Below are 113,861 nucleotides of genomic sequence, written 5' to 3'. Positions count from 1 at the left end.
AGTGAAAGAGACTTTAAACTCCCTGAGTCTGGACTTATCTCTGGTGTGAAAACGTTTTGTGTGGATTTTATAGTGGTGTCCGAGAGCTTGCACGCAGACTTTGTCCCTGGTTCATGTGCAGACAGCAAAACAGAAACAGCATCTGAGTCCTCAGTTTGACTGTCTGTGAGAGCTGGAGCTGACAGACTTTGGTTATCTGCACAAAGGAGCGACAGATCCATCAGGGCTCCTTCCTTTCCTCCTTGAGGAGATAGTCTGAAAGCCGACTCTAGCTGTCAAACAGCTGCTTTGGGACAAATCTTGAGATTAAGTTTCGTGCACAAGGATGGATTCTTTGTTTCTCTTTGTCCTGACATCATTCCACCTTTGAATGAAGATTTGGAGATTGAGTTCCTAAAAATTTAAAAAATTAATTTGCAATCAGTTTTTTGCAATCAGCCTGCATAATAAACTCTCATACTTGAAGCTCAAATGTGAATTTTCTTCTTTGATCTAATTGAAGTAAGCCCCACTATCTCCCTCTAGCTGTTATTTTTGTGACATGTTTATCTAAGCTGCAGCAGATGGCCAATTCAGCAGCACGTTGCATCTATTTTAAGGATTTTCAAGAGACCCGTCACACACCTTATCACAGGAAACCTTCCTTTTGTTTTAACTTTGTTGCTGATTAAAGAGTGTGTGGCAACTAAATTTATACTGTCATGCACAGCTGAGAGATAATAAAACATGCACTACTTATCATTTTATTAGCTTCATACCCAGTTCTTGCATATACATAAACAAAAGTGCATTTAAAATCTTTACTCCTACACATTTTTTTTTAATGTTAATGCCTTAAACTAACAGATAGTTACTCTTAGAGAATGACTCTTAATAGATCAGAGTATTCCAGAGTATTTTTTTTTTTGCCATTTATTTTGGCCATTTCATTGTTTTGCAAATTCAAAATAAGCATAAATGATATTATTAAAAAAAATTCAATATATTCAATTTCTATTAAATCTAGACATAAAATGATTGTGATATGTTTTTATTTACAGTTTACAAAGCATCCAAGCTTTTCTAAAAATGGGGTCACATAAGCAGAGCATTTATATGAAGTGTTGAAGGGGAGGTTTAAAACACGCACTATGACATATAAGATGGAAACGAGTGGCAGAGACACTGGAAAAATACCAGCACATCTTCACCCATGACCGGCATTTGTCACATTCCTGCTTCATAAAGGACACCTAGCTGAGCGCTCCTGCCTCTGATGTTTTTGTGAAACACTCATCCAAATAATTCAAAGTACCTGACGTACACAAGCTAACTAAACAAAGCCTAAATGCTTTGTAAGCAAGATTTTCTAAGTACTTACCCCTAAATTTCCCTTTTCCTTCTTTTATTCAGTTTCTTGTGCAGTTATCACAGAAATGAATCTCAGTTTTGAGTTTTAGATATCTAGATAAATCTGCCATAATCCAGATTTTACATTTATAAATTTTAACCTTGTTAAGATTAGTCTTGTTTTCTGTGATTTGACAGAAAGGGCACGATATATGCTGACATTAAAAAACAATAAAGTTGTCAACACCAGAGAGCAATAAAGCATAATTTACTTTCATCTTGACTATCGGTGCCAAAATGGATCAATTTACAGTCATAGGCTGAAGCAGATTTGAGCACAGTTTTAAAAAATAATGATGCAAACTGTCTGAAAATGTAAACCGTCTCAAGATCACAGATAAAAAGCTAAAAGACAACTAAATAAATGTGTTAAAATTTGTTATGCAGAGCTCAGGAATGAGGGAATGAATTTTGATGCTTGACCAAGTGAGTCATGTGAATCACGCAGCACAGCAGTTTGCCTCAACCTATCAGCAACACAGACAGCATTTGCCATTCCCAAACAAAGCCACAAACAAATGGCTCACAGATGGATCATAACAGATAAAAATATAATCATTACTTGAGGCATTAAAACAGTTGCCTGGTCTACGAGGGGGTTTCCAGTCATGCAAACAGTACGTACCCTTTTCATAGCCGTGTGGTTGAAGATATAGACCTATGATGTAGGACTTCAGTATGAGCTCAGGCAGAGCCGGCGGTCTCGGGGTGTGAATCTAATTTTAGATGTTGTCCCCCTCAAGTACAAAGTCAGTTACCTGATATTGCGGTCATGTGCCGATCTTGAGCATTTAAAACTTGATATCTATATTTACAGGCTTCCTTTGGGGATGACCTACTTTATAGAACATTTTTATAAATTCATTGTAAAATCAAAGATATTTCTGATAGAAGAAGCTGAAACATTAGTAAAGTGCACAGAAAAGTAATAATTAGACTTTAAATTACAATTTAAGCTTCAACTATTAACTTTCAGGTGACACATTAGCCAATCTGCACATAATCTCATTAAGTAATAAAAAATGGAAAACTTAAAAAAAAAATTAAAAAGTGTGAGAGTTACAATATATGCTAAAATTTCTGTCTGATCTTATGATGTCAGATTTGAGGGTCATATTTCTGGTAACATTAGCATCTCTTGGACCACTAAATAAATAAATAAATAAAACAAATAAAAGTAACATAACTTTGCAGTATTGTCAGCATGCAGAGACCAGATGTCATGTTGAAACAGTCCCAATTAGCCCACAGTGGTGGTTCAATGGTTATATGAAGTTTTGACTCTTGTTTGGGTAGTTTCTCATCTCATAGGTAAGAAATGGAAGCAAATCCCACATGGGGTTATTAAGAGGCCATTTCCCAACAGTATGAATTGTTCACAGATTCTGATTTAATTAGTAAGTCCACAGCTGCTGTTTGACGACAGAAAACCTACAACTTTCTACACTGAAAGTGTCCAAATCAGTCCTGAAAAGTACATGTGCTTAACAAGGATGTGTAACAATTAAAATAGGAATAATTGGGTTAGAAGGCATACCATTAAAACTACTCAGAGAGTTTATTTACAAAACTGTGACTCACCATAACTAAAACCTGAGCCAAGAATAGTTTACTGATTAAATACTAACTGACCAAACTAAAGACATAATAATAATAATAAAGTTTTTATTAGCAGACTCAAGTCCATATGAATCACAAATAAAATACATATAAAACACACAACTAGTAAATAAATAAGTACATAAAAAAACACAGATCACCTAAACTACATACAGACATTTCATCCAGTGCATCCTTAAACTGGATGAGTAACGGGCACAACTCTGGAGGGGATCTGAGAGAGCCACCACAAGTGCATTTGTGGAGACATCCAGGCGCTGCAAGAACTTATACATATAATTCATACAATGTCATATGTGTTCTACTTAGATATGATGTGAACAGTAATACTTTCTGTTCATATCATATGCACTTGGATATGATTGTTAATATGTCTAATTTATACATCAGGATAATGAGAACTAGGTATGTGTGTACAGGAACAACACACAGAAAGCAAATGATATAATTACTGATAATGTGTGTTGAATGAAATGAAAGCATAATGCTCTCTAATTGACACAGAAAGCCATTTTGTTTGGCTTGAGACTCATTCATCTTATTCTTTAAGGCTTTATGTGGTAGTGAATAATTTTACAAAAGAGTTATAAAAGGAGAGGGCATCTAAACACAAGCAGAAGATGGTCGCCACACATGTAGGATAGGTGACTCACTGGCTAGCCAGTGTTTGCTCTGATGCAGCAGCATCAACAACAAAATAAAACTCTTGCCTCCTTTTTCACATTGAGTACAGCAGTAGTAGCCTATAAAACTTGTCACCCAACTCATCGCAAGAACAAAAATAAGCTATTTTTTTTATGTTTTTGCATTTTAGTAAACCAACATCACTCCAAATTTTGCAGGAGTTGTTTAAATATTCTCAAAGATGCCTACCATTCAGCCTCCTTCACATAATCTAAAGTTTTCTTGTGTCTGTTTTATATCCATTTTTAAAATTTATCTCCTCTTTATTTTATAGTTGCAGAGAGTGCTTCACTTTATGGTGAGCCACTTTAATTATTTAAGGGACTTTTATCAAGACGAAAACCTTTCTTCTTTCTCAGTCAGTTTTTTGCTCCCATCTTTACATAAAGGACAGTTTTACGACTGAATAACAAATGGCTATTATATCATTGTTCCAAGACAGGTGAGAGGAGCCCATTATTTTACTGCTTTAAAATCAGCACATCGTAAATACTAGTCTAACAACAGGGAGCATCCAATAAAACAGCATTTTCTGTTTTTTTGTGTGTGCTCTATTTGTACCATTATGTAACACTTGTGACCACACCTGTTGTTGTTTTGCCTTGTAAATCTACCAGACATCAGAGAGAATATTATTAGACTACTTCTCTGTGTCTGAAAGCTTGTATTGACTCGCATTGGTTTTTTTTTTTGTCCTTTCTTAATTTTACCTTAGAAAGAAAAAATTAAAGGGTTTCCTATGTTTGTGAGTATTAGATTAATAGAAACCATTGTGTTAACCAGCAAGACAGAGTTGACTTCATAATGAGTCACCTGCTGAGTATCGCTGAGTCACCAAACAGCACTTGGACAGGACTTCTGGTGTAACTGCGTTTTTATATGTGTGTTGGATATATGTATGTTAGTTATTCTCTGAATTAACACATGTAAGAAACAGCTGATAAATTGAGAAGGCTTTTGAGTAACAAGAAAATAGGAATCCCCAGTTCATATATTCTGTAGCTAATAAACAACATCATAGAGCTATTGTAAAAAATAACAAGCAGCATTACTATCCACAGTTTAAGTTTCATAACCCGACTTTCTTGAACTATAAATAAAGTACATTTTTCTCAAATAAGCATCTCCAATCACGTTGCTGTGGAACATTAGTAAAACTCTGGTCTCAGACATCCTGAGCAAGTTGATGTGCAGTTTTAGTGGCCTCATGGAGTCATGTAGTCATGGAGAGAAAAGTATCATCTTACCAAAGCAAGATATATTTGTACACCATGTTGTTACACAGACTGTCTCAGCCTGGCGTCTGCACTCTCTTCCAAAACTTCCAGCACAGTGCCAGATGGAAAACAGCCGTGCCTGTGTAATAAGCAAGAGGGTCACATACAATTTGACTTTATGGCTGCATGATAAAAACAGTTAGATAATGCTGGGTTATTATTTGACATTAATCTAAATCCAGTGAACACACAGTTTAAGTTATGAAATGAAACATGACTTGTACACACAGCAAAGACTGAACTTGCTGTGTTAAAGATGTTGGTCATTTTTTGTCTTTATTATGTCAAACATGATGTGCAACAATTTTTAACTCTGACACAGTAATTTACAATAAAATATCTTTGAATTATGCTGATTTTATCAGACAAAAATAACCATAAAAGGAGTGTGTTTTTGAGACTGTGACAAAGACAAGCAGCAAGTAGAGCACGACATTTTGAGGCGGTTCACCAGACATTAGTTAGCTAAATGCTGCTCACAGCCAAGCATAGCTGACGTGGTGGGGTGGAGACGTAGCATTGCGTCATAAGTTTAGACGCTTTATTAAGATCCCATCACTTAAGTCACGCCAAGTGACTCTTGTGTGATTATGACACATTCAGGAAATTGCTGTAAAAGCATGGTTCAAATCATTTTTATTGTCTGACATCAGAACTGTTAATAGAAGAAGATTGGTAGGTGAGATATGATATGACTCAGACGTAAGAAAGCCATTCTCATTAGTGAGGCAGTATGCCGCCTATCATGGCCAGGACACTCTTTGAAAAGAGATTTTACATCTCAAGAATTTCATTGGCTGGTTAATTAAAGGTTTGAATAAATAAATAACTACTAGAAATATCTCAAATGCTGTAACTGCCTATTCACATATTTATCAATTCTAGGGTAGAACTAAATAATGTGGAAAATGTAAATTGTAACACACAGATGAGAGAAATTGTAACCTGCCTCTCTCTGCTAATTGCTGGGTTAAGCTCTAACCCTGAATTGGAAAAAGCAATATAGAGAATGAATGAATAAACACATGGGATAAATTTATGTGTAGGGGTATGAATCTCTTCATTAAAAGACAAATCAATATTCATAAAGACATAAGGGCCATTACAGATCAGGGACAATTCATTTAAAACAAAATGATGAATTATTTTTGATGCAGCAGTGAGATTTGATTCAATTCAGCTTAATGCAACATGAAAATCAAACCAAGAATCTTTTTTATTTAACCCCTGAGAAAAATAGTGAAGTTAAATAGCATGATACATTTATTTCTTCATTATTATTTATATATATATATTATTTTTTTTGTAAATGAGGACAAGTAATTTCTATATAAATGGCAAAATGTCAATTCAGTAATTAGAAATAATTGTTTAAAGGACAGTGAATCACAGTATTATCTGCATCTTTTTTAAAATGTTGTTCTTGCTTGTGTTAGCTACACATACAACCCACAAATTCACTCAGACATATCACCATACAGGGATCTGTCATGCTGCCACTGTACCTAATACCCTACTTTTGTCCATTGTTTCTATATTTATATAAAATCCAAATGATTTCAAGATGCTGGATTTGATGAAGCATTACAGACTACATTAGAATTTACCTAACAAGCAACATATAGTTGCATAAAGATTGCTTTCACCACTAATCTGGTGGGTGAGCTGGCTAATACACTGTTTAAATGCATGCAGATTCGGCTTATTTGGAACGCACCAGTATCAGCACTGTGTGCCCACGCTTACATTTTACTTGGACGTCTTTCTTAGACTGTGTCATATCTTTAGTCAAACCTCAGTTTAATTGTTTATGACACAATACTTTCCACCAAGGGGTCTGTGGAACAATGTAATTTTATCTTTGATGTTAAAATAGGATTCTAATAGTTACTGAATAATCTTGGTACTCTTTTTGTGGCAGTTGTAGCTCAGGAGGAAGTACAGTCGCCTGCCAAACTGAACAATTGTGCTTCACCTGACTACATGCCGAAGTATCTTTGATGAAGACACTGAAGCCACAAGTTGCCTCTAGTTGTTAGGGAATGTGTGTGTTAGAGCAAACTTAGTATATAACCATAGAAGTGCTGTATGAGTGTATGTGAATTGGTCATGTGTCACGTTCAGGGGTTGTGTATGAGTTAGCTAAACTTTATAAGATACTGATCCCCTGTGCTGTCTCAACTTAGCTTGTGGATTGCAGCATAAATGGAGACTGACAGACTATATGAAAATAAGATTTAAATTGTGAAACAAAAAAAAAAAAAAGAAAAACTGTCATTATAATGTCATGAAAAAAGGAAAGAAGAGCACAATGGTGAAAAATGGTGAAGTCCTGCATGTTTCAGCTGTCACACTTCTTCATTTCCACCTGTAGAGCTCTGATTACTTTACCCAGAGAAAGTGAAGCTTAGCAGTTATATTGGTGCTGTCTGATATAAGATTAAAAAAATCAGTACAAGTGAACAGATTTTTTTAGAACTGAAAGATGCTTTTTTTTTTTTTTTTTTTCTTCATTTATCAATTTTTGGTAAACTCTCAAACAATATTGTTAAAAATAGTAGCCTTAGCAAGTTATGGCAAAGCAGGAAACCAAAAGTAAACATTTTATTATCCAGAAAAAACATATTTGAATGAGAGAGAATGAATCACAAACAACATAAAGAATTAGTAATATTTAAAGCTTGATAGGTGCTGCCTTTTCTTTAGATGGGGCTCCATTTCAGCAGAAGGTAGGGCCTCTCAACTAACACAGTGAGGATGTAGCTCACCACCACTGTCAACACCAGGTGACCAAAGAACAGGTACATCTAAAGAACGGATGCAAAGTGGTCGAAAGATTAGAAGAAGTGTGTAAAACAGCTAAGCATATTGGTTTATACATACATAAATGGATCGATAACATGTTTACTTACAAAATTGATATCTGTGTAGTGAATTGGAGTCTCTTGCAAGCCATTGTACAGGATGATGAAGACAGGATGTACCAGATAGCAGGCAAAACTGATGTTGGAAAGAGGAACCCAGAAATTCAGAGATAAGAATTTCTTGATAAAACCTGACAAAACAGACATACAGAAGAAAAGGTCAAGTAAATTTCTTTTAAATGCACAATAATTCTGTATTCATGTGCCGTTATAAAAATCATTAACAGAGTATTGCCCCCAGAAGGAAGAAGCTTGTAGTTTGTTGAATATTTAATAGATGGTTTACGTTGTCAGTGGACTCACATCACTACCATAATAAAGAGTAAAGGCAGAGGAATCAAGTACTTAAATATAAAAATATAATTTTGTTGTAAAAAAAGATGGGATTTAGTTGATCGTTACCCTACCTCCATACCCCTCCTCACAGGCCAGAATGATCCAACTCACACTCAATGCCCAGAGTGGTCTGTGAAGCCCCTGATACAGAGCATGTGAAAGAGATGGGTAGGCTGGGGTCTCCCTGAGGATGTAGGCCAATCCAACCAACATTGCCATTAGTGACAGACAGCAGAACCAACCAAGTGCTGCCTGCTTCTGGACCAACAGCAAGATGGGATAACCACATGTAAGTGTGATGAAACTTCTTGCTATACCATAAAACCAAGGAGCAAATATCATGTAGTAGTGCTTGAAAGTTTATTAACCATATAGAATTTTCATAATTTATGCAACAAAATTACCAAAAGACATCATTAGATACTCATACAAGACCTAAAAGTAGAAGGCACAAAGCATGATCCTATCTGTGAAACATGTAAAAGGTGGCAGTATCAAGGTTTGTTTAATTAATCATGTAATCTCACCTTCTGTTTCAAAAGCTGTTTTTTCTTTGTTGTCAGGTATATTCCAATCAAAACCCCTATTAGAAATGGTCCATATCTCGTATAGGGTTTCACATAGTAATACAAATAGTTTTCTGATGTCCTGCACAAATAAACATATTAAGGAAAACCACTGGATGTTAATATAGAAGAGCTGGTTAAATTCCACATTCATTTCATGCATTTGACTTTTTTTTGCCAGTCTTGAACCACCTTTTTTTAAGTATATATATATTTGGAAAATGGAACATTGATGCAACAATTCACGGAAACGTGCAAACATCAGTAGAAATTCAATACACAAGGTTAAAACTTAAAGCTTAAAAGAAGAATGAACATAGACTTTTAAAGACCATTTCCAGATAACAGACATGTTTAGGCCTGATCTAGGCTTCGTTTGGCACTTGTGGCTCAGTTACAGCACTTATAACTGGCTTATGGGCCACATGTGGTCTAGATGTCAGTTTTTGGCTTGGATGTGGATCAACATAAGTGTTGTGTGGGCCAAATATGAGGAGCTGGCTTGAACACAATTTTCCTTTTGGGCTATGTCCAGTGGTCATGTGAGTGAGTGTTGGCAGCCACACCCACATGGTCAAAATTCTAAGTCAAGGCCAAATCTGGGCCAAGCAAAACTGCAGATATGGGCCATATATTTAATGCTATGTGGGTTAGACATTTTGGCTTCTTGGAAGCTAAAAACAGATAAGTGGTGTCTCAAGAATTTGGCACAAGAGTTTTGGTACTGAACATCATGACAGAAACTTACATGGTAGATGGTTGGAAGACTGGTAGTTGCAGGACAGCAGTTATAACAGCACTGGCCACAATGGTCATCAGCAGGAGGCCTCCAGCCACAACCACAAACACCCCCCTGTTGCTGATAAAGAAAAGACAGAATGGATAAAATTACACTGCTGGAGTTGAAATACTGTTTGGAATAATATTAAAGAGTGTGGACACACAGTCTGTAAAGATAGACCAGTACAGGAGTGGTGGTATAACACTGGAAGTCTAAAGACAGGTACCATGTCCAAGGAATACACTGAGGAGAGATTGGAAATGAAATGTTATGACAAAAATGGGTAATCTGCAGTAAATTTAAGCACATGCAATTTGTCTGAAGAACTGGCTAAACTTACTATTTCATGGACTGGGAGGAGATTGCTAATCAGGAGTAAGTTAGCCCACCAGTATGCTTTACAGTCCATCATTGTGTCTATAAACGGGAACCAGTAAGGTCCCCATCGGACCAAAGAGATTAGGCCAATTGTTAAACACATAATGAACAGATGCAGTGGCTGAATCCTAAAGTAAAGAAAGATGAATGAAGGTAATTTGTCCATCAATTTCAGATTTAAATCACAATTTAACACAAACAAATATTTTGAATTATTTTGGTCAACCAACCAAGATCACCTTTTAATCCTCTTGAATAAATAGTTTGCGACCAAACTGGTGCTCAGTTTGTTTTCAGCCTGGTCAATGGAGCTCAGTAGGGACTTGGCACTGAGCAAACCCCTAGAAACCCCAACCCAAATTTACAATTTAGAACTTGCAACATACACTATTGTAAATCTATCATTGTTGTAGTCTCACCCAAGCAACAAGAAGGTGTCTACAGCCAGGAAAACAGGCCCACTGATGGTAAGCACATACACTGGGTTGCTTTCAACTGTTTTCTTCCAGGTTTCATAGTTATCTAGAACATAAATAAAGCAGTATAAGTGGAAGTATTTGTGGATAATTTGTTTTTCTGACAGTCTGTGTCCTTTCATACCCAAATTGTTAATTACTGGGAACTGTGCAGAGTGGCCACATATGATCCACAACAGGCTGAGAACACGGATGCCATTCAATGAGGAGAAGCTTCCACCAAGATTGGAGGAGGAGCTGCTGAAGATGGCCCGACTGGTAGTCTGCAGAGAGAAGGCTTGAAGGCACCCGTACATACAACTTCGAGAAACACACAGTTCCACTGGGCTGGTGTTGTCTGCAAAAAACGATGCTTAGTAAGGCTTAGTCTGAATATAAACACAGTCTAGTGCATAATGAACATTGCACATACTGTTTTCCTCTGATGTGCTGCAGTTCATTTCACTTCCGAGTGAGCCATTGGTCTTCATGGTTCCGTAAAGGTTGAGGTCGCTGTTTAAGTGGGTAAACTCTGCTGTAGGGCTGATCTCTCTACTTTGTTCTGACTTTATTATTGCAGTAAAAAGAGTAGCCGCCAGAGGAACTGCTATCATAACACAGCACACAAACCTGCACAAGAAAAGAAAATCTATTTAAGTGAATGATGGGTTTTTAAAGCACAAACAAAGTGAAATAGTCATGTAGAGAAAAAGATTTGTGTTCAGTGTAAAAGGTCTAGCTGATGAGTACACATGTATATATGTTTGTGTATATCTATGATCAGATGGTTAAGAGTTAAATCATACACTTACAGACATATGACTTCAGATGCATCAGGGTTAATAGTGTCAGATAAACAGTGAGTCATGATCAACTCCTGAGAAGACTGATTGATTAGGATGGAGGGTAAAGGAGGAATGAGGGACATCTGATTAAACTGAAGTCTGTCTGTTGAAAAGCGAAAACAAGTCACATGAAAAAAAACGCATACAGATAAATATGTACCAAAAAACAAAAGTTTTATGAACACTGACTGGATAGTACTAGTTTCTTTACATCTTCTTCCCCACAGGAGTCAGGAACACAAATTCCTACAAAGTACTGGATTTCTCCCTACAGTAGCAAAAACAACAACAGAAAACAAAAGTTTTTTTTCTTTCACCTAACATGACAGCATATTGTCATTTTTGTATTTACCTGCCTCAGGAACACCTGACAGTACTGTCCAGAGAAGCTGGGACTCGTAGAAGAGCGGCACTGCTGTAGCAAACCAGGCTGGTTGATGTTACCTCCTTTTACATTACTACCCATCTTTCCATAAGCATCATACACTGGCAATGCACAGAGAAACAGACATTTTTGTTTTAAGATACTCAAACATCTAAATGTTACTGCTGGACTACTGGATGAATCAGAAAACTATGTTGTGACATTTGCAAACACCTTGGCTGCTGACTACTTCAGCTTAGTAAAAGCTAACTTGACACACAGGGTGCTTAAATAATTGTTTGAGGTTGTTAAGTAATGTTTTTAGCCACCTACAGGTGTTCTGAGACAGGCTCAGAAGAAGTGTGAACATAAAATGGCATCTAAACAAACTGATGTGTGATATCAACATCACATTCTTTATATTTTTAAGTTCTCAGTTCCAATTCGAAACACCATAGACCAGGGGTCTCGAGGACAGCTGTTTTAGGTTATATATATTCCTGCTGCAACACACCTTAATCAGATTAATGGATTAATGGATTAATGGCATGTTTAGGCAGCACTTGATAATAAACCAAGAGCCATTGAATTATAATTAGGTGTATTGGAGCTGGGAAACATCTAAAACCTGCAGGACTGTGGCCCTTGAGGATTGGAGGTGGACGCCCCTGCCACTGACCATAAAGGTATCTTTGAGGCATCATTTTGGCTCCAATGCACACCAGTAATGTATAAAACTCAAAAATTCATAGACCAATGATAGAATTAATGTGCCTTGCAAAATTTTTAAAAACCTAATCTTAAAACATTTTAAATGTCTAAAATGTATTAACTAAAACATTATCACAATAGAGGTAAATAACAGGTGCAACAATTATCATTAAACCTTTTAACTATGGTTGATTTAATTATCAAGATGATTTAAATATCTCTACAGCTTGTTTTAACAGCCAGTCAGTACAATATCTAGTCTGATACCAACCACATGACATTTTTAACTTTCATTTAGCAGACGTCCGCAGCTCTTAAAATTAGTCGTGCCCCCTCTTTCCAGTGTCCAGCCTTCAATTCCGGTGCCTGTAGTCTCATAGAATGTTTTGCAAAAGGAAATAATACTTACTAAGAACTGCATATTCCTTTGGCTTGTCCTGGTTAATTTCCCAGAGGAAAGTGTTTGTATCCTTCATACATTTTTGTGACACATTGAAGGCCTTTGAATTTTCCAGCGCTACACCACCCCCCACTAACAAAATGAATACAACCCAACCAACAGCCATGTCACCACCAACTGCATCTTTTAAGAAAGGAAGGTGCTTAAATAACAGAAAGGAACACATCATCAGGCAGGGAGGAGCATGAAATTCATCTTCTTCAGCTGGATTGAAAAACTGTGGCTCGCCCCCACCTGCTTTTCTACATCAGGTGTGAAAAAGATATAGTTACTTGGTAAGATCCAAGCTGAAGAGGTCACTGAGCGGAAGTAGCATTATTGAAGTGCAAGCAGGACAATCATGGCTGACCTAAAGGGAAGCATTAACCAGCCATTCACCAGTTTACATTGAATAAGTCTAAAAATGATATCAGAATGATGTTTAAAGTACACTTTTGTTTTTAATTTAAAGATTTAAATAGCCAAATGGATGCAAAGAAAATTACTTTTGCTTAATGAAAAATGTTCTCCAAGCTTGAAAAATGTGGACACACAAAAATTTATACTATTACAGTTAGTTTGTTTTATTGTAACACAAGAGCACCAAAGACTGATTAATGACTTATGAAGCAGAGAAGCCCAATCACCTCAATCATCAGCTCTGGCTTTACAAAGATGAGCATTTAAAACCGGTGTGTTCAGTTTGCAACCAATGAAATGCAGGTTTAATTATATTGTTTAAAAATGACAAAATAGAACTAAATTGATTTTTTTTAATGTTAACACACACAAATGTGTTAAATAAAAGTATAAGGATGTCAGATGTGCCTCTTTAAAATAAACCACCACAACAGACTGGTCACTAGAGGGGGAAGTTGTTTTATAAACCTACATGAAGCGTCATGATTTTACCTAGCAACAGTAAAATCTACACATATACATACATAGTCGGATGATGTCAAATTTAGTGTTATTGTGCATAGAAAACCACCCACTGATCACCTGTTTCCTTCACTTGGAAGGAAAGAGCCTGATTCTCAATCATCATGCTTCAAAGTGTGAACATGTAATTTGTTCAGCCACCTCTTGAAGAGCAGCATGTTAAAAGAAATTAACCCTCTTTGGTCTACAGTTGTACAACTGCAACATTTAGTTGAAACTGTGTGGTAGCATCTATTTTTATTCTGTAAAACGCAACATCTTATTGCACGTCTTGCGCTTTTCTATTTGCATTTTTATGTGAATAAACTATTTTTTATCTTGAATTTGTTTAAGTTTATTTTATTTATTTATATTTTTACTACTACTGCCAGCTGCAATATAAAATACTTGAAAAGCAACAGTTTATAAAATATTAGATCTCAAAGGTCTTCAAAATTAGTGCTCAGTCTGTGTGTGTACATTTCTGTTCGTGCATATGTGAAGAGGCTTAAAAGAGGATGTATTCAACAACAACACATTCTTTTCCTACAATGTGTGTTTTATATTTGAATGCATATTTCTTTAAATTTGCTTTACAAGTATTTTTTTATTATTTTACTGTATCACACGTTCTTATTATATTAAGATCAATCATTTCAGTGAGTAATAGTTAATGAACTGAGCTCATATTTATTTAAAGTGTTTAAGGATTAAGATCTGCCATTTTATATATAATATTACATATTAAACCACTAAAATACATAAATACAAAAGAAAAAAGAAAACAAACATAAAAAAACAACAATAATAGTGTAATATTTAATTGATCAGAGGCTTGATAAAAACTGTATATAAAAAAGATAAAAGTAAAGAACATCTAAAAACAAATGTACACCAGCTAAATTAATCTTTGGGTTTCAGAGGACTAAAGAGATGGATGTCACATCAGTATAAATGTGTTTTTCTTGCTTCATTGATACAGTGAAAATATTCAAAAGCTATTTTATGTTTAATATATTATTCATCATATTTTGCTCTATTTATCAACACCAGCAATTTTCAGAACTCGATATTGTGTAATAAGTACACCAAATCAGGCAATGGCTCCTCTTGTTTGCTCTGTGCCAAGACACATAGTGTAATTGTTTTGTGCGTAGTAAATTAAAGATGAAAGTACAATTAATCACAAGAAGATTTCTAATTTACTTCCACAAGGAAGGGCTGATGTCTCATGTGCAGTCGACATCAGATCGCTCCTGGCTGGTTTCATCATTTATTGACAGAAAGAACAACTTTGTACACAAGCATCAGAAATGCTAAAAATGGCAGCAGCAGCAGCAACAACACAAATTCTATTCAACACGATTCACAGACTGCTTCCCACAAGCAGTTTTACAGCCAGACATTAGCCTTAACAAAGTAGAAAAACAAAGGTCCAAACGTAAGTGGCATTTTCTGAAAATGCTAATAAAACTTTTTTTAAATGATATTGGGAGGGTGTTTAATTGAACTGGCTGTCAAATAATTCAGCTTCACAGATGAATTACTTTACATTCAATTAAATTTACATTCAAAGATGTCTTCTTTTACTTTTTCCCACTGTAATTCCTATCAGTGGACATTCATTATTCATCATGACTCAACATAAATCCGAAAAACTAAAAAACAACATTGACATAAATAATAATAATTATAATAAAAATTCAAAAATTAAACAATAACTTTAACATGATTTTGAAAGACGGGGTCATTACAATTTTGTTTGTTTTGTGCTGTAACGGCAAATTTTCACTTATAAGCTGTGACAATAACTGCTCTTCAGACAAAGGCAAGTGCTTTGTGTCCTATATTTCAAATATTAAGATGAATAAACTTTTCATAAGTAAATTATCATTTCAAAGAGCTGCCATTTAGAGTATATAAAGACAAAAATGAAACATCAATTTAAAAAAAAACAAGATCAAGATCTTCTACAAAATATTTTTCAAAAGCAAATTTGGCCCACATTCATCTTTAAAAGATATTACAATATTTGACATGAGCATCTATTAACTTCTTTATATGCATTTGATATGTAAATTATAACTTGATGACTTGCAGCTTTGATTGTCCCCGAAATCATCAGAAATTTTGTTTCTCTTACTCAAAGTTACTGCATGGATTTTGTTTTGGGGATCAACTGTTTCGAGATGTACCGAAGAAGTGCCAGGGTCTTATTACAGAAAATAAAAATATCACTCACCACGTAAATTTAAAAGCACAAGTTGAAATAGAGGACCTCGGTCAGGGAAACTTGAAGCTCCCTCAGCTTATATTATTTCTAGCAGACATTCGTCGGACGAAAGCAGCACTAATCTTTCAGGACACTGCTGATTATATATACATTACATTTTCTAGTCTAGTTTAAAATAAAGGGCTCTTCTAAAAAAAGTTCTATTCGAGGCCTATAGAAATGTCTCTATCTGTACAAAAACTATCTTGTTCCATTTACTGAAAGACATAAAGTGACTTTGATGTAGGCTACATTACATATTCTTGTGTATATTGTACTGTATAGATATTGTTGTACACTACATCTTCATGTATTTACAGCATAACCACAGATATTAGAGGTACTGTAGGTTTAATGGAATAATGGAATGATTATAAACTCTTTCCCTCACTTTTCGGCTGCACTCAGTCTCTTTGACTTGATGAACGCCATCCCGTGTGTCCTCATGTGTGTATTTAGGTTTCCCTCTGTTTCAAACAGCTTCCCACACACTTTGCATTTGGTATTTGGTGTCCCATTATCGTTTTCATCTGTAAAATCTAACTGGTTCTCTCTTTGACTCTCTTCATCATCTTTGCCCCGTCCATTGTATCGGCCCAGACCCTGCGGCTCCTTAAGCCGGTGGACGATAAAGAGGTGTCGGGCCAGTGAGCGGTGGGAGGTGTAGCACAGGCCGCACTCCTGACACTGGAAGGATGATCCGTCTGATTTGTGCTGGGGAATGTGCTTGTGGAAAGCAGCAATATCTTCAGTGGTGAAGCCACAGACAGCACACTTGTGAACTTTGAGGATATTCACCTTCAACCTCTTCAATGGCTGCGAGTCGGAGCTTCTAGAGTTCAAGCCTGGTGACCCCTCATCTTCCTCTGGCTTCCTTTTAGGACTTTGACTCTGAACATGAGATCAAATTTAACTTGGGTTAGAATTTCAAATTGGTCCTAACTTGCTAAACTTAACAACATAATGAATAAAGAAAATTTTAGTTCACAAAAGACAATAGCTTTGGGTAATGTTGCTAACAGACAGACAAACCAACAACGCCAAATACATGACCTCTGCCTTGGCAGAGGTAATAGAAATGGCACAGCTGCATTTAATGCTTGTAGAAGAAATCTTAAAAGTGCATTAAATGTGCATCTTTATGATATAATTGTAATATCTACTTAGCTAATGAAGGAAATAGTAATAAATAAATATTCAGCAGATTGCATTTTAGGATACTTAATACTGGTCAAATGCATACTGGAGAATTTTCCAAATCAGAACACCAACTCGGTACTTTTCGCCTACTGTAGATTTTGCTGTGGTTTACATAAGACTTGTGTAGTATGTACTACAATTTGGCTGAATCAGTACGAGCTACGAATAAAATATGAAAAGAAAACAAACAAAAAAATACAACTGATGAAAACCAGTGACTAAACACAAAATGCAGCATTGCGAAAAACAACAGTTTGATCTATTTCTTTCTTTTTTATTTCTTTGTTTTTTTTTTAGGTTTCATGAACATTTACAGTGGATAAAATATATTTTTTAGATGTAACAAAATTTTCTTGAGCTTTTGGTTTTGCTCTTTTGGAAATATCGTGTTTTGCTCCTCAAGGGTATTGTAGAGATTAGTAGGTAGAAAAATTAATAAATTTTCAAATGCAGCTACATCACTTCATACTTTAAGTTTTTAAGTTTGTGCCACAGTACCGTTTGCTTGTCAGGTGGAGCCTCCCCAGTATCGGTCTTTCCTCCAGGATTTTTAACTCTGTGCATCAGCTGGATGTGCTGATCCAGCAGCACTCTTTTAGTGAAGGGTTGAGTGAGAGCTGGACAGTGTCTGTTTAAGAACAATAACATACAGTCACAATTATCGCAGTTATTTAGTTTTCTATTATTTTCACAGATAAAATATGCATGCATTTTTTTTCTCTCATTAAAGAGAGTTTTTGCTTTCTGTTGCACAAGAATGTATTTAAGTTTAAGAACTGTATACTTTCTGCAAATATCAGGACACATACTTTTATTCTTGTTACACATTTCGGGAGGTTACAACTTTGGTCACATCTGTTTTGATTGACACATTTTTTCATTCATAGTGTGAAACTTTCTATGCTGGCAGTGAGGAAGTGATGCATGATTTTGTGTGTGGACTACGCCATTAATCGTGCAAACTTACGGGCAGGTGTAAACCTTCCTTAGTCCTTTGTGTTTGAGACGGTTGTGCCGACAAAGACTGTGAGAGGAGCTAAAAGACTTGTCACACTGTCGACATGGATGTTTCTTCAGTATCTGTAGTTAAAAAGAGAGAATGTCTAAGTAAAGAAAAAAATACATTGGCACAAGTAGCAAACTTTTCCATTTAAGTGGTTTCAAACATTAACCTTGCCATGTTCTCGCTTCATGTGCGACACAAAGAGCTCCCTTGAGCTGAAGGGGCTGTTGCAATCTCCACATGTGTATCCCGAGCTGGAAGGGCTCTTAAGGTCAACTGAACAGTTACTGTTGGTTTTCTTCAACGGGACGAGCAAAGGCTTCTTTTCTCCCTTGTCTTGTCCATTGATGTGTCCTCCATCTTTGTTGTTGTCATTAAGGGGGCTATTGCAGTTGGTGCTGTTGGAATTGGATTTTGTGCTGAGTGGAAGATTGATACCCAAGTTTGGTGGTCCCTCAATGGTCCTCAGGGTGCCATGGATGCCCTGAAAGGAGCAGCATGAGCTATAAATCATAACTAAAATCTGATGTGTGGTGAAAGAAAAACCAATCTGGTTTTAAGCTAATAAGAAATTAAAAAGACATTTATTGTAGAACTACAGAAGGGTATATAAAATGCCTACCTTGATGTGCTCCAGCATGAGCTGTTTCTGTGCATAATGCATGGAGCAGTCAGGGCATTTGAACACTGAAACTTTATGATTTAAAACATGCTGATCAAAGTGTGTATAGAGCAGGGACTGCAGAGTGAAGACGGTATCACACATGGAGCACTTATAGATCACCCTGAAAGATAAAGGGCAGCACAATTAAAAAACAAGCCTGCTTGTCATTGCATGGTGTAAAACACTCAACGCATCTGAGCTGTTATGGTGCAAATTATAACATTTGTTTCTTTTTCGAACTGCTAAATTCAAATATACTTAAATCTTTTAATCCTGTTAATGTTAGAAAGTCACAGAATTCACAACAAATGCTAAAATCTTTGACTTCACTGCATTTTGATACTTAGATTTTGAAGCATAATTGGGGTCAAACCTGATATTTGTGCAAAAACAGCTGCTATTGAGCAACATGCGTCATCAGCACCACTAATGGTGGATGGTGTGAAAGGTAGTAAAAGGTTGCCACGTGGAAAAAGACAAACCCAAGCTAAGCTACCGCATCTAAAATCCAGAAATCCTGCTACAGGTGACGCATTAAGCATGATTTTCCACATAAAAAGAAATTAGACATGGGTATGTGGTTACACTTGTGTGGGCCTGGGTAAAGGTTGTGGTTGTGCGTTGATGTGTAAAAAAAAAAAAAAAAGTAATCTTTGAATTACAGCTGACTTAAAGAATTTTATTTGTGTATAAAATTATAATTGACTTTAAAGTTACAGCAGATACACAGCTGCATATAAAAACTTACTTGGGCTCTCCTGCCTTCACTCCTGGATGCTGAGTGTAAGCGTGTGAGTGTGTTCCAGAGGCAGACTTGAAGGCCATGGGGCAGAGAGAGCATTTATAGAAGATCTCACAGTGAGTACTCTGGATGTGCGACTTGAGAGTCACAACATCTGCAAAGATCACACTGCAATGGATGCAGCTGGTGGGAGAGGAAATGGAAAGAGGGAAAAAAAGACTTTATAAAAGTCTGATCTAAATCATTGAATTAAATAAAAATCAATTTGACTTGCTCCTATAAATGTTTTTTTTTTTTTTTTCATATACTGGATTAGTGCTTGGAGCCATTCAGCACAGGTGTTGTGGACTCCATAGAGCACGGCTACTCAATTCGGTCCTGGTCTTAGTCAGTCTGTGATGCACTGCACATTCACCCATTAATTTAAGGCAGGTGTGACGGAGCATGCAGGACTGCAGCCCTTGTGGGACTGAACTGAGTAGCGCTGTCATAGAGGGACTCATCCCAAGTATATAGGGATATATTTAAATAGAAGTACAGCTAGTCTGGCTATGTTTTACAGAAATAAACATCCCAACCATTTTTAATGATCATACAATTCACAATAATCAACTCACCACATATTTGTAATAACTGTGCAAGGGTTATGAATATTGCTTTCTGTCTGAGTCTGAGAAACATAACTTGATGTAAAACAATCAGCATCTCTTAAGAAATAGAAAAGAAAATAACTAAAGTTAATGTACCATAATTCTATATGAAGTATTTATATTTACCGCAGGAACTGCCTCTGATAATAGAACAGAGAAAATATTAGATGGAAGAGCTTTAATTGCTCAATTTATGACAAAGACATTAAAGCAGATGTAAAAGGTAATCGATGTAAAATGAACAAGGTTAACATGATACTATTTTATGTTTTCGCTGAAAGGAAATAAATGGTTATAGTGGGTATTCAAATAAGTAAATATACAATATTAACACTGGTACTGGGGTCAATTGCAGATGCATATTATTAATTTATTTCATATTTCGTAGAAATACCAGAGTGATGTTCCTTCTTCTAATTTAACCCTTTGTTATTTTTACTTTTCTTTCTATGAGAAAAGAAAGATTTATGTCATTTTAAAGCATTCATGTATTATTCAGGAATATCTCTTCTGCCTTCTCAAAAAACATTTAAATGGATTTTGGCTGTTTTTCTTCTTTTTTCTCTTAAGTTGTCTAAGCTCTGGGGAAGATTAATCTCTTCATAAGACCTGTTGTTATTGATTATCAGTCCAGATCTTGTGATATGTGGCATATCTGAACCCGTTCTCCCTATTTCCCTTCTTTATTAATGATTATATTGTTTTCTTTTGTCCAATATTTATTTAGTTTCTTTTTGAATCACATTTCTGGTAAAAAAAATAAAATAAATAAAAAATAAAAAATACTCTGCCGGTTAAACATTCATCTTATGCATTTAAAAAGTTGTTTTTTCTCTCTAATTTATCTGTTATATGGAGACACAACACTGGTTTAGCCCTTTGCCTTGTTTCTTTTTGTGGACTGGTTGAATGATTAATAAGTGAGTGATTTGTTTGGGTTAACAAACCAATAAACAAAAACACATTTCTCTCACAATAGTTTTGTGCAGGGATTAAACTGAAAATAAGTGAAAAAGAAACCAAGAAAAACTTGGCATGATATAAATGCTATGTGGCTCAAGACTTAGAAACAATAAAATGAATAAAATAAATAAATAAAATAAACCTTATTATGCTTTAAGACTCAGGCTTGCATGTTTACTGTCAAAAATTGTTGATACACCAGAGTTATAATTTAATCATTTTTCACAGAAAGGATTATAGTGAATAATGCTACATGAAGGGTGGCACGATTGTCAAGCTGGCTCTAAATATAATATAAAGACAAATAATTTAAGTATCACATTGGTTTAAAAAAAAAAAAGACATTTAACTTAGTGTAGACCACGAGAGGAACAATCTCTATGTACAGGTGAAAACGTTTATTTATTTCAGCAATTCAATTCAAAAAGTGAAACTTGTATAATGTAGACATTCTTAGCTAATTAACTCCAAACACCTGCAAAGGCCTTTAAATGGTCTCTCTAGTTTAGTCTAGTTCTGTTGGCTACACAGTCATGCGGAAGACTGCTAACCTGACAGTTGTTCAAAAGACAACCATTGACACTTTGCACAAGGAGGGCAAGACAGGTCATTGCTAGAGAGGCTGGCTGTTCACAGAGATCTGTGTCCAAACACATTAATAGAGAAGCAAAGGGAAAGAAAAGATGGGGTAGAAAAAAGTGTACAAGCAATAGGGATAACCGCACCCTGGAGAGGATTGTGAAAGGAAACACATGCAAAAATGTGAGGGAGATTCACAAAGAGTGGACTGCACAGACAGACGTATGCAAGACATGGGTCTCAGCTGTCACTTTCCTTGTGTCAAGCCACTCTTGAACAAGAGACAGCATCAGAAGCGTCTCGCCTGGACTGAAGACAAAAAGGACTGGACTGCTGCTGAGTGGTCCAAAGTTATGTTCTCTGATGAAAGGAAATGTTGCATGTCCTTTGGAAATCAAGGTCCCAGAGTTTGGAGGAAGAGAGGAGAGGCACAGAATCCATGTTGCTTGAGGTGGAGTGTAAAGTCTCCACAGTCAGTGATGGTTTGGGGTGCCATGTCATCTGCTGGTGTTGGTCCACTGTGTTTCTTAGGTCCACAGTCAACACAGTTGTCTACCAGGAAGTTTTAGAGCACTTCATGCTTCCTGTCGCTGACCAACTTTATGGAGATGCAAATTTAATTTTCCAACAGGACTTGGCCCCTGCACACAGTGCCAAAGCTACCAGTACCTGGTTTAAGGACCACGGTATCCCTGTTCTTAAACTCGCCTGACCTTAACCCCATAGAAAATCTATAGGGTATTGTGAAGAGGAAGATGCGATACACCAGACCCAACAATGCAGAAGGCCACTATCAGAGCAACCTGGGCTCTCATAACACCTGAGCAGTGCCATAGACTGATGGACTCCATGCCACGCCGCACTGCTGCAGTAATTCAGGCAAAAGGAGCCCCAACTAAGTATTGAGTGCTGTACATGCTCATACTTCTCATGTTCATACTTTTCAATTGGCCAACATTTCTAGAAATCCTTTTCTCATTGGTCTAAGTAATAATCTAATTTTCTGGGATATTGAATTTGGGGTTTTCATTAGTTGTCAGTTATAATTATCAAAATTTGAAAGAAATAAACATTTGAAATATGTCTGTGAGGAATGAATGTCTACATTATACAAGTTTCACTTTTTGAATGGAATTACTGAAATAAATCAACTTTTTCATGATATTCTACTTTTATGACGAGTACCTGTATATCAGCATAATAAAAAATGCAAGTTTATATCACTCTGTTTTCATATATATAATTTATTTGATTTTAAAGTAGACTCACCGGTAGCCAACTCTGCGGGTGTAATGCAGGCAGCTCTTGGTGACATGCGACTGGAAGTGAATAGAGCGACAACTGGCTCCACACTCTGGGCAGATGTAAGGGGACTTGTGCTGGTGGATTCGCTGGTGTGACAGAAAGCTGCACTGATTTGGGAGAAGCATTTGGCAAATGGTGCATGTTTTCTACAAGACAAAAAAAGGGGAGAAGAAACCATCAATTAGTCTTTGCTTTTACATTGATACTGGAACAGTGCAGAAATCAATTATCTGAACAAAAACAACATTGGTTCATAAATTTATTATGTCAGATAAAACATACTGTCTTAGCAAGATCAGTGTTATGTCTTACTTTCCTAAAGAAATTTTTTTATCATATTTCACCCAAATTATTAATCAGAAAGCATGATACCATACTTCACTACAGTTCACACATCACATACACACCTGACCACTGGACTCTGGAGCTTGTTGATAGTGCATGGCTAGTGAGCTGTCATCCTGGAACATTTCATTACACTCCAAGCATTTTAAGCTGTGCCGGCATAGCTTTGATGCATCATCCTCCAAGGGCATGGCTGCTACAAGAGGAGCACTGCACGGAGCTGAAATGACAGCTGTTTGGTCTACATTACTAGCAATCTTTCCTTGGATTTGACCTGCAGGCGCCTGTGCTTGAGAGGTAGAGGTGGTGCAGGTGACAGCAGGTGGTCCTGATGAATTTGATGTACCAATCATCTGATCTGCAGGGATGGGTTTTAGAATTAGGTGTGAGCACTGCATGACCACCCCCTTGTCTTTGTGGACTCTGGCATGAGACAAGAGACTGCATTTGTTGTAGAACACCAGACTTTTGGCACAGTGGTTGCAGGTGACCTCGATTCTCACACTGCGGCGTTCGTGGTGCTGGGTTAGGCTTTTCTCAAGAGCAAAGGAATCTCCACACTCCAGGCACTTGTAGCCCCGTGAGGGTAGAGAAATACAGGCTGAGGTTGGTGGGGAGAGGTTTGGAATATACACAGGAACAGGATTCATGCTACTCAGGACTTTATTGAAGGCATCCACCACAGAGCTTTGAGAGCTGGTGAACACTTGAACTCTAGAGACCTTCTTTGAAGCCTGGCCAGTGATAACTGTCTGTTGTTTGACTTGTGCTGATTGTTGCTGAGGCATTTTGGAAGAGGACATGGCCTGTTGCAGGTCACAGGCAGCAGAAGACACTCTCTGAGGCAGGAGATTGAGGTTACTAAGATGGACTGTCTTTGGCACAAGTTTGGCATTTGCCAGACTGGATGCAGGTATCATGACAGTCTGTTGCTGGATGGCATTAGCAGCTTTCAATATGGCACTGCTGGCACTTTGCACCGAAGCTGCAGGGATGACAGTTGCTTTTACTGTGGTATTGTTAGCCAGCTTAAGGTTAATAACATGTGAACCAGCTGTCTTGACTGCTGAGACCGGCAAGAAAGCTGTTGCCACAGGCTTGATAGTCATCTGCTTGGTTATTTCAATAGAAGAGCCTCCACTGGTGGTTACTACTGTTGCTGGTAGTGAGGACCTTGTAGGCAATGAGAACATTGCACCAGCCGTTGCCATGAAACATGGGCTATTCTCTGCTTTTTTCATCCCTTCAGGATCAAACTCCGGGAGGACTCTTGTAACTGTTCGCTTGATCTGTCCAGAAGAGGTTTTTATGGTTTTGATCCTCACCTTTGGAATGACCGGGGTGGTGTCTGTGTTTGAGGCAGGGGAGCCTTTATTGCTGCTCTCACTGGTGACACTACAGGGGCTCTCTGGTTGCTTTATTAACAGCTTCTTTGCAAAATCTAGGGCTGACTCCTGCTCCTGAGGTCTCTCTGGACCCTTGGGATTTTCTTTGGCCTGGACAGATTCTTTCTGTGTTTTAGCAGAATCCAAAGCATCCAAGTCTCCAACAGAAGCCTTTTTGGCACTGAGTGCTGCTATCGCTGCTATACAAGATGAAAGTTTTGTGGAGGACTTGGCTTTTCCATGGGAGGTGCTATACATGTCAACAGGCCCTGGTGACTCTCTAGCATCGCTGCAATCTTGACTTTGAGACTTGTGAATGGCATCCTTGAGGTTTTCTTCAGGTAAAGTTGATAGAGAGGGATTGTTAGTTTTAGAACTTCTGACAGCATTGTTGTTGCTGTTTTGTTCAAGTCTTTCATCTTTGTTTGCTCTTGGCTTAGATGCACCGTCCACAATGGGAGATTTCTGGTCTTCAGTCTTAACAGGGGACTTGAAGCAAGTCTGAGCTCCCTGTTTTTCCACGGAATCATCTACCTCAATTTTATCATCATCATCAAACTCTTCAGCACTAGAGATTGGGCTAAACTGATTAAAGGTAGATGATTGTTTTTTTACTTTATGCCCCTCCTCTCTGGGAGCTTTCCTTCCATTTTTAGTGTAATGAGCACCAGGTTTTACTGTGGACAAGCGGCCATTATGAAGTCCATTGCCAGCAGAATGTTGTTGGGGATGAGAGATGAAATGTCTGTCTTTTTCTGATCCACTCCCACCATGTTCACTTGTGTCCATGTTTCGAATGTTTTTTACAATGACACTAACTCCAACATCGTGTGTATTTGAGGAATTGTGGGGATCTTCTTCAGCGGCAGGCACCCCACCACTAGCTTGTTTTAGTTGACCATCGTGTTCATCTTGGTGTCCAGATTCAATAGCAGCTTTAGGATCCACCATGTCAGGGATGTCAAAGGCTGCCAGTAGGTCATCAAAGTCTGGCGTCTTCATATCTCCCATGTTCCCTCTCCTGTTTTGATTAGGAGATCACTGGAAACACACATAAAATGGAAATCTTTCAGAGTAATCCTGACAGCAGATCATTGAATCAATGGTGCAGGTTCAAATTAGGATATTGTATGTTTGTCAAGCTCTAAAAGAGACAATAATTAACATCGGCCCTCTTAGCATGGTAAATTTAGGCTCCATTGTGGAGTTTGCTAATTTAAATGTACACCATTTTCTAAGATAAATGGCAAATTTAGTCCCAAATGAGACATTTAAACTTGAGACTTTGAAAAGTCATGCCACCCACAGCTGGAGGTAAACTGACCAATCAAGAGGTACCCAGTAAAAACTGCCACTTATCATGTGTCTACTATTGATTATGTTTGTGTGTGTTGGAGTTTGATGCTGGGACTGCAGTGAGATTGAAAGTTCTGTCTTGGAGGGGAAAAAAATACATAGATAAAAAAAAAAAACACACACACACACACACACACACACACACACACACACACAAAAGAGCACCATACACTGTATATTCAGTAAAAATTCCTATATCTACAATTTTAGGCTGCAGACTGGCTGCTCAGCTCACTGGAACAGGTAGATCACACACTGGCTGGATGAAGCTACTCCATTCTTTGGCTGTGTACAAATGCTTAATCCAGTGCTGGGTCTTGGGGAGTTGGTGCTTGGAGCCTATCCCAGCTGCTAATGGATGAGAGTCAGGGTACACTCTGGACATGTCATTCGTCCACTCATGCTCACATTCACACCATTTCCAGGGAGAATTTAGAATAAACAATTAATCTAAAATGCATGCTACCAAGCTGCCAAGAGAGAATCCATACATGTACAAGGAGAGCATGCAAACTCCACACAGAAAGACTCCGGCCAAGGTTCGTACCAGAAACCTTCTTGCTAATAATTACAATCCTCAGCAACATTGCTGGATTTTAACACTTGTGGCAAAGAGTTTGTTATCTAAAAAGAAGTCATGTAGTAAGTTTGTGTTAGATTTGGGTTTAATCATACAACAGTGTATTCAGACTTTTAGTGTTGTTGCTTTTGTTTGTGCTATTTTTACAGATAGTACAACTTACATTACTAAACTGTTATTGATGTCTTCCTGTGCATGCAAGGGTCTCTCTGGGTACTTTGGATTCTTCCCATCGTCCAAAAACATTGCATCTTAAATATTAGAATAACTTATCACTCTAAATTGACCCTATTGTGAGAGCGAGCATGCATGCTTGTTATTTATTTATTTATGTTTTAACTTGTCCTGTCCAGCATTGTAGTAGGTAGAATGATGGTCTGGTTGCTGTGCTGTGCTGAACAAATTTGCTTTGCTAAGGGAAAATTTTTTGTGGGTATAAGGTTCATCTTGAAAACCTTATTTATTTGTTTAATCTTATTTATTTATTTTTAATTATGGAATTTATGTAATCTTACTGGACATGACTGGAGGGGACAGAAAAAAAGAGAGAATAGTGATGAGAAGTAAAAAGGAAAGTAGAAAGAAGAAAGAGGAGAGAAAGACACAGCAGATAGAAGGCAACAACCTTTCAATCCAAACTAACACCAAACAACCAACTGCTACACCTGTACAGAAACACAACAGAGAATTTTCTACAGCTTTTACAGGTAAACTAAGCTGACATTAATCAGGAGTTCCTAAAAAAATAACTAAAATAACAACAACAAGAAATAAATAAATTAATAAAAGAAAAAAAAAAAAAACAATAAACAAACATGCATCACAAACACAACCAAAGTACCAGAAACACACACACGCACACGCACACACACACACACACACACACACGCACACACACACAAAACTCTAAACAAAAGTAGCTCTTAGTGTACAAACCCACTGGAAAACTCGGTGACTGTGTCAGCATATAGAGTATGAGGAATGAGGAGTGATCAGAGATGAGTGTGATCGTGAATACGGTGGACCAGCGACCTGGCCGATCAGCAGCAATACCGGAGAATGAACCCCAGGCACACCACCGCAAAGAACACCCGGACCCACTCAGAGGGCGATAGAGGAAGGCACTAGCCAAAGCCTCCCTCGGTACACCCACCCTCCCGCACAGCCCCCACCTCAATGTTCCAGTCGCACACCTCAGTAATCACACCATGCTGTGAGCAAGGCTACACCAGCAGCCTCGCCCACCATGCACTACATGGCACACCCCCCAAAAGTTGTTTGTGGGTTTTATTTCTTGTGTTTTAATGACTAAGTGTAATTAAAAATGAGAAGAGCATCACCACAGGGTGCAGTCAATGAGGCCACTTAGATGGCAAGCTCCATCTAAAATGGACAAATGTGTTTAATGTTGCCTTTAGTGCTTTTCCAGCGAACTTAGCATCAGAGTGAGCTTTGTTGTGTTAAATCATTCTATTGTCAATCAGCAGCTTTTCAAGAAATATTCTGAATCCAAGAAATATTCTGAAAAGGTGATGACAATATTCACCATCCCCTATAAAATTTTATTTATTAATTTTTACACATAATTTTTGCTTTACCTACTATTTAGTAAGGGCCACTGTTCTGGAGATTTTAGATGGTTCCCTCTTTTAACACACCTGACTCAAACTAATGGGCCATTGTGCAGACAACAACCTGTTGGATCTATTTAATTTTAATCAGATGTGTTGGAGCAGCGAAACATGTAAAACCTGTAGGACAGTGGCCCTTGAGGACTAAAGTTTGAGATCCTTGGTATAGGAAAACAATCAAAGCTGGGCTTAAAAAAACTCTCACAAAGTCTACCATATGTTACAAGTTAAGTTAGAAAGCAAGGTCACCAGGATGCTAAGCCTTACACCTTTACAAATTATCCAAAATATGGCATATACATGAAGTCTATTGAAATATCTTATGTTGAATGTTCTGCTGTATGTCATCAACAATAGGTCTACAAGAAAAACAGGAAATTTGTTCATGACTGTTTCATTATTTCCAATAATATAATGCTCTAAAATCATAACATACATAACACAGCCTCTTTGTTTTAATGCATAAGATAGCATAATCTTACTGTAGAGTTTCCTATGTTGACTTTAGGTGCTGATAACTCAGACTTAGCTCAGTCAAAGAAACACAATGCATAATACAAGCTTGTTTAAAAAAAATAGATCACAGGGCACTGAAAATAATTTCAGATGGTGTTATGTTTTATTTCTTTTGAGGTAAAATGTGTATCCATAAAGCTGCTCTGCTTGTGTGTACAGCTAAACCAGTGCTGCTCTTTGATCCAAATGTATGGCAATCACATCTGCACACACAGACCCACAGCCTACAGCATCCATTTTGGTTCCAAATGCAAAAATTCTTAGTTTCAATGGGTTAGCTATTGAAACTATGATTGTAGCTAACCTACTGATGATAGGTTAGCTACAATCATGAGGTTGGCATTAAAAAAATGGCAGAAGGAATGAGACTTGTTGTGAAGGGAGAGGGCAGAGAACAATTGCAGTGAGGGTTTAAAAAAAATGGCTGCTGAGCTGTGTGAAACTGCGGCAGGGAGAGGGAAAGGCCTGGTGGAAAGAACAACAAGTCTCAGCCACGACAGCAAGACTAATCGGACGTAAGTAGTGAATAAATGTTTAATAAGAAAAATACACAGCATAATATGCCTGTCAACCACAACAGTTTAATGCACATGCACTGGCACCTTCTGAAATAGACACTGTGTAAAAGACAGCTACAATCTAAGTAAAATGTATGAAAATTAATGGTGGAGACATGCAAGTGAATCAGCAACTCCTCACCCTCTTGCCTCCGTCCCTCCAGCCACTAGCAAAACCTTCTTTCCTTCCTTCCATCCTGTAACAGAGTCACAACACTACTAACCCACAAAAGCCATTCACCCCACCCTGCCTGAAAAAAAAGGCTTTCCCAACCAGGCAAAGGCCCAGAATACAGGGTCAGGTTACATCCAAGGATCTGGTAAGCGGTGGTGGTCCTGGTAAGGATCATCTTCAGTCATTTTCTGCACCATTTGCAGCTCAGAGACATAAACAGACACATAAATCATGCTCCTGTGTGTGTGTGTGAGTGTGAATGTGTGAGGCAGGCTCTCAGATACAGATTCACAGACTCCCAGCCAGCTACGTCCCCCTGCCCTTGCTCCTTCCCAAATCTCCCTCCTCCTCTCGCAGTGAGCTATGCTGCGTAGCCCTCCGACATTCAGTCAGCAGTGAGCGGCAATAGTGTGTGTGCCATGATAGCCAGTGTCTGAGCTGTTAAAGGGCTGCCATAGAGCAGCCAGGGCTATCTCTATCCCCGTGGAGCACAGAGATGGCATTGTTCCTGTCAGCCCTCAGTCTGCCTCAAACCGGTTTCAACTGGTTCCGGTCACCCAACATAAAGCCTTGTGCTGCAGAATGGCCTCAGAATCACACAGGAAGAAGCTGTGTGCCCACCTCCCAGGAAGCATTGCAACATTTTTTTACTGAATTGGTGAATATTATTGATATGATTTTGTAAACAGGAAATAGGTTATGTATCACTTTGGACTTGTTCCATAAAAACACAAATAACAAGGCAAAAGAACATACCATGTTTGGTTGGAAACAGATATTATGACACAAACAGCTAAAAAGATAAGTTTTGCCAAGTTAAAAAAAAAAAAAAATTTTTTTAACTATGATACATATGTTTTTAACAGACAAGACAAAATGATGTGCTAATGCAATCCTGATGAAGAAAATTAAGGATGATTTAATACACAGAAAACAGGAGGTTTAGGTGATTTTGATGGTAGTGAAACCCCAGCCAGGCCTGTTTCTTACCCTTTTCCCTCAGTGCTCTCCCTACAAATATCGTAATAGTCGCTTCAAAAACCAAAAAACATCATGTTTCCCCCAGCAGCATTAGACACGTCACAGTGGTGTAAAAACAAGGAATGTGAGCACAACAACAATCTCATATGATTAAACTGAGCCATCCACGCACCATTTTCATCAAACACATGCCACCCTGAAACACATACACCCCCACAGAGACACACATGAACATAAACATGCTCTCACATGCATATATAGAGGTAAATATGGCATACCCTTGTTAGATTTTTTTCCACTCTGAGAGATAATCAATGGGAAAAATTCTTCTTGTAGAGGCCTCAGCACCTGCCTTTAACAGCCCCAACCACTTCAGCCTCCATCCTTCTCCTCCCCCACCTTCCCTTCTCCCCCTCTTTCCTTTCCTCCTTCACTGAGTCAGTCCTAAATTTCAGTCCCAGTCCAGGCCCTGTTTTCACCCGAAGCCCCTGCCCCTGCCACCACCACCACCACCTCCACCACGGCCGTACATGAAGGGACGGATGGAGAAAGGGGGCAGTGTTCAGCAGGCGAATCAGGCCTTTTGTCTCAGTCTGTGTAGTGGGGTGAGGGGACTCTGGCTCGGGAGCAGCAGCAGCTGGTGCAGAGAAAGAGGAAAGAGAGGGAGGGAGACAGGGGGAGGTGGAGGTGGAGGAGATGGAGAGGAAACGGAAGACAAGGAAATGAGCAGAAGTGTATAATATAGGCTTGTATCTGTGCATTCTCTTCATATGTTAGGCCTTTACCTTGAAACAATCTCAATTCAAGATTAGTGTATAAAAGAGATTAATGAACAAGTCCTGCATTCCACCAATAATCAGCAACATTAAACACAGCATTGCTAGCATAGTCAATAAATAGCCAGTGCCAGTGTGAAGGCCCAACTGTATACCAAAGGCAATGAGTCTTCTGCCTGCTTTTTTGTTCTTTGAGATTTAAGGGCAGTAAACAGATGGAAACCAGCTGCAATGTATGACAGGTTTTACATAAAAGGATGCAATTTACTCTCACATGTAACAATTTCACTCTTTCCTATGACATTTTACATCTGCAAACATGAACTGTATTGACCTGTTTTGAGTATTCTTCAAGCCTACATGAAAAATAACAAACCAACACAAAAAAATGCATGTATTAGATCCAAAAATGAGCTTGCAAATTCACATATATCATAACCTACCTGTAGAGCGGACTGTAGAGAGAGGCTGTCAGTAGAAAAAGTCTGACTCTCTTAGGCCTACTCCCAGTCTTTTATTCATCTTGGTAGAGCTATCAAAGGCAGCTAACAGTGCTGCAGCCTAAGCTAATTTTCCTTAATGTAAATGACCACACAAGGTTTATTCACCTTACCACACAAATGGATTTTAAAACCCTGCAAGAGCAGCTAAAATTCAGCATATTTGTATATATAATAAAAGGCCCTTGTGGTGTCTCCTGCCTCTACAAACTATGACGGATTCAGTGCAGGAGGCTGAGGTTGCTCCCCACCCCTGACAGAGTCACATGACGTCATTCTGCCTCCATTCATTTTGTCTATTAGAGGGACTGCTAAAAGCTAGACAGCCAGAATATTACGTTCTTTATTTGCTTTTTTTTTTTTTTACCAAATATCAACCACATATAACAGACATATAACCACCACAGTGCCGTATGTAATCAAATGTTACAAATCGAAAATCAGTAATGTTTTCTTTTTGCCGTTTTCTTCCACTGAAAGCAGCTTTTCCCACCGTTTCCTCTTTCTGAAGCGAAACAAGGACACATTCTACCACAGACTAGGAATGAGGGGAAAAGATTTATCTTCATATCACCCAGGAAGCTCCAGATTCCCAAGTTAACCCCTTCATAGCCAGTGCTGTACAAGAACATCATGCAATTCAGCAAAACATTGTTCAAAACCATAAAAATTAATTCTAAATTTAACTAAATTTGTATTTTGGGAGAGATGTGCATAAAGTGATGCACAAAATACAAACCAAATTTTTAATAGCATTTAATTTTAATAGTCAAGACTACGTTTGTATAGACTATATACAGTATGTGTGTGTGGTATCAATTAAATGATTAAATTAACCTTAAATAAACATGACGTTTTTAGTGCACATGGTTAAAAGGATACAGTACTTATATAGCAACAATGACAATAAGAAGCTATATATTTTTAAATCCCTTTACTGCCTTTGAGGAATTTGATATGGTAGCTAGCAAATGATTTCACAGTCAAAACAGCGATGAAGAGTGAAGATCACATAATAGAAAACCATCTATTTTAATTGATACTTTCCCAATGAAAGACCTCTCTTAAATGTCCCTCTTTTACTTTTCATAAAGCTGGTATTATTAAAGTCATGACACCATCATCAGACCACTTAGTGTATCATGTGAAATTTGAAAAGAATAAATGAAATGACTAAAAAATCGAAAGGTCATTATTATCACAGCTCAAAACTAGAAAGCAATTCCTTTTGGGGTTACATTTGGTCATCAAATAAATCAAATTACTCTACAGAGATGTACCATTTCACATCTATATTTTCCTATAGCTACAACAATTATTGGCAAATAAATATATCTGTGTAGATTTTAGTAAATCAAATAGCCTCATTCTCCATGTTCATGAATGTTTCACATAATGAATTCTAATGTTACACACATGGCATTTAAATTAAGTCACAATACTTGACTTATCATTTTGCAGCCAAATCCTGTCTAAATTCACCCCACAGTGCCATCTGCTGTTTCAACCCCCCAAAAAGTGGAATGCACAGATATGACTACATTTGTAGTTTGATTCAGTGCTTTTTACATTTATACACTGCAGGGTGTGTATGTCCTTCCAGTGAGTAATAGTTCTTTTACTTGAACATTTCTTGAAAAGCTTACTTTATGACTTTAAAACCCATAATTACACATCAAATGTGCTGAAAGCCTTTTGAAGTACTTTGACTGGGTTTAATTGTGCCGCTTGATAATAATAGTGTGTTTCTCTGTGCAGGGGATCAAGGCGAAGCAATCAGACACAAATGGCTGTTTGTTAAGTTATGAGTTAATTGAAAACCTTTGCAGCCTCTCAGTGTGCGGCCATCCCAAATTTATACCTTTGTGATGTTAAGAATTGTGTCCTTCAGTAGTGCATTGATACAAAACCATTTTGTTTTCTCTTAAAAAAAAATAAAAAATCCTGTAGTCTCCAATAAGAATAAACCAACAAATATTTCATATGGCACTGCACCTTACCGTCCTACCTGTTGCTGCCCTTTGAACATACGTGACTCATCCTGCTTTGTTAAGGTCATCCTTGGATGAAGATGTGATATGTTTCGAGCCATTTATACTCTCCAATATCCTGCGGGGATGTGTGTAAGGTTGTGACCTGACAATAGCCAGAGGAAGCCCTCAACCTTTTCAACACAAAATGTTACGTACCTATGTGGATTATTTATTTGTCTGCATTTCTTGCTCCTACAAACTGTATGTCAATACCATCCCTGTCATGAAAGGGATCAGTCAAGTATGAAAATCTGACACAGACTCATGCTCGGGTGCTTCATTGTGAATGAGGACTGCTTAAGTCACATTGTTGATCTTTCCAGAAGCCCAAATACTCTGTAATAAACTATTTTTTATACTATGCATCAAGGGTTATTAGGTACTCCTTTGTTAACTTAAATGTCTCTACTGACATCCAATCTGCTGGTTTTCTGAAACAATATTATCTTCTAAATCTAAACTGTAGCCCCTAACAAAAAAGGAACGTATGTTTTAGAGTTAATTGGAGAGCCAGGAGATGTGGTACAGCAGCAGGTGGTATACGTCTCTTTAATTCTTTGTCAATGTCTGCATCTTAGAAGTCTCACATATTAAAAGTTGGTCTGTGTGTCTGCAGTCTACATCTACTCTCATCAGTTAAATTGTACAAACAGGAATTAGCCTGAGGAATCGCTGTGTTGTTTTAAAACTGACTTGTGGGAGGTAAATAAACATTTCTGTGAGCTTTTCTCACATCCATCCAAGAACCTCAAACCCCAGTGTAATAACCTTTTCTATTTATATACGATTTTACATTATGAAAAAGGACAGTTTACACAATGAACAGTTGGAGTCTTTTATACTTTCTAGCTGGTGAGAATTCTTCTGATTATGTAAGATTTTAACTGGACTTCAGGGACTTTTGGTCTTTGGCGAGCCAATCACCAAAAACAAGTTTTAGAACACAACATTAAAAAAAAGACTTTGAGCTCACATTTCAGATACATAAAGCACAAATATCTCCCATTACAGAATGACACAGCATTTTTAAATATTTGGTTTGTGAAATGTTTGTGTACTCATAAATGTTGTTGTGATGTCTGAAATGTTCCATGATCTCTGTTTTCACCACAGTGTCACGGTAAATCTTCTAGCAGGGTATTACCATTAGCAGGAATGTACTGTGGTATCATCAGCGATGGCTGTTAAATTAAAGAGGTACTCCAGTAATGAAGGTGGAAGACTCATAGAATATAAATTTAAAGAGAAGGGCAAGAACAGAGTCCTAGACATAAAGAAGATGTGGCTGTGACTAATGGAAGTCAGGTTAATGACTTGTACACTGTGAGATTTTAGATTATTTTCACTTCTGCTGTAAATGCCATGTTTTTGCAAACACAACAAACCAAACCATAATTTAAGATATCAAATCCGACACGAATCCTGTTGCTTTGAGTTTGCCATTTTGGCTGTCAGCTGTCTTGGTTACGTGAAATCCAGTCATGATGGGGTGGATCTGCCTGACAAATTACATCTGCAGAAGTAATTTGTTAATCACAAGAACTTCATCATAAAATATATTCTGCTTTATAGTCTATCGTCCTGTAAAGTTATTCATGATATACATTATGAATGTCAAGCTGTTGTGAGGAATTTTTAAAGCTTATTATTATGATTATGAACTTGTTGAAAAATGCTTTCTGTGCAGTGTCAGTTTCACAGATTAAATGGAATCTGACTGATTTCTGGTTTAAACCGCTCATTTATAGACAGAAGCAGAAGCCCTGTCCACCTTTTATAGACTGTTAATGATAAAAGGTTTTTCTTCTATGTTACCTCAATGCTCTAACCCTGTTGGACTGAATATTGTATCATTCCTACAGACAGTTAGACGGATTCTGTGTAAACTAATTCATTTATTCCTCAGTGACCCAGTCTCGTGATAAAAAAGTACAATAGCAAGAAAACATCAAACCTAACAGTCATGCAAGTGGACATGAATACAGACATTGTTTTGTGGCACAGGATGGGTTTAAAATTAATGTATTTCTACAGTAGATTTAAAATGTGAAGCCAGAATGCTTTGTGTGTTTGGCAGAGGGGTAGTTGTTACTGAAAACCAAGATTATTTTATCCTCATGCAAATCCAGAAAATCCTGTCTGCATTTACTGTCTAGCTGACTCGCTGCTAATGTCTACAGACTGTCTAAATAATGGATGCAGCACATGACATAATCTCATTGGTTTGCAAAGTGTCATTATGAACTCTTGAGTTTCAACTGTTGCCAACTTGGTCTGTTTTGAGCCAGATGTGTTTTTAGAAGAAAATGGAAGTGGAGGGCAATTCTTGAAATCTGACCTGAAAAAAGAACATGAGATTATTTTCACTGTTTTCTTTTGGGTGATGGAAGTAATACACTTGTTAACAGTGTTCATGGAATCAAATTAAACTATTTTAATTACACAAGATCAGTGATGGATAATAGTGAAATTAATGACATTATTGGGATGTTGAGATGTGAAAAACACTAACTTCAATCTACTCAGACTGACGTGAGTGGATTTAAAAAACTATTATGATTTTGTGAATGTACAAACAAATTCTGATTCAAATCAAAGAAGAAGACATACAAACAAAGATCTCAATCCGCTTCAAGTGGACCAAATACAGGAAGCGGAATATAAAACAGAGTGCATTGTGGGCTCAGGACATGGCATGGTGACATAAACAGGTGTGGGACAACAGGTGCCTCTGGCTGGGACAATTGACTCGCAGTCAGATGTGGAAGAATTCAGGAAAAGTTTTGATTTTGATTTGAATTCTGATAAACCCAAGTCTGAATGGATGCTCCATATTTAGCTTTTATGTACTAGAAAATGAAGTTGTTCTGCATTAACCAATAGATGAACGCGTTTTCTTTGTTGTGTGTCTTCACATCTCCTGATGTCCTAAAGAATTTTGCACTCCCAACTGGACCGAGTCTAACAGACTATCCTGACTGTAAACACATGATGATCTGCAGGTCACTCATCGGTTTCTTTTTATGAATAACATCTGGAAACCTGCATTGAACTTAAGCACACAAAACTGTTTCTCAGATTAAACTGCTGGTGCTTTAGTTACATTGTGAATAACCACATTCTGACAAAGAGGAAAAGACGGTCTCCTGCTCTTCTGTATGATTTTTTTTTTAATAATAAATTATTCATGATGACAAGATAATGCTGTGGGCAAGCCAATTTCAGGAACAACTTCGAACCTTTTTAGCTCTCCCACCTCTCTGCCAACTGTAGATGTCATTGTAGACTACATACAATCTGGTAGGCTACCGGTTTACTCCACCTGTGTGTAAATGAGAATAGACTCCACCCCATTCAGTTTCAAAAGTATCTCACCTCCGGTCATCAGTAAATATAACCAACAAAATTTAAAGAGGAGCCATCGCCTCCCTTAAATTCGTTGGTTACTTGAGGTTCAAAATGTTTGGCAAAGTAAATATACTTTTACACGACCATTTCTCTTGTTACCTACATGAATGATGTGCAGATTTCTTCATGGTCACGACCCTTCTGCTAGACGGAAACCATCAAGTTCCATGAAATGACGCTGACACCTCCTGCAGTCACCCCCAAATATCTGGGCGAACAACAGCGATAAGTAGCCTAATCAAACACTACAAATCATAATTTGTCATCACTTTCTTATTTTGGCGGCGGTTGCGTGGCACTGACGTACAGCTGTATCAGGAGGGGCATTTAACTTTCATCATTAGTCATTTCTATCAACGGCATCAGGAGGCAACTTCAGCAAGTCCGCAGCTGGACGCAGCGTAAAAATCTACTATTCTGGAGAATTTCTAAAGTTATATCAACTGATTAACTGCTACTTAAGGATTATTATACGCGCTTTAGATCTGATATTTTCTCATACAATGGGCGGAGTATGCTTATGTTATGCATGGACTTGCAGACCGCTTTGGCCAGTTTTTATTATCCTGGCTGCAATACCTTGTTTCTTTCACTGCTCAGAGAGTCCTGCAGCAGTTGTTGGAAAAATGTATCCCCGCGGCAATCACTGGGCAGTAGGTAAGTTAAATGCACATTTTAAAGTAAGAGCATTGTTTTTAATTTAATGGGAATTTCGTTCATTATCTAGTGATGATATTTAGAACAAATTATATAGGGATGGTATTTTGAACAGAATATAGGACATCTGCATTCTTTGTTGTACTTTCCCATTCTGAAAACTAATTTTCTTAACAACAACAACAACAACAACAAAAACAAACAAACAAACAAACAAACAAAAGACAGTGTTTATTTGTCTGACAGCTCAAAAAGACCAGTACATTATGTCTCTGTCACTGTTTGACTGTTCCACAAATAAAATGTGATAAATCTGTTATAGTAAGCTGAATTAAATAAATTCAATAATAAAGAGAAGCGTTTGATTCAAGACTGGATTGCATTTTATCATATTCTGAACATCTAGATACAAAAATGGGATGAAAATGAACAGATTAGCTAGACTACAAACAAAATTACTGTACAGACCTTAATGCATCCCATTGTGTCTAACTTCCCAGGTCATTTAATGGGGAAAAAGAGCATTAAGAGCCAGCCTGAACTGCAGGAGGCACACACTGACAAGGACTACCTCACACCCTCAGAATCAGTCAGGATCTCTGAGCTGGACCGACATCAGACACCTGTGGGGGCTCTGCAGCCTAAGAACCAAAAACACATGAATCCGCGAAGACTGCTTCAGTTCCACCGTAGCTGGAGAGAAGAGGAGAGAGCAGAATATCTCCAAGAGGTCAGTCTGTAGATTTAACCTCCTTTACTCATGAGTGATTCTTTAAGTGGTTAAAAATATAGTGACATTTCTCCATTTGATCACTGTTTTATAGATGTCAGATCTGCTTCTTTTGGCTTTGAAGCTGCAAGACAACGGCTCCTCCTGAATGCAAGACAAAACATGTTTTAAATAAACAGTTATTGACTTTACCTTTTCTGTAATCACATATGAACACTGTGTATATTTGCTGCTGTAAGAATATGCTGGAAATGTGAAAAAGTTTAATTTTGAGTCATTTTAAATTTCTACATGCTCACCTCACAGTGTTTTGACTACTGAGTTATCTGACAAGGTTGAGTTACATAAGCTGAAAATCTGAAATAAATGTAACATTGTTAAAACTGCATTGTAGATGTCAGATTATTCTTGACTTACACACCATGAGTGATCTCCTCTTTTCATCAAATATTTCTTGTTATTGTTTCATAATACATATTATTGTAAAATGAAAAGGATTGCTGGAACCTTTGAAAGTGTAAAATGGAGGGATTTTCTGGTTATGTTGTACAGTGGGATGATATTTGTTGGTTCCACTTGTTCCTTTGATAATCGAGTTATTCCAAATCAACACATTATAAGGAGCATTTTCCAGGATGACAAAGCCACATGGTAACCAACCTTTTGAAGAGATGCTCCATTTTCATCATGCACTCTGTATTGTGCACTAACCCATTTTGACCACTAGATGGTGCACAATATCAATTTTAATTGTATCTGTTGTTTCTGTGAGTCGTTTTAAGTATCTTTCTAGTAAACTGGGGCATAAAATGTAAACATGACCATGATCATAGATAAAAACAGAATGAAATCACTTTTTATTTCGGCTATGGCTTTTCACAATAGAAAGAAGGCACACAAACAAACAAAAACCCAAGGTTTTGTGTGCTTTAGATATTTGGATGACTGATGATCAGTTTTATTTATAGCTCCCAGGGTACAGTAGCAGTCAATAGGAAATGCTAATTGCAACAGTTTGGTTAAACACGTCTTTCTCTTAAAGCCAAAGGAAATTTTTCACTCTACTTCACTTTACTCATTTGTGACGGATGATTGGCTAACAATGGAAGAGCAAGCCACTTTCACCCCCATTACGAGTCTAATCCCAGAAGGGAATGGGATACAGTTTACAGGAGTTAATGAGGAGAAATAAGTGGGATGACCGACTTGTTCTTTACAACATAGAGGAGGTCCAGGAGTTTAAACCACTTATGTGTAAAAACCCACCATGTTTATTAATGTTAATTTGAATTAAATTATTGGTATGAAGGTTTAGACTTTTTAAATGTGTCCTTTCGCATTCATTATGAAAAAAGATATACGTATTGTAAAATGAAAGCTTAAATCAACTATTTAACAATAGTTAATTTCAGGTTTAATTTCTCTTCCTGAATGTTCTATTTCTCCCTGATCTTGACACCATCCACCACTGAGAGTGCTGCACTCACTATTTCCCTTTTTGGTATGTGCTGAGTTTAAAAACTATACTCCAAGATGTCTGACCCAGCAAATATCTCAACATAAATATGATCTTAGTAGATAAATTACAGATAATTGGTGTTGTTCTGAAATATTTTTCCTTTTACACTGCATTCATTCAACACAATCACATTTTATACTGTTTAAATTACATCCAGCATCACAGACAAATCTAATAGTCCCAAAAACCCCAGATTATTTAGGAAAATTAGAAAAGTCATACATTCGTCAAATGATTTTTAGACGTAGAGTTTATTCTTTAGAGAAAATGACATTTTTTACATTTTTTTATGAAAAAGACCAAGAATCTGACCCAAAGTGAATAATTCTCCACCGTATATGAGCAGAATAAACAGATACAGATGGAATACAGATTCCACCCATGGAATGATTTAGTGAAATTGGCAACATAACACTGCATTAAGGATGGGACAGGGCTGACTGAATGCTAAGATTCACAGAAAAAATTTACAGAGATGATAGAAGTGAAGAAAAACACCAAATACAACAAGTAATTTCATAAGAGTCATACTTTACAGGTATTTCACAGCTTTTCAGGAAATCTTGTGTTAATGAGGATGAAGTCTTGAATCCTGGAGGGTAACGGTAGTCATCGCTTTTAAAAATTTCCATTTACAATCCCATCTGCAGGAAGGTGTAGCATGCAAAAAAGTCAGCAGGGGGATTTCTGGGTCCTAATGTCCAAAAACTTTCCACTTAGCATCACCACGTCTTCCCAATAGACTGAATGTGTTCCTTGGCCTTCATCCTCAATGAGGCAATACTGGAGTTCCTCGGGTCAGCGGAGCACTGGTATGCCGGGGCCGGGGGGCACATAGAGCCGATGTGGGGCAGGTGAGGGTTGTGTCCCAGGGTTGAGGAGCTGAATAAAGAGGCCGGCAAAGAAGAGGGCATGGAAGGGGGAGGAGAAGGAGCATAAGTGCCCGGAAGGTTCTGTGCGCTGCTGATGAAGCCTGGAAGGGACTGCAGGGAAGCGGAGGTGGTGATCGGGCTGGAGAGCCAGGGGTCTAGTTGAAAGCCAGAACCCAGGGAGCTGGTGGGAGAGCGGCTGAAGGAGAGCAGAGAGGCAGAGGGGGTGTCCTGCAGCTTGATGGAGCTCACCTCCAGCTTCTCTTGACGACGCCACTTGGCCCTCCGATTTTGGAACCACACCTAAAAAACAAAATCCGAACTTTTTGAGAACTTTTAACTGTAAAAGTGAGATTAAAAAGAGAGTAAACTTCCCTGCTTTGAAATGTAGTTTTTTAATGATCATTTTAAAGGAAGATATTGTATATTAAAAATGTCTGAAGATTTAAAGATTTAATTAAGCTGTCTCACTGCAGGCAATCATGACTGACAGTTCCAAAAAAAAAAAAAAAAGTTATTTTAAGGTTTAATGGTAATAAAAGATTAGATTTCTTTTGCAACAAATTATAATTTCTTTATCATTAAGTTACAGTGCATATTTTTTAATTTATATTTGTTCTTAGTATTTCAAAAGGTTTTGATGTAAAGATGTAACGTAGAAAAATAAGAAACAATAACTACATATATATATATAAATATATATATTATGTTTTATATTTAGGACTGATGTACCGCAAGACTTAAAATGTGAGACAACGAAAGTTGATTTAAAGAAATCATGTTCTATATATTTTTTTATTTTGCCATTTTGTTAGAACAAAAGGCAGAATGTGTATTTACTGAGGACTTTTGTAATTTTTTTTATTTTCAGTATATTGAAAGTCTTTTTTTCCTCTTGATCTCTTGGTTTAATGGCCTTTCTATCAAGGATAAGAACAGCCAGTCAGGATCTGCTCAAAGATATTTGGAGTGAAACAGAAAGATTTCAGTTCATTCTGGGACAACTGTAAAACCGAAGGCCGTCACCATCACCAAACCCATCGCAGAGAGTTTGTGATGATCCTTCAAGTTGCTGCTGCTGCGCTCACTTGAGGAAAACAAAGTACCTCTCCAAGTCAGTTTATCCCTTCAGTTATCAGGCGATTGAATTCTGACAATTGATATTTTAAACTGGACTGCTAGGTGGTGTGGTGGTTAGCACTGCAGCCTCACAGCAAGAAGGTCACAAGAAGGTTGCTGGTTCGAATCTCGGCTGGGGGGAGGTTTGAACCTTGAGGGCGGTGGCCTTTCTGTGTGGAGTTTGCATGTTCTCCCCGTGGATGCGTGAGTTCTTTCCGGGTTCTCCGGCTTTCTCCCACCGTCCAAAGACTTGCATGTTAGGTTAATTGATTACTCTAAATTCTCCCTAGGAGTGTGTGTGTGAGTGTGAATGGTTGTTTGTTCCCTATGTGTTGGCCCTGCAATGGACTGGTGACCTGTCCAGGGTGTACCCTGCCTTTCACCTGTTAATGCTGGGATAGGCTCCAGCTCACCCGCGACCCTTAATGGAACAAGCGGTACAGAGAACGAATGAATGAATTTTATCCTACCATCTTTCTTTTCATTTATTTGTTTATTATTTTATTTTATTTTATTTTATTTTACTTTTCTGATCTTTGTGTCTGTTAAACTAGCTAATGTAGACGACTGTTCTTTTCTTTTGGAACTTAATAGCTTGGAACAACAACAGGCCACCTGAGTGTGGGCCTTGAATTATGACATATAGGTCTACATCTGGTTATCTAGATAGGGTTATAGTAATTATGTAGCTGAAGATATAGAACTCATAATTCAGTATGTGCACCCATACATACATACATACATACATACATACATACATTTGCTGTTTGTACATGTTTTCTCATGTATGATTATACAGTGTTTTTTTTCCATACAGAACTGACTGAAGGAATAATAAATATATATTATATATATATATAATATTTTGAATATTTAAAATAATAAAATAAAATGAAAGGGTAATAAATCAATTAAGATATTTAGAATGCGGAGTGTGTCTTCTTCTAAATAAAGAGAGCTGCAGCTCCTACTTAAAGTGTTCTGTCATGTAGACATTTCTCAGATTGTCGACCTAAAGTTCTGTTGACTGATTTGTTGACATGTTATATGAATATGAGCAAGCCCCAAATTAATTTCTTTTTGGGACCAGTAAAGTTGTCTGAATCTGAACTGATATGGTCTTATTTCTATATAGTAAGTTATATGTCCTTCCACTGGGCCTCAATGCAGATTTGAAAAAGAAATAAAATATTTCAGGGGCACACCTGCACTCGGACCTCCGGCAGGTTAACCTTCAGGGCCAGCTCCTCTCTGCTGTACACATCCGGGTAGTGGGACTTCTCGAAAGCCTGCTCCAGTTCGTGGAGCTGGAAGGTGGTGAAGGTGGTCCGGTTCCGCCGATGTTTCTTCTTCTGGTTTTCGTCATCGGACAGTTTTCCGTCTCTGTCCGGCGAGTCTGGACACAAAGAGGCTTCACCGGTGCTGCTGCCGCAACACACACCTGTCGAGAGAAGACAGCGTCAGGACGCGGAGGAAAAACTGTGAAATGAACCAGTTTGGTCAAGTTTTGGTTCAAAAGTAACTCTGATCCAGTTTTACAAGTTTAAACAGGTCTATTTTTTATTCTTAATGGACTTGTACAGAGTTCGGCGCAGGGCTACTCAACGAAAAATAAAAGAAACTAAATAAAAAGTGTACAAACCTTCAACACAAAACACTTATCTTCTCTGACTTAACTAAAAACAGGATGAAACTGAATGTACTCACTGTCACAACTGTCTGAGTAATGATTCTTCTTCATTTGGCTCACAATCACATTCCCGCTGCGCTCTGGATCTTTGACCAGAACTTTTTCTGACACGCTGTAGGAGGCTGATTTGTGGAAGATGGTGTCCTCTTTAAATCCCAGTATGGCCTCTATGCTGTGGATCGTAGACGAGTTGTTCCCAGGACACTGGACGGAGCGCGTGGAGGAAGACGTGCGCTCATCCATCATCACCACTTGGGAAGTTGATCCAAGAAGCCACATTTGTTGATAAAGCCCTTAGAAAAATCTGTCAGGAAACACGCGCTCCGAGTTCTTCCTAGACTTTTTCCCCTCCCCTGTTCTTGGATTTGGGAAACTTGCGATACACAAGATAATGTCTTGCTCAGTGGTTGTTGAGCATCTTTGAAGCCAGCTTTTAAAGTAGTGCTTGTTGTAAGACCCCCTACTCGCGCGGCACCCCCTGCACCACGTCAGAAAGGGGAGGTACTGTTGGATTTGGTCCTGCAGGATTTAGGGGGTAAACCGGGCGCCCATGCAGTCAGCAGCCTCCACACCCTGCCTAGCTCCTCCCCATCCAAGTACATCAGGCAGTGCTGGCTCTAAACCTACTTACATAAATCTTAAAACCATCTTTCCACTCCTCCAGATGTCATGTTCATGTCAGTCTGTGAAAAAAAGAGGAAGATTAGGCCCACAGATTAAGGTACAACAAAATCATAATTACAAGATTTCTGATGAGGACAAGGATTGCAAGATAACAGCTTAATATTTAATCAAATCGTCAAGATATTGTTGCCAAAAATGAATGAGCTTTATAAGAAGAACTATTTGTTTTATTCGTCAAGAGGAAATACCAAAACACTTCCTAACACATGATGAAGTAACTTGAAAGGTTTGCAGGGCCTATTATATTAATGAAGTCATGTATATGCCCAGCAGAGATTTTTGCTTCTTTCTTTTTTTCAAACTTTGTCTAAGGTGTTGAGTCAAATAGGTTGACAAAGCACAAACAATAACAATTTGAAGCTATAGCCACTTAACAGCAAACAAAGGTTGACAGCAACGTGGTAATCCTGCTTAAGGGGATTACAATATTTTACCCAAAAGAGTTAAAACCCCTTAAACTATTTAGCTTTTCCCCATTTAAGAAGTTGACCTTTGTTTGCTCAGCAGAGGAAGTGGGACTCAGAGAGATAGCAGGAAGCTGAATGAACACATTTTAAAGGTATTTACTTGTTTTTGTTTTTTTTTTTTTTTCATTTTTTTTCATCTTTTCATGGCACACACAAGCAGGCCATTATGCTAAATGCAAGCTGCAGATTCTAACAGCTCGTGTTCATTTTTACAGTTTTTAACTCATCAAAAATAAAATAAATAAATAATGAAAAAAAAATAGAAAAATGTAGGCTACTTGCTTTGGCTCAGGAAAAGACAGCAGATCAGCCAGTCTTTAAACTGTATCCCTATGTAATTAAAAAAAAATCATTAGAGTTATGGGGGCACTATGCTGCTATCAAACAAGAGTTATGGTATACCCTGAACTGATCACCAGTCCATCACAGAGACAAACAACCTCTCACACTTTGGGTCGGTATAGATTAACCAGTTAACCTAACATGCTTGTTAAAGCACTTTGGGAAGGAGATCAGAGCACCTAAAATGAAGCAAAAGTTCCAGCTGAAGGTCAAACTGAACCTTCCTGCTGTGATGTGATGTGCTAACCACCACACTCTTAATTCATTACTTTTAGCTATTCCAGTTATTTACTCATTGGTAAGTATTTAACATATGATGACTCGTGGGCTTTCTGGTGGTGTGATGAGAACCACTGTCATCGTACTGTGAGATTCCTTGTTAAAATATCAGCTGGCACCTTTCTGCATAGAGTCTACATGTCCTCTCTGTGCCAGCTGAAGCACTTTCCAGGTCTTCCTCCTACTAAAACTCAAATAAATATATCAGCTTGTGTAATTGGTGATTCTAAATAGACAATGAGTGAATGTGCATGGTTGTTTGTCTCTGCTGTGCTTTAGTGAAGCAGCAGCCTGTTCAGGGTGTGGGCTACCCCGCATGATGTATATAACTCTCACCTGTGTTCCACTGTTTATGCATTACTTGGCTAACTCTTAGCTAATTCTTAGTTAATTGTCTAAGCTTAAAGCTTGTCTATTTAAAATGTTTCATCCAAGAAGATTCCTCGGTCCTAATTGATTAATGGGGCAGTTTCAACATTTTATCCATGATAATGTCATATTATTTCAACCATTCAATTTATTCTATATAATTTACTATTTTAAATATTGGTTTTAATTACATTTATGAATTACTTTTATCTTAAATGTTTATCTGCCTTTTCAATCATTTATTGTAATACAGTGAATAATTTTAGATATTCTCCAACCTAATAATGTGCCAGTATAATGTTTTGTTTGCAAACTTTATGTCTAAAGTTATTTTAGTTGTTTAGTTTTGGTAAACTTTTGGTCTTTTACTGTCGAATACCAAACCTTTTTACAAAAGCTGTGGCTGAGTTTGTGCTGTTAACTGTTTATCCATTACTTTTAGCTAATTTCACTATTGCATTGTTTTCAGATATTTTGTATTTTCTCTCTTTATTTCTGTCCTTAACCCTAAATTTAAAAAAAAAAAAATCTTTTTCAAATTTCACTGCACAACCTTAATTTCTTCAAGTTCTAATAAATATGAGAAATAAATCCCTGAATAAAAAGAAGAAGAAGAAGAATGAGATATCTAATACTTCATGACTGTTGGAGGAAAAAGACACAGAGGGCACAGACTGACAACCTTGGCTGTGTTGATCCTATTAGATTTAATCTCCAGACTTTACAAATCCGCAGTCGATCAAACTTGGTTTCCTATGAAACTTTGGCTTCTCAGCCTCCTGCCCTCTGATTTAGTTATACTTAAACTTAACCGACTGTTTGTATAATGCCCAATTAAATTAAGACTTATTCCTTTTTTACACTCTGTTATCCATGATTTGTGTAAATAGGATTAATTGCAGCTATCTGAAGCTAAATTTGCAATGCATGTACAGCTACAAGACTGAAAATAGAAAAATAAAGGAATAAAAAAATATAATATAATATCAGACTTGAAATCCCAAACATTTTGTTGCAGAAGATCAGTTTTTGTACATAAAACCCTGAAGTTTCATTAATAGTTTTAACCACTTACAGTTTAATTGGCTTACACGGAGCTTAGTGAGAACATTTGTGTCAAAGCTGCATATGACAGATGCATAAAGAAAATAACCTATAATGAGTTTTTTTTACGCCTCACAAGACAAAAGACACATTATTTGTATTCAATATACATATTTATTTGAACAATACATTTGTTTTCTCAGCATAATGTACCTCCATGTGTTCCAGAAATGCTTCTATACTTTGAATTAGATTTGTGCAAATCTGCAAATGTTTTCAGCCTCACCAGTTTTTATCACCACTGAGATGTATGTCACAACTTAAAAAGATCATCTGCTTTGTAGTAACATCAAAAGAGAGGGACTAAATATAATTAATTTAAACACCACATACAAAAAATATCTAGAATAACAATGAGACCAAAAGGAAAGTTGAAATATTTAGATAGGATTGGTTTTCTATCAACAAATTGTGGTATATTTTTGTTTATTTGACAGAAAAACACACTTTTAGAGACTAAACTGTCTCATTTTGTAACAAACAGAGAAATAAAGTGAATGTTATATCACACAATGTTTGAGGAGAGATGCATTGTCATTCAGTGGGTAAATCTTTGCCCATTCAATGAGCAAACAGTGAAACTTTTACAGTGTATCCTTTAGTGAATGCAGATTACATAATAAACCACTGTGTTGTCATGTGGCATGTTTTGTATGATATAGGGATGGAGCATTTATTGTAAAAGTGAATACTTAGTAGGCCTTTTTTTTCTGTGACTGAATCACAGACTCTTTATACACATCTTGGTATTTAGATTCCCCAAAAGTGGTGAAATTACAATTATTATTTTTTACCATCCTGTCTCTTCTCTCTTCTTTCTCTTCATTACTGAAACACATCCACCCTCCTTGGCTATTCACATGACAGAGCACTTCTCCTCCGCTTTGCTCTTCAGCTCGGTGACCGTGGCCGAGGCCTTCTCCTTCAGCTGGTCCATGTCCATGTTCTGCAAGTTCTGAATCTGGCCCATGATGGAGTCCTTGCCCTCCTCCTCAGTGGCATCCTCATCCACCATCTTGAGCAGTTCCTCAGGCACATCCACGTCGTCCCCGGCCATCTCAATCATGTTCTCATCCTGCTCGCTCTGCAGGGATTAAGATTGGGAATCAGAACACTGTGAGAACGCAGTGCTAGTGTGTAAATGTGATTTCTAAAATATATATGTTTACATCAAAATCCTTACAATCTCGTACTCCTGCTTTATGTTGCAACATTTTTCTCACCATTGTTATTATCATTCTTATTGTTATTGTTATCATTGTATCAAAGACTGGACAGATATGGACATTTGTTATTTGAAGGAGTAAACAACCTACAGGCTGACATGACAGGCAGGATGTTTACAGGATTAACATGCATCCTGCCTGCCTGGTTTCTATAGCTGGCTTCAATCTGACAAACATTGTATAAATTGACTATGGATTATCAGAGAACATATCATTAAGATGACAAAAAAAAAGGATGAATTTGCTGGTTGTATTTGGATTAATTCAATTTTCTTTCTTTAATTCAACACATTTATATAATTAAAATGAAACTGACTGAGTTTGATTATTTTAAATGATTAACAAACTAACTGAAAGAAGGCAGCAAACAAGTAAATGAAATCTGGGATCTGTGTTAATCCACATCTAAGTACCTGAACTCTAGGATATACCTGTTGTCTGTTTTCTATGTTTCTGTGAAGCTGACGTGTTTTCCCTATTTACTGTACGTATACCGCTACACATTATGCTTTATTACTTTAGTGATAGACTCAATAGAAAGCCTTTTCAAAAACCAAATCTAACACTATATCTGGATAGTAGTAAAATAGTTACTGTACTGTAACTACTTTAAAATTCAATCTGTGGGATTATCTCCGACCTGGTTTAGCCTTTCTTCTCAGAGTCTCAACCATAGTCTAAAGATAACTTCTGCAGAGTTGCACGAGACTCTAATTCCATTAGATGAACGGCACCAACCTCCTGCTTCTACTCATATTGTGCACTTGCTCCATTAAAGCAAATATTTCCTTTTCTGACTCACAATGACGGCAGCTATTTATGTTCTCAACCATGTACATCTTGAATTGAAAGAATCTGCATTATAGAGTCTTATTGTGATAAAAAAAAAAAACTTTCAAAACATAGATTTCAGCTCTAACAAAGGCACTTGTATCATTTGTTCCATCCTCTGATATACAATGTCATTGGAAAAAAAAAAGGTTGATATGTGTTACCTTCAGCTCAACATATTTTGTGGTGTCAGCTTAAAAAAAAGGACCAGTAACATGAAATAAATCTATCAATACAAACAGAAAAGTCAACAATACTTTCCTAGTGAAAGTTATTAGAAATTCTTCCAGTAGCCAAGGTCATCGCTGCATTCATTTAAAGAAAACTAGTAGTCTTTATGTTTAAATGCCTTCAATGAAATCTCTACATACCTTTGTGGCTCCTTCCATTACAGTTTATTTTTCTGTCAAAGGTCCTTTGAAATCCTGGAATTGTGCAGCTTATATCCTCTAAAGTAAATTTCTGTTTCTTGAATCCAGTTCACTCCGCCTGGTTCTACGTAATGAGCTGGGAACACCTGCTCACCTGGCATTTGGCTTTCTAAGTATCAAGGAGCAATATGGGACATAGAGGTTGACGTCTGAATGACTTTCTTGCTAATCTTTGGCACCTCCTGTTTTCTAAGCTGCAGCGGTTAGATTAAGGTAGCGTCAGAAAAGCACTTCTAAAAGCTCAGTTGTCAGATTCAGTTTGTAATAAGTATTAATCATATGATTATTCTATACAGTACAAATAATATTTAAATAATGGATGAAAGAACAGGAGTAATGAGTGAATTTTTGATAAGTGTTTTTATAATACACTAAAATGTAGTTTTTCAGAACACGTGAGCAGAAACTACAATATGAAATGTTAAAGTTTTACTATTTATAAATTAATAATATCTAAATATAGGATATAAAGTCAAATCCTGTGATAATAATTACTCATGTCAACCATTGTGTAATTGTTTTGAGTTTAATAATATGTTGAATTACACGCAATTTTAAGTATAAGTTTCAATGCAACTTTAGGGATAAAAGCTCTGAAGTGTTTACCTTTGGCAGTCTGTATTTATCTCTGAGGCACACCCTGAGTGTTGCCCTCTCTGCCTTTTTGTGTAAGAAATCTGCATCTCTCTCCATCCTGGACAGACAGAAGAACAATATAATTAGTACATTGACCTTTACTATTGGTCACAAAAGCATTTCAGGTCTGTTGCAATTAAAATATTGCTGACTTACATCCATTTTTAAGTAGGTTCAAATGTAAGTCTCAAATTTAAGTCTTAAATACCACATAAAATTATTTCAGCACATTGGACATAGTTTCATACCAGTAAAATAATATGTTTTACTTTAATATGCCACTAATCCAACCTGATACATGGATGTAAAAACAGGCCTAAACAGTGTGTTCTGTTCTTGTGAAATCATTCAAAGCTGTAGATGCTACAGCTGCATTTTAGAGGTTCTGATAATAATATTAGCAGCTGCTCTGTAAACTATCTGTTCTAAGATTTTTTGTGACAAATATTGCTCTTACACACTGATATTTTGAGAACTGTGTTTCCAGTGTTCAGCCAAGAAGCCTTTGAATGTTTCATTTCAGCTACACCAGATTCCTGTCTACACATCAGGAGACTGTAGCTCCGAGGGTAGAGAGATTGTCTTGCAAATGAAATATTTCCAGTTCCATTCCCAGCTTTACCATTTTACATGCTTAAGGACACCATGTCGTCCCCCCATTGTGCACCTCACTTATAAACTCTTTGAATAAAAGCATTTGCTAAAATGAATTTAATACATGCAAAGCTTCTGCCATGTATATATATATATATATATATATATATATATACTTCACCATATTTAAGTCTAAATCCACATTTTCAAAAATGATTTGCTGGAATAAATATTATCGTTGTCTTATATTTATAGAGAGACCCGGCATGTATATTCCTGTATTCAAAACTGCCCTAGTACACTTTTCATTCAGCCAATTAAAGATGGGATTATTGTCCCAGATTGAGTCAAGCAGATTTGAAATTAAGACGTCACAACAGAATTGTAGTGAAACAACAACAACGCAGTGCAGGGATGTTTGAAACCACTTTTTATTTTTCACTGTTCTTACAGATGTTTGCAGATGCTTAAGACAGTTTTTCAAAGAGACATATGGAACTATCTGTCATATGCTTTTTATTAACAATTAGATTCATAATTGGATTTCTTTTAACTGGATGTGTGAAAATGTACAGGTAAAAAAAAATTTTTAATTTTATGTCATCTATTAAAACAGTGCCATTAAGTACAAAAACATGTACGGGGAGAGGAGGGGGGGTTGTTTTAATCTGGTTATGTAATAACGACTGTATGAATCTGCTGGTTTCCATAGAATTGATTCTAGTAAAATGCTGTCAAATCTGGGTTTATCACAAGTTAAAAGCAAATATTAATTCAGATGAATTTTGGAAACATGAATCACAACATGAAAAAGCTGAATTTAAAATGCCAACTTTAGTGAAGGAAATAATGTGTTACTGTAGAAACATGAAAGGGTTTATTTCAAGAGGCATATCTTTCAAATAAAAGAAAAGTGGCTTAAAATTAGTCTTGGACATGTCTGTGTTTAAAGTCAGAAAAATTAACCATTCATTTCTATTACAAGAAATGATTTTGATTAATAGAATAATAATTCAAAGCTCTCATGACTTTCCTCCCTAAACTTGCCATTTCAAGCTGTAAATAAAATATTTGTTTTTATTCTTCTATTCAGACTTGAGACTCTTACAAGATAGCATTAATAAATGCTCTTTGTGCTGACAGAGATTACAGATTATGGGAGATTATTGCTCCTGGTTGAACACTATATTTAGCTTTACTGGAATATTCTGTGGAAGAATGTGAAAAAGAAAGTGAGCACGATGGTGATGCCTCTGCTGTGACCTTCAGCAACAAATGCATCTTTTTAAAACCCAATTCATTCATTGTTACTTCATGAACAAAGTAAACACAGAGAAAGCTACAGTTATTTCAGCTTGGGTGTGAATAATAAAATTAATATATATGTTGAGATTGAGAGAGGAAAGTATACAATGAAAGAAGGTGATGAAACAACACATCAAGGTCAGCTAGTACACTCTGCAGCCATACTGTTCTCCATGGGCCAACAGCATCAATTCAATAGGGAGTGGTGTCCATGTTCTTACTTACTTTTCCTCCACCAACTGTTTTTGGTACTCTTCATATTCCTCGCGTGTCATCCCTGCTGCTTTTGCTGGATCTGAGGGGGCGGCCTCCTCTTCTTTGTCACCTCCACCACCAAGACCCATTCCTGAAAGGGGGTTCCCAATCATGCTCTTGATCAAGAAAGCCATCTCGAGCTATGTGAGTGTTAACTCTGCGAGGACGAAGATTTTTTTGTATTTGTGGAAATTATACCACTCCTCTTATGGTTCCCTTCGATTTGGCTTCTAGCTGTCAAATCCAGTGATAGCTCTCTAGCTAACCTGCTGCTTTTCTATAGTCAAGGACACACTGACGACAAGCAACAGACATACACACACAAACACACACACGTTTTGCCTCAGGGCATAATCTGGATTTAATCCTCCCTGCTTCAGTATATTAAGAGGCAGATGGCCTGTTTTCTCTCTATTTTTAAATCACAAAGACCTTAAAGTATATCTTTTCTCAATCATTTTGACATTTTGGAGAATTATTTGGTGAAACTTGCTCAAAAACTTGTGAAAAGAGATTTGGAGATGGGTATCTTCACTTTTTACCACACTTAGCCCGTGATGCTTCCGCCCACTGCTGCTTAATCACATTAGTGAAGTACAGGCCAGCCCATGTGCAGCTAACACTACTGAGAGGAGAGAGAGGAGTGGGATTATAGTCCTGTTAATCCCCATGAGGCCATCCTTCATGCAGTGTTATTGTTTCAGTGGGGGCACAATTTACTAAAGGGTGACACGTGGGGAGGTGACACCTCTCATTTCATTTTATCACAGTCTCATTAAATTTTTAAGGAAGCGCTGCAATATTTTTTAAATACTCAAACATTTTATTAATGCTCATCTGCAACAAATCCTGTCTTCAAACATGTGATTTATGTATTTGTTTCAAACATTCACTGCACTGCAGTACTCTATCTCCACACATTCAGGAGGACCTTAGAGTATTTATTATTATTATTTATTTATTTATTTATTTATAAAAGATGCATTCAAACAGTGACATGTAATATAGTTGCATAATGCTAAGCCCAAAGCGAATGATATTGTGTTTGTATTACATTACTCATGGCTTTCAAGGAGGGGATTTGAGCTTGTCTATTGTTCCATATTTGACTTTCTAAACATTGAAATTTCTCTTTTGCTTTCAATTAATGTTTAGTAGGTTTAGGAGTTAAAATGTCATTGATTGGCTTTGAATATTAAAAACTAGTTGGTTAGTGTTACATCTAGGACACTGTAATAACACACCATATAAAAATCTCCTTGTCATTTTGGAGTCTCCACCTCTGTGCAAAAGACAAAACATAAGCAGTAGGCTAGTGGTTCCCAAACTGGGGGGCGGGTTCCCTTAGGGGGCGCAGCAAGGTTTTTGCACTGCTAGCAAAACATGAACACAATTGAGAAAGTACCAATGGGCAAATTATGATGCAACAACATGAGAGATTTTAACTACCAGAAAAAAAAAAAAAAAATGTGATGAGACATTTCTTGTCCTAATGGTCAAGTAATGTGGGTAATGACGAGAGACCACTGTGTGTTGTACGTCTCAGAATATTATCATCTGATAGTATGAAGCCAAACAAGTTACAACACCACTTGGGGACTGAACAAAAAAGAAAAGCCTGTCAGTTACTTTAGAAATTAACTATCCAACTGTCGTATAAAGCAGAATGTTTAATTAAAGCAGCATCCGTCTTATTGAAAGTTCAACACACCTGAAGTAGATTGCAGAATTTCCTGGTTTAAAACATTTCACACTATAGCAGAGAAATGGATCATTTCTTCTGTCACTGACATGGTTAAACTATAGTTAACGAAATAGCAGCCATTAAATTAAAGACTATTTCATGTCACATTTCTTCATACGTTTCTTTGTAAGCATCGAGATGCATCGAGTAGTGGGATCGGGGGAGTGTGACATTATTGTTGTTGATGAAAAGGGGGCCCTGCAGAAAAAGTTTGGGAACCACTGCAGTAGACACACACACACACACACACACACACACACACACACACACACACACACACACACACACACACACACACACACACACACACACATGCACAAAACAGTAATAACAAAAAATAATAATCCTTTTTCTGAAATGCATGAATTTGTAGCTTGTGCAGAAATGATACACTGTTAACTTTCTCCTTATTAATATGAAGCAATCAAAAGATTTAGAAAGATTTTAGTTTGCTTGATCAACTTTAGTTCCATCAACATACTCCAGACTTGTAACACATTACAAGACAGTTTTAAAGTCTGAACACATCCTGATACAGTTTTAATCCAGTATTTGAAACCACGACCTTTAATCGCTAAGAATATATTTAATTAGGGATCGGTCTGTGGTCCTTACTTTTAGTCTGTATTGGCTATTTGTTTTAAATATCATTATCTTAATAATCAAATTTGGTTAAGACATTACATTTGTTTTTTTTTGCCTGAATAAAATATCCTCCCTTAATATCTTTGGGTACAGCTACATGAACATAAGACTAAAAAATAAGCAACTCTGGGCTCCATGTATAAGACACATTTGGGAAAATGATCCCAGGTATAATGGAGTTTAAAAACCTCAAAGCTAGCTTAAGTTAAAAAGAGCTGGGTCATTACAATGAGACATTAACAAGCAGTACTACAACAACTCAAAACAACGTTGCACAGTTCAGTTGATGTAATTTCCTCTTAAATCAAAGTGGCACTTTTGGCTATCTTAAACAAAACCATGAATTTTCACACAGGATTAATCCTCAGAGTGAAAAGGGTCCCTCTCAAAATTTATAATAAGTTTAAAGTTTTTCTTAACCCTGCACCCAAACCAAGTCATCCTTTTAATTTGTATAGTACTTGGGTTCCTAAAAACAAAGAGTAATCAGACTATTTAATTAATCAGGACCCTTTATAAAAATAATTGGAAAGATTTTCTGATGGTGATGATAAACCCACATCATTCTGTGTAGATGTCATGAACAATAAATAAATAAATAGAGATCACAGAGTAATTTGTGTCAACCATTTATGTAAATTGTTCAGGTAGAGGACATGTCAGATTCGGACATGTTTGACTCAAACAGACATACTGAAGTAGATACTTGATGTTGGAGGCATCATTTTTTTTTTGCATTATTTTATACAAAATTTGCACATTTCAAAACACAGGTCTTTTTTTTTTTAATTTGTTGGATTAACAGAAAGAGATTGTGGCAGATTTCAGCTTCTGAAGACAAACTAAGGATCTGACCAATAAGTAAATACTGTAAGGAATATGTTACATTGTGTTGAAATTAAGGACAGCAAGTCTTAACACTGGCATTCACACACATTACTGATCAAATTAAAAAAAATCTGCTGTTAATTAAAACAAACTTCCTCAGCATTTTTCAAGTACAATAACTTAAATCTGAATTGAACAAAAATTATGAAAACGGACATTCTCTCTTGAACACACATTTGTTTTTATAAATGTCATCAAAAGAACTTCTTTGCAGCTGCTTCTTGTTGACTTCTACAAGTAAAAAGGAGAGAAACATAAAATCAGAAACTGATTTGAAAAGACAAGCTTTATTTAAGCAAATAGAAACTACTGTCTTACTTGTACATGATGTAGCAGAAGAACAGCACTGACTGGATGATGACAAATATTGCAAAATGAGCAGTGGATAAGCAGGAAGGCATTGGAGGCACCTCGGGGCATTTTACAACTTTATCTGCAGGATTCTGAAAGACAAAAAAAAAACATTTGTACACATTTATGTGCACTCTTTTTTTTAATTATTGTATCAGAGCACGGACCATTCGACAACTGGACATGTAAAGCAAAAGATCAAGTTCACTACTTCAACTCCTGAGTCACAACCACCCCGTAATATCTAACCCATATTCCAGCTGAGACTTCAAAATGATCTATACCTGGACATTTCGTTGGACAAGGTGCTCCATGTCCCTTTTCACTATGTGCAGATGTTCCTTGATGTCGTTGAAGTGCTGAATAGTCTCATATGTCCCCATGCCAACCGCATTACCCTGATGCTGGGCAGAGCCGATCTGTTTCAGTGACTCATAGAAGGAGTTTCTGCAAACAAGTAGGACACAATTATTGAGACAGTGTGTTGTAAACATCATTACTCTGAGGGCCTCCTAAAGCAGTGTTATAAATCACTGCTAAGTGAAACCCTGTTGGTTAGCTTAGTGCACAGTAAATATGCTGTGTGGTATCGTTATATTTTCAGTAATAGAAATTGTCCACCATTAATCTTTTAATCCCTACTCACTGGAGGATAGATTTTCTCAAAGTTTAAAAAACAGAAAATTACCGTCTGACAAAAGAGGTCATGTTTGCTAAATTAATCCCTTATAAAAACATGTTCTTACAACAGATTACAAGTACAGCAGGTTAAGAAACGGAGCAGAAACTGTCTGGATGATCCAGTATCTATAAGATACAACCTATGATACTAGGGGCTAAATTAAAATGTCGGTTAACAAATCACAGCTGAAAACAGACAATTTAGACTCCTTTAAATTTAAAATACTTGAAATGTACTTGAAGTTAAGACATTTGATTTCATCCTAAATGGAGAAAAACAGCTAATTAGCTATTTAATAATTAACCATATAAATCTGTCACCGTTTCTAAGGTGGACAATGTGGTTATAATTCTGTCAGTGTTTTTATTGCATTTTTATGCTACGTCTGTGGCACGAGTGAAACAACAAAAACAAAACAAAACTATAATTACTTAAACTGCTACTGTGTGGGGAAAAGAATCATTATGGTCAATAAAATAAAATAAAATAAAATAATAATTTATTTAAAAATAATAAATAAATAAATAAAATTTTATATAAAAAAAAACGACGGTACTTGTTTTTTTTAGCACTAATAATGATCACATTCAGCGGCAGTCATGAAGTAATTAGCTTTTAATCAAACATTCACATTAACAGACCACATGTGTGCTTTTCATTTAAAGAGGTGGATTTTTTAAGCTAAAATCTGGTCTTCAAACTAAAAAATAGAGACAACCTCGGTTTTAATGTAGTTTGGTATTTCTTTAACCTTGTTTCTTATGATTTTCAGCTCACTTGTGCAATGAACATGATGTACACGTTTTGCGTTTGTTGAAGAATAATAACTATTTTACTCTAAGCTGCTCTGCTTTATCATGGCGAACATCCGTCTATATCTGGTTAAGTTGGCATAAATCAGAGTTGCCTAAACTTCTGGAAACAGAGATTTCTGTACAAAGAGTGTGTTGGAGGGTCATAGAAGTTGCGCTTAATAAAAGGGAGAAGAACCTGCACATAACGAAGTAAATAAATCCAATTTATCAAAAATATCTTAATGAACCTGTTGTTAGTATCAACCATTATAACCCTCTAGAAACTGAGTGTTACCAAGAATCAGATTAAGACTCATAAGTGTGTCCGGTCCATTTTATCATCTGACCCAAAGATTTGTGTCACAGGGCCATAAATGTGCTGCTTATGAAATCTCTAAAAATAAATTCCCTAAAAAGAAATTAAAGTATTCTTAACAGCTCTAGCCTTCACTCAACCAGTGATTGAACTCAAATCTGTACTTTCACTTCCAATTTCAAACATACATGAAACTTAAATACATTGTAAAGCATCAAAAGAAAATAAAGACTATCTAAGCCCGGATCACATTTCTCAACAAAATGAAATTTCTTAAAGTTGATTACTTACAGGGAGGAAGCAATAAGTTTCCCTTATCATCTTAAACACATCTAAGGCGATTAGGAATGAAAAAGCGAATTGACAAATGAACAGAATTCCAGCAATGTAAGCAGGAAGGCCCTGGGGAGGATTGTGACGAGAAATCAATTGGAGGGAAACCATGTTTTGCTTGTGTATGACAGATGTATTTAAAGACTTCTAATCTGATAAGGACAAAATGGTGCTAAGATGTGGCCTTTTCTTGCTTAGCCACATGGCCAAGGTCTGAGACAGGGATGACATATAAACAAAATCTAATTTGTTTCATCATAAGAGAAAAAAAAATCTCCCTTGAGAAAGTAAGTGAGCATTTATTAAACCCTATATCTAATCTCCATCTCCTACCAGTGACCCATTTATGAGCAGAAAGCTCTTTGTATGTTTGGAGAATCTGAGATGAAGTCCTATCATAAACTCTGTTTAAAAGACGGGTCAGGATAAACAGAAGACTTAATCTACCAAGAAATACAGATCAGTCGATCACATTAGCACATTAGGAGGCAGCGACAGCCTTTTGCTGGTGTCTGAACTGATTTACTGTGCCAATCAGCTTACTCTTGTGTCCCATCTTATCTTAAAATTGCCTCTCTGCTAATGTGCTTTGTTAAAACTGAATCCTTACAGACACTCTGTGTCCATCTTTGCACGTTCACTGTATAACATCACTCAAAATTTAGTCTTCAGCTAGACTTCACGAGTAAATTACATGTGAGTCAAGGACTGTGGGAGTTGTGGGTCAACTGTGTGATAAAGAAAATCATGTATGCAAAATCATTTGAGAATGGATGTCCTGTTGGATTTAGGGCATTCAGACAGCTTGGTTCTTTTATGATACATGAGACTAAGAGATTAATGTTACATAAAATCATGTCTTTAATATCTTGTAAATTTGATTAATTCTTTATGCAGATGGTGTTTTGAAATGAAGACACAATCAAAAAGCACACACAAGTTGTCATTAATGGTAAAATTTTTACCAGGAAAACAGTTAAATAGGTCCTCTGGTCAGATTTTATTTTTATCTAATTTTTTTTTTTTTTAAGACTAAAGAGTTACTAAGTAAATTAATCAACCTAAGACTAATTTCCCAGACCAGTAATGGCTAAACTAACGGTTAACAAGCTTGTACATTTAGTTAATAGGCCCCAAGACCAGTTAGATGATCCATAAATGAATTATTTGAATTATCTGTAAAGCTGAGGAAAATCCACACACTAATCTGATTTCTGGTTTTTGAAGATTTCTTACTTTAAATCTGTTGCGTGCACACTGTGACTAAGTCCTAAATCAAGTAACACAAAAGCACAAATGTCACTGCCAATATACAAGCTCTAAACCGCCAAAATTACTTTGTATACACTCAATCAGGCTTACTTACTGTAAGTACTCAAATCAACCAGTCATTTGAGACTTTGCCTCAGAAGGCACATCATGATAAAATCTTTTAAGCTGTATTATCTTTGCATCAAATATCTGTGCATTCTCTCATTTGAGAAAGAATAAGGAAACAATTTTTATGTTAAAGAAGAAGATTACAGCTTAATATTGCTATACTTATTACACATTAATATTCACAACAATGACAAAAATTCTACTTCAAGGTGACGACATATTTTTGTGCTTTTGATGTGGCGACTTGTCTGATTACTTCCAGAGGTCTATCTGGTGACAATCACAGGAAACAAGAGCTCCCAGTCCACAAAGATGTTTTGGTCAATAAGCACTTTGATATCTGAGCCATTTAAATTCCAGGTCTTCCTCTCAGTTGATGCTGTGATTAGTAGTAGAGAACTACCCATAAGCAACCCAATTAACACTTAACAGTGATGAGATTACTGAATTGACCATTTATGGTCAAATACATGTAAGATTGATTGATACATGTGCACTATGACAATCTGAAGAAGTGTGTCCTATAATTAAATAAGTCTGATCAGTTATTGGTCTGTTATTGTTTATATCAGGGCTGTTATTGGTTATTGATGATTTGTGTCATCACCTGATGCTGATGGAACAAAAAACTAGAAAGAAAAAAAAAAAAAAAAAAAATAGCTATTGGCTCACCTGCCTTAATAGACATCCCATTCTTAATCAAATGAGTTTAATATGACGTTTGTCCACCCTTTGCAGCTAAAACAGCTTTAACTCTTCTGGGAAGGCTTTCCTCAAATTTTTGACCATTCTTCCAGAAGCGCATTTGTGAGGTCAGACACTGATGTTGGACGAGAAGGCCAGGCTCTCAGCCTCTGCTCTAATTCATCCTTAAGGTGGTCTAGTTGAGGTCAGGACTGTGTGCAGGCCAATCAAAAAAAACAACTCCAAACCATAATCCTCCCTCCACCAAACTTTACACTTGGCACAATGCAGTCAGACAAGTATCTTTTCTCTTGGCAACCGCCATACCCAGACTATTCCATCAAATCGCCAGATGGTGATTCATCACTTCATCACACGTCTCCACTTATGCGTTCTCTGATCCAGAGTCCAGTGGTGGCGTTCTCTACACCACTGCATCCCACGCTTTGCATTGCTTTTGGTGATGTATGGCTTGGATGCGGCTGCTCGGCTGTGGAAACACAATCCATGGAGCTCTCTTCAGACTGTTGTTGAGCTGATCTGAAGGCCACATAAACTTTGGAGGTCAGTAGCAACTGACTGCAGAAAGCTGCTGACCTTTGCGCATTATGCGCCTCAGCATCTGCCGACCCTGCTCGGTTATTTTATAGGGACTACCACTTTGTGGCTGAGTTGCTGTCGTTCCCAATGGCTTCCACTTTATTATGATACCACTGACCAGTTGATTGTGGAATATTTAGGAGTGAGGAAATTTTATGACTGGACTTGTTGCACAGGTAGCATCCAATTACAGTACCACGCTGGAATTCACCGAGCTCCTGAGAGCAAATGTTTGTAGAAACAGTCTGCATGCCTCGATGCTTGAGTTTTATTCACCTGTGACTATGGGAGTGATTGGAACAACTGATTTCAATTCTTTGGATGGGTGAGTGAATACTTTTGGCAATATAGTATACCTCTTGAGACACAGATGTATAGCATGAAGGTGCATCATGGAAGTACAGGTTAATCTGCTAAAAACCTGTAAATATCTCGCCAGATGTTTTGTTTTTGACCCATTTTAACCTCTTCACTTCTTTACATTTAGTAGATGATCCTAGTTAATATTCAGTGTTTAGAACTGAAAATTTTACATAATTAGCCTTTCAAGATGTGACATCGTTACCAGAGGATGATGTCATAACATTATGCTTTGTGTGTTGCGCAGTGGCAAAATAAACACGGTGGCATCAAGAAGTCGCGGGAGAGTCAGAGTGTTCGGCAGTGATTGTAAGAGAGTGATAGAGAGGGAGAAAGAGACGGAGAAATATTTTATTCTGCAGGTTATAGTGTGTTTTAGCATAGAAAGATGCTTGTTTTTTATCACAGTTCTTCAGCAGACTTAGCATAGTTTTTTGTTTGTTTTTAGCTTAGTTTCCATTAGTGTAGCATCATTCTCTGCCTTTTCAGCACATCTGGGGTTAATGGTACAGAGGAAATACTCTGTGGAGCAGTTGAGGGAGCTGTGTGAACTTATTGTATTTACACAATAAACCTGCACCTTGTACATAAAACATAGCTTCAGAAATAAACAAATAAAAAAGAGAGATTTTAAATAACTTATTAACTATTTCATATTTTTCTGGATGTATAAGTGTTTTGGTTCAGTGTTTTTGTCTGTTCATTTAACAAAAACCCTAACTCAATTTCAAGAAAAAGGAAAATATCTGAATTTAAATTTTAATTATTAAGACTATCAATGCTCTATAACCTATTTGTCTATATTGTACATATTCTAGGGATATAAAGCACTTAAAAATACTCAAACGACACCACAGTGGAAAAAAAAATGCTCAGTTATGTTTCTGTTGCTTTGCATTACAGCTAAAATCAAAGAATCAACGAAAACGCCTTCATACTCTGCCCTTAAAAAGTTGTGTATCTCAAACACTATAAGAGACAGACGTTTGCAATAACTTGCATAGAGTAAAGAATCATTTTCTTTATTTTTGTACATTTAGAAATGTTTTGGATAACTAAGTTTTGTGTGTTTATTTTTGCAAAATGTAATGAAAATTTTTCAGATTTTTGTGTATTTTTTATATTTATGGCATAATTCCAACACTTTTATAAGTTATTATTGCTTATTGATTTTAATAATCTTTTAGCTTAAGTTGTACAGATCATAGAAATATGAAGCACTTTTGGATACTTTAAGAAATGACTCCACTATGCACAAAAATAATAGGCGAACTATTTCTATTTCAGTTTTTAAAAGGTTAATCAATCAGTTGGAATATTCCTAAATTGTAATTAATCTTTTTCTATTTTACCATGTTCACACTACAGACACACACCAGCACAGTAAACTGCTTTAGTGTGAGGATTATTTTATAAAGCAGAGGGTCATAGCTGTTGTTTGCATGTGTCTGAGAGAGGCAGGAAGTCATTGTGCAGTGGAAGCTGTCGCAGCAGCTGGATTATCATGCTGACTGGCACCTGTGATGTTACACCAATGACATCCTGAGATTAAATATGATTTAAGAGATTTATCTGCCAGGATTTCCCTTGTTTTTCTCGAGTATCAGGGTTGTCTCTTTATGTTTATAGCAAAAACAACTAGTTTTAAGAATAAGCAAACATATACAGCACTACTTTTACTTACCTCAGCTCATTCAGATTCCGGAGAACCTCCTGCTGTGTGGATATGACGGAACCCAGCTGCTGACTGGCTAAATCCACCTAGAAAAGAAATATAGTTTAATAGTCTGAGCCTTAAAAACTCCAGAATCAAGTCTGATAAAGCAGTCATAATGGTTATTTTCTTTTTTGGCTGTTTTGGTAACCTGCCATATAACCAGGAGTGAGAAGATAACTCTTTAATGTCTACTTCATTCAAAGCCCAACAGTATGTTCTTAATATGCTGATCTTTTTGTCTACAGGTATTACAACTCATAAGAATTTTTAAAGCAGGTATGCAGCTGTTTTAAAATTTGAGTGCAATTATTTATAATCCAGTTGCATTTTGTGCAAGTCTATGTCCTGGTGACAACTCGCTCACCTGTCCTGATCCAGCGTTTGCTCCCTTTTTGGCAACCTCATCTGTGAGAACGGAGACATATCGCCGCTGCTCATCCAGGATCATAGCAAGCTGCCGGTGAAGCTGTTTTATTTCCAGGTGGATCCGGTTCTGACCTTCAAACACCTGCCGGATTTCCCGGTCATTCACGCTTTCATACAAATCATCAACTGAGGGAGACACAAATATCCAAGAATAATCGATAAACAGTTCGTAACACAGTTTATTTTCCATAGATAGAAAATATTTTATATATTTATTTTTCCACATTTTGTACAAGTTAAAAGTTTAAACATGCCTATCCATTAAATTTGAATAGGTAGGTGTGTAAAAACTTTTGACTGATACTGTATATTGTTAGATTTTTTTCTCAAGTGATTTTTTTTTCATCCCGTTCAGATCACTTCAAATATTTATTAAAAAGACAATAAATAAATAAAATCTGTTGATGTAGTTTTTGTTTCTTTGTATAATTTTACAGAAGTCTTTTGGATGATTAGATGGGACAGAAAACTAACTTGGCTCTCCTTGGACTTTTGGGTGCTCCTTCTGAAACTCCTCTTTCTTTTTATCAAGCTCTTGCTGGAAGTTCTGAAATTCCTCCTGGTACTTGTCCTTCTCTTCTTTAGGAATCTCAGACTCAACTGGGGGCTTCAATGAGAATGACACACAGGCACACACAAAAAGCCGAAGTGAACTCAACTGAAGCTGTGGGTTACATAGTGCACGCAGACATAAAACTACAGAAAAATAAAGAGGTAAATGAAACACACGGGGATTGGAGGCATCAAAAACTCAACAGAATGGTAATTACCGGCTGCTGGCCTGGCTCTGTGAGTCTGAATAACAAGAAGGACAGAACATCGTGGTCATCTGATGGAGGCAAGAAATTGTCAATTAGAAATCACAAACAAGAAGAAAGAAAAAAAAGCAACACCTTATTTAATTTAAAACACCAAGGGTAACATCCTGGTAAAAACAAAGTATTAACCTGATTAAATCATGCAGATGATTATGACAATATCATGTAATTAAAGACTGTATTTTCTGTAAGAAAATAGCAGGAACTTTTAATGAACTTTTAAAGAACTTTACATGATTTTTCAGTGTCAGTGAATAAAATAATAATATTAAGGTTATCACTTCATAACAAAGAATTCAAGTAAAGAAATAAATTCAAAAGAAAATCACCAGCTTCTCTTGAAATAATTACCCAGTTAATGCTGCTTCGTTAATTTTGTTCAATAATTTTTGTACATCAGCTCAACAACAAAAAAAAATTACATGGATTTAAAACTTAACTTTTATATATATTAAAAATACTTCGAGCAGGGAACAGAGTCATACCTGCTAAACCACCAGTAGCAGCTGAAATGCCAAAGAAGCCCTCAGTAGGAATGATCATGTTATCCACCTTTGTACAGAACTCATAGTCTTCTTTGTCTGGAGTAAAACCATTGTTGATCATGACCTGGTGAGGAGGATAAAAACATAAGCATTAAGCATTGTGTACCATACCATAAGATCAATCGTTATACATGTCTAATATATACAGATTTGATGCTTAAAGTGTTAGTATGTTGATGCTTTCACCTACCGTCAATGTCTTTTTGTAGTATGTTATTTTGGCTTTGATGGGATAGGGTTTGTTGCGGAAATCTCGTAAACATGTACCAAGGGCTTGTGTGGAGCCATCACTGGATGAAAACAAAGTTGTAAGAGGAAAAATATATACATTACACAACAGTGCTCCACATAAACATCATTCAAAAGAAGGAAAAGTGAAAAACAAAGTTTATAAGATAAGTGGACAACATAATTGTGTCAGTAAACCCTTATTTAGTGGCAACATAAACAGTATGAACTCTAGGACTAACCTGAATGGCATGGAAAAAGTGATTTAAAGCTTTCACTCGCTCAGGGAGATTAGGAAACATAAAGGATTATTTACTTTCCAAGCAAATCTAATCATATTTTCTAAGCTTCTTTAAGTTGCAGAAATATAAGTTGCCGGTGACAGCAGAGAAAAGCAAAAGAAGTGTTTACTTACTTTTGATGGTCATAAACAAGGTTACCATTGTTCCCCACAACAATTATAGCTGGGTTATTTTTCTGGAACGACAATGTGAGAACAAAGGAAATGCATTAATCCTCTTGTTATCAGAAGACATCAAGTGGCTTTGCTTTTAGATTATATTATTTAAAATATTAATCCAATACCTGTGCACAAATAAATTATTCAAATACAAGAAAGATGAAAGATACAAATTTTTTGGGCAAAACAGTGATGAGCCTTATATATTCACCACGAGACCCCTACCAGCTGACAAGAAGCGAACGGGCATTATTTGTGTTGATGGTGTCTTTCCGTAGTTCTGGCTGCTCCAACCAGACATGAACACATTAGAATTACAGCTTTGTTAACCGTAAAGAGGTATTAGAGATGTGAAGCTGACACAAACCTTTCCATCATTGTCAAAAGAGTCGAAGAAGACCCCCACTCCATTCCACTGATCAGCAGCACCGTACACCGGACCGTCAAGGCCTTGTACACTGGTGAACCACACTGCCTGTTGGGGGGAAAAGGAAACAAACGTTTATTTTGTCATGCTTTACTGAAAAAAACTGCAGGCATTTTTATGATAAAGCTTATTTAAAAGTAAACCAGTAGAGAAGAGGACTTGGCAAACATAAACAGGATAATGGAAAGTTTTATCTACTGCAAAATAATGTGAAATATAGATTCCAAGTCTCAGGTATGTTGTCAGCAAAGAGATCATTATTGTCTGGACACAGTTTATTTCATCTGGTGACAAGATGTTTTCCACTACTATAGTAATGGTGGTGGATACAGATGTTCCAGCTGATTGCTCCTCCTCCTCCTTATTTGAAACACATACATCTTATGAATTATTACTTAGTCTGGCTAGAGCAGCTGGACCTGTTAGTGGAGCAACTGGCCCAGAAAGAGAGCTGAGATGCAGCTTTCCAGCCGTCTGCTGGCTGATATTCGGTCACAGGAGAATGTTGTGGATGAGATGGGACTTGGGATGCAGCACCAGGAAATCGGGAATTTTTGTGGCCACATCTTTACAGAAACCTAACTCCATGAAAACTTGTTAGGTCGACTATGCTTTGCACCAACAGGGCACAGAACTCAGGAGGAGGGAAGGCCACTGTGTTAGTATTTAATGCTCCTTTTTAGGAGCTATCCAGTTGGATGGACGAGGTTTGATAAATTATGCTTTTTTTGTATGTGTGTGTGTATTAGAATGTCAGCATGATTGTTTTTGCCATTGAAATCACCACTGTTTTAGATGTTTGCTATTTATATTAACCCAGATGCTAATTCAAAACAAACCTCTGAACTGTTTTTATTTTACTTCTTCCCGGCATCTTCCCATCCCCCGGTCCATGGAAGCATAATATTCCTGAGAGCTTCTCACAGAACCTCATATGGGTCTATCAGATTATGTCTCCCTGTTTGTCCTCATAATTTACTCTCAGCTGATCTAAACAACTAAAGCTGTTTAAATGGCTTTATCTTTGCTACTTGACTGACTCTTCATTCATGTGAGACTTTTTTTCCTCCCCATGGCTGGGATGGAGCAGAGGAACGACATCTGTAATAATTTCATTATACAAGCTTGTGCTTTGTAGAGATTAGGAAGTAAGTATTGAATTTCTGTACACTAGATACACATACTGAAACAACCAAACAGCCATGGAGTGAATACAGGGTTGCAAGTATGCTGCAGTGTTGTGTTAGAGTACAGATTCTCTGGTGCTGTGGATGCACACACAGACAACTGCATCACTGCATCACTGTGAACAAGTAGTTCTCATCATACTACATGCATAGTTTAATCAGCTAATGTTAACTTTTGGCATCCTCACACAGTCTCTTCCTGTTTTATGATCTAGGGGACAAGTTTTCTGCTTCTTATTTAGAAAAAGTTGAGGTCTTGACAACTGTATGCAAATGAGGTGACTGCAGGACTCAACTTGCTGTTTTGGAAAGTCCTGACAAATATTTTAACTATTGTTGATCTAAAACAAAGAAACAAACAAAAGTTAACAGTAGAATGCTTTATGTATTGCCTCAGATGTTTTGGGTAACACATTCTGATGAACTATTACACAGAAAATGTTACAACATGTCCATGTTGTTCTTGTTTGAAATCTCAGAGCAGACAGTCCACAAACGTCCCTTGAGCTGCAGCTTGTACTGCTTTACTCTTTTAAGGAATGTTATGATCATTTTATTGTTACACTTTCTAGTCGGGATGTGTACTGGGATGTGTCGCAACCCCTTGCATCCAAATACACCCTAATCTTGAACCCAGAAAGTGTTGCTGTAAGGCATCAGAATACCACAACACCATGGTGGAAATTCTTAACATGATATTTACCAAAAAATAGAGAAACTGGATTCTATTGGTTCCATAATTAACAATGTTTTAGCACTCCTTACCAAACCGTCCGCCCCCATTCTGCCTCTTCCAGAAACTCTGAAGGTCACCTCTGCCTCCCAGTGTTCAAAGGTGACTTTGTTTTTCGTCCAAACAGAGCCCCTCTGACTTCTGAGGGATGGTGTAATGCGGACCTGATCGGCACTTGGAATGGCATCTGGTATGGGGGGGGGGGGGGACAGTTTTATAACAAGTTGATCACAAAGACCAGGAAATGTGTTTTCAGAGAGTAAGATTTGAAAAAGAATTTTATTGTAAGACAATTTCTGTGGGACTCATTTTTAACTCTCAGAGTGCTGCTATGACAGAATGACCAATCTAAACTAATGCCTAAAACAGATCAGTGTAAAAATGAATTAATGAATCAGTAAGGGTTAAATTTTCTCTTTTTACAAACAGAAACAGCAAAAATAAAATATTTCTTTCACTTGTGCATGTAGATAATTTTTCTACACTGAATTTTTGATGTATATACGTTCACTTGAATTGTAGTTTCTCAGGTTTACAACCATGTCTCGTTTACTGGTATAAAACTGAGTGTTTCATGTAATCATCTCTAAATAGTCTATTGTGTAACTAAAGAAAGAAAAATAAAAACACAGAATGATGTCATCTTTAACTCTTGGAGGTAACAGTGACTCGAGGAAATAATCTGAAGACTGATTGTAAATGAACGTTGCCAGTATTTTTTTTTTTTTAGCATTTATCAATGCTGATTTATAGGGAAGGCTGTGTTATCTGGTGCAGCTATCACTGAATGCTCATGTCAGCAGCTGGACTGTGTGATGCAAGAATCCAAAGGCCTGTTTTTGCAAGAAGACCGTTTAGTACTGGGGCTGCAAGTGTTTTACACACTCTGGCATCAATCAGGGCCTTCAACTCGTTTTAACGAAGTCTTTTGCATGTCATTGGGACTTGAATGAAGGTTGGATAAAAATTAAATAAATAAACGATAAAAGGAAACAAAGCAGACCGGTGTCACTTTTAAATACACCCGAGCGGGAACTGATTCAAGCTGCAAACATGACCGACTTCTGCTGTTGAGCCGTCCTCAACCACAAACGTAAAATATTTTTTTAAATCTAACGGTTCTGTGATGTTGACAGCTGGATGCAAACTTACTTCCAGTGTGGATCCAAAACGGGATACTACCGTCGCTCTGAGACAGGTGCGGCCCTTTGAAGCTATATTTGTACTCAAATCGGCGGTGAGGAGGTTCTTCTGTGTTCGAGGCACCTGTGGCGACGTCGGCGACACTGAAGTGAAAAATTAACGCTGTGAGAAAACTTAATATCAACAGTCGAGCGTTGGCAGCCGGGCGCCGTGCAATGGACACCGCCATGTTTCCGTATCACTGCTGACGTAGCGCTCAGTCCGCGAGCATGACGGGATGCCTGTAGGGCCAACAGGGCGTTTTCTCATTGGACAGTTTTCGGGTTTTGGCTTTTCCTCCCTCCCCCTTCTCGCGCTCTCTGGACAGCTGATTTTAACCTGAGGTGCGGCACGCTGTCAGCGACGAAACATACCCAAATACACGAGAAAAGCATATAAATAGTCTTAACTTGAATAAGATCATGACAATGTTTTGTTATTATTGAACAAGTCAAATACCTAAATATTTATTTATGTTTTTTAAATATAAATCACTGTGAGTGCTGGTACAAACCTGAACATGTGTAAATGATAAACTTTAAAATTGATCTCAGTGACTACTAAGCCCTGCACAAGACAACAGAACATGTTAACATAAATAATTAAGTATTAAAGATGTATTTATTATTATTATTATTATTATTATTATTATTATTATTATTATTATTATTATTATTATTATTATTATTATTATTATTTATGTATGCTTGTTTAATGCAATGCATTTTAAAAAGTAAGTAAGATTCAGGTTGCAACACAAGACTGGAAAAAAAAAAAACTTTCCCTGGAACTTGCCCAGGTTAATGCAGCAGGACAGCATCCAGTCTGGGTGTGAAAAGAGCAGCTGCTTCTTCCAGAAAAGGAAAAGCTTTTAGGGTTGCATTAAAGCACATGATATGAGTTACGCATGTGAGAGCATTATTAAAAGTTTATGACATATAGAGATTTTGAAGCGGCATACTTTGCTATCTAAACAATATTTTTCAGGCAAGGTCTTACCTCAGCAAGGCAATCCCAAATTACATTCTGCAGCCCGGGAAGAAGAACAGTCATCAAGCTGGAAGTTCTTTGAATGGTCATTAAGATAAAAGTATGCAATCCATTCTGCATGTGTTGGAACAGCATGGCTCAATGAAAGAAGTATTTCCTAAACTACAAGACTGTTTTTAACTTTCTCAGTCCTGCCTGCCACTGGGGTTAGTTATGAAAATAGAATTGTACAACATCAAAATGAAAAATGTTATACCAAAATGAGTTTATTGAGCATGAACATACATCACAAAACAGCCTTTAGAGGACTTTGGAATGACAGCTTAATTCATAAAAACGAACTGTATGTAGGCTACCACCCAAATTAGGGAAATGCGTCATTTATTGCAATTGACAGTGGTGCTGTCATTTGACCCTTGGGAGAGTCTTTGTAGAAAATATCAGCTTAGTAAGGAACAAAAATGAGCATGTGTCAGATACAGTAGGGACAGATGTAAGTCTGCCATTGGATGCGGCTGAAAACATTAATAATTACACATTTTATTCACTCTTCTTTAAGACTGAAATGTTTTGGAATGGCTCTCTGCATAACTAGCAAAAAAAAAACTAGCATAAATTGCTTTAGTATTTCTATGGTTTGTCTTTAAAGTGGTGAAATCTTCCCATGCATTTCTCTAAAAAAATTTACTTTGGTTTAAAATCTGTAAATGTCAGGGGTAACATTACCACGGCTAACTAATAGCCATGCTATGCAAATTAGTGTCCAGTCAACAACTTTGTGCACACTGTTTTGCAAAAAGGAGCTAAACCCCAGTCCACAGGCCCTGACTAATGAAAAGGAATCTGATAAAACTGAGCTATAGCATCTCAATTCACAGCCTAGACAAACACAAAACCACACCACCAGAATCTTATATAACTTTGGTAACCAGTATGTGGCAAGAGATCAACCAAGTACAGACAGCGTCAACATGCCTAATTCAGCTGGCAAACTAATGAAGAATGCTGAATTGTAACACAAAACTAATGCTACGGTACAATACTTTATATGTACACAAAACTTATTATATGCATTTACCCATCATACAGCATATTATATGTTATTAAATGTCATTGTGCCATTTTGGTCATTTTTAAACCCAAGACTCAAAATCTAACAAGCAACAAACAGAGAACCACTAGCAGTTATTCCAGACCTCGTAGCTGCAGTATCGCTCAGGTCATGAGCTTGTAAAGGGTCGGTGAAAGGTGACACAGTTGTGTTGGCCTGCTGCAAGAGCTTTCACTACAATCTGAAAGCCTCAGTGGGAGATGGAAGAGGAGACAATTACGTGCTGTTCGTTTTCTATTTAGTCTGATCAGCTTCCTCTTGTTGCTTGTGGAGGAGCAGCATCGGTGCGACAGCCTGTGATTACGGGTTCAGGAGCAAACTGTAGAACAAAACCAGCTATTGTGATGACACTAATCTGGGATTTTGACTTTTCTGGCAAATGATCAGTAAATGGCAAGGGCTGAGCTGCACATGTCATGAGCAGTAATGCAACATATTATTTTCCACATCGCTGACATACAAGTAAGCATTTCTTCTGCCTGTAAATGATTATTTTTAATGACCTCTGTGGAAAAATTAGGACAGTACATTAATATGTTAGGACAGTGTATTTAATGACAGACTTGGAAAAAAAAACTCTTAAAATGTCACAAAAAATCTCTGACAAGCAAATAATAAAAAATATGCTTAAAAAAATCACAATTAAATGCAGCATTCATGAAATCTAACAGGTTATTAGTGGATTTAGGAAGCAGAGAAAATAGAGTGTCATCTTTTGTCCGAGGAAGCCCTCATTAGAGCGTTAAACTACAGCCTTTGTTGGGAAATCTGGGATTTGAATAAATAGCAATGCTAATAGATCCATTTAGACATGAACAATGGGAACCTGTAGGATGTTAATGGGTCACTGAAATATTTGAATGGCCTGTCACATGAGTCAGTACAAATATTTGGCCAGTGAATGTAATCCTGGAACTGACAGTAAGTGGATGTGAGTTTCACAGTGGGCTGTGCTTATTGGAGCCTTTACCTTTGATTGTTTCGAGCTGGTTATTTCTGTGCCTGATTTTGAGAGATGATCGAGACATTTTGACATTTTCTGCTTGCGCTCCAGTTTCTCTGTTTATTGTAGGCCCTCATTTGGATTAGCTGAGATTTACAGATCCTAAACTGGCCTTTACAGATGAAGCAAACCTGCTGTGTTGTGGATGAAGTTTTTTTTTTTTGTCCCTGGGGGTTCTTGTTATCTAAAGATGTTTGTGTTACCAAATGTCACATTAGAAGGAAAGGGAGAGTGGCTTGTCACCTCCTGTTGTGATACTATGGCTTAGTTAAATGAAGCTTGTTGCATCATGGTGTTTATTCATACCTGAAAAACACAAAGCAAATCATTATCACATGAACCAAATGACTGCTGAGATGACAGCATGCTAAGGAAGTATCCTGCAGTTTAACTCACTGTGCTCTTACATTTACCACCACAATGTAAATATCCAACTAAGTGAATCAGAGTGCATGCATTTTATGATTAAATGATCATCTGGGGACCCTGATTTTCTATTAATATACTTGTAATCTCATGCTCTAAACAGTTAAACACAGATTTGAGTTTGATTCATGAGGATTCAAGCCAATAATCTATAGTGATTAATGATTATTCCACATCAGAGCTGCATAGAACTTCACTGGTGTATTATGTTGGCTTAGTTCTGTGCACCTAGGTCACATACTCACCCTGAACAATGCAGGAGGACTAAACCTTTATTTCAGTTTGCTTCGACACAGTCCAGTGTGGTCCAGGCAAGAGAGGGCACTTATTGTCCCCTAAGGACTTTGCCACATTCATTTGAGGAGCAGCCCTTTCTCATTATTAACAGACACACTAAACGATGGGCCCCAAACAATACGGAACAGATCCCTTTATGCGCACAAGTGCTCAACATTTCAGCAACCACTGTGTGCCCTCCACCACTCCCTCTTCTTTTTAGATACCTGCACATAAGTGAAAGATGTGGAGGACACAAAAGATATCCTCAACTTTCCTTTACTCCCATTCTGAGAGACAGGCCCATTTTAAAGCCTTTATTTGTGCAAAGCCTCTCATTAACTCTGCTCATGCTGCCTCCCTCCGCTTGCCATCGCTTAAGTACGGGGTGTTGTAAAAAAGCTACCAATTAGTCACTCATCAGCTCCAATTAGAGGAGACAAAGCCTGAGTAAAGATAACTCAGTGAGAGGGAGAGCTGGACGGGTGAGAGCTGTCTGTGTGTGTTTTTTGTGTGTGTAGGTGCATAGGTGCGTGTTTGTGTACATGTGAGGAGCCCTGCCAGGCCGGCACAACATAGTTTTTAATCATTGAAGAACTTGTGTCCATTCAGTGAGACCTACTGCGGCACAGGTCCATTCACTCTCCAGGCTCCTCAGCTGACCCTTTTCTCAGGGCCAAGTGTTGTTGTGCTGGGAAGACGGGCCCCCCAGGAGTCCCAGAAAGAGAGCCATTCAATCCTCTCTACCTGTTTGCAGCATGTAAAGCACTTAGGCCCGGGCCGATCTCTCATTATTGTCTCCTTCACTCTCAATACTTCCTTAAACTTAGGCCTCAACAAGAGCAGGTCCTTTCATAGGGGGAAATAGGGGATGTATGTTAAGGGGGTGCCTTTCACCTCATTAGAATTGAATTTGCACTGTCTTGTAATTATGTTGAAGGGCAACAATGTATTTTTTTCATCATAATCTTCACTGAGGAGAAGATTTTTGGGGCAGTTAATTTGCTGCCAACACTAATGCATTAATTAATGAATTGGGTAACACTAATTTTCTCTATTCTTCCTCTCCCTGTTTGTTTCCTCCATCTGTTTCCAACAGTTCTGGGCAGCCGCTTCTAATAAAATTACCTCATTAAGGCCTTTATTGCAACACAGTAACTCACTCATCCATTTGCTATTAAACATTTTCTGTAGAAGTGTGTGTGTGTGTGTGTGTTCCTATTCAATGCTGCATCTTTTTATGAGCAGGTCTAAATAATGAAGGGGATGAGCAGAGAGATATAATTAGGGACAAGGGGCACTTTGGTAAATATTTGAAATCTATTAAGGCTTGTCTTTGATGGTGATTAATTACTTCCAGAAAGGATTTTGGAAAAAACATATGGCCAAGTTCTTGTTTTTTAGCTCTTTATTGGGACGTGATGAACACAGCTTTTTAAAAAAAGATTTACACAGGTCTTTACTTTCAGTCCTTCTTTAATCAAAAGGCAATCATAAGGCAGAGTTCACTGTCACATGACTCACTGTAAACCAAGTGCACATCAGGCAAACAAAGATGTCTTTTTTTCCATGTAAATCTATGCATGAAAAGAAATAAAATAATCGCAATTCCTGGATGTTGATAAACAGTTTAATGTAAAATGCCAGTTTAACAGATGTTTGTTAGTGCAGTTAGTCAGTGTGAAAGCTGCCATGCACACAGAAGGATAATCAATGGAACTAAACTCAAAGTATCCAAGTTTAGTTTTGTGTTTTGGCAGTACCACAGAAAAAAAGATTGTTGAAATTATTTTACATTTTAGAATATATATATATATATGCTTAAGTACAACAACAACAAAAAATGACCAATCAATTCCTGAGTGAAAGATATTGATGAGCTGTTGGTTTACAAGTGGGTCTAATGTCATGGAGTCTGCAAAGGAACAAGAAAACACACATTATCTATGCTCAATGAACATTCCCACAAAACTTTATTCACAATTGTGTTTTGATTACCATATTGTGCCTCTGTGAACTATCAAAGTTTAACGAGTTCACCGAGCACCGTGAGCTGAGCGTCACTCAAAGAGATGTGAGAACTGACTTTGACTGAGAGATTGCTGCCCCCTAGTGGTCTAAGTGTGGAAGTAGCTGTTTACAGCAGCTGTGTTATGAATTAAAAAACTAAGCTGAAAATAAATAAATAAATAAAAAAAAGCAAATTTTGAAAACACTTGGTGGTTGGTTTTAGTTACTTTAGGTACTTCTTTGATACCACATGTTTATCCACCTTGTCTGCCTGTTCCCTTATGTGCTTCTAAAAGATGCTAAAAAATGAAAATAAGTAGATACAAGAAAAGAATAAAATGATGTAAAAAATTATAGAAACTAAAAATGTAAATATTAATTATTTGTTAGCATATCTCAATGTTTGTTGCAAAATAATTATTGTGATTGTAAATACAAAGTCATTTTTGGAAACATCAGAGGCAATTAATGTAACCATAATAAGCTGTTTGATGGTGTCAACGTGGAACAGGTTGACACCTTTTTTTTAAACTACAAAACACAAACATATAATTATAGTTGAATAATAATAAAAAAAAACCTTCTGATACTGAACAAAAATGTATAAATGATTCAAAGAACACAATAAAAGTGCTTCCATGTATGTATGATGACCATGACCACTTCCCTTTCCTGTGGTTGTTGATGGATTCTGTTATTCATGAAAAAGATGAGATGACCTTGTTTTGGAGGAGCTCCCAAGATTTTAATCAGTTTTATCCAAATAAAGACAGTGAAGTACACATAAGTTATGAGCATCAGATGAAGGCCAGTTGTACAGAAATGTTTATGAGTTGAAAAAAACCTCAGCCTCTGTAAAAATCCAGCTGGAAGCCCAATACCAAACTTGGAACTTCTCTTTAAGGAGGCCAACGCGAGTTTGGTCAGTTCCAGCAATGACTTCATAAACATTCTGGATACAATAGGGCAGACCACTGAGATCACTGTAGATAAGAACAGAAACAGAACAATGTATCTTAATGATATTGGATGGGATGTATTAAGAGCAAAGACAGTTTTTTTTTAATCAGAAGCTTAATTTCATCTGTTCATACAGTAGAAAACAACAGTGTTTCTGTCACTCAGAGATTATATAAAATTTTCTCATATTATAAATATGCTGACTATTACAACCTTGTAAAATGACACTATGTCTTGAATTCCTCATTTCAGTCTGACTTCTATAACCTAATTTAACATTTATCTTTACAAACTTATTCTTTTCATAATAGTGTGATTAAATACGCATTGAATCTGTAGAGATCAGGCCGACTGAACATTTAACATATTATCTACCACTTAAATGCCAGTTCTTTAAATCTCTGTCTGTAAGAAGGTCTCCCTCTAGTGGAAAACAGAGTCCGAACACATTAGAAAGTCAGTCAGATGTTATACCGAACCATCTGGCAGTTGCCTGCATGCAGATTGTATGTGCAGCGTCTCATTTAGAATTAGATCAGATTTGCAGAGTTACTATAAAACCTCTATTATGCTTTAAGTTTCTTGCTGGGTCATTTGCAGTTGGCAGTTTTTTTTAATAGACTAATAAGCACTGTGAAAAAGGAATTGGCATCATATTAAGTGCATCTTGTTTTTCAGGCAATGATAACATGCTTGACTTTTTTACAGCTTGCCAGTTCTCTCTATATTCTCAGCACAAGTTATGTTATCATCAGGCTGATGTAGTTGTGTGCATAAATGGCTTGGCAGGAGTGAGCAGAGGAGTTACTCGTGTTATTTATGCGCTCCATTTGGCATCATGTGTAATCCCAATACCATAAAAGTTGGAATTATGTGTAAAATATGAATACATAATACAATTAGTTAAACCCATACTTTATTACCAAAACAACATAAACCATATGTCATGATGAAACTGAGACATACAATTTATTAGCTCATTTTGATTTTTTAAAATTGTTAACAGGTCAGAAACATGACTGGGCATAGAAGAAGCATTTCAGACAGCCTCTCAGGGCTGCACATGCATATAGCCCTCATTTCAGTTGTCAGACCATGAATGCACTGAGGTTTGTCATTTGGAATCTGTTTGGAGCTACTACAAGGGAGAAGAGATTAAAAATGTTCAATAGGCTGCACAATGGCAGACATGGTCGTATTACAGGAAATTCATTTATCAAACCAATAGATCTGCTTCAAAGGCAAGGCTGAACGTCGAAACTGGATGCTGACGATCTTGGGACCATCAGGCAGCACTGAATAAAAACAGGCATGATTCTCTACTGAAAATGACTGCAAGAGCTCAGAAACACTTCCAGAAATCAATGTCTGTGAACACTATGCAATCCACAAATGCAGGTTAAGGCTCTATCATGTGAAGAACAAGCCATATGTGAACATGATCCAGAGATGCCTCCATCTTCCCAGGGCTAGATCATTTAAAATTGTCCAAGGCAAAGTGAAAAGTGGTCAGATGAAACAAAATTTTTATTTATTTTGTTTAAACTATGGACACCGTGTCCTAAATAAAAGAGTTGTTATCAGTGGACAATGATACAGGGTTGCATTAGTGTCTATGACATGGCCAGCTTTTGCATCTGTGAAACTCCACCAATGCTAAAAAGCACAAAGAGGTTTTATAGCAGCATCTGTTCCCAACCAGATATGTCTCTTTCAGGGAAGGCCTTACAAATTTCAGCAAGATAATGTTAAATCACGTACTGCATCCATCACAGCAGCATGGATCCTTCACAGGAGAATAGAATGGGTGCTGAACTGGCCTGTCTGCAGTCCTGACCTTTCACTCAGAATGCAATGAAAAGAAAATCCAGCAATGAAGATCCAGGACTGTTGAGCAGCTAGAATCCTGCTTCAGACCAGAATGGGACAACCTTCATCTCCTGAAACTCTGAACACATTTCTAAACTGAGCATCTTTTAGGGGTTTGGACAGTCGGTTTGACTGAACCAGACATGATGGACAGGCTATCATTGGTTCACTTTCTTACATAAAATATAAATAAATAAATACAGCACCATAAAGAATGAGAAAACCTCTTTTACTAGAAATGGGTTTAATGTGCTGAGGAGGAACGTGTGAACATTTCAAAATGTAGACAATAAAAACAAGACACGCAGTGGCACAGTCTTCTCCCATTTGACCAAAAACAACAAAAATTTGCATATCATACAAAAATAAACATCTATGAGAAAATGTCATACATTTAGTTCTTTTTACGGTCAGTTAAATAAAAAGCCACTTCAATATTTACACCTCATGTAAAGTATGTAAAACCAGCCTTCATACACTCCAGTCCGCTCAGTTTATTCTCTCTCGTGCTGGTTTCCTCTTTCTGCTCCTCTTGGATCCTCTGCCTGTTTGAGGTGAAGGTTCCTTATAGGCCTCCCCTGAACCTGTGTCCAAGCTGTCCTGGGAATCTCCCCAGCTGTCGGGGGCCAGAGGAATCTCCTCCTCTGGAGAGTTCCCTGACTGACCGTACACCTTGCTCTGCAGGTCAGCAATGTCGTTGCGGATGTCCGCCATCAGAAGGAGCAGGAAGTCAAAGGAGCCGGGTTGGCCCTGGGGGTGAAATATAACAAAATACACAAATAAGTCGAGTATATATTTTTTAAAATTGCAAAAATTATTTACATAATTTGAAATTCCCCTTTACAGAATAAAGATTTTGTTTCCTGCACATCTCTGTGCTTTTACTTTAGCAACCTTAGATACCAAGTCTCAGGCTGCTCTGATGGTGCTAACAATAACATTTGTTACTGTTAGCACCATCATGTTTATCTAACAGGGTATTTAGAATGTGTATCATCAGCTGCACTGTTTAACTTTCAGAGTCCCCTATGGCCTGCTTTAAGCTTTGCTATAATTGAACTGTATTGTTTTGGATAAAAACATAACAATAGTGTGGCATCAGTATGGACAAGCTCCATCTTACTGGTGGTCCAGCAGGCCCAGGAGCTCCTCTGTCCCCCTGAAGAAACAAAACAAATATTTAGTTTAGATGAATTACAGAGGGAGGAAAAGCATGAGAAGAATTTATAATAATTTACTCAGGGAATTTTCATGCAGCCAGAAGAGGAGGAAGAGAGAGAGCAAAGAGCAGAATGAGCCAAAGCCATGAGGATTAAAAACAGGAAAAAAAGCAAGCACATCATTTTGAAGAAAAGCGAAGATACATATCTATTCTATTACTGACTTAGCCAGGTGAAGGAACTTTTTTTTTTTTTTTTTAAAAATGCTTTTTCTGCTGAGAGAACAAATCTTTCATATCTGTACATTAAATATGTTGCTGGAGCTCATATGTGGCCCTCTTCAGCTTTAGATTAGTGTTAAGCCTGAAAAACAGCTGACCTAGCTCTCCCTAAAGTTACAGCACAAAGTTAACCGTCATCTATGAAGTTCACTATTTAACTTAAAATCCCACTTATTTATTCCCACTGAGAGCTGTTGTCTCTAAAAAATGAAAAGAAACAGTTCCAGGACTGAAGTCTGTGAAACTCCAGCCTATGGTTGAATTAAATACAAATAAAATGTGATGATAAGTGATAGTTAGCTGTGCTATGTGACAAGTCTTTAAACTTAAAGCCATGCAAGCTAATTTAATCTTGGGAAGACATACAGTGATGATTAGAAGGTCATACATACTCATTCTATCTATGAACACTATTGGATTTTCAGTGATTTCTTCAGGACACTATTATTTTAGAGCAGAACGTTCATCTTAATAACAAAACAAACAAAAACAAAAAACCTCAAGAACTGGATACACAAGTGTTCCTTTACTATGGGGAAGCTAACTCAGCAGATTGACCACTCCTCTCATGGCACAATTAGTTCCATTAGCCACTTTCAGACACAGTCAACATATTTTTGACAGGGAAAGACTTTGAGCAAGTTGTTCAGAAAGTTCAATGTTAGTGTGATTAGATGACAACAGATTTATTGTATGTTTGTGTTTTTTTTTTTTTTTTTTTTTTCACTGGATTGATCCTTGGTAAAATAAATAATGAATGTTTGAAAACTTCCAACTGGAATTGTGGTTTCACTGGTTGGCTAACTTTGCATTAATTTCGTCTTATATTTTTGGCATGACAGTGAGTAAATGTATACTGTGTTTTCCCTTGAGTAATTATAACCTCTGGACAACAATGTACATTGTTGCTTGAATGTTAGATATAAGAATAGCTTGTTAATTTCCAGTAGCACACATTGATCTTGCTGATGTGTTTGTTGGGCAGGCTCAGGGTCACACTGAGGCTGTGAGTGTTTTGGCAGATGGTTTGGATTTGTTACTCGGTGAGGCAGATTACCATCACCCTCCAATCTATCTACACAAACATCCCAGCTGAACTAAAAGAACACCAAGGTACTGTGGCAAGAAGAAAGATGAACATAAGACTTTCTATAAAATGAATTAAAAAACTAAGCTAACAATGTTGTGATGAGGACCTTCAGAGCTTTTAGTCTACATGCTCACATATAAAAAACCCTAAAATGGTGTATATTTTGTGATTTCAAACTTAGTTTTTTTCAAGCCATCAAAACCACACTGCTGTCTTTTTTAAAGTTCACTTTTATCTTTGATTATGCTTCAAAGTTTGCTGCATATATTAGCTGCCTGAACTACCTGAACTGGCTGCTCTCACTCTAAATTGATTTTGACACCTTGCAGGATCAGGAAGCCTTGGCTTTCCATTCAAAGCAAGGAAACAAACCTCAGTCACAGCACTGCTCGCATGCTGTACTCACCACAAACAAGTGGGTTAAATCAAAGGTTGACAGGATGTTGATGAGTTTTTTAAAGGCGTTACGCTTTGTGGCTAATCTTAGAATCAACTGTCACAGTCACCAATGATGTTTATACAGTTGCTTTATTTCCCATTTAAAATGATCAGCTAACACCTCTTTCTGCACTCCTCATCTGAATAAGAGCACATCATTTCCTAACTCAGCTGTGACATATTCAAACACACTGCAGAGGCCTGATCAAGCCTAAATGGCTCAATACAAACCACAGATGGCCCAATTGTTTTCCTGACCTTAACTGCTCTCTGATTTTCTCTCTAAGGATATCACAAAAATGAGCAAGAAGGTACAGATAAATCTGGTTAAATACAAAAAATGTAAAAAACGCAAGTACAAATATCACTGTAATAAGGATGGAATCTTCTTTGTGCCGCCTTAATCTGAGACTAATCTGCCAGAGCTTCCTTTTTAAACAATTTGCTGTGGGTTTCTCCAGGAGGAAAAACATTCATGGTAGCTTTAGATCACTAGTGTGGTCAGGAAGAAGCTACTGGCTTGCACACTTAATAGTTTAGTTTAGGTAATGACTATGAGCTGATCTTGTAATAACCTGGGCCAATTTTAGCTCAGGCTGCAGAAAAAAAAAAAAAAAAAAAAAAAAAAAGAAATCTTTGCAGGTAAAAAACATGATGATCAATTAAGAAGACCTCAGTCAGGACAGTAATCCCAAGATGTTGCCATTGTTTAAGAATATTGCAGTGTTTAAGATCACATTGTAAATGAAACTTGACAGACTACAGCTTGGCACACCAACTTGCAGCAACTTGCAGTTAAATAATCATGTCATCTGCAGGAATAAACTCTGCCTATTTAGGATTAGCAAGTTTACTGGCATCTATCTTGTGCTTCCAATTCAGGAGAAATTGAGAAATAACTACACTACTTAGAAATTTCCTTTGATTGACATGATCTTGGCAAATCTCATTAGGTACTTTTGAACTTAGGTTTATTTATTTTAAGATATGACACAGTAAGCTAAGGGTAAAGCTTCTGCTGCCTCATGGACAGTTTGCTGGAGATTCAGTCTTACAGGGAAGCTATATTTTAAAATACACAGAAAGGAGATTATTATCTAAAACAAAACCACACAAGTTCTCACCTTCAGGCCATCCCTTCCTGGTGCTCCTGGAGATCCCTGTTGCAAAAACAAACAATAAAAAAAAAAAAAACAGATTATATATTTTTAACCCTTTATATAAATCTAAATATTTTTCTGGTTTCTATTTTTTGTGTTTTCTTTAGCCCCCGGTGAAAAAACTGACTCAAACTCTTTCTAAATCCGAAAAAAATAGTTATCTTTATCATGTTCCAGTGAGCGATTAAGTGAAATGTGCCAGGCTCCAGGCCTTTCCTGGGGGACTTTAGATCAATGGCAGAGTGTGTTTTGATCTCTTTCTTGGGATAATCATCTTCAAAGACGGGTGAACACATTGTTTGGGAAGTATTGCCAATATTCAGATCAGTACAAAGCCTCTGAGTCACACATTCATTCTCAAAGACCGACAAGCAGTCAAACACGTGACCTGGTGGACTAACCTCATAACTGTGCTGAGAAACTAATCAGTTTTTTGTGTGACGGGAGAACGACACCCTCATAGTCAGACTTTCCCAGCATATGCACTGATTAACTGTACTGACAGACTTTGAATATGACTGCAAACATGGATTCACACTGACAAATCTATTTATATGCTCTATAGTGAAAACACTGTTGTTGACTTCACAGTGTGCTTGCAGCTTTTAATATGACTGATTGCAGGTGTTGATGGTCTGATTTATCAATAACGAGACTGCATAAACACGAAAGCTTTAAAAAATAAAAATATGCCTCAATGGTCACATCTTGCACATTCTTGATTCTGATCCCACACCTCATCACAGAGGGTTCACGCACATAGGCAAGACTGAGCACTGCACAAAAAACACAGCAAGCCAAGGAAAACAACTAGAGCTGTAAATGGATTCAGTCCTCTCTGTTGTTATTACCATTACTATGTGTCATCCCTTTTCACCTTGCAAAAATGAGGGGCTCTAAGAGGGTGTATTTTCTGTCTCTCTCTGGGCCTGTCTCATGATGCAGGGTTACTAAATTATTATTTTGGCGAGTAAATCCCAGAACCTCATAAAATCTGTATGGGCTGAAGTAGTAGGAGAGTTTCCAGGTCTTACTTCTTTTCCTAATAATATAGCTTTTGTTGCAAAGTTGTACAGCTGAACCAACCAAAAACAAAAGCAAAGACAGATGTGAAGATGAATCTTGCACTTTATATCAAAATGTTAATTTATTACACCAGGAACCATTTTCATTCTTGATTGTATACAGTTACGGTCATACACTCATCATGGACATGAAGGTTAAGGCAATATTAGGTTTTCAAATACTTTTCAGAGCTGCTCTGATTCTGGGGCAAAATGATTGTATTATTGTACAATGGATTTCACAGTTACAGGAATGGCTGCCATCCACGACAGCTACTGGTCCACAACAAATGTCTTTAGGCTCAACTAAGTTACATGAGGCAAAGTTTTATGATAGGAGCAAAGAAGTATTATGTTTTTTGGGTATTTTTCATAGGAACAACTGGTTGTGGAATGGATAATGTAGATTAATAATAAACTACTAGAGCAGCCTTCTCAAAATCTGATCTCAACCCTGACAAAAATAGTCAGGGTTGAATGTAAAAGCAAGACCATACAGAAAACCATTACGTTTCAAGGAACTCTACCAATTCTGGTTGAGAGAATGGTTAAATATCTAATCAGAATTAGGACAAAAACTATAATCTTATTTTGAATCATGTCTTTGAACACTGGAGCACTTGACTTTTTAAACAATTATTTTCCACATTTTTGCCTCAGAAAAAGAGCCAAATAGGAGAACAGTTTTACCCTGACAATCCTGTCTATAATAAATGAGGTAAGCAAATTTAAACAGACACGAATGTGACAAATTATACTGAGCACAAATACTGAGGTAATATGTCTGCACACATGGTTAGAGTTTTCACCGTTTGATTAAGACTCAATGATTAACTGTATGTAAAACAGATGCACATTAACTGACCACAGGTCCTCGAGGGCCTCGTTTTATGTGGTACAGGTCTGGTGTGGGTCCAATGGGTCCCATTAAGCCTCTAGGACCAGGTGGCCCAGGAGGCCCCAACTTTCCCGAAGGGCCCTCTGGTCCTGGATCTCCTAAAAGAATGATTGCTTGATATTAGAAACTAAAGTGAGCACAGAAATAAAACAAACATGAAAGATAATCATTTATAATTATAAAATGCTTTTTAGCTATTCCTGTGACAAAGAATAAACATGGCACTGTTTTGTTGGTCCAGCCGTCCAAAAATCTAGAATTCCCTCTCTTTTATTTGTTGACATAATCTCATCAACTCCTTTAAAGCTCCCAGGAGGCTTAAGATTTTACATGTGTATTAATCATCACTGTTTCATTACACATTCAAATGACTTTTCATAGACTTGAAATGTTTTAACATTTATCATGAAGTTTAGACATTTATGTTATCCTCATGATGAGAAATGTCCATCAGTTCATTAGCATGTCAAAAGGAAGAGGACATCCTTACATGGCTGTAAATTCTTCATAAGATAATTTGTACATGCAGTTTCCTTCACTCTTGCAGAATTTGATGCAGTCCTATGATTTCTTTCAGTGTCTTACCTGGAGGTCCAGGAGAACCTGGCGGCCCTGGTAAATATACAGGTGAGGTTGAGATTTTCTCACTGGTCATCTGCACAGGGATGTCAGCACTATTTGACAGCAATGCCATCTTAGAAAGAAATGAGAAAAAAGAACAAAGAATAAAACCATTAAAAACAAAGTCTGAATGAAAAGATAAATGCAAACTAAAAATAAGTGAAGTAGTTGATTTTTCCCCCTCATTTGGACCATTTGGAAATGATATAAAACATGCAAATATTTAACCACATGGCTACATTATAAATTTGGTTTCAAAATGTTTTTACATTAAAATCATTCATAAAGATCTCCACTGTCAAACAAGACAGGAAAATTACACACTGGCGAGCCAACATCAAGTAAGATTATGCTAAATTTCTATCCAATGCCAAAGATGAAAGCGGATCTTCTTACTGCACCAAATAACAAGCTGTAACCAAACCAGATGGTGGTCAGGCAATCCCTCTGCATTATTCAACATAGCCAGAAAAAATCCTGCTCCATATGCTAAGTGGCATCCTTACGAAAAAGTTATCTTTGAACTGTGTAACATCATGTGGATTTGGCAAGCCCTGTGGGAAACACGTTAAACACCTAGCAATGCTGGAAGGGCTTAATTCCTGATTCAGAATTCATGCAAGATGTAGAAGCAGATGTCCACACACAAATACTCACATACACACACATTGAGCAAGGTTGTAGTTCACCTGCTGATTAGCAGGAGCTGTGCAAGACTGTAGCCCGCGACCTTGGGAACAGGTGTTTGAACTGAACTGGTTTTAACTTTCCTTTGATATGAATATATGAGAATACACTGTTTCATAAACTTTAAAACAGTATTGTGAGCAGAGTTAATGGTATTTTTAGGCTGTTTTCCTAATATATGCTGTATTACACTGTATATACATAGTGTGACTCTGGGGGCATCTAGACCACAGAGCTGGAAGTAATAGATCATGTGTTGCAGTGGAGGGTGTTGAGTACTACTGCTGACAGACACGTGCTCAGATAGGCTGCAATGACACAAAGGAAAAATGGTTTTCCTTTGTGTAATTAACTGCTGGGTTTTATATAAATTTTAAACAAATTTATATGTATGGATAAAAAAAAATCTATCTGATCAACACAAGAGATATTTTCAGTCTTTTTTCCTTTTATAAATTAGAGAATAAAGGGTTGTAAAGCCTGTAGTCGCTAAAATACAGTCATGTACAGACTCCTTAAATATAAGCTACTGTAAACTGTAAATTGTACATTTGGCTTAAAAAACAAAGTCTGTTGAATGTTTTATGATGCATTTCTGCTTGGCCTATCCAAAGTCAACTGGATGAAAGAAATTCAAGTTTCCTGTTGTCCCTTACCTTCTGTTTCAGCTGCAGGACGGACATCTTAATCTGGAGGAAATCCTCACATGTGGCTGAGCACGTTTCAGCATTCATTACATTATCGCACTTCTCAAAGAGATGAACTGCTGGGGAATGAGAAAATGATCGCGTCATATAAGCTGCTGGAAGATGTTCAGAAAAATGTCACTTAAAAAATGAAAATGCTTAAATTTTGATATACAACTTTAAGCTAATTTGATGGCAGTTTGATGGGCTTTTGGAAAGTGCATGTGCTAACAGACAATATAGTGGGATAATAAAGGAAATCTGCAATACTAGCCAGGTTTCCATTCATGAGTGAAGCAAAAATGAAGTATAGGTCTGCAAAAAGGAAATGTAAATCAGGTTTCCAGCAAACAAACTAGGCAGCATAGTGTCACCACTGCTCAGTGGTATATAGGCCAAGTTGGTAGTGATTCAAATTCAGTAAAAGCAGATGTGGCTGGGTATCATGAACCAAAAATGTATATTTTATTCTAAGGTTGACTGGTAGTAATATTTACCAGTATTTTATATGACTTGGGCTTAATGTTCATTTTTAAATCAATGCTAAACTCATGCTATTTACAGTACATTACTTTAAACTATTAGCAATGGTCAAATAATATTAAGTCTAAAATTAAATAATTTTATTTTAGGAGGTGACAATGTGCCTCAGTAGTCTCTCTAATCTGATCAGATCTTATCTGATGTGGGTGTAATAAGAGGGGTGCATGTAATTTGTGCAAGAGTCTTGAGAGGGTTGGGCAGCTGAACTGAAGCGCTAAATGAAGCAGTGCTGCAGCAGTTATCACTCTTTTGGCTTGTATAAAATTAGAATAATATGTGAGTGATTTGCAAAATATATTTCAGGATCAACTATTTGCTTAAATTGCAAGCTGTAGTCTAGAGTATTTCTAGTTAGCAGAAAGCTGCAGCTTTATATGTGAAGGTGTAAAAGCATCCACACACTTACAGGGTTGTTCTGCTCAGCATGCAGCTGACAAAACACAAAGCTGAGGATAAGGCTGTGCCACTAGGAGAATCACACAAAGGCATAATTTGAATTTACTGGTATGACTAGTATTGTTTGATTTCGTACCTCCTTTAAAAAAAAGAAACAAAAAAACAAACAAACACTTCAATCAGTTTGTTATATGTTGGCTCAGGCTGGAAACAGCTGGTGAATCAAGTCATTTTAATCTTTGCCAGGTCACATGGGATCTGCAAAACATTTTTTTTTTCACAATAATGGAAGTTTTGTCAGCATTTAATTTTTTTCACCTTTTCTTATTTACATAAAAACCCAGCTCCTGTCATATGCAAGACCTAAATGTGATGGATGATTGACTTAGGCAAGTTGCCTAAGAACTACTTACTGTAATAACAATCTTTGTCAAAGTGAATGGATAAAATCTAACCACTTTTCCTGATAGAGCACATAGTCTCTTTTATACTTCACCAATCTTTTGTTCACCAACAATATTAAAACACTGACATTTAGTCAATAAACCTAGGTCATTTTCTCTGGCTTTGTCTCAGCCCTGCCTGTAGGAGCATGGGCCCTACTCTACATGTGCATATATTTAATGGATGGGTGAAAATGTCAGGACACTATTTTCCTTTCTATATTACAAAGCAGCAGGACACAAGAGAGGAGTATGATCATATGCACCACAGCTTCTCGCTCTCCAGCCTCTACTGAAATGTTATAGTAGGTAACAGAAGATATCCTCATGGGAGGAAGTAGCAAATCTGCAGCCCCTCACTGCTTCACTGGCAACTGAATCTGGGGCAAAAGAAAAGCTGTTTTTATCGACTGGGCTGTTTGCATTTTCCTCACATGAATCCAGCAAATCAGAGAAGAGCAGGAGTCACAGGGGCAGCGGTATGTTTTGGTGACAGAACTGTTCTGACATACACAAGAGGCAGAGATGTTTAATGATTACCAGGTGTCTTTGTTGGTAGTCCATCCCTTTATTTTTCTCCCTCCTTTACACATGCACACACACATACACACACACACACACACAACAATAACAATGTATAGTCAGCTCCACATCAATATCAGACAAAGAAAGAAAACATGCCAAAGCTCACCTCTTTCCCCCTTGGTGCATGTTTTCCCATCTTCTTCCAGGAAATAGCCTTTTTCACATTCACACCTGTAGCTCCCCATGGAGTTGATGCAGATCTGAGAGCATGCGCTCATATTTTTGTCTGCACATTCATCAATGTCTATATGTTGCCGTGCAAATAGGTAGATAGCAAACAAAATAGAAGAAAGTTAAAAAATGAGCATACTGTGCATGTTTCTTGCAACTTGATTGTTTAACACAAATCTTAAGTTTATAATGCAAAATTAAGAAAAAATATATATCTTTAGTTATAATTTTACAAACAAACACTGATATGAACAAACCCTTATTCTGTTCACCTTCTATTACCCACATAAACGTTCAGAACAGATGTTGACAAACTGTGCCACAGTGACCATTTTGGAGGCCTCATCTAAACTGTCTGAATTAAAACTTCTCTAATTTTTTTCTGCATCACTTCATCAGAGTTGGTCTTTTAGAGGTAACGTTAACATATTTGAACTAAGATTTGATAAAGGTTTAGAGCTAAAACTATTTTATTCCAAAGTGATATTCATATTCACCCAGAAAGTGTTTGCTTTTTTAATCAAGCCTGAAACTTTTTTCATTTGTGCTATGTGCCATTTACATTTACTTAAACATCTTAACAAATCTCACAAGTATATCCTTTACTGTGATTCCAAAAGTATTCAAATAGATCTTGTGGTTGCAGTGATGGACTGATTCCATTATAGGTATGAACATTTTGAGCATAGGCATAGTGCTCAAGCTTAACCACATGTTTATTGTGAATATTAGTTAAAAGTTTAATTAACACCAGGAGATGGATAATCACTGCGGCCCTAAATTGTTATTTTTTTAAACAAAGAAAAACGGTGATCTAGTTTATCATTGCGCTGCAGATTTCATCTGAGCACAGAAATGTTTGTGATGGCTTTTTGCCAAATTCTGATTTGGGATTAAGAAGACCAAGTCAGTGTAGAGCAGTGGTTCTCAAACTGGGGGGGCGGCACGGCTACATGACAGGGGGACGCATGGGATTGGGAAAATGTAGCCAACAAAATAATGCTTTGACAGCTTGGGCTTTTGGAAATGTTAAGGTCAACACTCCAGACCACATGATGGCAGTAATGCACCAAATCATTTTTGCCAACCACTAAAAAATATAAAGAAGAGGAAGAAAAACTCCAGAACAAAGATCAGGGTTTACTGAATGCACCGAAAGGAAAAAAGAGAGAGAGATATGAAGAAACCGGTAACTGGGATGAAAGAGGGCAGATATCTTGATCCGGTTTAACAGTAAATGTGCTTCTAATTTCGTCTTCCTCACGTCTGTGATTTTATGAGTATAGTAACAAATATATATATATATATATATATATATATATATTCCTCCAAAGGGGGGACATGGTAGAAAAGTTTGAGAACCACTGGTGTAGAGACTATAAACATACAGTAGTTTTATATTTGAAGCCAGCAAAAGTATTCAGTTATTTGTTCATTTTTTAAAATAAAACTAGACTAAATAAACTAATAAAACAAATAGGGAAGGTTTTAAGTCAAACTGAGATCTCCTGTAAGTAAAATAAAATTAACACTCATCACATATTTGAGAGTGTTAATTATCTTCTTATTTCAGTCATTTGACAGTTATCTCTAAGTGGGTCTCACCCAGACAGTAGGGCTTTTCTCGGTTTCTGTGACGCTCACGGTCATAGCGGTAGCCAGGGTAACAGGTGCAAACCACTCGACCAAAATTGTCCGTACACTGCTGCTCACAGGGGGCGCCAGCGCACACATCATAATCTACACAAAAATGCAAATGTGGAAAAAAGGCAGTGTGGAAAACAAAAAACAACTAAATTATCACTAAATATTACTGACCAGATGAAGATTTAAGGCATAACATCCACAACAAACAGAGAGACATCCAAACAGTTTAACTTACCTTCAGGAATGCACTGACCCAACACAAACTTGAAGCCTTTGCAACATTTCTTTCTGTAAAATATAAAACAAACACCAACAAAAGATTTATTCACCAGTGGACGTTTGACATTAGTGTGAGTGTGTTACAATCTTGCTGTTCTTTACAGTTGTGTTTGTTGCAGATCTTCACAGAGACGAATATGAACAGACTGCACACACCTATACAAACTGCTGCCTGCAGGTCTCTTGGAAGCATCTGCCTGTTCATTCATGTCTGATGACACTCCTCTGAATTACAGTTCCCCACCGAGCTGACTCTGCTCACTGTGTGGTATTTTCCATTTCTCCTAAAAATCTCCCTTCTGAATTAATCTGTTCTCATCCATTAGTTAACTTAATTCATTGTCCATTTTTTTAGTTTTCTTTTAGCAAAAACGTTCCTTTCCTACTTGGAGACTTTCAATTCATTAAATAAACAAACTTTAGAAATCAGACTCTCATTTTACAATGCTTGACTTCATATTTTTTTAGAAATGTATACTTCATGAAGGTATACTTCACTGTAAACCATCTGCATGAAAACATTTTGTGCAACATTTTGTCAGCATGAGTCATGTCAGCAGGAGATATTATTCATTACTTGCTCACACTTGAATTATTTTTAAGGAAAAGTGCTACCAGGTGTTGCTCTCAACAGAAGATGACAAAACAATTTACCATGAAGGCATGAAACTACAGGACAGTCACACATTCTTTAATTTTACATGCATGCTTTACGGCTTTTATTCAGCAGCAGTTATGATGATAAAACGATTCCAAATAAAATAATAAATAATAAAACCACACATGTTAACCACATGGTGGAACGTAAGGAAACGTCAGGGCATTAACTGCTATATCTTTGTTGAAACAGATGCACATGTCAAGATACACAAGGAAATAATTGGATAATGAGAATAATTGAGTGGAATGATGGTTCAAGAAAAGTAAAAGAAGCAGAATATGTTATCTGTAGTTAGTTAAGCTGACAAACCACAGACAGTTTTCTAAGATCTTGCTCTTAAAGGACCCATTAAAGACTTGGAACAAAATGGATAACAGTAATTTTGTATAGAAGAATGCCTTGATTTCTGCTTTGCATCTTACTACAGTCAGATTTTCCACTTGGTATTTCCAGTTTTATTTATAAATCAAATGACCCATCTATAATTAGAAAGAGGTTTGAAAATCATAGAAATATAATCCCAGCAAAACAAAGTAAATCACGTACTCTGTGGCTCTGCAGCTCCATAGGGTCTACCTTTTACAGTCGACTGTTTTTACAGTCATTTGGACGGGTACAGGACATGAGGAAACCAAGTACTGACTTGCTCACATGAATATTTACTACCTAAAGAGGGGCCACAAGGACTTCCCTCCCCACTCATAAGGCTCTCAATGAAGGAAATTAACCTCCAGTAATCACATTTCAAGTTTTGTGATGACACGTTATGGCACAGTTGGAGTGGTTATAAATGAAAAACAATCACCTATTGGACTACCCTCATTATCTATGACCTTAAACAAACGGTTTATGGCATCAGATGCATCAAAGATGCTAAACTTCTCCCTCCAAGCCCCTCCAAAATGCTTCACTCAACATATTCTACTCCTAAATGACAACATGAAAAAATAAACTACAGGGACACGGCTTGGACAGCAAGAACTTAGACTTGAACATCCAGACTTCAAAGTCAAAACTGAAAGTAAAACTAGGATGCAGCTCCTTAAATAGCTCACTATTTTTATCTTAAATAAAGCAGATTCTCTTTGTGGTAGCAAACTTACAATATTGCATTTGTAAGTTTTCATTAATATTGGAGCAAATGAAAATAAAAACCATTGGGCTTTCATGATCTTAGAATAACCTACTATTATGCTGCAACAGTAGCCGAAATATGACACCAAAAACTGACTAGACTGCTTAGGAGAAAATGAGTTAGCAAGTATTCAGTTTGTTACATTGCACTACTAGATGTCTCTACATTTCCCATAGTTGACCCTTATATTTAATGTAAGGAGTGTCTGATGTCAGTTTCCCTGCTTTAAGACACTAGATTCAAACTTAAAGGATCTTCTCCACAACTCATTCTCTTGATCTGCCCAAGCCCCAATCTGAGTCAGGTGTGTCAACTAAAACCTGCAGGACAGCAGCAGTCAAGGACTGAGGTTCGACATCCGAGATGGAAGGGAAAAAGCATGCATGTATGCAAAAACCATGTTTGTCAAGTTTATTTCATTTCAGTATACAGAAATGTTGTGATGTTTGGGGTGGAAGGGGATATAACTTGGACACTAAGTGAGAGCTTGTGTGAGGATGGTTTCCTGTGGGATCCAATGCTTCATGTCACAATAACAAACCCATGAAAACAGAATGCTCTTATAGCAAACAACCAGCTTAGCTAAATAAACTATGTTGAACTGCTGAACAATCAAGAGAAAACAAACATTCTTTGTCCATTTCCAAAAGATCAGGAAAGAGAAAAAAGCATCCCATGGAAACTGGATCCAAATCCGTGTTGAAGTTCACTTTTGCCAACGTGTCTCTATTAAATTAGCACTAGGGGGAAATGCTCATCAGCTCTAGAATATTCTCCATTATTGTGCTGCCTTTATTGTTACATTATACAAAACAAGACTACATGTATTTAGTTAAAGGTTAAAGCTCCCTTTTCAACATAACAGTAAAATCTTACATTTTTCTATTTATACTAATTAGTTTAGTTTCAAATAACTCATTTCATCTGTTGTCCCCTTGTTAACCTTTTTATATTTGACATATATGGACCATATATGGATATAAAAATCAGAAGAAAAATTAGATTGTAAAAATTAAACCAGAGAAAAAGTTAAAAAAGCATGCCTAGTAAATACCTATGGTGATGCATACTTGAGTGAAGGTCAGTGCACCAAAGTAATAAAATAACATAAGTACCTTCATGATTTATGTTCTGGAGGTGCTTATTAAAGAAGGTCGGACAAATTAGTTGCTAATACATTAAAATAACATTATTATGTCTAAATTATAATTTGGAGTACAGTAAAATGCTAAATAAGTGTTTACAGTACAAAGACATTTATTTGGAACTTGAATTACTGAAGTGAGCTTGGATAAAATATTAGTGTTTTACAGCAATTATTTTCGAATGAACTGTCTAAGAACTTTTAAAGTGTGTATGATGAATGTAAATTAATTTATTAATGCTTAAAATCAAAGCAAGTATGTCCCTGTTCAAATAGCTTTGTCTACATTTAAACAGCTGTCTAAATCAGTATCCGGCTTTGATAAAAGTAAACTAACGAACCAAATCAGCTGCTCTCACACTATCTAAACAGCTATAACTGTCCATGGCGTCCTACTCTGGGCCAGACATTATACTCGGGAAATACAGATGAAGCACACCAAGTTGGTTTATAAAACAAAATCCCACCAGGCTACCACACAGAACCTTTCAGAACAACGGTTAGGAACAAAATCCTTTCCAAGCTTGTTGTTTGTTCGTGTATTTCATGCAAATCAGCAAACAAATTCAAAACACATGTGGATTTCATTCATATGCATGAGTGAAAGAACAAGATGAAAAGATTTCCCAAATGCATTCACGACACTTTTCTACAAGAATACCAATGAGCAAAGTTTGCAGGGTCACACACTCGCACACACAACACCGGCAAGTTGTGATTGACATTTACTTTCAGACACAGAGCACTGCACTTGTTCAGTGATCCAAACATCACAGACAATCTGTTTGTTTTGTCACCTGTGCCTTTTTTCACCCAAAGGTTATTTCATTTTGGCAGTGACACGTATCATTTTACAAGGGCCCCTTGAAATCTAGACATAAACTAGTCTGACCTCAGTCACCCAGGGTGAAGAATAAGCACTCTAATCACCTTATAAACAGGGGCCCTCTTCTGAACCAACATGGGGTACCAGCTTAGTCTTGGTATAAAACACACTAATTCACACTGACACACCAGTTAAAGTGGAAGAATGCACGTTAGAAAAAAAGAAAGAAATAATAAACAAGGATGAAAACAAAGATTAAGGACATGCACCCTCACACTGGCTATTTTCCTCATAAGGATCAAGCATGCACTTTTCTCTAAAACTACAGAACTGAAGGGTATCACTCACACAAACACACAGCTGTGAGACGACTCATGCAGTCTTTGTGGAGGCTTATTTGTCTAGCATTGCTGCCAGTGATATACAATAACATGTCTGCATTCCACACATGAGCATATGGTTTTTTTTTAAGAAGAGAAGACACAACTTCCAAAAGCAGATTAGCGGTGTTTCACATAAAGACTCACAACTTATTAGTTAATAATGCAGCTGAGCAAATCAAGGAATTGGTGGAGATCGATAGGTTTGGCATTCTTCACATTTTTGGATATTTATAGATAGGTAACTTATCAATGAGTGAATCAATATGTCCTTGCATTAACTTTTTTCCCCACTCTGTTAGAGAGGTTGAAAAATGTGCAAATATATGCAGACAAGCAAAACATGGCGTTTTATCTGATCATCTACCCCCCACCTGTGGTTTAGTATAAACTGCATGATATGAATAGTGTTTAAAATATTTAATTATAAAACAGAAACACAGCCTCATATTAATCAAGCCAAGCTTATTATTTAAGCAAGACTTTTAAGCAAAGATATCTAATGGGATAAAAGGGAAATAAGAGTTTAGGCTGTTTCTTTTTGGGCAGAAATCAAGACATAAGAACTGGACAATGTGTAGGCATAAAATCTTAAGACTTTTGAAAATGTAATTTAATTGTATAATTTATAAAACTATTGAAACTAACACAAAACACACATTCATACTAAACCAAGCAGTCGGTGCTGGACCAGAAACAAACTGTGACAAAAGCACAAAGCTCCTCATCAGACTTGATGAAGAACTGGCATGATGGAGAGCTGTTGGGATCCCTGCAGTGTGTGAGTCGTCTGTGAATTTCTAACCTGTATATCTCATTTTGTGCTTTTTACATCTATCCTTATTGTTACAGGGAAACACTGCAATAGTAAAAAAGGCGAAACAATTAGGAGGAAGATAAATGTTTTTTTTTAATCTAATTCTTGAATGTCTGTGAATGAATGAGCACATATTGCTATCCTCTTCATCTTTTTTACAAGTGTTTGAGGCCAAATGGACACTAGACAAGACATGGAAAAATCAGGCGACAAGTAGAAATCACTGTGTAAGAATGTTGCTCATTGATGTACTGCCTGATTAAAACTTAAAGAGCTACTGTCCAGGGCAATAAGTAATAAAACACTCCAATTGTACAATTTTAAGGATTCATCATAAAACTAAAATGTTTTGAAGTATGGACCAGTGTAGCTATTTCCTGTTCTGTCATGACCTCAAGCTGACATCATTGTTTGAAGGTTTCAAAACCTTCAACACCTTCTTTTCAAAGGCATTAAATCATTCTTTCTCACTTTTCACCTGCAGTTACATCCTACATGATAGCAATTAAAAGTGGTGTTTTCCATGAATCCGCAGGATGTTTCCATGGTAAAATGTCACGGAGGTAAATACAACGATGGCTGCTGCTTACATTGCCAAGATTCTGGTATGAGCTTTAGTTAACTGTTGTGCAAAACCTGCAATACACAAACTACTAAGTACCTTTGTACAAAACCATCTGTTAAATCAGACATTTCCTCATCAGCAGTAACTCTGCCCAAATTCTTTTTCAATGTTCAGTCTCTTGTCAAAGACTGTAGCAGACAATTCCTTCAGCTCATCCAGATGTGTTCTGCCTCTGATTTTAAATCCACAACCTTCCAACAACAAATGTTAACTCACAACACTACAAAACAGCACTTCTTGCATGCAAACACAGCCTATTTAAACACAGCCTATTCCAAGCATTACTTATAAATATCACCAGAAGTGTATTAAAATTCACTCTGCTGTATAAAAGCAATGTTTTCCAATATGCTGAATGCAATTCAACAATACAGTTACATACATATAAAGTAAAACAGCTAAAAATATGTTACAGGTTCCCAGACTGATGATCTTCTATAGCTGGCACTGATGTGACTTTGACATGTTCAACACTTATCTTGATGAAAACCAGAGCAGAGAGAAATATTTCCTGCTGTGTCAATGAAGAGGGTAATAATTCTGGTAAGTTAGCAATCAGCCAATGTGACATGAAAGATTAAGGCAGGTATTGGGAATATTAATGTTGTTTAAACTGTCAAACTTGTGTCGAATGTGGTCCTGACGAATGCTTTAGGGTCAATCTTTGGACTTTCTTTAGAGCACATTGTTGATACTACTTGGATCTTCCTCTAATCAGCTACAGAATATAGTCTTTGCAGCTTTCAGAAAATTATGTGATGTTTTTTGCTGGTTAATTAGATAAATACAGTATTTTGCCCTTTAGATGGGGTCAACAAAGAGAAGGAAAAACTAAATGTTTTCCATTTAGACTATGTCAAAGACAGTGATTTATTTAGTTTTTTTTTCAGTCAGAGATGTTCACAGTGACCTTTTGGCCTGAGCTTTATTTCTATGACAAAGTGAAAGTTTAGCAGCTGTAAGGGCCTTGTGTAATGCTGATACTTTCTGGATGTAATATTAGTAATCACAGTGAGGAAGAAATGAAGAAACACTCCTCTGCAAAGAATTTTCATTGAATGTTTTTAGAGGGTTGTTTAAATTATATTAAAGGCTTAAACAAGTAAGTGTGAAAATGGTCAGAGTTCATGGTAATAAGCATAATCAATGATTCTTATCTTTTTAGATATGACAATTCTTTGTAGTGCCAGGATATTTTCTTGTGCTTCACATTGCTTCATTATGTCCTGTTTCCAAATGTTGTTTAAAATCAGCAAGTTAAGCCTCATCTTGTCAAAATATACCACGATGGTTATTGAATACCATCACTGCCAAGAAATCAGCGGAGCACAAAACAAAAAGTCAATTTAAAATACAGGAAGTGAAACTTTAAACGATAACAATAGATTTATCTGGCTTTCCTGTAATAATCATGGATTCTTGACTCTTAGGAGTGTTGTGCTCAGAAACAAATGCCAACAACCCCAGTCGTCCATGTTAATACAGAGACACACAGATAAAAACATCAGACCCCCTCTGCAGCTTGGGGGTCACCCCAGTGTAATATAAACAAATGAACAGCGGTGCACTGCAATCTGTAAGGCCTCCTGGCTTGTTCCAGGGTTTCACATAATGTCCTTAAGAAATAAAATTCCAACATGTCAGAATGCCTCCCATCCCTGTAAGCACACACTGGTCGTCAAGACAAATAGGAGATAAAGTTAAGCAACAGTAATTTCAGCTACATTACATTAAGTGGGAAGGTTATGTCTGCCAGCACGGCATCCAAAAAAACTTCTCCTGACGTACAAAAAGTGAAGTGAGTACATTGTTTGAATTCCTGGATTCTTCTCTTTTCCCAAAAAGTCCAGACTCAAAACACTTTCAGAAAGATCATTTATATTGCTAAAAATAAAACACAGAAATTGAACTAATTTCATTTCATAGTGGCAGTCTTAAGAAACAGTTCCTGAACTAACACACTCATTCTACAATTAAATGGCTTTACTTGTTCTACATTACATCCCATTATTGTCTGTAATTACGACTACAAGCAGAAGATGTCCAAAAAGCTAAAAAATGAAGAAATATACATATTTCTCCAATATGCTTTTCATTAGGTGATATCAGTCTTTTTGAGTCAAGCCATTACTGCTGAAGCATTTTAACCTCAAACTACTTCGGAGACAAATGGAACATTTCATAGTCTCATCCAAAAACAACTCAGCTGTTTGACAGCTTCATACCTCTCCACACAAATAAATAAATCATTATATATTTATAGTACGTTTGCAGAAGAGCAGAAGTTATTTTTGCACAGTGTTTCCTGTGTATACTATTATGAGCTCTAAACTCTTTAGAAGTTCACTAATACATAGGCATTGCAAGGCCTGGGCATCTGGTCTGCAGCCCCAAATATATGCTTGAATAAAAAAACAAAAAAACAAATTACAGATCTATTTCAGTTGTGGATTACAACCCCCCAAATATTATGACAATATAATATATATGTTCTAAGACATGAACAAGCTCTGTTTCATTTTCTTCACATTTCAGGCAGCATCTGCTTCACACGATCTGTCACTGAAGAAGTTCACAACAATGCAGACTTTTGACAGCATTCCTGTTTGGTCTGGATTTAACACATGGAACGAAACATTTCTTTGTCAATCAGTAGCAATGTCTAAAACAATAAAAAAGATAAATAAAATAAAAGAAGAAAAGAATTTAGAACCCATTAAAAATAAAATATACCTACTGCATGTCTAGATGGGCCAGTGACTCAGATTCACAAACTGTTTCCCTAAGCAAGAAACCACTGTTTAAAGTCGAAATGTAAATAAAAAAAAAAAATAAAAAAAGTTGAAAAATTTTCCCTCTGCAACTCCCATAATGGAGCTCAAATTTGCCAGTTACTGGAAGGCGCATTTCTATCATAAGTCCTAAACAGCCAAGGCGATGCTGCTAAGATGTAAGGCTGTATTTTAATAAATTCTAATGGTGATCATAAGAATGGTAAATGAGTGAAGAGTAAGCCAAAAAGAAAGGAGCTGGACGTAAAAGTCAGGCCAATCTGGAACAGTACTTATGGAAAATTAACTGCTCTTTGTGAAACTGTATTGAGGGTGAGAGCATAAACTTCTGTTCAGAGAACTATAGATTTTCCATTTGTCTACTAACATGGTAGATGAACAGATTGGTAACGACTGCATGAACTTACTCACAGCCTGTGATAGACACACAGATCTGGTAGAAAGACCAACATAAAGACAAAAACTGTATTTTATTCTTATCCTTTTGTTTTCATTTTCTCTCTTGTGACACAATGGTAACAGAAAGACCTGACAAATGGGGAAAAAGTTGAAAAAATGTGCTGTCTGAGTGTGTAGCAATACAATTTATTGCTGCTGGTTCTACAAAACCCTGTCATTGGGGTTACTCATCTGTTAAAGCAAAAGTTCAACATTCTGAGAATTACACTTATTTGTTTTCTGACTCAGTGAGAAGATCGGTACTACTCTCATGTATTTGTTAAAAAGATATAATTCTTCAACCTCTTAAAACTGTTTACAGAAAGAATGAAAAGTAGAAAGGTGAAAAAAAAAACTTGCCTGACACGTTTAATCAGATCTTCTCATCTAACTCTGTGGTGAAGTAAAAATGCACATCTTGCTAAATTTACAACTTTTAAAACAACTTAAATGCTTTAGAAATAAACTCTGATTAACAGAATGAGGACTAGTTTGCAGTGAGGACATCTTTTACAACACTAAGTGTAGAATAACAGACTAAATCGAAAGCAATGTTTCGCTTTTCTTAACAATATTAAGCCACAGGGAATAAGATATGTAGCAACTGAACAATGGCTGCTCTTTGTATTGCTGAAAGTGCAGCTTAAAATAAGGACTTCTCTCCATATTACCTCTGCAATCTATCTGCTGTCACAGAAGCAGGCCAGGACTCCTGCTCTTTATGTTGCTTTTCCACAGTCGGGGTCCCCATTTCAAACAAATCAGACTTGACTCTGATGCGATCTACTAAAATATTAAATATCCTAAATCTTATCACATTTAAATGCATCTGCTGTAATGTCACATTTTAAGCTGAGAAACTCTCATTTGTCATTTATATAGTCACTTTCTTTAAAAGCTAAGGACAAGTGCAAGTTCTGTCTGATGTCTTTGAAACTGACACCTCAGGAAATTATTCAGAGCATGGCTGTCTGTGGGCTGTTACAGTAAACCATCACCAGCACTTCCATGTGTTTCTAACTCAAACCATTCTTCTGGACAAAGGCCAGATATTACCTTTCCCTGTCAACTTAGGAGGTTGCTGTGAAAGCGTGCCACTTCCACTTCAAAGAATCTCGAGGAAATTATTAGTAATTAGATTCCTTTGCTATTATTCACAGATTTTCCAGCTCATTGTGTTAACGGTGCGGAAAATCGGCATGAAAATAAACACTGCAGGCCATGTAAATGATGCAAAGAAATTTGGATTAAAACATATTTTTTAAAAAGTGGTCCCTGCAGAACTGGACTGGGGTGAACTAAAATCACAAGTTTATGATGGATTATTTCCCACTAACAGGGAATATCTTTCATCTCACTAGGTTGGCAATAATTATAAAAAAAGATTTTAATGTATGAAGCAGATGTGGTATTCTTCTTAACGGGGTCAGACATGTCAACCCAACCCACAAGATAGAGTCAAAGGAGCACTTAAGTGCCATCATAAGGCAACAACAAAACAAATCCACCAAGGACACAACAAAACCATCAGGAGTGACCACATCACAAGGTTGGCACCACAACAAAAATGGAGGAAGTTTCTGATTTCACTTATTGGTTTTTGGTGTTATGGAGCCCCAAGTGTAACATTTTACTACCATATTGGTCAAGATTACTATATTTAGTCAAAGGGGTGGTGCTGGAAAGTGATACTTGAAAGCTAACTGGATAAAAATATATTTCTTTGAGGAGTAATATTGACTCATTGAATTATTTTCGGAAGTACCACCAGAACACTCATTACAAGTTAATATTTATGAAACATCACTAATGACTAAGAATTTCCTAAAAGAAATGTTGGAGTTAGGGATGTTGTAGAGGTGCTGCCTTGCAAGTGAAATTCAAGGAACCTTCACATTGGCTGCATTTATGACTTTTTAAAAATAGTCTATGATTGGTAAATTCAAAGAAAATAGGAATGATTGGATAATTAAACAGTCCCTTCCATGATAAACAAATCAAAAGAATATAAAGGCCAGATATCAATCTTAAATATCCATCCTTGAACCAACACCTGCAGAACTTATGACAATTCTCTCCCTTGAGCTTTGGATTTAATAATTTTGAGCTAAATCAGCATGTTTTTGAAGCAGCAACATATCAAAACACTTTTTTTTAAATTTTTTTACTATTGATAAAGTATCTTCTCAGCTATTTAATGTGGAGGGGAACATTTTCCTCCCGAGGATGCTGAAGTGATGCTTCTGTTGTAAATCACAGTGATCCGTCCATGCAGCCTTCTCCTCTCCTCCTCCCTCTTCTGTTGTGAATCAGGATGGCTGTCTGTGATCAGCTGATCAGCTTTTTTGTCTTAGGTACCGTCTCTCTTATTACGTTTGTTCATTGTTCAAGGGAGGAGGAGGAAACTAAAGTGATCATCTAATGTAAAAAAGCAAAGAAAAACCCGAGTGAGCTTTGGCTCTTTCTGTTGAGACAATACAATAAAAATGGGCATGATTTAGGCATAAGTGTGAGTGATTAATCATGATTAATCATGATTTTTTATGATTTTAATCACTTGACAACCCTAATTTAAATGGAGTTTAGTAAATGATTGAATCAAATTATAGGCAAGGCAAATTTATTTGTATAGCACATTTCATGTACAAAACAGCTACGGCTGTTTTATAATGAAAAGTCTACAGAATTTTACATTGCTTTTAAGTTTTTAAATGTTTTTTTCCACACTCTTCATTAATAGCCATTAATATCTGACTGTAAGCCAGAGCAGGATCAGCCAGTGGCAACTTTGCATGTTCCATTTTCAGTCTACTCATGGAGCTCTAACTGCAGCTGGGAGCTGGGTGCTTGTGTTGTGTGAGGACCAAGGCTATAGGGAGCACTTTTGGATGGGGGAGGATCTTGCGGCAGCACCTGTGGCTCATTGAGAAGAGTAAACTTTACATGCTTTCTCCAAAGTCTCCAATAACACCAGAAAAAGTTGCTATATTTGTCGCTAATCACTTGGTTGGACACTGGTTTAGAATTTTGTAGAGATTTGTATGAATATCCATGTATTATTTTTTGTAAAAAATCATATGAACCATTCGTGAGAGCAGCCTGTTCCATGATATGCAGTGAAGTGGTGTAACTGATGTGTGGCATGTTCACACAGTTAAGGCTTGGTGGTTTTCATGTTATTTAAAAGCTGTAGTGAAATCTTATATTGCTTCCAGGGGCTGAGCATAATAAAGTTGCCAATAACGGTTAACTCACACTATAACTTAAAGTAACACCTCTGAATGAAATAAATTGTAAAAGTTTTTTTGAATGCAGAGAACAGGATGAGGAAAGGAGGAAACTACAAGCCAGACTAATTTCACTGGCACAACGTAGCTCTACAGTTACAACATAATTAGTACTTGACAGGTGGACCAACACACTGACGGTGGTAGTGAATATCATTAAAGTGAATTGTAACTGACTCAAAAATATTGAAATTCACCAGTGAAATCTCAAAAGAGGGGAAAACATCTGTGCTGCACAAAAAACCAAACCCGAATCCCTTCTCCACAATGAGTTATTAACACTGAATGCAACATCTGTTTACAATTTAAACAGACTGGTATATAAATGAATGTGCAGTGGTGCAAGCAAAACTTTTCCTTTGGCAATAACAGCCATCATTCAGGACTGATAAATCAGCTGCTTATCATTTTCACTAATGGGAGAATAAATTAAGGCTTCATGTGGCTCAGTATTGAAAAGCCCTTTGCAATGTGAAAAACAATTAGCAGATAAATGCTTGTCACAAAGTTCCCATTTTTGCTGAAATGGCACAATAAATGTTGATTTAGACCAAGTGTAGAATTATAGTTTTGATACATAATGTTTTCTGAGTAGAAAACATTATGGATGGAGCCTTAGCCCAGTCTTGGACATACAGAGCAGAGACATGAAGGAGAAAAAACCCACAGCCTGTAAAATACTTATCACTGCATCACTTAACCACTGCAAAACCACAGCATGACCAAAACGTGACCACACAACAGTTCTCCATGGAAAGAAAACAGATGGATGAATGAGCATCTGCCAACAGAAACAAGAGTGGGCTTTTAAGAAACCAAAGTATAAAAAAAAACTTGTTGAGTCATGGTTTACAGAAGGAAAAGTGCCGGTGACATTAAATGATTAAGCTGAATGTAAAACAGACCACATAAGGTCTTAAAATGATCAGAGCTTGCAAATCATTTTATGTAAGATGAACTATGACTTCATGTTTTCAAAACATATATTAAGGTCAGAACATTCATTTGTTAAAAAAAAGAAAAATATTCAAATCCGTGTTTTGATCTAGAAACACTGCATCACTTAACCACTGTCAACTGTATCGACTGTACAAAGCTGAAGTTCATACCTGGACAGCTGGATAAAATCTAAAGTATTTTAAACATGTCATTTTTATGCTTTTAACCTAAGGTTTGTTTGTATAATGCTTAAGTATGTGTACTTTTTGGCCTAATCAGCCTAATAATAAAACTTCAGCTTAAGAACAAATCTGGAATTCTTTAAGTCATGGTCTCTATGGTAAAGATGTGTTTTATATCACAGCTTTCTTTTGGATGGAAACACTTTGTTTAGAAATGCTGTTAAGCTGTTTAGAGTCTAAAAGTTTAAGAACAAAAATGTGTTTTGGATTATTCAAAGGGAAGAAGATGAAAGACAGAACAAAGACAGAGGAGGAATAAAAAAAAGCTTTTGCTTGAAAAATACAACATAGTGAAGTTATTACACTTATATTTCTTAAATAATGATTAACTTCATTATGTACAATTAATTAAAGGAATAAGACACAGGACGATGTTTGCTGCTGCTTGTGCTCCGCATCTGTCACTAAAAAATGCTCTTTAACACTAACATGTCCTCCCCTGTTCTGACCATGATCATTTACACTCCACTTTATCTAAATCAGTGCTAAGGAAGTGCTATTAGGGCCTATCAATGGAGCTTGTGTCAAGGGGATGGTATAAACAGCTTGTTCCCATCTAATCAATGATACAATAGCGATAAAACATATATAATTAATTGTAAGAAAAAAAAACTAAATTAGTCTAAAGAAAATAATAATAAGCATAATAAGTATGGCCTTTTCCAAACGATGCATTTTCCATGAGTGCCATTTTCCAGAACTGCACATGCAGATGCAAATATTTCCAGTTGTGCAAGAGTATTTATAAAAGTGAGACATGCACACCGGCAGAAAAGGACATAATTAATTAAAACTATCAATGTGCAAAAGTAACCTGACAACAGAGCAATGCATATGATAGCCTGACTATAACAATTAGCTCTTTAGACAACCGCTACAAGTAAAAGGATTTCCTGTTAAGAGTCTATGCATTAATACCATTAACACTGGAGACAATGAGACTAATCACTATCTTGCTCAATGTGGAACGGATGGAAGATAAAGTACAATAAACATCAAATTTACATTGATGTAAGGTCAACAAGCTATTATATATGGTATTTGAGAGTCTGGCACAAGAAACTCACACTAACATTTCATTTTTGTACTTCTGAGGGGGGAAAATATATGAATCTATCTCTGCTGAGAGACTGATAAAGCTAATCAATCAGATTGCCATCAAGGGTTAAGTTGCAGGCAAATACAGCTTACTACAAAAAAAAAAAAAAAATCTACAAAAATAATTTTAGTATTTCACTGAGCATCATCATATAGTCTTCCCTTGATGCACAGCAGGATGTAAATCAGATATACTCGGATCGCTTAACATGGCAGTTGATCCCTGCCTTTGTGTCTTTACATCCTTTTAATGTTTAACTGTGTGGGAGCTGTCATTGAAGAGGAAAACCAAATGTTCATGTCAACTCCTTGAATCCATGGTACACTCTGTGCAGCAGTCTACTCCAGTTAACAGGCTTCATATCCTCTTTCTGGCCATTGATGGAAACCAGATGTTAATGTCTATGTCTTGACAGGACACTATGCATCATGTGAGGGATATGGTTTGAGATTAGGAGATATTATCTGACCACAGCCATATAGCTCTATCAGTTATTGAACACATGTACTGTACGCTAAGTAATTTGCAGAGGTAAAAAAAAAACTACTTTTAAATAAACTTGCTGGTATGGTGATGCAAATTACAGCTTCCATCCCTTTTAGATATTTTTCTTAGTACTCCATACTTTCACAATGCTGGGAAACTCCAACAGGTGTTGTAAATCTTTTGAGGCATTTTTGATTGGCAAGATTTCCAGCCGTTATCTTATTCTGCATCTATTAAGGTTAATTCCGGTAAATTCGGTTTCACTCAAAGGGCTGTTGAGAAACAGCTTGTACTTATTTCATGCACTTTCCTCAGAAAACTTATTTACTTTATCCTGATACATTCTTGCCTTTTAAACGCTATAATTCAACAGCTTGAGATGCTGTTATTCCTAAAAATCAATAGAGATTTAAATCAAATCTAATTATCTTGTTTTTTTAAGAAAACACACGTTTTGGAACAACAACAGTATGTTGTATTGCTTTACTTCTGAGTGTAGGGGAAGTGAAGGTAGATAAGAGTTAACAATGATCGAGTCTATAAGCTTGTGCTCTCACACATTTTCTGGTTTTCCTGAAAAACAGGTTTGTAAGTTAGACAAATAATAATAAAAATAAATAGAGAACATAAGCCTGAGAGTAATACCTTAATATTTCTTTATGGAAATCACCCTTTTCCAGTTGAGAGTTTTCACTTTCTTTTTCATCCCAAAATAATCCCTGTGAATTTAATAATTACTTTTAGCCATTAATATGTCATTTTAATCTTAGCATGAACCAACATTGAAGATTTTTGAAAATATTAGTATGAATTTATAGGACTCAAACTTTTAGATAACTAATTGATGAAACCTATATTGAAATCTATGCTTAGAGCCAAAATCTCACAGCAATTGAATACACAAAACTTTTAAAATACATGTTAATTTATATGCGTTTTTCTTCCAAACCCAATTCTCTATTGAGGCGTTTGTGTCCCTATCTGATGATATCAGTAACATTGACACTGATGTGGCCAAAAATGCTAATTTGGGACTGATTCTGTGCAATATTTTCTACAATCCTTACACTTTTCACCTTACCCTTCCTCTACCAATTCCCTGCTTTTCTACATAGCTCCCACCCTCAAAGTTTTAGGGTTTATGAGTTAAAAGTACATGTTAGGGTTAGAAAAACTTAGCTTTAGTTTAGTAAAGCCATGGTAATGCTGCTTTCTTGAAATACACATTTTTCCAGCATTGAATTCTCTTGAATACTGCCATACATATGCTGTCAATAAAACTGGCTCCACTGTAACTTTCAGTCCAGAACATTTATGGCAACATCAGAAATATAGTAGCCCAGAAAAATAAAACATAATCAAAGTAGGTCTGCTTAAATCCCTAAGATGTACCACAGTATATCATCCATGGAGCTGTGATAACTGGAGGGATGACATTATGGCAACAAAGAAGCCCTGTGTGTATTTGTTTTGAAACATTTGAATTGGGATTGGGAACAGAGGTCTAACTGAGAGGATTATTTCAAGGTGTAGAATAAATTTAAATGTAATGTGAAAAACGGTTTTAAAAAATAAAAAGAAACAAGAGAGCCTTTAGTCCACACGGCCACATTGAATAATCAGACTAAAGTGATCACTTTGCTACTCAACAAGAGAATCACTATACAAATCTAGGACACAACTAAAGTTTATTACAATAAAATCTTGGGAACATTACAAGGACCCAAACAACCCTAGGTGGATCAGCTTTGTGTCATGACTACCATGTCAAAGGGGGGGTGAAATGTAACCCTCAGTGTTTTTGCTTTGTAAACCACAGCTTTCCCTGCGCTCCAGGGTGGAAGAGCACAAAAAAGAAGAGAGAGAGGAGAGAACAAAACAAAATGCTTACTACCCCCAGAATTGTTTGGAGAAATAACAAAGCAACAATTACACATGCCACACATCAATTATGTGTAACTGTTAAAGCTGTAGAGTGGCGAGACTCACGTTGCATGTGTTCTGCTTCTTCTCCAAAGAAGCATTTCCCTTACAGGGTAGCTAGGCTAACACAGCATACACAATAAATCAAGCCAAATGTAATCACTGTTTCACGTACCCTCTTGTCACCCAAGAAAAGTTGGCAACAAAGATTATTAATGTGTCTCAATCCTATGATGGTTAACACGTTGGATCTGGCTCTCATCCTGGATTGTCAAGACTTGTGATTCAGCCTAAAAATAGTCAATGAAAGCACAAAGATTTGCTGTTTTCTAAGAGTTTCTGTGAGGTATTTTTTTCCCCTCAAGGGATCTATACAAAGCAGAGTTATCAAGTTTAATGGATTAATGCTAGACTCTATGCAAATGTCTTTAAAATCTGCTGTTTGGACTCAAATAAAAACTTCTGATGGGTTATATTTATTGTTGTCATCCGGCTAGCTCAGTGATCCTGCTTTGTAGCTTAAACCACAGTGAGAAATGTCTCTGGACTTAGAGGGTGACAGGTTAATGGAGTAGAAACTTTGAATTGGGGAACATATATTATAAAGTAAGATCATATTTAGCATGGCCAGCAATTACCAGCAGACCAAATAAAAGAACAGAAACACAAAACCTTACAAAGATAAGCAGTAATACCAACAATACTGACAATAAACTGATCTCTCAATGATTCACTGCAAAAACACAAACAGCTCTGAGGGTATTACCACATTGGACAAACAGCCTGCAGCTTATCATTTTAATCAAACCCCTATCTGGTCTAAGCAAAGCATTATGTTGCAATCCCAGGAATGTGTGATTTAAGTGGAAGTTTTGGTACAAAAGAATAAATATATAAATAAATAAATAACAGCACAGTTTTTGACATGCACATTTAACTCTACAGCCTGCAAAACTGCAAAAAAAAGAAAGATTCAGAAATCTGAAAATGCATAGCCCTGGTGCAGCAGGCCTTGAAAACAGGAAAAAACAAACATAATAATGTCCATACTTCCAAAATTAATGTTAAGCTGTGCACACACACAATGTTAAATAAGAATTCAAACATATAAATGGAAAGCTAAGGTTTCCATGCCATTTAGTAACTTCTCACATCATGTTTAATTTAAGGTTAAGTGGCATGCAAACTATTGCCCATTAAACTGCACATTTTTCACAATTCAGAATTGTTTGGCTTAAAGAAATCTGTTTACGACACTAACATGTTCCAAGATGCACAACAATATCCCCCAGAGCACATAATGAATGCCATAAGCTCATTTTTCCTTTGGCAAGTGTATCTTGCCAACTTAAATCACTCTTGGTTCCCTTTGAAAAATGCCTCTCTGCCCCCACGTCAAGGCATGATAGTGCTGGTATACGACTGCTTTTAGAGAAAAATACTGTGTAAAAATATTTCACACAGTCATATTATCAAAGTCAAGGCATCATATATAGTTTTGGTGCTCCTTGTTGACCTGTCAGGACTGCTGGGTAGTCATCTGCAGCTTACACTGTGCAGGTGAACTGAAACGGATCCAGGTCACATTATCTTGGCTCCTGGCTGAAGCAGTTTTTCTTCTTAAAATAAACAGTGTGGGAAATAACCATGGCTGCAGCCAATAACCATAAACCAACATCATTATAGTAAGAGAGTGTCTGAGATTTAAAGATCAAACAGGATGTCACTGAACCGTAGCCAGAAGTTTGTTAAGAAAAGCAAAAACAAAACGACACTTGGAAGACTTCACAGAGGATATCCAACAATCTGTCACTACTTAGATGTCATAATTTTTTCTTAAAAGGAAATAGATTTTATATAAATTAGGATCGTTGGTCACTTGTTTGAAATAAGTTGTATAATATTGCTCCTAAAGTTAGAGCACAGATAACATCAATATGAAATGTGAAAGGCATGTAAATAAAGCATTGCATTCTGGCAAAGTTTACCAACCACACAAGATAAAGTTAAATTACCCAAGAGGACAAAAAGAAGAAAATGTTGCAGTAGCACTAATGTAGCAAATTGTTTTAGTTAAATGGTTTAACTTTCTAGAAGGTTAATATCCAAACATAAACAGAGATTAGTTTAGGTTCATTGATCTATGCAAAATATATAATTGTTACATATTTCTATTCTGTAAAACAGGAACTTTTTAATAAACTTATTGGATGTTTTAGAAGTTTATTTCTGCAAACAGACTAGCTCTTTAAAGACAGTAGCTTCTTTTTTAATATGCCTTTGAGATAGCCCTGACAAGATTAGCTTCTAACATCTTAATCTTCAGCCTCTGACAGGAGGACAGCACTGTGTCCATTGTGTCTGTGAACAGTCAGAATTAAAGCTAGTACTGGTACATCAGAGCATAACAGGTCAACCTGGAGATTGCTATGATCCCTTTAGCTCACAAAAGACATAGCAGAAGTCCATATAGGCTCCACTATTTTAAGACCCCCCCCCCCCCCAAAAAAAAAACCCGAATGGATGCTAAAAGTCCATTGATTTTTGTTTCTAAAATGTTATCTACAAGCAATGAGAGTGTAAGTGCTTCTCAAGGCAGAAAATATTTGAAGTAGTCTAAATTATTTCATTGATCAGAATCATTGCTGTGAATAACAGGTCCACCACCTTCACATGCTGTGAGGCTCCTTTCATGGAGAAATTAAACACTTTTTTCTTCTTAACAAAATTATCAACTTTTTTTCTCTCATAGACAATTTGATGAGCATCTGTACCTGTAACACGTCGTAACTTCTCCCGTCGACTTCAAGCAGGGGTACTTTGTGGTAGAAATGTTATTTTCAGAGCACTTCTCACTGCGAATGGGAGATTTTTGAAGCAAGTTAGGTACCTTATCAACGTCTAATATAGTTATCATCACCGTGTACACGTGGTAATATGTACCCTTCACTGGCATCCTCCTCCTGGTAGGACCAAAGCAAACCACCTGAGAAGCACATGCAGGTGACGGTGAGCAGCAGAGGACTCCTGTTGGGTTTCAGCAGCATGACGTCGGTCCGGTCACCTGGCTCCTGTCGACGGTCCACACTGGAGGCGAAAGCTCTCCTCACTGCTTCAATCCAGTGAGTAAAGCGGTGAAGCACACAGACAGACCCTCCCATTCACCAACAACTGGTGGTAACTGTTACTTCATTCTTGTAGTGTCGCCACAGAAAGTTGCTTAACTTTATATTCCGCCGCTTTATAGCTTGCATATTTTTTTTTTTTTTTTTTACAAATTGCGTCAGTAAACCCGAAATATTTGCAACCTCTCGCCCATTAAATGTGTTTTATGGGGTAATGACTTTCCCAACACACACACACACGCACACACACAAATCCCTTTAGCTTTACGGCCAGTTCTTGATGATGCGTTAAACATTAACAGGAAAAGAACTAGCAATGGTACATGCAAGCGTCAACAAGCACGCGCTCCTTGAAGAGGCTGCGTGCCTTGTAATCTTTGCTGCCGCCGCGCGACTATACAGCAAATTACACTTCAGCTGTGGACGCCGTGTGCGTAAGTTAATATACTTTTGTTCAAATGAATGCAGATTGATTAAGGAGTTATAAGGGTTATAATGTTCAGATTTAGCTGAAAGGTGCCACTTCAGCTGTGATCCACGTGAAGGCTGATGTTTGTATGGATAATAAAATGCATTCTGACTGGTGTAGCCTAAAAATGGGTTCCCATCTCTATAACTATACCTGACAGAAACACTGCTCTTTAAATCACAATGTAGATCCACATCACTACCAAACGACCATGAGGTTTACCTGTGAAATAACTCTTGAGGTATCTAAGCATAGCATTTGTATGGTACACACTTAAGTCTTTACCATATAAGGTTCTCTGTCCCACAGACTGGATTGACACAAGAACATGCATTCCATGCAAATGAGCATCCTATAGGCAAACGCTATGATTGGAGGACACAGGACTGAGGAATTTTCTTTGTTTAAACCCTATATAAGACAGAATGACACATTAGGTCTTTAGGTCTTCGTTCTGGCTTTGGGACCTCCAGATTTTGCTGCAGAAATCTGTTTTGATGTCTGAACTTTTGTAATAAACTTCTTTTTATTATTCAAGTCAGCGTCCAGAGACGTTTTTGCCTGAAAGACAATTTTTCCACATCTCCTGATCAAGATACATCACTCTTAATCTTAAACTTTCAGAGAAACATTTGCAGAACCATTCACGTTCTGTTTACTGGACCAGTGGCTTCAGTCTTATCCTAGAAAGTCATACCAAGGGACCATAAAATCAGGTGAAATTACCAAAATGAGAGAAAAAAAGACCATGAAGAAATGCATGATATTACTATGAGATGTAAAGTGGGCAAACTGAGTCTTAAAATGAAATTAAAGATAAATTTGTATTTCTCCAGAAGCCTCCAGAATCAGTGATCCTGGATACATGATCAAAAGATTTCTTTTTTTAACTTGTCCTGCTGAACAAATTTGCTTTGCCTAGGGTAGCTTTATGGCTATACGGCTCCCCTTGATTTTTTAATTTAAATTCTTATTTATTTATTTTGAATTACAGAATTTAAATAATATTGCTAGACCTGACCAGAGGGGACAGAACAAAAGAGGAAGCTTGAACAGAAATGAAAAGTAGCGCGGAGAGAAGAAAGAACAGACAGAGAAAGTAATAACCCTTCAATCTCAACAAACACCACCACCTGTACAGAAACACAACAGATAATTTTCTACCACTTTTACATGAAAACAATGATGACAATCATCATGAGCACCTATAAGAAAGGAGCAAGCTAAAAAAACAAACAAAAAACCAAACATGTATCACTGCAAAAACACGAATTACAGAAACACACACATAAAAACCTAAACAAAAGCAGCTCTTGGAGTATTAGTGTATAAACCAGAGCAACGCAGTGACTGTCAGCATGCGAATATGAGGACTCAAATATGAGTGTGATTGTGCAAATGTCACCACGCCTCCACAAAGGCCAGAGGCAGACTGGGCAGCACAGAGATCTGGGTGATCAGCAGTAATTCCAGAGCATGAATCCCAGCCACCCCAGACCAGCCCAGAAGGTGGCAGAGGAAGGCCACAGCCAGAGACCCCCCAGGTCACTGGGCACTAGAGATGGGATTTATGGCTCTTTAAAGGGAGCCGGATTTTGAGGAGCTGTTCCTTTCAATGTGCCATCCTAAAGCCTGGCTCATTCTTACTTTTTCATTTATATATTTGTTTTATAATTTAATCAGGGGCAAGTAATTTTTTATCAAGAAAATAATCATTGCTAACAATTAGAGGGTAAGATTTGGATCAGAATAATCCAAACTTACACAGCTCCTCAATATGTGCTGGTGGGAATTATTCTAAAATACTGATCATAGTTTCATTTGGCTTATGTTTTTTTATAGTAGTCATTCCATAAGGGGCTCTTTATCCCCATGCTTTGACAGTAAGATCAATATTTTGGATTGTCCTCTCGCCAAAAATCTCTGTGGCACAAGAAAAACTAAGCAGGCAACAATTAACATCCATGCAAGATAACTTCAAAATTTTCTACATATTGACATTAGTAATGCAAAAAACTCACAATATATACAAATAATATACACAAATAATAAACAGGAGAAGGTTTAGAAGCTTATTTCCAGGCTCTTTGAAAGAAATAGATATTTAAAAAAAACTGAAGCTACATGCATTTATTAATCATGAAATGATTTGATGCTATTTATTAAAATATTTAGAAGTTTGGTTATGAAAAAATTTATTTAACATGGAATTGAAAAAACAAACAAAAAAAATCACTAAACTCAGAAATAATCATAGCTTGCATCTGATTTCAGCTTGTGATATGTGATCAGGATGTTTTTATGTTAACTACGGATGCCAATTTTTGACATTTCGCCCATTTTTTACATTTTGGTTGAATATTTATAGGGTGGATTAATTACTGACAAGTTAGTAGTAGTAGTAAACCACAAAACAGATTTTTAGCTGAATATTTTATTAAATATTCAGAAGTATGAAGCTAATTACTGCCTTAATTTACTGTGTCAGGTTACTAGGAATTAAGTCAGCCGAAGTATCACAAAGTAAAGCAAAACGTTGAAAAAAATAGAGTTTATGAACTAACTGAGCCTCAAAAAAAAAATCTAAATCTCTGCAGAACAGAGTCGACCTATTTATAATCTGGATCCCTTTAGCACAACACTTGTTTCATTATATCATGTCCAAATGTCACTGATTTTGTGGCCAGCTGATGAAATAAAGCAATGCTCAATAATGTCTGCATCATTTGGCTGCATCATAGAACAGCCTCATTCATTCAGACAGATCATTATAATGCATCAAGCAACTTAATGATCAGCAGAAACAAAGTTGTAACCTCTATGCTCTGCTAACTCACCTCCCTAGTCTTTAGGTCAAGTGATCTACGAGGGCAGGGACAAACTCTACACAAGTATGCTACTGACCTTGTTTGTGAATTACCTTGACCTTGGTGTGGCCTCCACCGGTGGGTCTGATCAGAGCACCAGCAGTGTTTATCTGCATCTGCAGAACTTATTCAGTTTCTCAGGAATCCAGTATGGCATTACAACGTGTTATATAGCAGAGAAACCGAGGAGTCTGTAAAGGATATCTTCATGAAACAAGAAGACTGTGGTGTCGCTTACATCCACTGTGGCCACTTTTATTCCTGTGAGGTCAGCGAGGTATGATTAAACTTAGTGCAGGACATTAGTGACACAACATTAACCAAAGTGTCTATTCAGGAGAAAGGTAATAAAATCTTTCCATTTAAAATGAAGTTTTTTTTTTCTTATTGGACACAGAACTGTCCCTCTTCTAGTACCATTTAGCAGAAAATGACACCTTGGACCTGCGTCAAAGAGCCTGCTCATGTGTGACCATTTCAGTTCGAGGGAAAGCAGTGTTTCACCGCTCTGCTGGTTTCATTACCTCAGCACCTCTACTGCATGCTCCTTCTCTGGTGCAGTTCAGTTTCTGGCCACTTGATGGCCCTTTCAACCAAGAGATATTACCCCCCCCCCCCCCCCCCCCCCTCCCTACCCAGACACACACACACACACCTTTCGCCACTATCGTCATCGTTGCCCACAAAATGGATGACAGCTTTTAGAAATACCAGGGTGCGTCACGACTCTGAGGTGCACATGCTGTGCCATTTACGTTCCACCTGTTTTGATGCCTCAGCAGCTTAAGAGGCAGGGAAAAATCATGCCTGCAACGGCACAAGTAGCCAATTAATGTTGCAGTCTGAGACTGCATCAAAGCTAACAAACTCACTCACATCTTCTGCCTGATTGAA

The 113,861-nt window shown here is 37.0% G+C and overlaps 7 protein-coding genes across 12 annotated transcripts; 1 reads left to right on the top strand and 6 right to left on the bottom strand.

Moving 5' to 3' along the window:
- Positions 1–7,495: 7,495 nt before the first annotated feature.
- oacyl (O-acyltransferase like) lies at positions 7,496–13,888 on the bottom strand. 3 transcript variants are annotated; one of them, XM_041969677.1, is made up of 15 exons: positions 12,740–13,888; positions 11,608–11,741; positions 11,445–11,523; positions 11,223–11,358; positions 10,844–11,040; positions 10,556–10,768; positions 10,375–10,477; positions 10,195–10,296; positions 9,918–10,083; positions 9,741–9,820; positions 9,545–9,655; positions 8,758–8,878; positions 8,302–8,488; positions 7,883–8,025; positions 7,496–7,777 (listed from the first exon to the last, which is right to left on the bottom strand). In XM_041969677.1, the coding sequence occupies exons 1-15, from the start codon at positions 12,957–12,959 to the stop codon at positions 7,673–7,675; spliced, it is 2,097 nt and encodes a 698-aa protein (XP_041825611.1). In that variant the 5' UTR covers positions 12,960–13,888; the 3' UTR covers positions 7,496–7,672. The 3 variants fall into 3 exon arrangements, with proteins under 3 accessions (XP_041825611.1, XP_041825612.1, XP_041825613.1); XM_041969678.1 differs by having other exon boundaries at positions 8,302–8,485; XM_041969679.1 differs by having other exon boundaries at positions 9,545–9,649.
- A 1,288-nt stretch (positions 13,889–15,176) lies between these two features.
- On the bottom strand, positions 15,177–31,065 carry znf532 (zinc finger protein 532). Of its 2 annotated transcripts, none has more exons than XM_041970815.1 (9): positions 30,873–31,065; positions 23,476–25,839; positions 23,033–23,214; positions 19,578–19,754; positions 18,788–18,950; positions 18,335–18,649; positions 18,130–18,242; positions 17,661–17,790; positions 15,177–16,853 (listed from the first exon to the last, which is right to left on the bottom strand). In XM_041970815.1, exons 2-9 carry the CDS (start codon positions 25,807–25,809, stop codon positions 16,350–16,352), a joined length of 3,918 nt encoding a protein of 1,305 aa, XP_041826749.1. In that variant the 5' UTR covers positions 25,810–25,839; positions 30,873–31,065; the 3' UTR covers positions 15,177–16,349. The 2 variants fall into 2 exon arrangements, with proteins under 2 accessions (XP_041826749.1, XP_041826748.1); XM_041970814.1 differs by lacking the exon at positions 30,873–31,065 and adding an exon at positions 29,581–30,018.
- Positions 31,066–37,311: 6,246 nt separating this feature from the next.
- LOC121630269 (gastrin-releasing peptide) lies at positions 37,312–39,041 on the top strand. 2 transcript variants are annotated; one of them, XM_041970452.1, is made up of 4 exons: positions 37,313–37,374; positions 37,912–37,968; positions 38,469–38,698; positions 38,793–39,041. In XM_041970452.1, the coding sequence occupies exons 2-4, from the start codon at positions 37,938–37,940 to the stop codon at positions 38,844–38,846; spliced, it is 315 nt and encodes a 104-aa protein (XP_041826386.1). In that variant the 5' UTR covers positions 37,313–37,374; positions 37,912–37,937; the 3' UTR covers positions 38,847–39,041. The 2 variants fall into 2 exon arrangements, with proteins under 2 accessions (XP_041826385.1, XP_041826386.1); XM_041970451.1 differs by having other exon boundaries at positions 37,312–37,968.
- A 1,454-nt stretch (positions 39,042–40,495) lies between these two features.
- On the bottom strand, positions 40,496–44,319 carry rx3 (retinal homeobox gene 3). The gene is made up of 3 exons (XM_041970319.1): positions 43,913–44,319; positions 43,411–43,646; positions 40,496–41,389 (listed from the first exon to the last, which is right to left on the bottom strand). The coding sequence occupies exons 1-3, from the start codon at positions 44,172–44,174 to the stop codon at positions 40,940–40,942; spliced, it is 948 nt and encodes a 315-aa protein (XP_041826253.1). The 5' UTR covers positions 44,175–44,319; the 3' UTR covers positions 40,496–40,939.
- Positions 44,320–47,307: 2,988 nt separating this feature from the next.
- On the bottom strand, positions 47,308–52,676 carry cplx4a (complexin 4a). Its single transcript, XM_041970221.1, has 3 exons — positions 52,389–52,676; positions 50,235–50,322; positions 47,308–48,224 (listed from the first exon to the last, which is right to left on the bottom strand). Exons 1-3 carry the CDS (start codon positions 52,550–52,552, stop codon positions 47,997–47,999), a joined length of 480 nt encoding a protein of 159 aa, XP_041826155.1. The 5' UTR covers positions 52,553–52,676; the 3' UTR covers positions 47,308–47,996.
- Positions 52,677–55,423: 2,747 nt separating this feature from the next.
- On the bottom strand, positions 55,424–69,141 carry lman1 (lectin, mannose-binding, 1). The gene is made up of 13 exons (XM_041970220.1): positions 68,889–69,141; positions 67,769–67,923; positions 65,757–65,864; positions 65,345–65,406; positions 64,892–64,991; positions 64,642–64,765; positions 64,109–64,167; positions 63,813–63,945; positions 63,277–63,464; positions 62,880–62,956; positions 56,331–56,493; positions 56,014–56,138; positions 55,424–55,926 (listed from the first exon to the last, which is right to left on the bottom strand). Exons 1-13 carry the CDS (start codon positions 69,106–69,108, stop codon positions 55,890–55,892), a joined length of 1,551 nt encoding a protein of 516 aa, XP_041826154.1. The 5' UTR covers positions 69,109–69,141; the 3' UTR covers positions 55,424–55,889.
- An 8,649-nt stretch (positions 69,142–77,790) lies between these two features.
- On the bottom strand, positions 77,791–109,969 carry ccbe1 (collagen and calcium binding EGF domains 1). 2 transcript variants are annotated; one of them, XM_041970362.1, is made up of 11 exons: positions 109,450–109,969; positions 109,281–109,361; positions 89,669–89,721; positions 89,392–89,526; positions 87,722–87,859; positions 85,619–85,725; positions 84,240–84,348; positions 83,622–83,752; positions 81,657–81,692; positions 78,687–78,722; positions 77,791–78,313 (listed from the first exon to the last, which is right to left on the bottom strand). In XM_041970362.1, the coding sequence occupies exons 1-11, from the start codon at positions 109,665–109,667 to the stop codon at positions 78,053–78,055; spliced, it is 1,305 nt and encodes a 434-aa protein (XP_041826296.1). In that variant the 5' UTR covers positions 109,668–109,969; the 3' UTR covers positions 77,791–78,052. The 2 variants fall into 2 exon arrangements, with proteins under 2 accessions (XP_041826296.1, XP_041826295.1); XM_041970361.1 differs by having other exon boundaries at positions 85,619–85,728; positions 109,450–109,966.
- Between the last annotated feature and the right edge of the window lie 3,892 nt (positions 109,970–113,861).

Source organism: Melanotaenia boesemani, chromosome 19 (assembly GCF_017639745.1).
Source record: "Melanotaenia boesemani isolate fMelBoe1 chromosome 19, fMelBoe1.pri, whole genome shotgun sequence".
Lineage (NCBI taxonomy): Eukaryota > Metazoa > Chordata > Actinopteri > Atheriniformes > Melanotaeniidae > Melanotaenia > Melanotaenia boesemani.
Note: the sequence above shows the minus strand (reverse complement) of the source record. Positions and strands in the feature narration are given on the sequence as shown.

Excerpts from the sequence above, each read along its gene's own strand:
- rx3 (XM_041970319.1), bottom strand. The coding sequence starts at position 44,174 with ATGTGGCTTCTTGGATCAACTTCCCAAGTGGTGATGATGGATGAGCGC. Across the intron at positions 43,647-43,912 it reads TTACTCAGACAGTTGTGACA|GTGTGTGTTGCGGCAGCAGC; the intron begins GTGAGTACATTC and ends TTCTCTCGACAG. Across the intron at positions 41,390-43,410 it reads TGCCGGAGGTCCGAGTGCAG|GTGTGGTTCCAAAATCGGAG; the intron begins GTGTGCCCCTGA and ends TTTGTTTTTTAG.
- ccbe1 (XM_041970361.1), bottom strand. The coding sequence starts at position 109,667 with ATGGGAGGGTCTGTCTGTGTGCTTCACCGCTTTACTCACTGGATTGAA. Across the intron at positions 109,362-109,449 it reads GAGGAGGATGCCAGTGAAGG|TGAGAAGTGCTCTGAAAATA; the intron begins GTACATATTACC and ends TCCCATTCGCAG. Across the intron at positions 89,722-109,280 it reads GAAGTTACGACGTGTTACAG|AAAGAAATGTTGCAAAGGCT; the intron begins GTACAGATGCTC and ends TATATTTTACAG.
- oacyl (XM_041969677.1), bottom strand. The coding sequence starts at position 12,959 with ATGATGTGTTCCTTTCTGTTATTTAAGCACCTTCCTTTCTTAAAAGAT. Across the intron at positions 9,821-9,917 it reads TCCTCCCAGTCCATGAAATA|TGTATTCCTTGGACATGGTA; the intron begins GTAAGTTTAGCC and ends ATCTCTCCTCAG. Across the intron at positions 7,778-7,882 it reads ACTACACAGATATCAATTTT|ATGTACCTGTTCTTTGGTCA; the intron begins GTAAGTAAACAT and ends TCCGTTCTTTAG.
- LOC121630269 (XM_041970451.1), top strand. The coding sequence starts at position 37,815 with ATGGGCGGAGTATGCTTATGTTATGCATGGACTTGCAGACCGCTTTGG. Across the intron at positions 37,969-38,468 it reads CGGCAATCACTGGGCAGTAG|GTCATTTAATGGGGAAAAAG; the intron begins GTAAGTTAAATG and ends CTAACTTCCCAG. Across the intron at positions 38,699-38,792 it reads GAGCAGAATATCTCCAAGAG|ATGTCAGATCTGCTTCTTTT; the intron begins GTCAGTCTGTAG and ends ACTGTTTTATAG.
- znf532 (XM_041970815.1), bottom strand. The coding sequence starts at position 25,809 with ATGGGAGATATGAAGACGCCAGACTTTGATGACCTACTGGCAGCCTTT. Across the intron at positions 19,755-23,032 it reads ACCCGCAGAGTTGGCTACCG|CTGCATCCATTGCAGTGTGA; the intron begins GTGAGTCTACTT and ends CTCTCCCACCAG. Across the intron at positions 17,791-18,129 it reads AGGAAGGTTTACACCTGCCC|ACACTGTCCAGCTCTCACTC; the intron begins GTAAGTTTGCAC and ends GTTCTTAAACAG.
- lman1 (XM_041970220.1), bottom strand. The coding sequence starts at position 69,108 with ATGGCGGTGTCCATTGCACGGCGCCCGGCTGCCAACGCTCGACTGTTG. Across the intron at positions 62,957-63,276 it reads CAAACGCTGGATCAGGACAG|GTGGATTTAGCCAGTCAGCA; the intron begins GTGAGCGAGTTG and ends TTTCTTTTCTAG. Across the intron at positions 55,927-56,013 it reads TTCTGCTACATCATGTACAA|AAGTCAACAAGAAGCAGCTG; the intron begins GTAAGACAGTAG and ends TTTTACTTGTAG.
- cplx4a (XM_041970221.1), bottom strand. The coding sequence starts at position 52,552 with ATGGCTTTCTTGATCAAGAGCATGATTGGGAACCCCCTTTCAGGAATG. Across the intron at positions 50,323-52,388 it reads AAACAGTTGGTGGAGGAAAA|GATGGAGAGAGATGCAGATT; the intron begins GTAAGTAAGAAC and ends CTGTCTGTCCAG. Across the intron at positions 48,225-50,234 it reads ATAAATACAGACTGCCAAAG|AGCGAGCAGGATGAGAACAT; the intron begins GTAAACACTTCA and ends TAATCCCTGCAG.